The sequence below is a fragment of the Nesoenas mayeri genome (assembly GCF_963082525.1).
Source record: "Nesoenas mayeri genome assembly, chromosome: 1".
Taxonomy (NCBI): domain Eukaryota; kingdom Metazoa; phylum Chordata; class Aves; order Columbiformes; family Columbidae; genus Nesoenas; species Nesoenas mayeri.
In genome coordinates, this window is record NC_137541.1 from 53,627,888 (window position 1) to 53,772,066 (window position 144,179).

Here is a 144,179-nt window from a genome sequence, read left to right on the forward strand (position 1 = left end):
TCAATCTTGACAGCCTGATGCACATAGGCTGGAGTAAGCTAAGCCAGGTTTAATTTAAGAACAACGTACACACACATGCTCAGTGACTGAAGTAGTAAGTCTGGTTTTTTGGTTTTGGAGGTTTTTATTTAGGGAAAAAAGCTACCCAGCTGTTGGACTTCAAAACTTCACCTCCAATGGACAACTTTGCTTGTTCTCTTCTACATGTTCAGTCTTCCCATACCCTCCCTTGTTGCAGAGTGATGGAGGTATGGCCCACCTCACCAATCAGTGAGGTATTTTAATGCATACAATGAACAGTATTGCCATGCACAGCACTGCCTCATTTTATGCAGAATATGAGGAAATAGTTGTGCAAACCAGTCATGCATATGGAAACTATCATCCCCAAACCCTGGCCAGCTTTACTGGAACACCAAAAGGCTCATCACCTCTCCAAGGGCTATTTTCCTATAATGTTTCAGCCTTTTCTTGATCCAACCCATTTCAACACCGGAGCTGTTTAAAACAATCTATCACTTTTTTTCCTTCAGATGAAGGGAGAATATTTTCCCTGTCTACAAGAATAGCTGTGCTTTGTTACTTACACACTTGAATGAAATTAATCCGGGTCAGAAACCTGGTCTGGAAAACTTCACCTCAGAGGCTGAAAGTTTCAGCAGGTAATTAGGATCTTAAAATAGAGCTGTTTAAAGAGGAACAGTTTGACTCTCATGTTCCAAATATACATCGCAATGAAGAGGGAGGGGAAGAAGCACTCTGTTCCAGGCCGAGCGCAGATATCTATCCTAGCGGAGAACTGTGGGTGAGGGGAAAGAAAGCCTCTGGAGAATACTGCTGCTTCATCAAGGCTCCAAGCCTGGGAAAGGACTGTGCCTGAAATAGCTCTGGCAGTCCTTACTTGGTGGATTTTAGGTACTTTTATGCCCTTTCATTTCTACCACTGAACCACTCCTCCCTTTTCAGCATACTTAGAATATCAGAAGTAGAAAGTACTATTTTTACCCTTCTACAGATAGGGGACTCTAGGACAGGGATACTGAGATCAAAGCCATCAGAGCTATTTTGATTCCTAATTCACAGGAAAATCAAGAACTCAAATGCACATAAAGGTTTGGGACTAACCAGCCTCCAAGCATTGTGTACTCAGCACTGTGGCTGCAAATCACCTTGGGTCTCCTGAGCCCTTGGGCATGTGCTTCAACACCTAGAGGTGCTTTCTTCTGTTACAACAACTGCTCCTGAATTCAGTGTGCTTTCTGGCCAAATAAGGGAGTGGTACCACTGGAGTTACAGCATGGACAGATAGATGTGTTGGCATCCCTCTACTGCAGGTTTCTGTCTTTGACTCTTTTGCCATGACCCTACATCAACTCCTCATCCACTGCAAAGTTAAGTCTCTTTGTCTGGGCACTATACTCAGGGTAAGCGCATGGCCACACACCAACCCCACTGGTGAGGTGCGGTTGTTCTTGCCTGACCATACCCTCCCACCATGTGTAAAATTTTGCATTCTCTCCTCAAACCTCCTTCTTTGTCCCCATGACCCTCAAGAACAATAGGAAGAGCTGTACTTCACACAGAGGTATATCTTCACTGCTCAGACTTCTACAACATTACGAATGTCTTAAGTAACCACAGTAAGACCCAGTGGCAGCAGACTTTCAGAGAATTAGTTCAGGTGTTTTGGAGCTGAGCCCTTTGTAAATCTTCTTGAAACTCCATGGTTTTATTCCTAATGTTAATTTCTAAGAATCACACCTTCAGCCTCCAAAGCACAAAAATGTCTCTTTTGTTAGAGGATTTAACTACTGCTTAGATTCATTAGCAAAGGTAATTTTGTCCTAATTAGGCTTCTAATTTCTATGTTATCCCTTGTAGAAATACACCCTCAGAAATCAGTAAAACAGTTTACAATATATGCTATTCACCATAATCTGATTTGTCTTTAATTATACATGTAATGGGGAAACTAATTGAAAGATGAAGGGTATTCAGATGGGCCAAAATATGTAAATCAGGAAAAGAAAAATCTATTATCATGGAGTAAAATTAAAGAAAAAAAAAAGTTTTTGAGTATATAGAAGAATATTGGTTTCCTATAGTGGAAATATCAGATAGCTTCACTTCTTCTAAAGCTCATCATTGTAGCAAAACTGATTCATAAATTTAATGAAAAGTGAAGTTTTGGCCTTAAAACATCTACCTAACTTGAAATGGAACACCTAATACTAAGACAAAAATATGGAAAACTTATTTGCAGAATAGGAGGCAAAGTATAAATAAAGTTGCAAATTATAATAGTGGTTTCTAAATTAAATATCCTTAGTTTCAAAGTTTCCTACTTGTAGAAATCATGTCATTGAAGTTTCCTGAAGTTTTCTCTGTATTTAAAAAACAGTTTGTGGTGGTGAATCTTTCAGCAACTTTGCAGTGTATTTTTTCCCTTTCCATGGATTTAATTGACAGTAACAAAAAAAAAACAAACAAAACAATTTCCTGGGCATTTATTATTTCTGTTCTTGAAAAGTATATTTTTCATGAAGTACTGTCAAATTCTATCCATGCTTCAAACGTTGCAATGGAATGTGACTTTGCAAAGCACAGCAAAGGAGGGAGAAAATAAATTATAGCTCTTTTATAAAGTTGTCAGAAGGGAGTCATTTAGAAATGTCTTATTGCATAAAGGATATAAATTATCAAAAATGAAGATACTAGAGCTATCTGTGGGTTTTAGCATAAATATTTAAAGAATAAGGATTGTCTGGGTTGCCTGCTTTTTGACTACAGGAGAATTCAGTTGTAGATTTGGAATTTGTCCAGATGAAAACCTATGTTTTATTTAATTGTGGTATTTGTTGTGGGTGGAGGATTTTTGTTGTTTTTGTTTTGTGGGGCTTTTTTCCCCTATTATTAGACTAGAGTTGACAAATACCAATATGTAATTGCACTTTGACCACTCCAGTTCAATAAATACCACACTGAATATTTGTCATCAGCAACAGAGTCTACTAACGGGCTGCAGTGTGAACGGGGGAAGGCAATGCACACGTTCTGCCTCTCTCAGCCAGATAGATTTGCCAGAATCTGTCTGACAGTCCTGCCTGTGCTGTCTTTACTTTGTGTCTGACCCTGGAATTGCACCTATAATGGATTTTCTATTTAAAAAGATCAGTTGCTAACATTTGCACCAGTTTTTGAACATTCAGTCTTTAGCTTGGTTGGTCCCATGGGTAAACTACCATCTTTGACTAGTGTGCAGAGGGTGTCCACACCAGATTTTCAGGTGTTTTAGGAAACCTGAGTTACCGTTTAATTGAATGTTCAAGTACACAGTGAAATCTGGTACATCCGTCTGTGCAGAATCTTTCAGAAACCAGAGAGACACCCTGGTTCTTCACCTCCAGCCCTCAAACTGGCTTCTGTAACTTAACACAGAGGTGTAACTGCAGTCCCTAGGAAGAGGACACTGTCATCTCTTGGTACAGCCTGCTGCTATACCTGGTCATGTTCTATTTCATAGCAAAATTAATTCCAACACATCCCAGCAAAATATCAGGGCTTTGCTTGAGTACAAGTCATTTTCTTTCATACCAAAGTTCTCGCATAACAAGCTACAGGTTATTTTTGAGCAACAAGATATCAGGATCTGCCAGTGCTCAACATTTCAAATTAGAGTGTGTTTAAATGATTAGAAAGAGACTCAAACATTCAAAATTTCTCTTTGGTAACTTCAGTCTAATGTATTTCTGGAGAGTTTTTGCCACACTGGAGTCATGATTTGGAAAAGACACATTAAAGCAGACCATGGAAAAGAAACCTTACCTAGATGGTTTGCAACTACAAGGTTTGAGGCAGATAATCTCATTTGCACTATCCTTTGGCACTCACACACAGGAAGATAATAGCTGATATTTTTATCTTTAAATAAGAAGTCTTGTATCAAAGGCTTTTCTAGATCATCAGAGTTAGTTGCATTTATACCATTTCCTTCTGTGGCTTTATGTCAGCAATGGATTTGGCCTAATGAATATCATGCACATCTCTCAATTTAGACAGTATCAAGATCACCTAATTTAGGCAATTAAAATACCAATGATTATACTTTTAATGACTTGTGTGTACATGAGGGGAGAGCCCAGCCTTTCAGCAACTGGCAGCTGAGATCCCAGCACAGCAAGGACTGGGATACCATAAAGTCTGCTAATCTTCTTAAGACAACTAGCCATGCAGCGGGATGTGCCTTAAAGCTTGTTCTTAATTTTTTAATATATGTTATTAAATGGGGAATTGGGAAATCAGAGCACATTCATTCGTTACTTCCTCTGTCAATAGGACAAAACCAGAACAGCTACACAGAATAAATTATACATGAGCCAGTTGAAATATTAATTTAAAATAATAAGACATAGATGTTTCATGATGACAAAATATTCAGAAGAGTTTCTAATTGTCTGTGAATTTGCAATATTTTCTGAATAATTTGAGCAATTAACTTTCCCATGAGATATTACCAATTTTTTCAAACATCTACCATGCATCTTCTTGTTTGGCTGGTAACTCAAGACATCTGGTATTGATTACTGGTATTAGAAATTTAAATGGCCACAAACTTGAGCAAAGCCAATCTATACCTTATATAAGTGCTCACAATAATGAAACAGTATATTATTAAAACTGGAAAGCCTTCAATAACCTCATAAATAGCTGGTAACTTTCTGAACATTTGCAACGATCAAACAACATGAGCAGCACTTGCCAAGCATGAAATGGTATATTTTTTTCAGCAAGCATACCATGTTATTTAGTGTGGGTCTTGAATCTTGCATCCATAGATAACCTCTTAATGCAGCGAAGGATCTTGCCAGGGCAGGGGCAGATGTCCTGCTGAATTCCAAACAGGTCATGGTCAGACATCACTTTCTTCTTCTCCAGAAGACTCATGGAGGAAACGGTACAGATGCACAGTGCTGCATCCCCACAAGCAATCAGTGTGCAGTTGGCCATGCAATCCAAGTCCTATCACTGCTACTGACCATATCCATTTCAAGTATCATAGAATCTCCTGAGTTGGAAGGGACCCACAACAATCATTGAGTCCAACTCCTGTCCCTACATATGACAACCCCACAGATCACACCATGTGTCCGAGGGCAAGTATCTACTGCACATATTTAAACATCTACATTGGAGAGGGTCTGTGCAGATGCAATCCGCCTACAAATGAAGCCACGCACTAGAATATAACTGTTGTACTTTTTAAAGAAAAGTCAAATGGGAAAGGTAATTGTCCATCCCTTGTGGGCTTCATTTGACCTTCATCTAAGGGTTTGCCATGGATGCATAACTGAGTGAGCCCAAATATGGTCATGCACTGTAAATTATGGAAACACGCATAGAAAAGATAGAGTGCAGTGAAGAATGACATGAACAAATCCAGATGACATTTAACATTAACAGTTAATGGTCATATTGTTCTTGGGTTTTATTGAAAATTACCAGGCAGGCTCTGGAAAATATGTGCTGTTGGGAATCAGTTCAGAGTTTTTATCAAAGCTTCTTGGCAATTAGTGGCAAATTATTGTTCATTCCTCTGGAATTCCTTGAAATAAGATCACTCTGATTTCAGGCTGATAGTATTCATGGTCTCACAATCTGCGGCTCTATGGGAAACGTGTTTTAATAATAAATCTAATAGCAAGTATTTGTGCAGCGAGCAGCAGCGATAAAACATTAGTGCCATTCAATAGCATTTTCGCCATCAAGGGACTTTGCCAATCTTAATCTTTACAGGTCCCGGTGAGATGAGTATGTGAGCGGTTTATCTTGGTAAATGCACTGATAGGAGCAGCTAATCTCTGCTTCCCCAGACTAATGGGTCCCACCCTGATAAGCCCTGACATGGCAGGATCCTGCAGCTCTCGCAGGCATCACAGAGGTAGGCTCAGCTGGATGGAGGTGCTGTTCAAATTCTTTGCTCTTCTCTTATCCAGGCACTTCACAGCCCTGTGAGTTAATTATTACTTCCTTTTTTTTGTGGCTGGAGTGCAGGCACACACATGCGAGTTGCTTGCCTGAGGCCAGGGTGTTGGAGCTGAGCTGGGAGCCAGGACTTTAGGGAGACCATTGGCCTCATCCTCCTAGTGCTTGCAAATATCCTGCTGTACACACAGCGGCTTCTGGGCTGCTTCTCCATCATGCCTCAGAAAGGGGAGATTTTTGACTTCCCATGTCCAATTTCTCCTACGTGGTCAACTGAAGTCACATGTGGCACTGGAAGAACATGGGCTGGCTGGTGCAACCCCGCCAAGCCACGCAGCATTAAAGTCCTCATTGGAGATGCTGTGGAGCCCAGCTGCAGCTCTACTCCACCCTTGCCCCTTCCTTCCCACACCATTACTATCAAGGACAGCAAGTAAAGCCATGGAGGAAGGAGAGCAGAGACCCCGAGCCAGCTTTTCTTCCCAAGGGAAGGTTTCATTCTGCCTGTCATCCATGGGCTATGACACTCTCTTCTTTCCAAGGGGAAAGTCACTGCAGTGTGAGGGAAGATTAGCTTTAAATGTTTCTCTATTGCAGAGCTGCAAATCTTGCAAAGTCTTGATGCAGCAACATCTACCTTATCTACAACCGTGGTGCTGATGGGCCATAAGGATGTGCTAATAGAAAAACAGATTATTATTAGCCAAATCACTGAGGAAAAGGTGGCATTAAAAGTTTTACAAGTGGCTGGGGAGTGTGGGGAGGTGTTTTTGTTTGTTTGTTTGTTTTGTTAGTTTGGTTTTGGGTTTTTGTTTTTGTTTTTTTTTTTTTCAAAGCCAAGAGGTATAAGGCAAAGAAGATTAACCATGTGGGAAATAGTTGTAGTGGTGTCACTACTTTCACGGTTGTTCATAACAGCATAATTGTCAGCAGCATGAACAATGGGGAAGCATTGTTAATTTAAACTGCAAAATATTTTCAAGTAATTTATGCAGCAAAAAAGCCAGAGTGGGCATATAATGATTTTAAAGGCAAAGACGTTACTAACAGCTCCTTTGAATAGATGGGTTACATAATGTTTCTTTTCCTCAAATAGCAAAAAATGTTACTAATTTGATTAATGATGAACCTTCAGAGATTAAAAAAGCAGCATGGAAATCTTGATTAGCAATTATTACTACCCAAAGTTAATGATTGTTAATGATTAATTAACAATTGCTCAAATGAGTTCCTGCAGCAATTGGATGAAATTATATAGGAAATTACTGTGCCATGGTACACTAGACAAATGATTCCCCTAGTGTGTATTTATAGAAGTAAATTGCACAAAGCAAGCAGCAGAACAATTATCAAAACTAATCAGTCCTGGAACCTGGGATCTTCTGTACCTTTTATCTGTAGCTGCGAAATGGACAGATAATATCTATGAAAAGCTGTATCACCAGTGGCAAGATTTAGAATCTGGTGATGGATGCTCACCCAGAGTGCCACCCTTACAACATATGCTTTTCATGCTCCCCTGTAACCTCCTAGTTTTGAAGGACAGTATAAAAAACTGTGGAGACTCTGTTTTCTTCAGTGATCAGCATCAGGAATTGTAATGATGTTTTTGTTTCTCTTAAATGGTTTTATCCAGCACAGAAATGCAGACATGCAACTTAAAGTACAGCTGTGTGACCACTGGTTTCAAGCAGTACTACAGACATATTTGCATTCATCCCACTGCAGGATCAGTTCTTGGTCATTTATTTCACTTGGGTGTGCTTGCAATGAAGTGAGGATGAAAATTGCTTTATATTATGTTAAAAATAAATGGGGGGATAAGAATGAAAAATTATGCAATCATCCAAAAAATTATTTGAAAGAGCAATAAAATTTTACCGGCCTAAGGAAAAGGAGACATGGAATACAAACCTACAGAACTTGTCACATGGTTGTGTTTTGTTTAATAACAGAGAACTTATTTTTAAGTGAATGGATGATTCACATGGAAAAATACGTTCTAAGTGTTCATCATCTGTGGGAGGGTACTGTTACAACATGCATAATGTGGTTTCGGAGAGAACAGTTTGGCTTTGTAATAAAGATGTGGGCTTCAGTGGTAAGAAAAGTCTATATTACTTTAAAAATCTGTCAGGCTTCCAGAAATAAGACTTTCTTTAATGGAAAAATATAGCATCATTATATCCAAGCTGTTATTACGACTTGGTCTTGTCATGCAGAGGAATCCATGGTTGGTTACCCATGCTACTGAATTATTTTATAGTCTCCTTGAGAGATACCATCCCATCCATTTTGTAACATTATAGTTGCACAGCTACTGTGTAATCATCTTCCCCTTCACAATATATGAGGGTCATAACACTGCAGTGGGCAAAAACGTCCATAACCTTAAACTTTCATTGTTCCTTCTGGACTATAAACCCCATACCTACATCTGCTGTTGTGCTTACCTTCCCTTCCCTCCTGCATTCATTTATTCAATGGAAATCTACTGGCAAATGAGCTTCTTACTCAAGCTTTGAAAGCTAAAAGCTTGTTTCACAGATGCAAAGGGAAGCCCAAGTTTGTTGCCTCATCCAAACCCCATTCTGCCAATGACTGCATCTGATGGGAATGCTTGGAGCCATGTTTATTCACCACAGAGTATTTGTACCCAGCACGTGGGGAAGCTACGTGTGATCCTGGGCATATATCAATGTACTAGCACGAGAGAACACCTAGCACTCTAGGCTGAGGCAACTTGCTGAAATGGGTAGCAGAGATGCAAGCTTCTCCATAATCCGGAACTAAACACAGATGAGCACTGAATTGAAAATAAATATATTGAGGCTTTTTTTAATAGCCTTCTCCAAGAAAAAAATTGTAAAAGGACAGAATTTATCACTTTGGTTGTTTACTTGTTTAAAATATTGCAAATGAAGTGCTTTGCTGTAGCAGAAGTACAGTTATTGCTTGCATAGTATAGCTTGGGCTGTTTTGAACTTCTATTCCTAAGTATGCTGCTATCTGGAAAGAGAATTTTTCAGTATTTGCAACTAAACCTAGTTACAAGTACTTAGAGAAATGGAGAGATATATTTGAAACAAATAGGTGAACTGGAAAAGGGAAAAAAGAGAGAAGGAATCTGTTACTGAAAAACACCCATTACCACATTCATCATTCCTGCATTTCAGACCTGCCAGAACCCAGGACCAGAGAAAATAACTTGTTTAATTCATTAAGAAGCAAAGCAAAGATGAAGCATCATTTCTGCTCTTTGATCCTAACTTCCTGAGGAGTAATGTTCATAGTCAGACTGAAGACGAAAATCTCCATATGCCTCTCATCCAATCTAAAAAATGAAATATCCTTCATTTCCCCACAAAAATAAGATGCCAGGGAATCTTCAAGTAGGAGAATGGATCCATTGCCAGGTATTGTAGGACAGTAGCCATATTCCCTCAACATTACTTTCCTGTTAAAAGGTATAAAGAATGCACACTTGCAGTTTGGCATGACTTTGACTCAAGTTGTAGCTTTGTTCAATAAACATCACTGACTACACCATAAAATATATATACACATATATTTAGCTAAAAAGGCAACCTTTTAGTAATATTTATATTCGTTACTTGTATCAACAATCTTGACCCAGAGTGAAGTAAAATGTCAGCAGCCAGCTCTAACACACACTTCATACAATTTGGAAAGATCAATATTTTGACACCTTTCTTTTAGCTAAGCCTCAAATTAAGACCCAAATCCTGTTACTGAATGTTGCCATGCTCTCAATGAGATGCTGTTTGCCCCTGGTCCCAGTAATTCAAAGCCCCCTTTATAGCAGAACTTAATGAGAATCTATTTAAGATAAAAGAAACATGAGTTCCCATTTCATCTTGGGTATCTCTCTAGGCCAGGGGAAATTCAGGTCAGATAGGAAACTTTACAGACGCAAAAAATTCCAGTTCCACAAATGGAAGCTATGCACAAGTCCCCTAACGTGGGACAGCTGCACCACATTTGGCATGAACTGGAGTGCACAAACTGAGCAGTGTCCCTAATGATGAAGTTTCAAGGAAATGCCCTTAATTGGGCTCTTTGAAAATGCTGAAGAATTGAGGAAAACTGAGGAGCCAATGATGACCATGGAAACAAGCCACCACAGCTACTCAGCCAAAAACAAGTGAAGTGATGAGTTGGCCAAAATACTGAAGCAAAAAGAAGCTGAGCCTTCTTGTACACACAATGTTCTGTGTCAAAACTCATTCTAGCTATAGAGCAAGAGACCTGGCTTCCTGTCCAACTTCTCACCCCCCTTTTGCCCTTCAAATTGTTTTTTAAAGCATATTATTTTGTAAAGTTCTACAGCTCCCTCCCTTACTATGAGACACCAAATACTGATGCTCTTTTTCTGTATATACCTCACCTTGTACAGACAAACCCTCTGATGTTAACGGCTTGTTTGAACAAATAGTAATGTCAGGACTTCAGGACGTGGCCAGGAATAGCATACATATGTAGCCTTCAAATCTTCATCAATATGCTGATCCCCACAAGTTAACTGCCACCCTCTTTGAATGACCTCATTTATTCCCACCCAATGCTCTCTGTCCCGTCACTTCATTTGAATTACAAACAAAGAAAATGACATCTCTGAGATTTCAAAGCTTTGACTCCAGGATCAAGGAGTTACATATGAGGATGGTGGAGTATGTCCCCCTTCTCAGGCACTCCAAAAGGCCTGGTGGGTGGTCAAGACCCCATGCCTCAGGAGAACAGGGTCATGAGGGTACTGCAGGTACCTGTGCCACAGCACTATCCACATCAGCTCCTTCAGCTGAGTTGTCAGGAGACCCAGATGCCCAGGTATCAAGCAGCCATTGTTGAAGGACTACACAGTACATCTCTACATTTTAAGCAACACAGCAATCTGGTATTTAGGCATCTAAATAATACAGATTGACTGGACACATGCTTGATAAAAATCTACCTTTTTCTGAAACGTGATTTTGTCCACAGCAGAAATATGGAGCTCTCTCTCATCCCTCTAAAAATCATTTAAACTTCCATTATCAGCACAGAGCACCAGCGACACCCACTTGCTGCTCATCTGAGGGTGGGAGTGGGATCCAGGTGCTGCTGGAGTGATGTTTCCAAATGAATGCTGTCAAACTGTCATAAATATTTCCAGTATCAGGTCTCTGTGTTCAGACTCTTCAAATATACACTAATGCAAGCCAGAATTGTACTCAGCGAGGCTCCCTTGGGACTTAAGGTAAATTTGTGGGTTTGTGTTTGCTGAGCTGGGCCTTTTGCAGCACAACTTGGTATTCAAGATGAATGAGGAGCTGTCTCCTGGAAAACTGGATTCCTGGAGACGTTTTCATTGATTGCTTTTTTTAAAAAGTACTTTGAGAAAATATGGAAGTGCTTCAGTTCAAAAGGCTGAGGACTGTAAGATAATTTATGAGCCTCAAACGCATAAATGTTCTAAGTCTGCCCTCTCTGCTGAACCGTCTAGAGCACATGCTTTGGCAGAAGAGCACATGCTTTGGCAGAAGAGCACAGAAAAGTGTCATTTCTGTGCTATACCTCCAAATGGGTGATTATGGCTTCCAGGAAGAATCACAGCCTGAAATCCCCACTCAACTTCAAGACCCGAGCTACGGTGTGGCAATACCAGTCTGTTTATCCACCAACTCTGATGTCTGAGCAGGGACAGCAAAATCAGGTCCCAAGGTCATGGCCCTGTTCTGCAAGGGTACTAAGGGGTATTTAGGGAACCTCTCCATAAGATTCAAGTTGATGGGATTTAAGGTATGCCTTTAAGTATGCATTTTACCAGGGAGCTTAATGCAGCCTTAACTGAAAAAAAATATATTCTTGGAATCTCTTCAATAAAAATACTGTAAGTCTAGAGCCCAAATCCAGCAAACTGCTCCAGACTGTGAATCAGGCTGAGGATCTCCAGCAAGTTCATGGAGGAGAGCAGATGGAGGAGCAGGGAGGACATGTGTGCTCGTACTGCCCTGGGGATGGACACCTCTGATGGGGAATCCCTGGACTCCCTGGACAACAGCTTGGGTGCTCTTCCAGGGAGCAGTCCCCGAGTAATGAACTGAAACAGCCCTGAGCATAAGGAAGAGCAGGGTGTATAACCCCTCACCCCAACAGCTCTCCCTCTCTTCAGCACCCACAGCTGCCAGCCCCACTATCTCAGGACAGCTTGGAGCCAGGCAAGGAGGACAGTCCTCCAGGACTGCTGGCAAGAAGGATAACTAAACTTGGGTTTCACAGACTCTTGTTGACTGCTCTAATTGCAAGGTTATCATACACAATAGCACCACAAGTTGCCTTCAGGCAAGCTGGCAATGGTATTTCTGCAAGAACAATCCTGTCTGTGTATTAAGCATGGCAATGGCTGTGGGGCAGGAACATTTTGCTTAGGATCCCAGCTGGCCTCCATGCACCAAGGTGACATCTGTGCCAGAGCTGGGGCAGCTTTGGGTCTGTGTAAACATGCAAGTCCAGCAACTTTAAAATCAGGAACTGAGGAAGTTTTGCAGTCAGGTATAAACATGCTTCTCCTTTAACTGTCTGAATTCTCTGCTGGATTTGACTCCAAGTTGTTTACCTATAGACTGCACACAATGAGGTAACACACATGGAAAAAAAAAATTATTCCGTTCTCCAGGTGCTATGGTATAATAGAAAAATCATATCTGACATCTAGTGAACATCAGCAACAGTAACAGCTGCTGGTCTTAGATGAAAGCAGGAGTGCTGACACTGCGATGTACAAGTACAATACTGTACATTATCTGCAAGTGTCCCCCTCCCACCCACCCAAAATTAAGCCTTCTGGGAAGATATCAAGAAAGAGTACACCTAATACTCAGGCCTCTTGTCTCCTGTGACAAAACCCCATAGAATGGAGCAGATTTAAGAGCAACAGAAAACCTAAAGCAAAACAAAGAAAACCATTTTTAAGAGCTACACTGAGTGCCAGAAGGCTAAACAAAGACTTTATCTGCTCCCAAAATAACAAATTGGTCCAGTGCCACAAGTAGTCTAGCAGTTCTGGAAAGCCAACAATAACAGATACCTTCGGTCAAACATGACCCCTTTACAGAAATTTACCATATATGACTCATTCAGACAGACAGTAGTAAATGAAAAGTCTGTTCCTCATCTATAAATGAAATTATTTATAACACAGTGAAATTCTAGCAGTAAAGTGGTATATTGCACAATCATTTTATTTCATATTTATTCTTCCACCATTTCTCTCCTGAAGCATAGTTGAACTTGGGAGAAAAGTATCGAACTATAAGATACAACATAAATTCAAATGCAGATGTCCTGCTAAGACAAACTAAAATAACACTGAAACTTGACATCAATTATTTGAAAAGATCAGAGCAATAGATATGAGATGATGTAAACCATGTTGTCCTCCTAGTCCACGTGAAAATAATATCTTCATGTATATGTACGTATAAGTGTGTGTGCATGTCTGCACATGTATGTGCATTCTGTACTGACTTGTGAGACAATAGGGTGGAGGTAGCAAAAAGACTGCCAGTCGGAGAGGAAAATAAAGGATTAGGCAACATGGTGTGTGCTGCATTTTCCATATGGTGGGAGCAGGAGGAGCAGAGAGGCAATGAAAACATCAAAATGAATATCTGGAAGTGTTTGTATAAGTGTGCTGGTTTTGGCTGGGATAGAGTTAATTTTCTTCACAGTAGCTGGTATGGAGCCGTTTTGGATTTGTGATCAAAACAGTATTGATAATACAGAGATATTTTTGCTACTGCTGAGCAGTGCCAAGGCCTTTTCTGATTCTCACACCACCCCACCAGCAAGTAGGCTGGAGATGTACAAGAATTTGGGAGGGGACACAGTCAGGACAGCTGACCCCAACTGACTAAAGGGATATTCCATACAATACAATGTCATGCTCAACATATAAAGTTGAGGAAGAAGGAGACTGGCAGGATGTTTGGAGCGATGGTGTTTGTCTTCCCAAGTAACCATTACATGTGAAGGAGCCCTGCTTTCCTGGAAAGAGCCTGCCCATGGGAAGTAGTGAATGACTTCCTCGTTTTGCTTTGTTTGTGTGTGCAGCTTTTGCATTACATATTAAATTGTCTTTTTCTCAGCTCATGAGTTTTCTCACTTCTACCCGTCTGATTCTCTTCCCCATCTCACTGGGAGAGAATAAGCGAGCGTCTGTGAGGTGCTTAGTTGCCAGCTGGGGTTAAACCATGACAATAAGCAAATGAGTTAGCCCTATAACACATTACTGAGGTGATTAGTATAGAAAATACCAGGAAAGGATTACATTTACATAGTTTTGAATATCATTTAGCTAGTTACACTAGCTAAAATAAGCATATCCAAGGACCTCTGATTTTCCTCATTTGAGAAGAACTTTTGTTGGTTGTACAAGTACAGAGCAACAAGAGCAGTGGCCTCATTTCAGCTAAGCTGTCAAGAGTGTCCACTCACTGAACAATGCAACCCATCACTTCTCCAATTATAAAAGCTCATTTCAAACAACAAAGCCCTAATGGTGTGCTGAGCGTGCCCCAAACATCCACATGCAAGTGCAGGGTCTCCATCCTCTGTGGTGAAAGCCTCACTGAGCTGGCATAGAGTCTGCTTGAGCACATACAGTCCTGCTCCTGAGCTAATAGCAAAGTGAAGGAATCGTGGGTGAACAGGCTATAAAAATATCTGACCAAGTGGCCCACTTATTGCTCAGCTGCGAATTGCTGGGCTGGAAGCAAGGAGAGAAACTGGTAGAAATCTCCAGCACCTCCGAACCTCCAAGGTCCCCAGGTGTCCTACAGTTATGGGATTTGGTGTCCAATCTGCACAACAGAAAACTCATTTTGTGTCTAACTGGCCTTCCTGACATCTCTCCAAATGAGAGCTGTACTCATGAAGCACAACAGCACCTTGAGAACATTTTCCTGAAATACCAAATGGGTAAGAGCAATAAAAGTGCAGTGAGAGAGGAGGGAATTTGTACGAGAGGTTTTCTGCTGTGTGCACTGAATTCAGCAAGTCCTCCCTGAATGCAAAACAGTCACAGGCTGATGGAAACTACCAGTGTTCATTATCCTGAATACATAATCATCAGCAAGGATCTCATCCAATGGTTAGATCTTCATCTCTCAGCTAATTTCCCTATAGGTTTTGGCATCAGGCTCAAATACACCACAGGCAATGGAATCACCCCATCCTCTTCTCTGATTTTTCAGTATATATTTCTTAGAGAAGACCATAGAAAACACCATCAAATAGTAAAAATTGTATTAAGATGCAAAAAGTTTTATTTTACCTCATGTCTTTTGCAATTTAAAAAAAAATTCTTCCATTTTGCATACAATGGCAGCTTTTAAAAAGAGCTAATTACTTCTGATTTCTGTTAACTTTTTTTTCTGGGAACATAATGCTGAATTAAAAACAGTATCTCGTTGCATGACAACAACTACATGTAGGTAAATGAGAATAAATTTTAGTTGTGAATTTCAGCCCCATGTAATTATTCTTAGGATATTAAAAGCTGATTTTAGAAGAATGTGTACAATGGAAGGGGCCTTGAAAGCCCTAATTCCTATCAAATAGCCACAAGCTGGAAACAAAACTCTTATTTCTGTTGTAAAGCAAACACAAAGGTCAGATTTTGGAATGCAAATTTAATATGAAGGCATTTTAATACTGCAATACTTCCTGAAATTTGTCAGTGCTTGATTTGTTTTTGCTCCTTTGCTGTTTCTGTGGGGTTTGGCCTGAGTCACTCCAAGAATTTGATGCTGGAAATACTTACGTTGCAGCTTACTGTAGGAACAAGGCTGAAACCACGTATGGTGAAGGAGAGACAGACAGAAAGCTACTTGCTAAATGACCAGCACCATATCAGTAACACCCAGCATTTCATCTTCAGACTAGTACAGAATCATAGAATCATTTTGTTTGGAAGAGACCCTCAAGGTCATTGAGTCCAACCATTAGCCTGATGCTGCCACTAACCCATGTCCCAAACCATCACATCTATGTGTCTTTTAAACACCTCCAGGGAGACACTCCCTAGGCAGTCTGTTCCAATGCCTGACAACCCTTTCCATGAAGAAATTTTTCTTAATATCCAATCTAATCCTCCCCTGGCACAACTTGGGGGGGTTTTCTCTCATCCTATCACTTGCTACTTGTGAGAAGAGACCAACACCCTCCTGCTACAGCCTCCTTTCAGGTAGTTGTAGACAGCCATAAGGTCTCCCCTCAGCCTCCTTTTCTCCAGGCTAAACAGCCCCAGTTCCCTCAGCTGCTCCTCATCAGACTTGTGCTCCAGACCCCTCACCAGCTTCATTGTCCTTCTCTGAACTCTCTCCAGCACCTCAATGTCTTTCCTGTAATGGAGGGCTCGAAACTGAACATAGGACTCAAGGTGGGGCCTCACCAGTGCTGAGTACAGGGGGACAATTATGTTGACCTTTAATTACTGACCTTTAATTTCCCTCAGCTGCTCCTCATCAGACTTGTGCTCCAGACCCCTCATCAGCTTCATTGCCCTTCTCTGAACTCTCTCCAGCACCTCAATGTCTTTCCTGTAGTGGAGGGCTCAAAACTGAACACAGGACTCAAGATAAGGCCTCACCAGTGCTGAGTACAGGGGGACAATTATGTTGACCTTTAATTACTTGAGAGGATTATAGTTGCAATCAGCTGTGATGGTGATAAGGCACCAAGCAGTTAAAAGTCAATGCCCCCACTCAGCTGTCCCAGCATTTAGTGCTGTCATCCTCACTTTCCAGGTAGGGGGAGAAGGCCAAGGAAAAGTATCAAAAGCCCGTCCAGACCTTACCGAAATCCATTGTCTCTTTTAGCTGTCATTAGTGGGTTCCTGATTTAGCCTTAGCCTTGTCTAGACTAGGGGCTCACCTGCTCTTAGGAGGGTTTTGCAGCCCAGCAACACCATCAGAGCTCCACCAGCACCAGGGCTGGTGGCCACAGCTGCTCCAGCACAAGGTACACCAGCCCCCGGGAGAAAGGACAAAGGACCTTTCTACTGTTCCTCCCACACCAAGCCACATCACCCAGGCTGTTACATGCACACAAAGGACAGTGTTAAACTGAAGGGTGCGACTTGCTAATTGATGGTCTTTCAACCAAGAGTGGAAAGTTTTAGGTGACTTATATTGAGCTGATGGTGTGTACTTGCATGGAGATCAAATGTGCAGAATAAATCAAGGAGAATAAACAATAATGTGACTAACAATGGATCAAAAATGACTCAGACATCACTGTGGAAATGTGTATACTTACATATACATATATCCATACAGACATACATGGCTATATTCCCTGCTGACATTAAATTCAGTCTGCAGAAAAAGAAGTACAAATTATTTTCAGTCAGAGTCAGAATAAACCTTTTGGTGGTAAGGAAAAATCATCATTAACTCCTACAATTTCAATTAACAAATTGTTCGTTAAAGCTTATGAATGTCAGAAATTCAGTATTTCTGGACTGCTACAGGAAAAAAATCTTTGGGCAGAATAACACAAGCAGTACCCTGAGTTGCAAATGATACAGAAAATATATTTCTGCATCTACAAGCCAGTTTGTATTTTAAAATCTTCTGAATTTTTAATTATTTTTTTTTTCAACCTGATACTAAAACCTCTCTCATGCTGACGATCATCTCTTTCCTTTGTTTAGCTCTCATGTCTCAAACAGCATGTTGGTTATTCATCCTCATCCAGAGACCTTTTCCTCTGGGACCTTTCCCATTATCTTCCTACTTATCTCTGTTCCAGTTTCCCTTATTGTTTTTTCCCTATTTACACTTTTATACATTTACTATTTTTGCTCTTTTTGCTCCCTTTTCTCACGCCAGGCTTCACACTTTCTCTTCTGCCTGTTATGTTTCCCCATTTATGCCTACAAAACAACCTCAATAACCTTTTATTTTTAAATCCTTGTTTAATCTCTGCCTTCTAGACAATAAATCTCAAACACCTCCCCTTCAACCTTTATTGAGATGTCTTCCCATTTTAGCTTTTTGCTTAAGCAGGCTGTCTTTCTGACCTCCACACACGCTATCTCTTTTTATGCTGCAGTGTATCTTTTAATTAATTCTACAGAAGAATCTACATCTAAGGAAGACCAGAAATGACCCTGTGGTAGATGATGGCAATTCGCTCAGTTTTAAATTTTGTGCAGATTTTGTGCTCATCTGTGCTAGAAAAGCAAACAGATATTACTGTTGCCTAACATCTAGAAAGATAAACTGACTTTGAACTCAAAGTGGAATCAATAAGAAGCACAACAGCCTCATTTCATTGCCTTGGTCAGTGAAGTGTAAAAAAGAAACTGACAGCACAACAAAGAGAAAAGAGTAATTGATTTTTAAATGTATTCCAAAGGTGATATTTGCAATCCAATTAAAGAAAACATTGTAACTTGTTTGGGCTTTTTCCTTACCATGGAATTTAATTTTTATTAAAGACAGATCTTGCTTTCTGCGTGATAAAATACTTGTAGGTCTCCTTCAGGTTCTCGCTTTCCTTTTTTTACACCTATATTTCTGTGCAAGAGAGATCTGTATTTCACAGGCACTGCTCTATTTTAGCAGGATGGTGTGTGCACTATCACAGAGTGCGCATTATGGGACCATGGTCGTCATAATCTGAATGCAGCCTTAAAGATAATGAATAAGCAAAGGGCTGAAAGCTGACCAGCAGCACCATACAGAAGACACTCCATAGTCTACCAGTGCTTCTGGATTTCTGCCAAGAGAGAGGGATCATTGCCAAGACTGTGTGATGTGCAATAGCTGGCCAACATGGTCTTAAGCACAGCTTGTTTTCACTCGCTGTGTGTGGAAGGAGCTCATAAATTGTTATCCAAACAAACCACAGAAAAGTAGAGTGCCTCACAATGATTTGTTGCTGATGATGTAGTTATATGAGCAGCCAAAGCCAGCATTGCCACTAGAAACGATTTTTTGCGAAGTTAGTTTTAACTGGGAATCGTGTGCACCCTGATGAATGCTATGGCCAACAAGAGGGATGGAGCATGGATGGGGATGCAAGCACTGGGCCAAGGGACCAGGGCAGCACCAGTGCGAGTGCTGGCTGATGGATATCTCTGCTGGTGGTGCAAGGCAACACCCCAGGTGAGCAGTTTCTGCTGGGCAACTCACATTGGATGCTCACTGTGCACTACGATGGCCTTTATGTTAATACAACCACAGAGGCATCTCCAAGCGCCCAGTCTCGACATCCTCTTCTTGCTGAAACACCTGTGTATAATCAGCATTTCCATAGTACAGCTATTGCCTATTTTTACTGGTTCAAACAATTATTCAGTGATAAAGGTAATTAAAATACTCCAACCAGTGATGATAACTGTATTAATTAATAATCAGCATAAGGTGATTTAACTTATGAGGTATTCTCCCCTTCTCAGTTGGCACCAAGGTGAGCAGTTCAGCTTCAGTTCTTACTAAAACACACAAGAAAATGTAGACATGAGGTGTTACTGCTGTATCACATACCCACTGTGAATCCTGCATGCCAAGGATTTGTCAGAGACAGGAACAAGTCCACCCAGAGCTAATGGACATGTCTCCCCTCGCTGTTGTGGGCAGAGCCTGCTGCAGACACTTAGTTACATTCAGCTGCAAAGTAGGAGTCTGTTTTTTTGTTCAGATGAGAACAGGAACAATCTGCAGTCCCACCAAGACTCTCTGCAGACAGGCAGGGTAATTGAAATACTGCTGGCTGCGAGGAGACATGCTAGAAGCTACAGCCCAACCACACTGAGTAGCTTATTCCCCTTGTGGCTGGGTAGGTTTCCTGCCACAACTTCCACTCCCTCTCCCTAGATCTGACATTCCAAGCCTGGTAAAGATGAGGCAACATTGCATCTTAGCATGTCATGCTACCAGCGGAAGGGCCACCAAAGACACATTTTGTAGCAGCTCAGCATCCACAGAAGTTCCCTGGTTTCCAGCAGGCATCAGCACCTTGCTGGGTTTACTGCTGACCACACCTCGAGCTGTTTCAGTGGAGTGTGAGATGCTTTTCCTTTGATGTGAGGATGCAGGAAACTCCACGAGGAGAACGCAACGCAACTTGGAAACCATCCACCCTCTTCTTTCTCACAGCAGCCAGCAGGGAGCCCTGGCCCAGGGCTGCCCGTGGCTCTGATGAAGTTTGCTCACAGGTGATGTAACAGAGCCTAAAGCAAAGTTCCTTGGCAGGCAGGGAACGGCATTGAAAAGCATCCTGCTCTGGCACGGCTCCCTTTTGGGCTTCCTCTTCTTACCAGGACAAGAAGCTACATGCAGCAGTGCCAGGGTGGTGAAGAAGGGTTTAAGGTCCCAGCCATTACTGGGAAAAGGGCCAATGGAAAAAAAAAAAAAATAAATAAATAAAAATCACATGGGCTCTTTATTTCAGCCCAACCACTGTTTTTTCACACTATGGATTTAGCGAGGCTGCCATCTGCTATTTGGGTAACATCTTCCCAGCAACTTCCTCAGCAGCCTGATGGAGCTGGGAAGCTTTCTGAAAACAGCGGAGTCAGAGCATTTCACCTTGCTATCCCCTCTGTGCCTGCTACCTAATATTAAACATGTTTTCCTGCCCTCCTCAAAAGTCAGTAATGGTATTATTGGAACAAGCTGTGTGTGTCCTCAAATTTTGTCCTGCGCTAATGAAATTCTGTCAGTCAATGACAGAGCTTATACATTGCTGAGATTACCAAAGCTCTTGTCTGCAGGTTTTTCCACGGCATGGTGTGAGGGATAATCTGGCCTTGTGAGTGTACAGTGGATAAATTGAGCTTTATAAAATATATCAATACTTTCAACCTAAATTATGCCTTTTGCCAGGGAGGTGACATCATTACCAGTGCAGGTATTAGTATCTGCTGAGCTGGCATCTGAAATAGAGCTCATGTTTTGCTAGGCTTTTCAGAAACCTCTATTCAAAACCTCAGAACCTGAATATAGTAACTTCAATGTTTTGCTGAGTTTTTACAACGCCATCACCTGAACATCAGCACCAGCAGTCAACATTGTGCTTTACCCTACTAAATGTATTTGGGATTAGATGCAAACCATGTGTTTCTTTCATCATTATGGGGTTTAGATAAACCTCTCATCAGGCTGAAGTGTTGTGTGCAAGACCTTGCGAATGAATGGGAGCTTTCTGCAGGAGTCCAGATCCATCTCCCTGGGGCACCAGGAACGTATTGGGTCCAGAAAGCTTTGCTGAGCTGGACAGGTATCTGAGAGCCTCTGAGTCGAAACCAACTGCTCAGTCTTCTTAAAATCCCTCTGGCACCCATATTTCTAACAGTGGGAAGTTCCACAGTTGCCTCCATTTCTGCTTGGAACCCTTAAAGCAAAGCCCACAGGGAAATGGGACTTGGAAGACAAACATTTCTCTGCCCCTTGGCCCTGCTGAGGCACATTTGTGACACATCAGGCGTGAGACGACTTGTATGACTCCATCTCCTGAATAACTTGTTATTTGCAGCATCAGCCTTGGCCGCATGGAAACCACATTGAAATCCTTGAGCTGCAGCAGGGGTTTGAGCCACTGTCTCCCATGCAGTGGAAGATGGCCCTAGCTGTCGGGAGGTTGTCAGATAGGGTGAATGGTTCCCTCAGCCTCTCCCCATAGTGCTGTTATCCTGAGAGAAATAACCTGGATTCACAATAAGGGGAGGGACTGAAAAATTGGCATTGCAGCAGGTATGTGCTCAACGTCCAGCACCCGCCCTCCTCTGCGCCCAGCAAGGGTGGGAAAGTGGCTCTGTCCCTGTTCCTGAGTGGGACCTTTCCAGCTCTAACCTCTGGAAAAGGGGAGCACAAGTCTGATGAGGAGTGGTTGAGAGAACTGGCGCTGTTTAGCCTGGAGAAAAGGAGGCTGAAGGGAGACCTTATCACTGTCTACAACTACCTGAAAGGAGGTTGTAGCATGGAGGGTGTTGGTCTCTTCTCCCAAGTAACAAATGATAGGACAAGAGCAAACTGACTCAATTTGTGCCAGGGAAGGTTCAGATTGGATATTAGGAAAAATTTCTTCACGGAAATCACTGTCAGTCATTCAAATATGCCGCCCAGGGAAGTGGTGGAGTCACCATCCCTGGAGGTGTTTAAAAGATGCATAGATGAGGTTCTTGAGGACTTGGTTTAGTGACAGTGTTAAGTTAACAGTTGGACTGTTAGTTCTTGCTCGTCTCTTCCAACCAAAATTATTCTATGTTTCTATGAACTACATCAGCAGCGAGGAGCACTTGCTTAGCATCCCAAATAGCAAGCAGTGCCCACCTCCCCCATTTGCCCAGACCCTGAGCGCTGGGTCACAGCCATCTCCAGGGATGAAGGATGAAGCTTAGCAAAGCATGGTGCTCTCCTGGCATCTCTGCACAAGCATCCTGCCCTACTCAGAAATAATCTGGGTGATTTACTAACCTAAGCAATTATATATACAGGTGATGCTCAGCCTCCCTTTGCAACCCTTTTTGTGAATAATATTAAATGCTTTAGTGCTTAAAGTGGGATCAAGAATTTCTCAGTGTGGGAAACATCTGGGATGCTGCGAAAGCCCAATACCTTTGAGGACCTGTGCTGAAGCACACACGTCTCTTGGCCATGACAGAGCAAAGCAAATCCTTTCAATCAAAAGTTCAAATCTTCTTAATTTCTTAGTTTTAAAATCTTGACAACAGAGAACTCTTTGGTATCAGTCCCTGTATCTTAGGAATCAAGTATGATGAGGTATAGTATTTTAAAATGTTCTATAAAAAGGAGATCTGGATAGATTTCAAATAGAGTCACAAATCTGACTATTGATTTCTATGTTGAGAAGCATCACTGATACAAAGACATAGGTTAACAAAGATGAAAATACAGATTTCATAAAATTATGCCAGCTTAGACCATGTTGCTTATTGGACACCCAAATAGCTATTTCTTAAAATCACTAGGCAAATTAGGGTTTTGTAATTCAATTTATCCTAGAATTAAGATTTCCTAGAATTAAAATAATTTATAAATATGACCAATGATATACAAATCGATGAGCTCAGAAAGCACAGTACTCTCATACTGAATGTCTCAGAGATCTGTACTTCAGTTTTAAAGAGCTGATTCAAGAATAATCACAGCTCTTGTAAACTCTAGAATTATCTGCCCTATTTTTTAATTTGTGCAAATTTCACTGAGTTATCATTGTTGTATTTATGGTAAAATAAAAGTATTAATGCATTACCAGGATGCATGAATACTTAGATAAGGAAATTAGCTAAACACAATGCTCCTCCAGCACAGGGCAAATCTGAATAACTCTAGGCATGAATTAATTTCAAGCTCACTTGAAAATTCCTTTTACTAGGGGAAATTTTGGGGATGGCCAGTGAGAAAATAGCCAAGGTAGCACAGGAACCACTGTGAGGTGGCTGATTTTGAAAGCTGGTAAATGATAAGCTCTAATGCTAGCTTTAAAACAATATTTCATAATAGGAAAAAAATAGCTAAATTATGCTCTTTCAAGAACATAATTAAGGGAGCTGTATCAGTAGTAGCATTTGGATAAAACTAGGTCTGGCAAAAATGATGTCAGAATATGACTAAACCCCCCGCAAAGTAAAATCTGGAGTATCTAGAATAAACCTTCACCAAATAATAGCAAGGATTACCAGCAGAGCAAGCAGATTGACTCAGCCGTAAGCAGACATGTGGGACCATGCTTACAAGATCAAACAAGGATAAGATAATCTCAGGTGAGTGGAAGGTATTTAGTGGATGCAAAAGGCTTGAAAACACTGATGTGTGACAAGTCTTCTGAGAAGTAACCAGGTCAGACAAGCCAACAATTTACTCAGCTCCCTGAAACACAGAAAATAACTTTTACATAAAATTGTGGCGTAGCTAAAACCTTGAGAATGTTGTTCTGAGGTGATAAACATGCTTTGGGTCATTTTTACAAGTGAAAGGAGAACCGGTTTTGTGTACAGCCTGTGGGCTTTCCCATGGCCAAGGAAGCAGAAAAAAAACAGAGGCACAACTCCCCCCTCACAGAGTTGCCGAATCAGCAGGGTAAACAAGCAGGAGCTGTGAATACACTTCAATGCTGTTTCTCAGAAATAAACTGTCCCAATTATTATTTAAAAAACAAAACAAAACGGCATAAGCCGGACAAAAAGCTGGCAAGCTGCAGGACCCTCACAGTCTGCAGGGACCTGGTGGGGTGGGGTGGGGTGGGAGGTCCCCCCTCCCAGGCCAGTGAGAAGAGGCAACATCTGAGATTTTGCACAAACTGGAAAGAGGAATTTATGGCAGGCGTTAGGCAGGAACACAGGAAAGGATGGGTCAGTGACCAGAGAGTGAGGAGGAGAGTGAAGGGGACAGTGGGGCTGTCCAGGCAGTGGGAGGGATGCTTAGGGTAACAGGGTGAAGGAGGGCAGGAGAGCGGGGAGGAATGTGGCAGGGTTGGATGTAGGCTTTATCTTCAAAAAATTCTGAACTATGCCCTCAGGAAAGACAGAGACAGAGAAGAGATCTGCTGAGAAGGTAGAATAAGTATGTTTTTATATGTTTATCTATAAAATAAGTATGTATTCATAGATAGTAAATATACCTAGATTTATAAAATGTATTGATAGAAATAATCCTTAGCAACAGAAATAAAGTACATGGTGAAAAGTTTTTTGTTGGCTTTTGTTTTCCATCATTACAAGGTTTTGCTCCTGACTGTCATAGTAATGTGTTCCTTAATATTATTCCTATAGTAACGGACTTATCAATATACTTATGTCTGTCCCTTATAGTTACTCTGCTTCTGACAGACTGATTAAATATTAGACATGTGAAAATGAATTACTGGATGTCAGGCTCTCTTCTAGTTCACTTAGCAGTCCCCCACTGCTGAAGAGAGTTTTATTTTGCACCAGCGTGGCCCCTTATTCACAGTGAGAATTTCCTTCATTCGCATACAGTCAGACCTCACCAGAACTGCAAAGATACTCTCTTCCTTTTGGGATCTCTGCTGTTTATTTTTTATAGTCTGTAGGAAATGTTATCAAAAGGGAAAATCTAATAGCTTTGGAGGCTACCTGAGGAGACACGGTAAATAAATTAGCATCATCACAGGTAGTTCCAGCAGGGCTGGGAGCGGGACAGGTTGGACAAGAGAGCACAGGCATTTCACACAATAAATGGAGTCAGCCTGCTGTGACTCATACGCTTCTTATTTGTTTGCCTTGAAGAGATCCTCTCCCTTCATGTAAGCTCCAAGTCGTGAAACAACAGTTGCTAATACTTCTGCTTCTCATGGTGCTCCCTTAAAACCCAGACTAAAATTTTTGCTATGATGTCTGAGGTCACAGTCTTGGTCTTGCTCGCAGCGAACATCACTTTGTTCTACAGGAACTGATACCAACTTTGCTTATGGAGCAGGGCTCTGAGATGTGCATAAAGCGCACATAATCTGGTCATTCACAATTCATTGCAAATGAAAAAAGAAAATCATAAATGGTAGGGAAAATGTCTCAGCGAGTTGTAGCTGCTAGCAGGCTGGCTGCAGCACACTGAAGTACATTTTAAGGGGAGAGGACAGCTTACCTTTCTCATTCACGTGCCTGACATGGAGGTCATTTTTAATATCACAGTATGGGCAATTTGGCTCCATATGTCGGCCACTGGACAATGTGGGTTGCATGTCACTCAGCTGCCTGCGCTAATAGTCCGGCGGGACCTATTTTGGGCCTCACCTGCAAACAGCCATTTTGCCGAACAGTGTTTGTTGCTGGAGGTTTTGTAAGGAGCTACCTCCACCCAACTTGCCAGGCTTATTTTCTGGTGTGCACAAAGAAGTGGTTCCTGTGCTGAATCGGCACTCTGCCACTCATCCAGGCAATGAGTAGCTGATTTGGCATTTGATTAATAAAGAGGAGGAGATGAACCTTCATCTCCCTCTAAACACAGGGAGCCCTGTGCATAATTCTGAACTGACTCAGCCAGCGCACGATGGTCCTGAGGACTTGGGAGACAGGGCCATTTTCAAAAAGCAGCTCAAGCACTGAGCTGTTTTCTGCAGTGTTAACTGGTTGGTGTGGACAGGCCTAACTCGCTGGCCTTTTTCGAAAACTATTAAGGTCCTTCCTAATTAGTCCACACTGGAGCCAATTCCTCCCCGGGGATGCCTGCAGACTCCTACATGCCCGGGTGCCAGGTCCCACCCTAGCTCTTTCTCGTGGCTAGAAAAACGTATTTCCAAGCCCTACACACCTTCCCCCATGCTGGTGTAACACTATCACGGTGCCTGCGTCGACACCATGCAGGCAGTGAAGAAGTTTAGCATTTAAGGAAAAATCCTAAAAATGGGTAAAAACACAGGTTGGTCTCATATCTGAGACTGTAGTTGGGATGCCTCCCCTTGTCCCCTCGGGGTGGCTGTAGCAGCGTCACCCCTCGCACTTGGATGCCTCACCGACCGTCACGGACAAGGGGGCTCGGGGCACACACGGCTCCCCCAGCCCCATTGGGGTCTGACTCCCGCGGGGACGGGCTCAGGCCCCATGGGTGGGGGTGAGAGCACCGCTGCCTGGCAGCGCCGGGGCTGCGCGGCGGGAGCGGGGCCGGCGGGGCTGGACCGGGCCCCACATGGCTCCGCCCCGGCCCTTTAAGCCGCTGCGGGGCCGCGCAGGGCTCAGACGCGCCGGGACGAGCCGAGTCGAGCCCCGCGGTGAGTGCCGGGCCGGGCAACGGGCGCGCAGGTGCGGAGAGGTGCGGGACGGGACGGGACGGGACGGGACGGGACGGGACGGGAGAGGCGCCGACAGAGTCACCGGCAGAGTCACCCCGCAGGCTGTCGCAGCCCCGCGGTGCGGAATGGGACGCGGTGGCCGCTGCCGCCGCCCGAAGCCGCGCCCGTGGGGCCCGTCCCTCCCCACCCGTGAGCTCGGCGGGGCTGCCGAGGGGGTCCCGTGGCGGTGGCCCCGGTGGTGGGGCGGGAGAGAGGCTGGGGGTAGGGGCTGCTCCATCACCACCGCCCCCGGGCGCTGGTGCAGGGGCTGGTGCTGGACCCCTGGCCCGGAGCAAACCGACCCGGTGTCCAGGAGAGGCGAAGCTGTGAGCAAGGAGAAGTGCCGGGAGCTGTGGCTTCCAGCCTGCTGCGTTGAACAGAGCAGCAACACGCTTGGCTTCCCCAACGGGTGGCTGAAAAAGCAATCCAGGATAACTGGATTGCCTCAAATTCCTCAGCGTTTGTCTTGGGACTGGTTTAGGTTTCTTGTATTTAAACCTGCCATTCACAAGTGGGTTGGAAAGGACTTTGCAGTTGCCGCGGCTTGTCACTGGCATTCCAGTGAATGCTAGCTTAATAACGTGCTCTCCTCTTGAATGGGCATGAGCTTAGCAGAAGTCAGGATTTTCTTATTTGAGGAAAGCAGCTGCCAACAAACCTGCAACTGGAACTCAGAATTGTTGGTACTGGTAGTGAGATCATCTGGATGTTTAATGACTGCTCTTGAGCTCCCTGAAGGCCTGTCTGAACTAGACAAAAAGTCATCAGGGAGCAGAGGAGGATTAAGGCAGGACTGGAAATCTGAATCTGCTACCTGTGGAGCTCTCAAAGGAGACCTGGGCAGTGTGAAGCTCCAGGGTGGTGTTAAGAGCAGCTGGTGGGCAGGAGCACAGGCTTGTACACTGTCCTACGTGCAGAGCTTCTTCAGGTCATCCCGTTTCCCATTAAGTGCTTTATGGGCACCCCTGCCTCAGGGTAGCCCTTGCCATTGGGTAATTGAGGAAATATTGCCGTTCTTCCCACACACGCCATCATGGAAACATTGTGGGAAGGATAAATGGAAATATCTTCTGTTGAAGAAACCAAGGTCACCTTGAAGTACTGACTTCAATTCCTTTTTGCTTTTCATTTAATGAATTCCCAGAGCCCTTATCAGAAGATTTGAGTCAGCTAATGGTTGCCAGACTGTCTAATACTTCGCCTCCTTTGGGAAGAAGGGGTGGAGCTGCACCCTATGTTGCCCAGTATTACATGGGAAATTTGGGGCAAAACTGGAAACCTGGTCCACGTCCTCAGCTCTAGTGTGCACGGAAACTAAATAATCATTTGCTAACAAAATTATGACAATAATTTAGACTTATGTAAATGCATGAAAGAACATGAGCGTGGGGATGGTGAGAGGGAAAGACGTAAGTAGTCCTTGTACCAAATACCATTTACGTTTTGGAAAGCATACCAAGTGGAAAGGAATCTCTTTTTAATTTTTTTTTCCAGTCCATGCATTCCTTTTCCAAAGCTTTGTGCAGTCTATATTCCCTTTAACTAAGGACACTCTTTGCCATGATTGATGTCAGCTGCTGTGCAGTAGCACAGCCAAGCACTTGAATAAAAGAAATGGAATCTTAATTTTTAGACTCTACAGTTGTGCCAAGAATGACAAAGGCAGAGTGGGAAATGTCATAAAACTAATTTTATGAGCTCAGTCAGGGTATTAGTGCTAAACCATGGAGCAGTAATGGTGCTAATCCCATGGAAGTATTAAACAAAGGGATATCTCAGTAATTAGTGTCAGTGTGCAAATGGCACGGCTCAGCCACTCTGAGGAAGTTTCCTAAGCCTTTGCTGAGGAATGTACCTAAGATGCCCCAATTTAGGTTAATAAACTAATCTTATTTTCCCACATGCCATGAATGGCTGTCTGCTTGCCTCGGACAAAGGTCCTGTAGCAGCTACTTGGCAGCAAGTCTTACTTGGGAACTGCACAACCTTCCCTGCATTTTGAAAACTGCTGGATTAGTGGTCAGGCTGCTCGAGCGGGAGGGTTCTTTTAGCAGTACTAGCAAAATGGGTCAGTTAATTCAGGCTTAGCCAGAATCGCTGCTCTGAGATGTGATTTGTGAGTCTGTTCTACCTTGCCTGGAGAGCAGGGGCAGCAGCTGAGCACCCACAAGACCGCTTGGTTTGCACCGAGGTATCTCCAACACATCAGTGAAAGCCCCTTAGAGAAAGGGAATCTTGAAGCAAAATGCTCTTCTCTGGCTCCCTGTGTCATGACAGTGCTTCCAGTTCCTCTCTGTTGGCCAGGGAGACAAGTGGAGGCTGGTAGTTCTCAGCTTTGCCACCCATCCCTTTGAGCCAGAAGCAGATTGAAGGCAGCAGGTTATGGATGTTGTGTGGAGATGCTGTTGCATGTCTCTTCTCCCTCTCTGGCCAACACAGGAGAACTTCTAATGGTAACTGAAGATGGGTTGTGATGAGGGAAGTCAGAAGCTCCCAACAAGTTCCCTTCCCTTCCCTTCCCTTCCCTTCCCTTCCCTTCCCTTCCCTTCCCTTCCCTTCCCTTCCCTTCCCTTCCCTTCCCTTCCCTTCCCTTCCCTTCCCTTCCCTTCCCTTCCCTTCCCTTCCCTTCCCTTCCCTTCCCACCTGTACCGCAGGGCTGCTGTGGGGAGCCTACTGGGAGGGAATGATGCTGCTGGTGGGGTGGCAGAAGGTGCCCTCTGGGCTTCAAGTGGGCAAACCCATGGTTCCCACCCAGAAACCCTGTCTGCAACAAGAGTCAGTAGGGATCGGAGAGGGTGATGGGGCCGGAGAAGCCCTGCTGGGTTAGACTCGCTGAATTGATAACCCTCTCTCTGGCTGCTGTTGGGCTCCGTGCTTACGAGAGGTGGTCTGGTGGTGAGCTGGAGGGTAGCAAACCACCGTTAGCCAACAAGGGTTGCAACTCAAGGGCAGTTCAGCGACGACTGGGAGATGAGCCTTCAGCAAACACTGCTGTGTTAGCTCATGGTGGTGACAGAAGGAGGAAAGTCCCAGAAAAGCCAAAGGTGGTGGGCAGTGCTCTGCTTTGGTGTTTTAACCCAGGACAATTATGGGGAGGAGCAAGAGGACCTCCCCGTAGAGCTGGATGGGAACTGGTGGTGGTGGTGGCACGAGGGCAGGGTAGGTGGGGAGGGGGCAGCTCAGCTTGAGATGGGGCAGCTGCTGCTTCTGACTTAATGTAGGAGATTGTTCTCAAGGCTGTAGTTTGACATGGTGGGTGATAGTGTTTGTCCCTCTCCACCAGCCTTCTGAGTGTCCATTGCAATAATGCATGGGAGGCAGTTTTGCTTTATTTTATTTTAAAGCAGCTGTGGCTCCTGGAGCAGTTGGGTTTCACTCATATACCTCTCTGGTAAAGGTGCAGTTCATGTAATAGTGGTGGAGCCTCCAAAAAATAATCCCCCTCAAACTTCTCTGAAGTGCAGGTGTGATCTCAAAGGAGTTCAGAATGTCCCTACAGCCCTAATAACTGGTTGTCCTGTGAGAGCAACTTGGCTTGTATTGCATCCAAAATAATAGGCCCTGCAGTAAAACAAAATGCCATTGTTGGCACAATTGGTTTTCTTCCATCAGACAAGGGGCCCAATGTTAATGAAGCATAGAAACTGAAATTATATCCATCTGGGGGGGCATTCATTCAAGGTACAGTAAAGCCCTTGTGCATGAAACTGTAATTTGTGCATGTCCAATTTATGTAACTTTCAAAATAATGGGCAGGGACAGAAGGACACATCTCGTGAAGACCATGTCCCTGTTTTTCTTGCTATTTAGCAGCAGCAGCGGCAGCCTCTGTTCCCCTTGCCAGTCCATCTGCTTTTACAAATAGCCGTAGAGAGATGGCCTAAGCCTTTATGTCTGGCCTGTGATCTGAAGGACTGAGAAGTTGATCTGATCACAAAAACTTCTCATGTGGTGTAAGGTCACGTTTTTAAACAGTTGACAAAATCGCAGGCTTGTGCTCTGCCATACAAAGTTTGCGGACCTGGTTTATAGGAGCCTGTAAGCCCAACTTTCCTTGAGCTGGGGCAGTGGAGGACACTGTGGTTAACAAACCTCTCCTCTTCTCCCCTCGTGCCTCGCTGGGCACACAGGGCCACCACCATGCCAAACTGGGGAGGCGGCAACAAATGCGGCGCCTGCGGCCGCACCGTCTACCATGCCGAAGAGGTGCAATGCGACGGGAGGAGCTTCCACCGCTGCTGCTTCCTCTGCAGTAAGTATTCCCCTCCTGTACCCCACCAAAACTTCTCCTGGCATAGCCAGGGGGTCACAACAGCAAGGTGCTGGTCCACAGGAGATGTCCCAGGCTCAGCTGGTACCTGTGATGCACAGGGGATGGCAGCGGCCAGAGGTGGCTTTGTCCATCACGTTGGGCTTGACTTCTGCTTCACCACATGCTTCCTAGGCCTGGTGGTGCCAAAGGGAAAGCTTGTCTCCTGGAGAGGTATTATCCTACCTGTGCAGTGTGGGAGGGAGGGGATGTCCCTCCCAAAGCAGAGCACATCATGCTTCTCCATTCGCACCCCCCTACCCGATCCTTCTCCTCAGGAGTCTAAGGGATCTTTAGGATGGAAACCTGGCTTAAAGTGTTGCTCAAGCAGAGGAGGAAGCCCAGTGGCAAAGCCTCGTTTGCACTGGTCTGAGCTCAGCTGGACTTCTCACAGTGGTCCCAGGGCTGCCAGGAGCTGAAGGAAGAGTTACCAAACCCCTGCCCTGAAGCTGCACACAGAGCGGGACACCAGCGAGCCTGAGCACAGCTGAGTTGTCGATGCTTTAGCACAGCCAAAAGCCTGGACTTTCTTGGCACAGGGGCCCGTGGTTTTCTTTCAGATGAACGGAGTCCAAAGCATTATTTTCCAGTCCAACCAATAAGCCCAGCGAGGCATTGAAAATCACTTTCTCTGCTGAAAAGACCTTTGGTTCGTTGAAGGGAACAAAGGGTCGCTGTGAATCCGAGGCTCCTATTTTGCAAACAGACAAGCCTATCTGTCTGAATCAGAGAATTTTGCCTTATTACAAACCTGAGGTACTGCTTTGTCCTGCTTCCTTGTGTTTAATACCTGCAGGCAAAGCGAGGGTTTAGCCTCAGTTTAGCCACAGTTACAACTGGCCCTTTCAAACCACTTTGCTGTTAGTCTGCAGCGTCACGTCAGCGCACCGTGAGCCTCGGCACACCTACGCTCCTTTCCCTCAGCTCTACAGCAGTTACAAGGAAAGATTAGATATCCCAGCTGCCTCATTTTCAGCCTTTTATGGGAGTTTCTATTAAAAGAAACCTGGAACTTACAGTCAAACAATGGCTCTAGTGTGTCTGAGTATTTGCCTTTCCTTAGTGCAGAGTTCTGCTGGGGTTAAAGTCTGTAGACTTAACAAACATGCATTAGCTGATTTACTTATTGGATATTTGTGTCTCATAAAAAGAACCTTAGAGTTAAGGAATGCCATAGGCAAAGGTCACCCTCTATTTTGAAGACCTTAAACTTCTCTTTAAACAAGAAATTCATAAAGCTTTTTTTTTTTTCCTCCCCAAATTCTTTATCATGGGCATAATGCTGTTGCAGACGGAAAGAGCCTGCCAGCTGGGATACAAAGGAAGGTTTAAGAAGGAAATAGTTCTGCCTTCTACTGTAACCTTGAGCAGAGTGCTTGAATTGTGCTGAAGGACAATGCAGGAATGCCAGAAAAGCACAGCCCCTCCGGTGACAGCTGTGAAACAGACCCAGCTCTGCTCCAAACCAGTGCCAAGGCAGGGGGAAAACCTTGAAGGTTGTTTTTTTTCCCAGCCCTGCCCAAAAGGGCAGGAGAAGGGCTCTTCTGCACCCATAGACTTTTGCTTCGTGCTATATGGCATCTGTCAAGGGAAAATGCTGTCTGCACTATCTGGGTTTCTGAGCAGGCTCATTCATCAAACCACAGCAAGTTTCCAGGCTTTAAATGTCACGGTCATGAAGAGGTGGGAGGGAATAGAACCCTTTACAGGGCTAAGCATAATTCATTAATTCAGAAGACAGCCTGCCCCCTCTTATCTTGAGCAGTCCCACAGCCTAACAGGAAGAATTGTGAGCAAGAAAACCCATAATACGACTTCTCACTTGATATTTGGCTTACTGCATGTGCTGATGGAAATGGTCTCTTAAGGCAATATAATTTATTCTTTTTTTTCCTCCAGTGGTCTGTCGGAAAAACTTGGACAGCACAACTGTAGCGATTCATGATGCTGAAGTTTACTGCAAATCGTGCTATGGAAAAAAGTATGGCCCAAAAGGTTATGGGTATGGCCAAGGGGCTGGCACGCTGAACATGGACCGGGGAGAGAGACTGGGCATCAAGCCTGAGAGGTGAGTGAACTGAGTTTGGGGGAGTGTAGGGGTGACCCTTGTCCTCCAGTACTGTTTGCAGAGGAGTCCCTCAGGCTGGATTTTGTTTAATTCATGTTGTCTGGAATAGGAATGCTGCAAAATACCCCAGTAAAACCAAACATGGGGTGATTAATCTTCAGTGCACAAAGCTTCCACTGGTGACTACACAAGTAGGCACCACGTGAGCAGAAGTTAGTGCAGGTAAAGATGCATGAACCCTACACATGAGCCATAGGGGACTGGGTTATGGAGCTGGTGGTGGCTCTGCACAAGCCCACAGAGGTGACTGAGAGTCTCAAGCTGCTCTCCTAGATAAGCTGCAAAGGCAAATGTTCAATAGGTTCTGGCAGGGATGGATTTGGAAAGCTGAGGATCTGGGGCTACAAGAAGAACGAATTTTTAACTGGCAAATAAAAAACCACTTGTTTTTAATTACAGCCAAAAAGAAAAGGCCTACTAAATAATAAAAGTTCCTAGTCTGATTAAGTCTTTGCTGTAAAGCAAAGCATGTGAAAAGAAGATGAAGTTTGCCTCACAACTTGCTTCATGCAAGTTCCCAAATTATTGCTTGACTTTTACATCATGTCTCCTCTTCAGCCAAGGCAGAGCCAGAACTGATAAACAGTTCAAACCATTAGGTTCAGTGATCAGTTCAGGTTCCAGATTATGATCAGCAAACAGGAATTTAACAGAATTACTTGTAGCTTGCTATCTGATAAATCGATGTCCTGATACAGAATTCAGCACTTCTACAGAACTGAAAAGGTGCTTCTCAAAAAGCTAGATTTTACAGTAGCTACTCACTGTCCTTTGAAGCATGGCCTTTCTCCTTTTTTTCCCCTACCAAGTGTCATTGAATAGCCTTGCTGATTAACTTACCTCTCCAGTTTTGAAAAAGTACTTTATTCTGTGCTGTGTGTTGGATGCTGCTCTCTTAGTGTTGTTAGGAAGAGCAAGAGGTCATTCAGTAAGAAGAATAAAGACAATGAATGTCCCCTTTCTTTCAGCACCCCCTCTCCCCACCGACCCACAACAAACCCAAACCCTTCAAAGTTCGCTCAGAAGTTTGGCGGTGCAGAGAAATGCTCGAGGTGTGGCGATTCTGTTTATGCGGCAGAGAAAGTAATAGGAGCTGGAAAGGTAAGGAACTGCCTCTGCCCTTTTGTACCTGCTGTGTGGACTTTAAAGCGAGCCGGGGATGTTCTGTGGGTTCCAGTAGGGAACAAACTGCGGGGCAGACTTACCTTAAAATTGCATTTCTCTGCCAGCTGTCTGTCTCGCTACAGAGAGCCAAGATCTGCTCTGAATTGATTAGAGCAAGCCTAAACGTTTCAAAACACTGCCCTGAGCAGGACGTTGTGTAGAATCCAGGGCTTTGGGCCACTCGCAGAAATGCAGATGCTCTCATCTGCTACGGGTGCATTGGAATTGGTTTTTATTGCACCAGTCATCTGTAAACAATACTGATACAGGTATCTCTGGGTAATACATTTTTTTACAAACTCAGGCATTCTTTGTATTTAAACTATCTTGTTTGTTTGTTTTTTCCCTAGCCATGGCACAAAAACTGCTTCCGATGTGCCAAGTGTGGAAAAAGCCTCGAATCAACAACCCTAACTGAAAAAGAGGGAGAAATCTATTGTAAAGGTGAGGAAAGAAACAAAGACCATTTGTTTGTGGTTCAAGGAAATGTGTTACAAGGACAGATGCTGAATTTATTCCTGGTATAAGAGACTTTCAGGCTTCTATCAAGATGGAAATGCTCTGTAAGTCATAGGAATAGAGCTGAGAAATGAAATACATATTACTGAAGCTGCTCATGCTTCTGCATCAAGCAAAACATTGCACACTGAGTAACGCAGCAGCAGCCTGTGCCCTCCGCCTGGGTCAGAGAGCAGATTGGAGCAAGAAAACAAGCTGGTCAGCACCCTGCTGAGCCTTCTTGAGTGGTATCGTGGATATAAACCTGATCCACACAGGGGTCTGGTGGCAACGTATGTCTTATCAAATATCTAGCCACAGAATCATAGAATAGTTTGGGTTGAAAGGGACCTTCAAAGCTCATCTAATCCAACTCCCTGCCACAAGCAGGGACATCTGCAACTAGATCAGGTTGCTCAGAACTCTGTCCAGCCTGGACTTAGTTTCCAAGGATGGGGCATCTGCCGCCTCTCTGGGCAACCTGGGCTACCACCCTCATTGTAAAAAAAATTTCTTCCTCATGTCTGGCCTGAATCTCCCCTCTTTCAGTTTAAAACCATTACGCCTTGTCCTATCACAACAGGCCCTGCTAAAAACTCTGTCCCCATCTGTCTTACAGGCTCCTTTTAAGTACTGAAAGGCTGCAATAAAGCCTCCCTGGAGCCTTCTGTTCTCCAGGGTGAACAACCCCAACTCTCTCAGGCTGGAACCCAAGTCTGAATTACTTTCACAGAGCAGACTGGGAGCTATGACCAAACAGCTACAGCTACTGAGTTTAACCATGGCAGACACAGAACTTAACAAAAGGTTTTTAAGCATTGCTTCTGATGGGGAAGTGCAGGTGACTAAGCGGGAAGCAGCCCACGGGTTTAGCCTAGACAGTGCTGTTCTTAATTACCGAGCCAGCAGCCTCAGCTTCTACATGTTTATGTTTCTCACAGGTTGTTACGCGAAGAACTTTGGCCCCAAGGGGTTTGGGTACGGCCAGGGAGCGGGTGCCCTTGTTCACGCCCAGTGAGGGAACACGTCTCAAAACACCTTATGGCTCTGCTGAGACCCTGCTACAAGAAAGAAGAGAGTTTCCTAAATGTTACTAACTACTGTGGAAACAGATACTAGTTACCGTAGTGCTTGGGCCATACATTCAGCAGATGATTTTTATTTTTTTTTAAAAGCACTGCTTTTCTCTTGCTTTGTGTATCACACTGTAACATTTAATACCAAGTATCAATTCAATAAAGCTTTGCTTGTTGATATATCCTAAACCCAAGTGTTACATGCTTTGTCAGCAAAGATAAGTAAGGGGAGTGGTGTTGGGGTACTCTGGGTGTGCAGGGGTGGAGATGCGATGATAGACTTGGTGCAGCCCTTCACTGAAAACCCAGTGGGACTGGAAGCCAGACATACATATTGCTGGTCACAGCTTTCAGAGGTGGATGACCGTCCTCCTGTATCACACCATCATATGCATGTGCAAGCCAGCCAGCTGCTCACTGCCCAGAAGCAGCAGATCCTAATCTATTGCTCTGTGTAGTGACACAGCTCTGAAAGTGATAGATTTTAAGAAGCTCTATGCCTAAACAGCTGGCTGTCTCTGCCATGAATGTAAACCAAACCTTTTTCACTGTAATTTTGTGTGGGATTGTACCATGCTTTGGTATTGAGATGTTACTATGGACAGGACTTAGTGTGCAGGAGTACTCTACCAAGACAGCTGAAGATTCATACCATTCCTACTCAGCAGTTGACCAAGGTCTGGACTAGCACATCAAACTCAGGTTTTAGGAGCAGCTTTTGACCTTCTCTCAGTAGTGTTATAACCCTCAGTTCCCTGAAGATGGTAGAAGGCTTCAACCTCTTGAGGATGGCACCTGGAAAAGGTAGCTGCATGGTAACAGAGCAGAATAAAACTCTGCCTTTAACCACCCTGGTAGATAATGTGACTTCAACTCAAGATGATAGGCAAGGAGGAATAGCAATTAAACACATCAAATTCAGTGTATATCTACTCCATGCAAACACACCAGCTGGGTGAAAGCCACAATAGTCAGGATCCTTGACCCTGCTAACATAACTCTTCATTAGCAGCAGTTCCTAAAGGTCTACAGTTAGGAGAAAATTAGTTTTCCTCAGCCAGTCCTTGAGTGGAAAGCTCTCAGAAGAGCTTGGCTTCTTCTAGGGCCTGGAGCAGCCCCCAATACAAGCCTGTGAGGCCTGAGCTGATGGCACCTGCAATTGCCCTTCTTGTGAAGCAAATGGGAGTCACCTCCTCAGCTCTTAGGATCAGTCCACCACAAAGGCATTACGTGAGAATGAGGTACTTAAGTCTAAAACTGTGAAGCAAGGAATCACCCAGTTTGAGGTAAGCTGCTCTATTTTTAAACAAGTAACCAGCAGTTAGTATGAACTGCTTAGCAAGTTTTTTAATATTTTTTTTAAATCTGGGGCTAAGGTTCTAGAGCACCTGAAGCAAACCTTCACCAGTGAGCTCAGGCTCCCCTGCCAAGCCCCCTTTGCAAAGCTTGTGGTTTGCTCTTGCCTACAATAGGGAGGAGGCACATGAGAACTGGGCACTGACACCTCTTAAAAGCACAAATGGTACCTCAGGGGAGCAGACCTGAGCTCCAGCAGGTAAGAGAGGGTTGTAGGAGCTCCTTTCCAGCCCTTCCAGTGAAGGACATGCTATTGTACAGTGAGGGCTTCACTAGAGGCCGACCACACCTGTAGGGAGGCACAAGCTCCACCCTGGTGGCTACAACCCATGTGGTGTTATGGGGTGAAGGCAGAAGGTTCAGCTTCAACTCTCATCACACCCAATAGAAGTTAGTTAAAGAAAAGATGAGATTTGAAACACCATCTGTTGTGGGAAGGAGGCTGGTACCTCTAGGGGGGGGAAAAAACACTTCACTGAGTGAATTTATGGAGATACATTCAAGACTAGGAACGCTACAATAAAATAGTGAGCAAATGTATCAGCACCGTCCAAAGCAGAGTTTTCAAGCAAAATCTACGACTGCGATCTGAGGTAGTGAAGCAGTGCAAGCCAAAAGCCTAATTAGAAAAATACGTACCAGTCAAAATAATACATACAGAGCATTTTGTATGGGTTACAGAGCAACAGTGTGGATTGTGAGGAAGAACAGACAGACGGCTCAAAATGTGAGCCAAGAGCTTGTACAGTTCACAGAGAGGGAAAGATTACAGCTGAAAAAGACAACAGCAAGGCAGAAGCAGCACACATTTGGGGAAGAAACCTCTGGTCCTGCTACTCATACTGATGATTCTAATACTTTTCTACTAAAAAAAGTACTTTTCTCCTTTGCCAACTTGACAGTTGTCCAGAAAGGGTTGAAAGGGCTGATCCCCTCTGACTCTTTCAACCTGAACATGGAAAGCTCTAACTTAGAAGCAGTATCCAGGCCCCAGCAGCCGAGGACATGAAAATCCCCTTTCCACCGCCTTGTTACCTGATGGAAATGCTTAATCTTCTCAGGAACAGCATTACAAAATGCTGAGCATCACCGTTTGACAGACAGAAACCAAAATAACGCTCTTGACACGCTATTCAGCAGGTGAAATTGCTCCCTCATTAGTTGATGTGGCTACTGTAGAGGATCTGAAACCGCCACAGTAGCAGAGCTGGCAGGTGCAATTTATGCTTGACAAAAATGGGCATCTAATATAATGTTCATTTACCTACAAAAAAGAGCTTTCAGTTCTTAGAAAAATGAACAGAAGAAATGATCGGAAGTCATTTAAACCACTAAAAATCATGAGCTTTCATTTACTAGAAGTAGTCATAGCAATAACTCACAGCTCCACACTGCTCTACATCACGAGTTACATCATTTAACCACAGAAAGAGAAATAAATGAAGGAAAACAGAAAACTTGTAACCATAAAGACAATATACTTGCCAAGAGAAATGAAAACCCAACACTGAAGTGTGTTCACTTGGTTACTGTTAACTTTTCAGCAGCAACAAAACATGGATGAATAAATGCTTGGCCCAGGCTGGAGTAATACTAACTAATGGAGTTAGTCTCAGTTTGGAGCCCTAATGCCAGGAGAGACTGGCTCTCAAAAGCACTTTGACTTAATGATCTGGAGATCTTAAGTAGCCTATAGGATTGGAGGCAACATGAACAGGGCACTCTGCTTATAAGATAATGCAAGTAAATTCAACCTGTAATTGGTGCAATTTTTACTGAGGTCCATGCAGTAGCCTAAGGTGGATAAAACGCAAATGCAAGCATTCTGCCTTCACAGCAAAAAAATCTGATTTCACTTAAGGGCAGCTCACGGGAGGCAAGAGGGAGTGAACTCTAATCAAGCCATAATGAGGGTGCATAGGGCAGGCTTCTTCCAAACAAAACAAACCAAGTAACCAGGTTTCCAGTCATTAGGAGCCCACCCATACCTCCCAAGAGCAGCAACTGCTCTGACAGAGCACTGCAAATCTCTGTTGGAGATCTTCAGTACAGAATATGTCTTTTATAAAAAAAGAAAGTACTCTTTTCCCTGTCTTTTACTGGCCAAGTCAAAGGGTGGCCAGCAGAGGCAAGCTTGGGCCCAGCCTCACCAGAACCATTCCTTGGGGAATCATAGAATGGTTAGGGTTGGAATGGACCTCTGGAGATCATCTAGTCCAACCCACCTGTTAAAGCAGGTTCATCAGAGCAGCTCAAACAGGGATGTGTCCAGCCAGGGTCTGAATGTCTCCAGAGAAGGAGACTCCACAACCTCTCAGGGCAGGCAGCCTGTGCCAGGGCTCTGGCACCCTCAAAGTAAAGAAGTTTCTCCTCATATTCAGATGGAATCTTCTAGAACAGCACCATCAATCCTCAATGTGTGCTAATATTGAACCCATACCCAGCAGAAAACAAGAGACTTTTTCTTCTCCCCATTAGGTGTGCTCTTAAGTCCTAGCCTTATACTTTAATACATACTGCTCGTTATAAATACCCTCATTAAATCCAACCTGGATGGTTACCTCGTTTCTACTCAGAATCTAACCTTTAGCACAAACCAGAAGAGTCAAAGTATTCTGTCTCCTGCAAGTGGCACCTAGAAATGCACATCTTGCTCATACCTACCAGCCCTGCGTGCACATCTTGTCTTCCTTTAGAACACCTCAAATGCCATTATCATTAAATATGTACATTTCACCACCTGAAACGCTCTCTAAAAGCAATTCTCCCTCATGAAATGTTATCTTGCCAGCACCTTTACTCAAAAGAAAGGTGTACTAATTAGTGAGTGGTAACTATAATTGGTAGTACAAAGGTATACTTTACCAAAACCCAGTAAAGTGGTAGTTGGCAGGATTTCACATCAGCACAGAATTGGGTGCATGCTCTAAGACACCTTGTACATCCTTCTGGAAAAAGACTTTACTAAAATAAGATGCAAGATAGCAGCTGTTTTCTCATGATGCAGCTTCTGAAATTGCACAGAAACAACACTTTGAAATCATATCCCAAGTCAAGACAAACACTGCATCTAAGAGTCAATATTTATTTGATTAATAACTTACAAAATTTAACAGATTTAATTTATGTAAGGAGAGCTAATTTATTAAACATTTTACAGATTTTTTTTTGTTCACAATGTAATACATCAAGATCTCAACAGTATTAAAATAATACTTGGCACAGTTATAAATAAAGAATATACAAAAAAATCCATAGCTTAAAATGTAGTGATGTTTTACACATTAATTGAAAAAAAAATCTGGTGGACATCAAAGAATACAGAAAACCTGCAAAGAAACAGCACATGTTTAGGGCCAAGACAAAATTCCCATTTATTCTCCCTATGTCAGATTAAGTTGTTCTGATCTGCTGTTGGTCTAGGTCAGCTTCAAGTTTCAGAAGCAATGCAGTTTTGGTTCAACAAGTGAAATGTAAGTTTCATAACTTGACAGAAAAATGCTGCACAGTTGGCTCCCCCCTGCTTGATTTTATGATTTCACACCAAAGGATTCAGTGTTACTCAAGACAAGTTACATTTTACACTGGAAGCTTCATATATCCCAAATCCATAGATGCAAGTTAATTTTCAGAACCACCTACTATTGCTCAAATTCTGCAGGTCTCAACAAAACTGTCACCAGAGAGCTACTAACAAGTAAACAGCGCAGAACTCACTACGTACTACCAAAGATCAACTCTCCTTTTGTGACCATTTTTGACATGGACTGCATGACATAATTCGTGGCAGTTAATGCTACTGGGCAACTAAAACCAAAACTTGTATCACATACTGAACTGCTCTTCTGGTGCTAGGCGATATTTAATAAAGTGGATTGAAGTTCTTCAAGTGAACCGACCCCCAAAGGAAATGTGGAAAACCAAACCAAACCAAAACAAAAGGAAACAAAAAAACCTCCAAAACAAATATGCAGAACATTACTGGTGATTAAAATAAACAACATCATAAATTCTTCATGCTTTTTCTTGATTGGAAAAAAACATGAATAACTTACGTCAACTCTTTTCACTGAAACAGAACATGTCTTCATTACAATTACAAATTTAGTCTGACAAAAACCTCAAAAGCTTTTTGCCACTCCTACCCCCAAACCTCTCCTATTAAAACTGTGTCCAAGACGATGTTGATTTTTCCAGTATTAAACATTCAAGTACTCTAATGCTGCACTTCTGTAAATCCTGATATCTGGTACTTGCAAACTAAGTGTGTGTCTTGAGATCAATGAACAACTACAGAAAAAATGTTTACTTGCAAATACTGAACATCAACTATTTACAGTTTCACTGCTCCTCTTACTAAGGCAAGGGCCGGGAATACCACTAGATTGGTTTATTACCTGTAATCTGCATATTACAGAAAACGCTAATTTTGCCAAGCATCAAACATGCAGTGAATTTGCAGGGCATAATGCCTATTAACAGCAATATTGAACATCACTAAAAGCTCATTAGATATCTTCCTACACTTTTTTTTGGTTGAATAAAATGAAAATGAGCAGCTTTAAATACACTAAACACACACTCACGGAGAAAAAACTATTTGATAAATTATTTATATACAGATACACATTCTTTACACTGGTCTCAGACATCTGCTTTCGGGTCCCTCCCCAAACTCCCCTCACAGGTTTCTCGAACCACTGGGTTGCTACAGCACTTAGAAGAGAACTAACCTGATTCTCAGTCTCTCTGTAAACAATAGTTAAGGAAGCAGTGAACAATTCACTATGAGTATGTGAAAACAACAGAACAAAAATCAGTGCATTGCAGTCAAGAAAAGCCCCTTTGGAATGCAATTTCAGATCATTCCTTACCTTCCAAACATACCTGTAGCATGAGAACTTAAAAAAAGAAATTAAGGGTGATTTCCATGTGCCAATACACCATCTTCTTCAGAACATTGCATTACATTTTCTGTGAGCGTGTGCTATTATGGGGATTTTTTAAAGTTTGTTTTCCATTCTTTTACATCCAAAGAAAACAAGCATATTTCAGACAACTTTGGCTTCTTCTTCTGCAGTTGCTCTCAATTTAAAACTATCTTGTCTTTCCATAATAGAGATTTTTGCTTTCACATCTGTGGTTTTCCCCCATGCAATTTCTCTTCCAACGTGTCTCCAATTACACTACACTGTGCTGTATAAGGACCAAACCTAATATTGAAACATTGCTGTTTTTAAGTTGCTTATAAAATTACTTCAAAGACAATGACTTTTTCACACTTATTTTCCTGAACATTATACCCTGTAATCTAGTTTTACAGGTGTATCATGCATTTAAGCAGGGCTTTGACAGAAGAGCTTTCCTTATTTGCACAATTGTTTATTTCAGACTATATAATCTCAGAACAGGGTTATTACAAGTATTTAGTTGTACCACTAAGTGGTGGCAAAGACAATCACCAAAAAATGTGGGCAACATATTTTTTCTCAACATTATCTGACGTGCCCTACTGCTACAACTCAGCACATTACAGAGGATTCCCACCACATGATGTTTATAACAGCATTGAAAAGCACATTTTTCAATGTACATAATACTACAGAAAATCTGTATTAAAAAAAAATCACATTACAGGAACTACAACATAACAATCAGTGACCTCTGCATCATGAAATTTAGTTTTATAACCTAGATACTTGTTTCAGTGGAATTATTCATATTGGGAAATAATTTTTTCTGCTCAGCACAACGTAGCTACTTGTGTCAATACTTCAATAATCTCATGCTCCATTGTGAAGGACCTTAAATAAAAAACCCAGCAACAAATACTGTGAATATGCTGTCACGAGTAATTCTCATGTTCAGAACTGTTAAAATCCCTTTTTGATCTTCCTCCTCTTCCTTATCAGGTTTGGCAGTTTATTCTGTCCGTTTTTACTTTTGTTAATAAAATTCTGATGAAGAGAAGGTACCTTATGATTCATCATCAGCCTTACACATAGCATGCTACTCTTCAAGGGATGTGGATTCGAGAGAGAGAGAAAATTTTTCAGGCACCACTCAGATATGATATGCTCACAGGATGAAGGTGGTGCTACACCAGCTGGTAGCCTGATCCTGAAGTTTGGTCATATTCTATTGTATACTGCCTTGTCCAGTCCACGATAACGGGCCGAAAAAGACCACAGCATCTGAATTCAAAGAAGTCTATAATGTTCCTTATACATCCATGGCTATAAACAGAAGAAAAACACGTTAGCAAGCAACATCACAGTTCGTCTAACAAATCTTTTTTTGTCTACCTACAAATTCTAATCCTCATCCTTTAAGCTCCTAACTGTAGAAAACCAACTCAGATAAGAATTATCTTAGTGCTTGCTGATGAACAAGTTCTGAAATAAGAAGTAGTCACCAGACTGACGAATGTTTGACCTTCAGACACAACCAAGACACTAACTTTCTTCGACTACCAAAACTGTGTGGAGAAATGCAACATGTCATTGGTAGTGCACCATCCTGCAGCATAGCAAAATAGTTCAGATCCCCTTCTAAGAGGAAAGCTGCACTGTGCAGATGGATGCATGACAAAACTGTATGAATTGAATGTCTTCCTAGAATAATTTCCATTTTTATTAATATCTATTTCTGTCATAAATACTGGTTCACCAGCTGCAGGTCCAAGATCAATTAAGTCCCCAGACAACACAAAATTAAGAGAGTATTATCTGAATTAAATGAACTAGTCAAGTGCTTTATGTGGCTGAATCAACTAATTGTCAAATATTTAAGACACCTACATCAGAACTCCAACTCCTTTTTTTTAACTTAATTACACACGGGCTGTATAGATCATGGTTTTCTGGAAGAGAAGCTCGTGTTATGATACATGCAAGAAGAGGCCTAAGCAACAAAGAGATGACAACTATTATGTCAATGCTTCATCTGACATGTGATGCCAGGTCCGTTATTTTAGACATCTGGTGTTATTTTCGGGAGTCATTCTTATAATAGCAGCTGTTTCAGTGAAAATGGTTTGTGAATTTGACATTGGAGACAAAACCAGCAGGTTTTTTTCCTATCCTGTGCACCACCCTGTTTAAAAACAGATCACACAAATTTCTCGTCTAGCACAGAAATCGAACTGCCACAATAACTCCCATTTCCTGTTCCCCTGGGTGCCACCTGAAAGAGCCACAGCTCCCCCAGGAGATCCAGCATCCTACCAATATTCCAGACTTATTTATTTCCTGCGTTGGCTCCACAAGCTGCTCCATGCTGCCATATTGCCATCCCAGTGCTGTATTATCCCCAAGCCTCTCTCTCAGCTTGTACCCTCCCCACTACACAAACCAGAATCCCAACTGACACCCAAAAGCCACCCACATCTCACCCATGCAACACATCCTTCAGTTCCTGGGACACCCTGCTCCCCTCCCCACAAACAGCTTTGCCCGTGCTCTTCCTCCCGAGCAGGAAGGAAGTGCTGCCTCCTTACTGACAGCAGAGAGAGCAATGGGACCTACCACACAGAGCAAATGCAACAGCACATTAAATATTGCTCAGGAGAAAGTGCCTGGTGTGGAACTGAAGATCCAGGTCAACACTGACACCATGCAACAAGCAACTACCTCTGGTTTGGGTATCTGACTTATAAAGAGGATATTTATTTCCCCATAAACTCTACAGCAAAATATGACCACAGACGGAAAGCATTATTTTCTATGTTTATGCATCCTTGTCTAGTCATGACAAAACATTTAATACTTAACTGGACAGAATATGTCACTGTAAAAAAACAGCTGACAGATTCAGCATTCCAAGCAGTGAAACTACTTTAACAGTATTTAGCTACGTTCTGTTTCAACAAGCTGCACAAATGTATGCAAGGCTACAGAAATAACAAAGATGTTTACACTTTAAAACTTACTTGAATGGGCTTTCAATAGATGTGGTCGTAACTTTAAAGTGCTTGTATCTTCTTGCATTCATTCTCTCATTTGTAGTGATACCTAAGCAAGATATCTGAAGGCAGGAAAAAGATTAAGCAATTTAGCTCATGCAAAAACAAGCAAACAAGCCCTGCACGAGACAGACTGAAAAAGGAGGACCCCATTTACTGTTTCATACTCATTCTCTTGAAGAATGAATTTTTGTTTGTGGAAACTAGAAGGTCCGAACATAAAGCATCATACAACAGCTGTACCAAATTGTGCAAAAGGTTTAATTTTGAAAGTGATCAGAAATAAATTATGGTCACTCAAAAATCTCTGATTTCTTAGTCCATAATAAAGAGACAACTTTACTATATTGTCAGCTGAAGTGCACTGTAAACAACAGATTCAGGAGTTATTTTACACGGTGTCTGAACTGCTTTCTTTTCCTCCTGGCATCCCAGTTTTAGCAGCAGTAATATATTCTCCCCATTCATAAATGTGTTCCAATAATGAAACTTTTCTGTCTACAAGACAAAAAGATGGCCAGAAAAAAAAACAAGGTGTTTTTTTGGTTTTGTTGTTGCTCCTTATGTTTTTTCATTTTTACAGAATGAGTTGGCCCAATGGCCATGCTTTTCTTTAACAGCCTTACAACTATGTTAGCCTAAAAAGGTATCTTACACAAAACTGGACTTTACTGTAATGTGATACAATTGGAAATACAAATGTGAGAACTCTCTTAGCAGCCGTATACTGCAGGAATATTAAATCTTGTAGTTCTTAAGGAAACATAAAAAGTCAACTCTGCTGCATGTTACAAAAGCAAGAACACTGAGAAAGTTAAGTTTGGGTTGTCTACGTACATCAATGGGCTCTCAAAGGCCAACTTTTGAAGTAAGAAGTAAAGGTTTTAAATTATCCTTCTAAGACAGTAGGTAGTGTTTTGCCAATAATCCTGCTCAGTTCAATAAGAAGGACAAGTTAAAACTTTATGATGGAGAAGAAAAAAAAAGAGAAGCAAGAGTAGGGGCTGTGCAGTAGCAAATAGAAAGAAGCAATTAAGAGAATATCTTTATTAATTTTATCATTATGGCAAACTCCAAAGAGATTTGTCAAGAACAATTCTAAGTTTCCTATGTGTAAAACTCTTAGGAAATTTAGTAATATGACTGTGTTCAGCTTTCTTGTTTCCAGGATTACTGAAGAACTCAAATGCTAGAATTATTTTGCTTAATTACATTAATGATACAAAAGACTATGATATGTATTCCAGGTGGCATAAATCACAGATTCATCTGTAGACAGATTGTATTAACAGGAATCCTCAACAGGGAACTTAATGGATCATGATTTAAGTATGACAGAAAGCTCTCTGCAAAGTTACATGTTTATTCTGCTATAGAAGTCTATAGTATGGAATAGGTAGGTAAGACTGCTTTGAAAGCCACCTGAAATACATGTAGTTACCTCTGCTCATTTGTCTTGGGCAGGAAGGACCTCTGAAAGACTCAATGGTTTTTGCTCACACATACAAGATTTTGAAATTATACATGTTCTAAATGATGATGGTAGAAAGAAGAGGACAAAACTCCTGAAAAGTTTTACCTACACCTTAGGGGATGATTTCTATTTCCAGGATCTCTAGAAAGATTAAACTGGCAAGTCTTACAGTGTGTTAACGACAAGTCATACCGAAAGACTTAAGTCACACTGAAGGGCTTTCAGTATGACTTGTCTTTCCGTATAAAGGATAAAGAAAAGCTTGGGTTTGGTTGGATTGCAGTACAGTAATGTGATCTCAAATCACACTGAAGCCATATAAGAAATCACTGTAGCCCCTTTAAAGTTACCCCTCTCTTTCTGCTAATGACATAGGGCATTATTCCAAGTGCAACCCACAGATATTATCCTCTATTGGTCTTTATTGCCTTTGTCTGGTCTGTTTTGTCTTCCTGTCATTCTAAGAATGGAAAGCAGGAGGTAGGTACTTTAACCTCTTGCAAACAGAAAAATGAATGAGAAGTGAATGATGCCTAATACCCAGAGACAACAGATGCCTGCCTCCTCCAGTGTGGCAGAGAGACTGAAATCTTGGTCTTGCCCAGTGAACATTAACATTTAAATGACAGAATTATTTGATATTCTTAAGTCACTCCCAAGACTCCACATTACAAATAAAGTGCTCTTCCATACCTGATACATCTGACACATGAGTAACACAGCCACCCACATGAAGTGAAAAACACTGTTTAAAAACATCCAAAACATCCACGGAGAACAGGTAGCAATCTGTGTAATATAGGTCCAAAATCCATCCTTTGCATAACTTGTCTCACAGTGGAAACCCCAGTCTAGAGAAAAAAAACCAAGTGTCAAAAATAATACAGAAGATTTAAAATATGTTACTGTACATCAAAATAATGCCCACATCAGTATGTATTAAATTAAATAAGAAAACAACAATGTGCTAAAATAGTTTAAATTGCTCTCCCTTGCATTCCCAACTCCTTGAATACATGATATATGCACATACTTGGCTCTGTGATGAAGAAAAATGTCTAGGACAAGAAAAACATCATTTTCTAACTTAAAATATCCAATATAGTCCACTATTAATACGCAGTTCAATTCCAGAATAAAAATATCCAAAGCTCTAACAATGTAGTAATCTGTCAAAATCCATACCAGGTGATAAACAAAGTATCCATAAGCAATTAAATAAAGCCAAAAAAACACATTTACTCACAGGAGATACATCCATAAATCATCCAGCAGATCATAAAAAGCAGGAAGAACAGGTATCCCATAAAATAGCGATGGTTCCCTGCTCCTGAAGTTGCACAAGAACAACAGCGATGAAAATTACTACACTTTCAGAAGAAGGACAATACTACATCAGCAAGTTTAACTGCTTGCTTAGAAGAACTACTTATTATTATATACAGAAACACTACTCCAAAATATGAGACAATATAACTTCAAGACAGTGAAATTAGCTGGTTTACTTCTGCTTCATTTTCTTCAATTTCTGTCACATCAGAGATACAAATCAGACAAATGCACTTTATTTGCAACCTGTTTCATGAGTTAATAAAATTATTGATAGATAATATTTATAACAATGTTGGTGACAACTGTTGCAGAGTCCTAAACAGCCAGGAATTACACATCAATAAATATTTTTAGAATTCCATTAAAAAAATCATCAGGCTGAAGAGTTCATTCCCTTAAAAGAAACAAAAATACGAATAAATATACAAAAACCCTTGATAATAAGCTGAGAACTTGGGCTTAAGCCTGCTTGATGGAGCTAACTAAAAATAACATACCTAATAGAACTTGTAAAACAAATATGTGTAGCTGAACAGATGAGGCCCAACAACCTGGCTAAACTAAATTAATGGGATATAAACCATTCTGCTTTAGATGGAATTTAAATGCAAGAAAATTCTGTTACTAAAATACTGTCCTATTTTTAACATTAATAAAGCTAAAAAGATGCCTCTTGTGCATGTACATAATTCTGAAGTACTCAGCCTTCCTTCTGTTTGTGAAATATGTCCACTGTTGCAACCTTCCAACAGCTCTAGGCTGTACACTAAACCCACAGAGATGATAATGGGCTACAAAAGATGTGGCTGTCATCATGTACCAGCACAGCATTTACTTCTGCATTATGTCAAATGTTTTGCCTGCTAAAACAAGAGCATCCTCTGGAGGCAGGAAATAATCAAGTGAACTGGAAGGCTCTATAAATAAGAGATGAGGAAAAATACACATGCAACACAAGCTAGACTAAACACAATACATTTCCTTGAAAATCAAACAAGTTCCTTCAGACACAAAATATGTTGTAACATTGCCTTCAGTCACCTAAGAGCATGTGAGAAATTGTGCTGGGAATGTCCCCAAGGTATAACTTTCACTTGCATACTAAATTTCAAAACTGCTAAGTTTCATAAAAGACATTCAAACAAACAAACAAACACAAACAAACACACGCACACACACACAAATAAAAACAAAACAAACAAAAACAAACCCAGAAGTTAAACGGTGACCTAGAGGTTCACCAGAGGCACCTGATGAGATGCTCTTTTCAGTAGCATCTTCAATTACACTAAACCAAATTCTGCTTAACAGGAACTCTTCCTGTATTTGGTAAAATTATACATGTAGCATTGAAAACTACAAATGAGACAGGTACAACCTTGGTCACAGCTTAAAAAAATAAAAGATTTCAGATAAAGAAAGTGGAGAAACTACATTTCTTCTGTATCTGAAATAAGACTGGACAAAACACAGCACCACTCTCTCCAGCTTCACCCTGGACTGGCAGGAACACAGTAAGTTACCCCCCACAGCTAAAACAACAATGCTGTAAGAATTGTTCCTGATTTCCTTTATATGTCTGTACTTATATTATACATAAGTAATAACACACAATAAAGAAAACTGATTTTTCACTGATGGAGTTATACTGTATAATTCAGACAGTTTGTTCATTTATTAATTTTTGCTACTTTTAGCTCCTTCGAGAAGAACCTTTACTGGGAGGAAAAAGTGAAAATTATTCTAAACCATAAAATAATTTCTCATATACACAATATATCTTACATCAGAACAATAACTCAGTACAATGTCAACACAACCCAGTTGAGAGATCCTTTCACGCTTTAACTTGAAAACGACATTTCTGTTGCAAGTCTGCAGTTTGTGTTTGAAATGTAAATACAAGTTCAATAAAATCTGTTATTTTTAGTTTTCAAACAAGCAACTGTAAAAAACATAATGCTATTTTGACACTCCATTAAAAAGACAAGTCTAATCACCTTTAGAGACTTGCTCACTGTAATTTTAACTAAAATGTTGTGGGCATGAGAAAGATAATTTGCCTCAATTGCTAATTTATTTATTTTTCAAGTAGTCTGCATTTTTTGTCAATCTCTTCAGAATGGTAAAAATATTACCTCTGAATCTCTTTATGTGCCAAGTTTTATGCCCAAAGGATTAATTTTAGAGTGTCTGTACACACTCTTGCAATCTTTCTGAGTTCTAACTTTAGTAACATTCTTGTCCTTCTAACACATCCCAAGGAAGGCTACAGAAAATATTTCCAAATTCCACCTTTCCAGAAAGGCATGATTCATGTTTCCCTTTTTGGCAAACATCCCATGAATGCTGTTTTAAGAACGGGTTCAGAGTCACTGTGTCCCAGTCTGAGTGACCCAGAGGAGCCATATAAGGCCATTGAGACCATCACTCCCACCAGTTCAGGGCTGTTCCCATCGTGGGATTTATAATGGTTTTTCTCCCAGCATGCTTTCAAGCATCCTAATGTTTACTTTTACCTCCACTTATCCCAATCTGTACGAGCCCACTAGTAGAGGGACTTTGCTTTTCCATCAGCATTGTTTTTTTAAAAACAATTTTCTCCACCTAACTTAATCCCATTACTCGCATACTCTCTTATCACACACAAACTAAGGTCTCGCCTTGCCCAGATGTTTTTATATTTTTCCAGTTACTGACTAAAATACTAAATCAGGGGTGTCAAACTCACTTTCACTGGGGGCCACATCAGCTTCACGGTTGCCTTCAAAGGGCCGAATGTAATTTTAGGACAGTATAAATGTAGGAGCAGTTACATTTAAGTCAATGAGACTTTAGTGATGTTCTATTACAATTCTAATGTCAGCATTGACTCTTTTTACTCTTGATCATAAGACCAAACTACTATGACTACCCATTATTATATATATTCGGAAGAACTACAATGAAGCATTTATTGGCTGTCAGCTGTCAATGCATCCAGGTCCTAATTCCTCCCCAAGACTAAAGTTACCTCCGCTTGCATCCTAAAAAAATAAACCAGCAAAGCAAGCTGCTCTCATTTCCTAGCTATCAAGCCTTCAGTGCTCCCTGCATGATAATGGTTTTCAAATATGTTTCACAAAAAATATGACAGGGAATAGTAGCATTTAGAGACTTCACACCTGTTCTATATCTGTTCCTTTCATCACCACTGGAGAGAAGAAATGACTATGTGGAGGGTGAAAAAGAGAATACCTCAACAGGAGGTCATTGCATATCTAACTGCTATAACCATTAAATTTTTCAATATGTATATTTTCCCATTAAATTACTAAAAATTATTGGTAAAGATGAAAATTTTTATCTCATGTAATGTATAATAGTCTGTTGTGGAATCGGTATGTGTGCTCTCTACAGACACTAAAAGGCAGTTAAACTTTTCATCTTTTAGTTACTAGAATTTAGGTTAATGAAATATATACATAGGCAACTGAATTAGATGCAGAACAACTTTCAGGATGAGTATATAATAAACAATACAAATGAGAATAATGCCAAGAAATGCATGTAGAAAAAAGATTAAGCTCAATATTGAAAATGCTTTTTCTTCTACCACATTGTATCTTAGCAAATTACTCACCTACGCAGTTTCCCACCCACGGGCAGTGGTGATCGAACTTCGCTATACACCGATTGCACACACCACAGTGTTTGGACCTCACTGGCTTCCGTATCTGTAACCATGATTAATGCTTGTTTACAAATGCAAAAAACCCTGATATATTTTAAATAGAAAAAAAACCTCCTCAATTTAAATGTAAATTCATTTTGCTATTTTTAACCCCTTAGAGAATTTCAGCTTGATGCTAATTTTTAAAGCAATCTTAGCTATTAAGCTTATTCTGTACATTATTTAGCACATCTATACAACCACACAGAAATTATTATCACACTATTTTTGTTATATAAAGGATTTTTTATTTCCATACAAAGTTCGCCTATCGCCTCCAGCTATTGACCTTTATACGGTAACCCATTTCATTTCAGCTTTTTAACAATGAAAATACAGAATGAGTTTGGGTTCCACAGTTCTGTCAGTATCATTCATAACGGAGTTCCAACATAAAGTCTTCCAGCTTATTTTCTAAAAACAGGAATATGACGCAAGAAGTGGAACTCAGTGGAACTTAAAATGCTAAATTACTCCCAACCTTTTTTTAAGAAGGTTATTTTTTTGAAAGAAATACCAAATGGCAATAAAAAAGAACTGATCATAAAGTGTTCTGAGATATATATGTACATACACATACAGAATTTTTAAGGTGCCACATCTGTGCAAAATTTTACAGATTCAGTTTTGCTAATATTAACATCATTCATGTTCTACACAGGTCAGAGCATTATAGAGTAACACTGATAACCCTTATAATTTTATATTTACTAGTTAACTTTCTAAAAAAGGACTATATTACATTTACAATGTAAATGTCTTTCCTTAAGCAGTTATTTCCTTTTAGATTTTCTGTGGTGAAATTAAATATTAACAAATCCAAGAAAAGTATTTGCTCACAATTTTGCAAGCTTTACAAAAATTCAGGGTTCTTTTTCCCCTCCCAATTACCGTCAAATTGAGAAATATACTTTGACTTTTGAAAAAAATATTTTACTAGAAGCACTACATAATTTTGCTAGGGGTTACAAAGGTGGTACAATGGCACCTGGGATTTTCATAACTTTTTAGATATATAACCATCCTTCTTGGTAGATATATTGGATACTTGGATTTTGACACTGGCAAGTTATTTCCACAGCGATAACTTTTTTTCCTCTTACTGTTACAGGGAGTTTTGTGTACAGATACGTTATTTAATGAAAACACTGCCTAAATTAGAAACTGCGAATAAATCCAGACCTTGAAACGTGTTTTATATAGAAACATCTAATTTTGGCCCAGCTTGAAAAAAAACAAAAACCACAACCAACCAACCAACCAAAACCAACCAACCACCAACAAAAAACAAACAAACCAAAACAAACACAAAAAACTCACAACCAAAACCCCACCACAACCAACAAAAAGTCCCACCAAAAGAAAAATGTGCTACAATTGATTAAAAAATATAGTACCAAGCAGGTGCTGCAGAATATACTGAGGTCCAGACTTCCTGTCTCTGCAAGTTCTACTATTGTCTGCAGAAAAAAGAGTAAAGAAGACAAAAATAGAATTAGCTTACAAACAAGTGCTGACAACCACTGTAATAGCTGTTTCTCAGACCCAAGGCTGTGAACTCTACTTTCTACACACAGGAACAACTTAAATTCAGCTGAATCTGATTTTAAACCTACTTTATTAAACCAATATGCACGTTTACCTCTAAATTAATTCTAGCTTATTCTTTGTGTAAGTTAATTAGAGAAAAAGCAAGCTTATATTAATTTTGATACATCCATACAGTGATTAGCATCAGTTTGACTAAAATGTTGTTAAATCTATTAAAATTAACACAGCTGAATCTCCAAAGACGAACATAAATAAAACTAGCTAGCAGGATCAGCTAGTCTAAAATCCAGACTATCTCTCTAGATGTAGCCCATCAAAACCTTTAAATCTATATTCAACTCTTTCCTCAGATGTTGACGCTTCAAGAAAGAAAAGAAATAATGCATACCAAACCTCCTCTTACAGTTAATGCTAGATTTATAGGTCAAGTGATACACAGAAGTAGGTATCAGTAAAGCATGCCTATATCTTCACACTAAAATAAAGCTTTTTTTATTTTGTACAATCCTTCAGTACCCATTTCACTGTTGGAATAGAAGGAACCTATTATTCTATTAAACGGTTTCCAACAATTTTAAAAACTCAGCAGCTGAAATCATGCCAGGTGAGGCTTAAATGACTTTTGCAACATATGGAAAATATCCTGAAAACATCTTTTGCCAGAATAAGCCTTCCTTGAATCAGAAGGAATTCACTCAGTGTAGATGATCTAATGGCAAATAGATCAATTGCCTGCTCTCTTTCAAACCACATGTATTGTATGTATCAAGGTGGTTTCTAAATGCAGAAGCAATAGAAGTCCTTAAAACTATTTTCTCATCATAGCAATATAAACAACTTCCTTAATTAGATGATGACTACTAAAGTGGGTATCTTCACTTAAGCCACAGAAGTTTCCCTCACAAATACTACACATAATAACTGGTTAGGAAAAATTTATGGAAACTTTTCCTCAAAGTAACTAGTAAAACCTACAGTCAAGAGTGGGGTAACTTGGTGTCTTAAAGCTTTCCCTGCTGGTCTCAGGTAAATGGAGAACAATATTTACAGCTTTCTAACATTTCTAAGCTCTGAAAGTCAAACTATTTTTTCTCCCTGTCTGTTGTATTCCCATTTGCTCCTGGCCCAGTGTTCTTGTCTCCACCACCGCAACCCTTCAGACCCCCACTCCAGCCAACCACCACCATGCACAAGCCCCTCCATGTCGCTCCTGCAGGTTGCCAACTCCAAAACTCTGCATTCTCTTCACGTCCCCCCCTCTGCCATCCCTCACAGCTCTAGCAACATTTCCCACCACGGGATGTGAAATTAAAGGGCCTCCTTCACAAGAGTAACTTTTGCAAATAAACTAGATGAACAGAAAGCAAATACCCCCAACTATCTACCATGATTTCAATGTAGCTTTTGATATATTGGGCAGTTTCATACAATACATATTCAAAATACATACAAAAATTCAAAATTCATACAATACACATTCAAAAATAGTTCCTCTGATTTCAATGGGAGTATACGCTACACCACAGTCTAACAAAAGGATGCACAAAGGAATGTACGTGGTGTGATGTTCAATGTGGAGTTCAGTGTTGTCCACAAGCAAGACGCCAACATTCAGAAGAACAGAACTGAACAAGACCAGACAAATCACTTTTAAATATAACTCTCATTAGTTTCTAATATAGAGACCCAGAAGCACTCAAGTTATTGTGCTTTGTAAACCTTGGGTCTATTTTCCACACTTTTGAATTACTGGAAAATTCTATTGATTATTTTTTTTACTTATTTTATGAGTGACTTGCATTATTTTGTAACACAGAAGAAGGATATGACATATGAGAAGGATAAACACCTGAAATTGTTGCTTACTACACATTTCCAAACATACTTTTTACTTGGTCATCTGGAATTCAAAGAATTTTCTTGGTTGCTTATTCCAAAGCTGAAGTCTAACTCAACATTAAACATCTGGAGACCAAATATGAAAACATGAGAAAGCCCTACACTGCACCAAGGTAAGACACGTGCCCTACAGCGGTTTATACACCTGCTAACAGATAATTTTACAGTTTGGTTACCTAAAATGGAAGAAACCCCAAATATTCAGAGATATGTGCATCTGCCTGAAGAAGCTGCATTTTACAATTCTACCCAGTTCAGCCAGGCTTTTGTAACAACACTTAACTACTTCAGGAAGCTGATCAAACGAATAGCATATTTGTGCAATTTGCTGAATCCAAATCAAAGTGTGGCTGCTGACTATTCTATTTAATTTAGTCCACTTGAAGGAATACAAAAAGGAAATTTGCAGAGTAAATCTGTACATTGAGTAACAACACAAAAACCATTTAAGCTATCACAACCATCCTTTTATAGGCTCTCAGATTTTCATTCGTACATAAGGCCATAATTCCAAGTGGTCCGGTGTTGGTCCACACAGGGGTTTTCATAAATAATCATGAAAGAGAAGCTCAAAACTCACTTTTGGTGAAATGTGAGCTTCTAGGAAACAACCAAAATGAGACAAGCAAAATATTTCTGCTGCTTGTATAATTTTGGTATATTTGATGTTCAGTTGGGCTGCTGAGAAAAATGCACTTAAATTAAAAGAAAGCAGAAATACTAAAAGTAGTGTTATAATGTCTTAGAAAGATACCATTTAATCATCTATATTCTCTCTGATATTTATACCAAAACAAAAACCTAGGGGTTTTCATTGTGTTACGCTCAAAATGTTTGTCAGTCTAACACTTTTAGACACAAAAGATAAGTAAAATTAGAGGTGCTTTGAAGTCTGGAAAGCTTTCATGAAATCTGATTAACTAATACTTTTCCTACAATGGGTTATTTGTTTCAGGAGGCAAAACTCTAAAACTTCACATTTTAATTTTCATTCAATTGCTTTTTAAACTTTTTATCTTGAAAATTTAAGTTGCAATTTATTTTGTTACTCAAAATGGCTGAAATGTGACCAGTACAACTTGAACGCATATTCCAAATGTGAAAAAAGAAACCTGGAAGACAAGACCTTTCAACGTTTTAGACCTTTTGTTATATAACAATTTATTGACATTTCATGTATTGAACAGCAAACTACTCTGATCAACTGGTGAAAGGCTGTTGAAGAACAAGTTTCAGATATCTCATGGCTTTACCTTTTTCTTTTGTTCTTCCGTGGCTTTGATGATTCCTGGATCAGATTTCCAGGATTTTCCAAAATTGTAGAAAAGTGCAACACTATTAGCGAGGAACGGAAGATGTATAAAGAAAAAATTGAGATGTGTTTAAAGTCAAGGAATCCAAAATTTAAAACCAAATTTCCTCTTGAAAATACCCATTGATAATGCTGAAATAAAATTTCATTTTTACGAATACCCTTGAATCACTGTTTCTGGATTAACTAAATTCAGCACTGCTTTCAGACATAGCTTGGTACTCAGTATTTTCTGTTGCTCATACTTAAAAACTTATTTTTATAATGCTGTTCTCAAAGTGGCATTTCTAAAGCACTTATCCTTCTAAAGAATGAACAATGATAGTTCAGTTTTTGTAATTATTTTCCCTTTTAAATAAATCACATGAAATTTATCTTCTTTAAAGTATTTCCTGTTTTCACAATAAACATTTCAGAGCTCTATTAATAAGATAGACATTTGACTGCCCATGTCTTCAGTGGCTTGACATTCCCATTAGATGACAGCAAGGACTGTTTCTGGCCATAGAAGGAATTGTGCTGTAGTGACCACGGCTGCATGGCAATCATGTCCCAAGACCACTTATCTCCAAGAAAGGTACTGTCTGAAAACTGGTCCTATTATAAGGAAATACTCATATTTTACACAGCAATGGAAGTTATTTTTAACATAGAAATTAATCTAATACTTTAAAAATACAGGATTTAGCATTCTCTGGAAGTGTTTATAAAATCAATTACTGTATAAAAACAGAAAGTAAGCATGAGTTTCAAAATATTACTTCCTGTATTGAATGACTTGCTGTATAACATGCCCAGTCTTACAACACTTGACATTTCTGCACAGAACTAAAACATTTCTTGGCAATGATGTTGAAAAACCAAATACTTCAGACATGTCTCTTCCACAAAAGATGGAAAATTATTTACTCTGATAAATCTACAAAAGACTTGACCAACCTGACTAAAGATATGCACCAGCTGTCAGTCATAACTGTGAGGAGATGCTATATTTGACAAAGCTGTGGTGACAGAAGCCTCTACATCATTATCCAGGCAAAAAGGACATTTATTACTCAGGCACAAACCACTGCACTCCCAAAATACACTATATTCTGAGTAACTTAGAGGAAAATTTCTCTCTACTTCAGTAGTCATTTGAATGTCTACTGTAATTAAATTTCAATATATTGTGTGTTTGCATTAGAAAACCCTGCATATAAGACTACAAACAAGCATTATGTGGCAATCTGTACTGAATTGGTTTATAAGACTTTAAAGACAACAACAAGAAAAGTTTTTGCATGCTTTCAAAAATCAGATTTTCAAGTTATAATAGATGCTCATATATATACACATAATATTTGGTATTTATATATAATATATAGTATTCTACTACATATCTACATGTATATTCTGTTCTGTTTGACTCTATTGGAAAAATCTTTCATTAAAGGCACTATTAAGAAGGCAGTATTCAAAAAAATTACATAAACCATTGATAAACAAGTCTACATGGTACAGATGCAGGCCAATATTAAATGAAGAATCCAGAATGTCTACAGAATGACAGTAAGTATCTCAAATCCTTCTACAGTGCTGTTGCGATATTTAAGAACCATGAAATATGAATAAATACAAGTATGGCCTCTTATTGACTTCTGAAACGCTAACAAAGTCTCATTGTTCATGTGAACTGTATCCTGAATAACTTTTGTTTTCCTTCTGTTAGCGGGAGGAGTTTGCTATGAATTTCTAATTAAAAAATACTGGCAAGTTAAGTAAAACTTTTAATCATGTACCTTACATAGTAGAATGTTAGTATCAACTCACTAAAGGCTAATTAATCTTTCCTCTAAAAGCTGTTTCCAGCAAGTTTATAATAGGGGGAAAAAACCACCAGTTATACTATAACCTAAACACTCACAGTTCTATTTGATACAACACAGATGAAAAGCTCTGACTTTAATATTTATACAATCTAATTTCTTCATATTTGTCTTCTAAAATTACCTGCTGCCAAGAATAAGATAGTTCAACTTACTTGAATAACTAGAAAGAGATTCAATTTTCTTTAGAATACTGAAAGTATCATGGGCTTTTTGCCACAATAGTGAAAACTGCTTTTTCATTAAAAATACCTTAATCTGATATCTGTTACAAACAATAAATGTACAATTGAAAAAAATTATATGACCCATTCCTGATTACCAAAGGTCACGTCTAGACTGTTAAACAAGATAGAGGGAAAGACTCTTTTCTATCCATTAAAGGGGTTTTTATGACCTTAAAGTTTTGGAATTGTTTTTGACTGAATAAAATTTGGACAACTTGCGTGAGAAAGAAGCTGTCCATGGATTCAAGCAACACTAGTAGAAGTTCAGTATGCAGAATTTTTCTGAACTTACCCTTCCCCCATTTTATCTATAAAATACAAAGAGAGCATAAGAGACTCCTAGCAAAGTCTATGTTTTGCTTTTACCACAATCATGTCAGACGAGTATAATTCTTACAGTGTAAAAGGTGGCAGATAAGGTACTTCTGTGATGAGGATAGAAGATGTCAGGACACTACATGAGAAAGCAGAATTAAGTACAGATGAGAAGTAACTATGTAAATGGAGAAAGGCAAAGTCAGCAGTATTTTTCATTAGTATCTTCAAAAATCAACTTTGAAGGAGAGCGGAAAGTTAGAATTGTCCTCTCCAGGATATTTCTGGCATCTGATGTAGATAAACAACTCCAACTGTGCGATTCATCTCACCTACCTTAAATCACTCAGTATGCCTTCACATACAACAGAAAGGAAAAAGGCATGTCCAGTCTATCTTCAATATCAAGACATTAATTTAAGTCTTCGAAGCAACGCCCTACAAGTACCTATTTTTCTCTGCCAGCTATGAAGAATTAAACAACCAACTCCACACCAGACCTATCTAAAGTTATGCTGAACTCCCCTTTGAAGTTGACTTCCAAAGAGATCTTAGCAACTTGTACCCCAGACATCTCTCAAAACTCTTCATTTGCAAGAAATCCTTGTGGGTTTGCAGTAGTTAGAGAGTAGGGAATCAGTTCTCCACAGAGTCCCTCATTTTGTCCTAATATCCTCATTTACAACTACATAAAGAAAAATACATTTCCATATTATTAAGAGCTGAAAAATGTGTGATAGAGCAGGCATGCAGCTTCTGCCCTGTCACCAGTATGCTGTCTTTTATAAGGTTTCCCCAGTTTTCATTGTGAGAGGCAAAGTCCATGGAACACTTTCTACACTTTAGTCCTAATCAGTATCCTTTAATTATTATAACAAGTGCAACAGGCTGAAAATTATTCCAGGAAACCACTTGGAAACAAAAAGACCATTTCATTAAAAAGAAAATTAAACCCCAGCAAGCACCCCACAACCCATGAGTGAGGTAAACATGTGATAAACTAATTTTTCATCCTGAACTGCAGCCTATTTAGAATGGCTCAGACACATGCAAATTCCTGCTATCACAGCTATACATCATACAAGAATCTGAAATCAAGCCAAAGTGCACATGATATACAAAGATGCTCCTTTCCACTAACTACAGATCCAGTAATTAAGTCCTTTTCTCCTAGAGAGAAAAATCTGCATCCAGTGTAAGCTGTCAGAGATCAATACATACTAATGAACCTACCAGTTCACCACAGCTGCACATCTGGATCCAAGAGTCCAGGTAGATAAGAACAGATAACTACAGAAGCAGCCTCATTTGACTAGGTATTTATTAGATAAAAGCCATTTTTCATCCATTGAACCTCTGCAAAAGCTCTCTACCTCCATCCTCAATCTATCAAAGAAAATCTCTTAACTTGCAAAAAATAATAATTCACTGCCACCTCCTCCACCTCTCATATTTGGTTTTGTTTTTCTTTTTTAGTTTAGAAAAAGTTTATGAACCTAGTTTTTGTAATATGAATGTGTTTTGGTTTTTTTGTTTGTTTAACTGCTTAACTGTACCAATTGGCTTGTTACAATTTTTGAAACACTATGTTATTGTAACACCTGTGTGACAGCACGAAAATCATCATGAAAACTCTTACACCCAATTTTTACAATGATCCCGAATTGAAAAAGTGTATAGTGTTTGTTTTTCTTCATCTAAAAGCCATCAATACATGAAGTATATTTGAAATAAGATAATCAAGTATTAGTCAACAACAAATTATTTAAAAATACAAACTGGTTTGTACTATCTCATTACATCAGTACTGCAAGTAGTATGCTGTATAAAAAAAGTTTAATTAATGAAAGCTGCACACTCCCATTTGCACCAAATGGAAATGGTAGAACAACAGAAAAAAACCAACCCTACTGTGAATATTTTGAGTTACAGCAAACCCTGACATCTTACAAAAACAGAGCAGTATAAGAACCTTCTGACATAACAGGCACTATTTGTTCAGCTGGAACTGAAAAGACTCTGTGAACAACTGAGATATGAACTCGGTACATGTGCCCTGGACTTTTACAGGACACAAGAGAGAATTCTACCTATAAAGGCTAATGAAAAATAATGAAATGTGAAATTCTAGTCTCATGTTATTAAAAGTGTAATTTCAAATATTTTTGTTTACTTTAAAAATAAAACTAAATTAAGATACGGTGATTTAGTGCGCAGGATTTTTGAGGGTTCCCCCCCATTCTGCAAACCGTAGAAGATTAGAATACACTAACAGGGCAACACATAACTGTCCTTTCTTATGGGTAAAATACAGATAAAAGGGAAGCAATAATACAGCACCACAACAGTGGCAGGGAAGTTTAAGACCATAGACTCATATACCTATAAATTCACAGATCATAACTTCCTCATTCCCAGCAAGAATAGGATTTCTATTTTAACAAATATACCAGAGTCAGAAGCTGCTGAGAAAAATCAAAGAGAATGGAAACATTTATGAAAAGTCTAGAACTATCTAAACTGTTTGAATTTACTCTCAAGCTTGGTCTTTTAGAAGACATATCATTAGCCTTAGAATTTATACTTAGTTTTCATATGATCACCCTGAAATTCAAGAAACCACACTGCTAATCTTTGGTTTTGTTTGTTCTTTATGACACATTGTTTCAACTGCCCTTTTCTGTCTCATTAGGATTAATCTCGGAAGACTAGATGTTCTTCTAGACACCTTCAAAATATCTGCAAGAAAATTCTTACCAAACACCTGAATACTAAAGTAACACTTGCAGCAATTAAGACTTTTGTATTACTTACAATACAAAGTTTCAATAATGCAATTAGTTATAGCTATTTAAGCTTAGAAACTTTTTTTCCTGAGCAGAAGATGGTCAGAATTCGTAAAAACTACTGGGCCAAGTTTCACCACTTGAATATTACAGAGTATAAAGTAGTACTCTGGTCTATCACAAGTAATCATATAAAGCTGTAAAAATAAAAGAATCCTTTCTCCAACCACAATGCTGTGCCTCATGCTATAAAAATAGAGCAGGCATGCGATTTCTTTTTTTTTTTTTTTTTCCCAATAAAGCCACAGGGCAATTTTCCAGAAGAAGAATGAATTTAGAATCTTATTACAAAGACTTCCAATTAAAAATCATCAATTAAAGGAAGATGGCCTCAAGCAGTAAGTCTCTAAAACTGTTTGTCACAGAGAATTGTGTCAGCTCTAATGAAAGCAATTAGTAACCAAAGTTTTTAGACTACTACTTCTGTGTACAAAAAGGCTGTTGCAAAGGTTTTGAGGTACCTACCTTAAAATACAGAAGCAGTACACTATTTTATTGACATTCTGAAGTTAGGCTTTATTAGGGTAAATAACTGTCTATGGTTACTACTACCAGTGGACAATGAACATTATTCTGTAAACCAAGAAAAACCCCCAAAAAACAAAAGAAACTAACTTCAAGTTACATTAAGCAGAACGGCTACCAGAAATAAAAATCTAAGCAACATGGTACAAACATGAAGAAAATACAAGCTTCAGGATTAAAATCTAACAATTTGGCAGCCTTAAGGGACAGCTTTCTACATCAAAATAGAGGTCGTCATCAATTGTGTTGGCTGTGCAGTCATTTTAATATGGTCAAGGACTGTGATTTAAAGCTGTGCACATTCCTAGATGTGTCTCAAGCTGATGTTACATTAGCATGAAAAAGCATTTCACAGTAGCTCAACATTCACAACCCAAAACATGGGGCATCATTAGCAAATGTGATTTTCTAAAGAAAACCTCCAAGGTACGGAGAGATGAGATTCAAAAGGGATATAACACAGTTATAACAGCCACAGAAATTTGTATTTTACTATTTGCCAAAAGTTCGCTTTTCTTAATAAAAAGAACAGAAAAGCAATTTTAGTCTAGTGGTAGGACATATTTACGCAGCTCCACTCCATTGCATAAAAGCTGGAAAATACACTTCCATTTTAAACTACTGCTTTCTAAAATGCTTTTCATATTCATTTTGTACGTGCTTTCCTCATTCTGCAGTTACTAGTAAATTTAATTGAGTAAAAAGACAGAAAATCAGGTCAGAGATGGGTAGCAGGACCAGCATTTCTAAGTAACTCTTTCAAGACATATTCATGCTAACATTGATATTATTTTTATTTTACTTAACAGCTGCTAGATTTTTAAGTTTGTTTTGTTTGAATTTGAAATAGCAGTCATCTCCAGCCACATGGGACTGGTATTACTCACAGCAGCACCTTTGCAAAGACTGTCAGCATGGAAGACAAAGGCAGCATGGAAGCAGGGTCTCGTCTCTGTTCTCAACCCAAAAACATCAGGCTCTTTTAGCTAAGGTCGGAGAACAACTTAATAAGATGGAAAAAGGGTTGCATTGCTACTTTCCTAGTTCATGGTAATTCCTTTGAGGATGAAAAGAAAACCGGGTTCTAGAAAAGTCAAACCAACATCCATCATAAATATTAAGTTCATTTCAACTATCTACAACTGGAAGAACTGTATAAAACATTTAATAAAACATTAATTCTCTATTTCATTTACTTGGGTATTGTATTACAATACCCAAGAAAGTTGCCTAAAAAATTTAATCTATTTCCTTAAGGTGGATAACTGACATTCTTCAGTGAACTCTGAATAAATTTGTACCCCTATGAGTACGAAAAGTTCGTATCTAGGTAGACAGTCAAAAACCATAAAAAGATGGGCATATGCAGAATGTCTATCATTAGTGTTGTTAATACACACATCCTCAAAAACTGAAAATACAGTGAATATATTTACAGTTTGTATGAAATGAAATGCAATTAAAATCTTTACAAAGAACTAATTATAAAGCTGGAACCATGAAATTACCCACTGCTATTCAGAAAAGCAGTGTCTAAAATGTCAATTACACTTTGTCACCTCAAAGTCACAGCATATTTTATAGAGTTGCTTAAGAAATTGGTAAAGCATAGGAAGTTTCACAGACTACTATAAGCTAGTTTTGAGGAAAATCCTCATTCACTGAGGTAAAGCAGTAATGTGCACTTTTTCAAAGCAAGAAAGTAACTGCCATAAAACCAAAACAATATTTAATGGAAATAGGCATTTAAAAATTGTAATTACTTTATTCACTCTCATATGTAGGATAACTCTGGGTATTACCCCATACTACTAAGATTAAAAAAAATATTACTTATTGTTTTACACAAAAAAGGATATCATTCCAAAACCAGAAGAACCACGTCACATACATCCAGAATTTCGTTGCCAGGTATATTCCAAGAGGCAGAGCACTGTGCATGGAGTGATCAAAGAATGACCTGTAAAGCAGAAGCAATGTCACACGGTAAGTTTCGACTTATAAAATGTAAATCCTGAACTAATGTTTCTGGAAAACACTTCCCGTTAAAATATATATTATATGGTATAACGCAAAATACACCATGAAAACCATTTTCCTCACATTTACCTTCAAAGTTCACAAGAAATTCCTATTTTTCAACCTGTTCAGGTGAAGGGTCATGACTGACATGTATTTAATTAAAATTTATACATCCACCTTTGAAGTGAATGTCAAGAACTGGACAAGAAAGGCAGAATGAGTACATACTCATGCTATGACTACACTGTGAAAGCAGTTCGAAATCTGTGAGATTCCTAGCCTACAGCATGGATAATGGTTGCAAACTACATTTACTTAATGAGATTTCAGTACTAAAGATATTTTGGAAACTCACACAATGAAAATAATATGTTAAAATTACTTAAGTAAGAAAAAAGCTTAAGAGAGACTTTGGTGTTACCATTCTACATACTTGAAATATTTCAGATTCTTGAATCTATTGCTTCAAGAAGTTGCCAATAGATAGTCAGGGAAAAGCAGATTAATTTATTTCCTGTATCACTAGATTTGCCAAGTTCTAAGACAGAATGCTTGTACTTCAATTTTTTAAAAAATAAGCTAATCAGAATTATTTTTACCTTCTTATATTCTTGCATTTTAAAGTATATTCTGAATAAAGTTGAATTTAGTTGAGACAAACTAGGTGAGTGACTAGGTAACTCCATTTTCAAGAAAAAAATTGCTAAACATATCAAAAGTCCCACTCTTAACTGATAAATTCCTTGAAACAGAATTTCTTCCATCATCTGCCTAAACATCCTTTCATTGATGCATTTGGCTTTTCGTTTTGGTGGTGCCTTCAAGGGCTGTAACAAACAAATGTGAGCACCGAATAGTTTCTATTTCACTCCTTTACTCCCTTTCAGTAACTGTTTCTTCTCTAACAGAAGTTTCTTAGGTCTTTTAAGAAAATCAAGGAAGATGAGCGAAGAGTGTAAGTACTAACTGAATATACATTTGGATACACAATAGTTACCTTTTTTTTTTGTGCGTGTGAAAGGAGCAGGGAGGAAAACCCAGCTAAGCAGATTAGCTAAAATTCAATAGGGAAAGGAAATACTACTAGAATAACACAAAAAGTTTCATTCAAAACAGGGCTTTGTGAAAAACACTTCAAAAAGTATTTATACCAAACAGTAAGCAAAGGATAAGAGAAAGTAATACTATTAATCTTGAATACATGTCAGGCAGGTCAAAAATATAAAACTCAATAAAACGTAGGTCTTCAGAAACCTGAAAAAATCTTGTCTGTGCTTCCTGCAGGATACGTGGTTGAGGATTTGCATTGCCAAATAAATTACTTGTGGGAGGAGGTCAGCAAATTGCACAGTCTCAGAGATGACAAAAAGACTGAACAAATCATCTCCAAGATCCTGCAGAGACAAAGGCTCGGTGACCTCCCACCCGCCTCCAAGTGTACCAAGTTCACTAATATTCTATTAAATTGGTTTAAGGAACAGATATATTTTATTTTCCTCTTTAGACAGAAAGGAAGGAAAAGCAAGTGGTTCTAATAAACATAATATTTGATGCCAGAAAAGCAGAAAACTCTTAAATATGAAGATATAAGTTCTTCTATACATGCTACATATGGAAATGAAAAGCAAAGGATAAATGAAGTAGTCTACAGATACTGAAAATCTGCTGGAGCGTGCCTCTGTGTGTGTGTATGCATGTGCATTTACAGATAATTAAAATAATCAAACACAACTAAAACTCTTTATGATGAGGTAACAAATGAAAAACATTATCAGAGAGCAGCCTTTTTCTTTAGTTATCCTTTTCCACAACAACAGAAGCTATAAAACCTGACTCTGACTTCATTTCTCTACATAAATCTCTTCAGATGCCTTTGGGTATTTAAATTCTAAATGATAGGGTTTAAATAGCAAGCTTGCATATTTATTTTTTTCTGTTCCTTTCTAGTAGTTTTTCCCTTGACTGCTTTATTCAAAATTCATTCTGATAACTCTTTGTACACAGACATTCAGCACCCTCCTCTGGAGAATGACTGAATTTCTGTTCTGCTGTTAGCTTCTCTCAGCTCAGTGGTATTCACTCAAGGTAATTCCATGGCTATTTGCAAGAAAACAGAGCATTACAAGAGAAAAAGTTGCACAAGGTATTTCCCAGAAATATAATTTTAAAAATTCCAACAAGAAAATAAATGCTGCATGTTGAAAAACAACATACAAAAAAAGAAATTTAAGATTATTTATTCAATAAAGATCCCAGCGAAACACCTCTTGTGTGCACACGAAACAGATAGAATCCTGATAAAAAACTTACTTTGAAAGAAACTGCACCATAGCCCAAACGCCACCATACATCAGCCCTTTAATGAGCCAAGAATCAATGTCTAGGTCTGCTATAAACCCAACCAGCCAAATTACTAGGAAAGGAGTTCCCAGCATCACCTTCTGACGGAATTCCTGTATAGAAACAAATATCAGTAAGTAATATTCTAGAATAAATAGGACAGTCACAAAAGCTTAAATAAATTTTCAGGAAGATTGACAGAGGAGGAGGAATCTTCATAAATTTTTGTCATTTCCTGTATTTACGTATCTCCAATGTATGGGCAAGAAAAAAAAATCCTAAAACTTCATAGCAAATCAATTGATTCCTTTATTTTAGAAGAACTGCCTTCTAAAGACTTTACTCTTAATTCAGAATAAAGGCACCAGCATATCTTTTTTAAGAACCTGTCAAAGTGTATAAACTACTGCACAGCACATGGCAATCTCGGTGCAGTTTAAAGACTGAAGTTATGCAATGAATAGATAAATTCATACTGAAGCATCTATGAAGAAAGACAGGACCTTTTTTGTTTTATAATATGTGAGTAAAATTCTTGATGAAGGCATTGAACTCTTAGCAGATATTCAAAGCACAGCCACGATGCACATGTACACATAATGCAATGCACAAATCACTTAAAGTCAATAATCACTGCACTACTGTATTACCACAGGCTTAAAAGCACAGGCTGTGGCCAGTGCTTTAACCATCAACATGCTATGTATTTTTAAATCAAGAACTTCTAACAAATCAGTGACAGCAATATTTAATAACAAGCACAGCAGTTAGCCTAGTAAGAAAATATCAACTCTATGTAAGTTATCAAACTACAGGCAAGTAGATAGTTTTTCAAGCTAGAGCAATATGTCACCCTTCATACCCTCATTTCTTGCTTCCTCCTATCTGCAGTATTAAATAACAACATGAGAAGAAAAAGGCCTCCACATCACAAATTTACATATTACATTATACTGCCAAGACTGAGTGCTGTTTTTGTTCAACACAAAACACTAAGGATCAGAGAGGAGATCAGAGTTCAGAATATGTAAAATGCTTCTTTCTTTAGATACTTGTGTCAAGGTTTAAGGCAAGGAGGCAATAAACCGTGGCAGACGCTCCCTGTTAGTCCCTTGAAAGTCAGCTTTGTGAAAGTCATTGCTATCCTCAACAACACCAGGCCATTTAGTACTTTCCTAATGTTTATTTAGTACAAAAACTAAAGGTAACTGTGTGGAAGTTTAGGGTTTTCTTTCCTCTTGCTTTGAATAAAGAGGTTTTTTTTTTCTTTTTGTCTTTTGCAATTACTTTTGCCTTAACAAAAAGATGGTTCCCAAAACTAAAATGTGGGGAAACCACAGTACTGAACTGCTTACCTTAAACAAACAAACACACACACCCCAAAACCAACAGCAGCAGCAATGTTGATTTATGTAAGTGTGATATTACTTCTTACCTTATCAGCTTTTAGTTTTCTCAAAAAGGATGGGCTGTCATATCCCTTTGCCTGTCTTGCTTCCTGTAGGTGATTGATCATCCAAACGTTTTTCCTCTGTTTTGCTAAATCAAGTGGTGATTCTCCCTGACAGAAGTAAAAAAGTGGGAAACATCTGACTTAAAAATAAAATGCATTCAGAGCACTTTTGCAACAGAAGATTGGCAGGTAAAAATGATACATTTTAAATTAGTTCAAGCTACATTCTGGCACACTTTTGGCTCTGCAGCTTACTTGACACCAAACATCAATCATTCCTTCTGGTCTTTTTCACTCTCATAACTATACATGCGTGGACAAGTAGATTAAATGTGTGATCCTGACAATATGTACGTCCTGACATAGCAATAATTGTTGCCTTTGGCATAACACATCTGTGTTTCACTGTTCTACACACAGTCTACTAGTCCGTAAACGAAGGGCTGTGCTTCACCCTCAGCTATTGACAGGCAGCAGAAATCAAGCAAAGAATAAGAACTCGTGACCCACTGGATCATGGAAACTCTCCCAGTTTAAAGTCTGACTTCTCAGTTAACTCTCTGCCTTTTCAGCAGAGTGAAGTTACTAAAATGTTTCTATGACAATTTTTTTCCACAAGCTTAGTATTCTTATATTCATCTCTGTTACTGAAGTCCTAGGAAGAAAACAGGAAAGGATAAACTGATTTCTCATGTCCAACTTACTCCAAAACTCTGAACTTTCACGCTTAGCTTATGCTTCGCATACTTTGGGGTGCTAAGCATGGTCCATGTTTTCTCTCTCCCTGCTTTCAGAGAGGACTGACAGACAAAGCAAGATAGAGACAGAGAGAGATAAAGGGGTCAAAGGTGCCTATCAAACTGCTTTGATTTTATTGCTTTTTAAACATTTAGGAAGAGAGCTAAATGAAAGTTACTGACTGAATCTAAAATTATAGAGGAGGCAAGAGACAACCAATTGCAGGTACCTCCAGCTCCAGTTTTGCATATGACTCCTCCTCTCTTCTACTGGAGTTAACTCCCCTCCTAAACAAACCATTCATGGAGGCTTGAAAAATGGCTGAATCCTCCATCGCACGGCCCCCTCCTAAAAAAAAAGTGAGACAGGTACCAGAAACTGAAATTACCCAGAAAGGGCAATAATTACTATAGACAGAAGGGATTTCAAAGATTAAAGTACAGTCAGCTACCTATATCCCATAGAAAAACAATGGGAAATGAGTACTTAACTGCCATTTTTGCCTTTGAAATCTTTCTTGATATCTCTAAAAGGAGGGTAAATAGCACAGACTACAGATTATCAGGTGAAGCTTTTTGCTGTTTAACAGGACCTTGCACTTCTTCTGTGGGAGAAGTTTAACTAGCAAAATCAGTTAAAAAACAATAACCTTTTGACTTAACTTGGCTAACAAAGTTATTTAGAGCCAGATGTTTAAGAAACAAATTAACTCCATCCTCAACAGAAATGCCTGAAATCAAACTATGGTGCCTGCTTCATCATAAATTTAATAGCACCTTGAATTGCTAGTATCTGGAAAACTCCAGAGATGCTGTTGTTTTAATATCACCTTATATATCCAGTCTGTAAAGATTACCTGTGGACAAGCAATCCCCTCTGGGAGTTGATCTCCCAAGTAAATCCTGAAGTTGTCTTGGGGTCCAGCTGAGCATCCCTTCCACTAGAGGGCCATGAGACACCTAGGAACTGCCTAGATAAAAAGATTGAGGGAGCTTTAAAGAAGTCTTTGACTATGCTTCTCATCATCTGGCCATTTTAATATTTTCCTTGTATTCACAGGGGTGGTGGATGGCTGACTTGGTTAGACAGAAAAACAAAAGAAACCAAACCAAAACAAAACAGGGTACTTAATCTAGTTACACACTTGTTTGTCAGCAAGCAATAAGGCTTCAATAGCATATATTTTAAGTGTTTAGACAGAATCATCTGAAGTCTCATTACGATAAGCAACTTTCCATGTAGACTTCCACAGACAAGCCTACAGATACACTGCAAAATCAAGAAACTACATCTAAAGTCCATTCAATGATTTATTAACAGATTTGGGTGTTTTTTTTAATATATCTTCCTTAAATCACAAAAGCTCTTTCTGGTCTCCATCACTCTCTAGTGAAAAAGGAGCTTCTGCTTATATTTAAACAAAATATACAGGTTTCCCCCCGCAACGCCCAGCAATAAGCTGACTCCCTGTGAAATTCTGTCCTCATATGCCCAATCTGTCTACAAGTGTGGCAAGATAATTTCCTTAACAAAAAATCAACCAAATAACAAAAACAAAACAAAACAAAAAAAACCTCACACTTTACTTCAACTGCGGAAAAGCAGCTTCCAACTCCAAGTTGTAATCTAGTTCTCAAAAAGGAAGAAGAAAGTATCTTATTACCAAAAGAAAAGTATTTTCTTGTATAGCATAATGTAAAGAAGATAAATAACACAAACAGGACAAACCTGCTGCTTGTTACAAGCTTTATTCTAGAATAAGAGTGCTACTGTTCATATACTTCTCAAACTGTCAGGCAAAGTAAAAGGAGCACCTTAGTGGTTCCAGTTTGTCCCTCACCTCAGTGGCCAGCAGCATGTGCCTCTAACACAGATCGCCCAGAGCTGAGAACAAGGTCAAACCTTGCACCTTATACTTCGGCCACTTCAGAATTCAAAGAAGATGAAGGGCTTTCAGCCAGTGTATTTCTTTAACCTGAGCTGTCTAACCACCATTCTTGGTCAATTCCACGAGCTACCTGAGAAAAGGACTTTGCTAGATAGTGCTGCAGAAATCTCCAAGTGACTGCATCAGAAAGGAGGCTTTCACAACTCCTTTTATTTCTGGGGGAACATAAGCCAGACACTTCACAACCGGATTTTGGTTCAAAGAAAACTTTTTTCTGAGCAGCCAAAGGAGAAGCACCAAACTGAGTTTCTATATACCTACAAAAAACGAACCAAATTCTTATGTTTCCTATATGTTTACTATCACCCAAATCAGCATATGTTATAAAGTCACTGGCAGGATGACAGAACTGCCACTGTTAGAATGATTTCTGATCCTCTGAAGATCCTAGACACGTGGGAAGGCATGCAAGAAACCCAGACTCCACTGCAGAAGGCAGGCATGTTAATGAAACCAGGCACATGTCTTCTGGCATGACTGGAAAGATAATCATGATCCAGCAGGTCCAAAAACCTTTTTTTCTACTGACTGCTGCTGTCTGTCAATAAAGAAGGAGAGATCACGAACTGCTTCAGGCTAGCAGATACTTTTTAATTTGGCCAAACATAGGAATTTTTACTACAGATTTCATAAGAGTCCAGAAATGTAGGTAAGGCAATGACTTTAAAACTCTAATCACACTAGTCAGACTGCCAAGGGAAGCAAGGTACGACACTGATTTTTTTTCCACAAAAATGCCTTAATTTTACCATTAGGTGTCATAGAAAAAAAGCTTTTCAACAGTTTACAAGAAATGAGACTAGAAGCATAATTCATCCACACGACTGACCTTACAGACCAGGAATAATTATTATAAAATCACATCAGTACATGTAAGAAACTAGTTGATTTGTTTTAAACACGTGAAAAGCCATGTGATTTTTCTAATGAGTTTTCAGTCATGATCATCAGTATTTCTGATATTCTAAAGTGGATCTAGGACCTAGAAAAGCTACTAGTAAAATTTGACTGCACCCTTAAACAGACTGTTCCATGCTGTTCAAGAAAACAGATGTGAATATATAGAGATATATTTTTAGCATATTTCTATCACTTGTGGCCAAGCAAAATAGGCCCTGGCCGTCTTAATCATCAGAGAAAATAGTGACAGGTCAAATAAATTTAATCAAGTATTTAATATTTTATAAATGTAGATTTACAGCTCTATTTTCCAGTGCAATTGCTCTATATGTAATGCTAAGTGGAAAACAGAAATATTTGAAGAGAAATTGAGAATTCTTTTTTCTAAAAGTAAATTCTTCTCTGACAGCACAGAAGAAACACCTTGGGTGATGAAGTGCTTCTAATTTAATATACAGATTAGTCTGGAGGCAATGGACAAAATCATGTTCAATAGGCGCACCTTCCACTGCTGGAGAAGTTCTTATAGACTCCAAGTCTCTGGCATAAATTCGAACAGCTGCTTGGCTGGTCTAACGTATGCTGGGGATGGGCTCTGATAGTACGGAATTTAGCTGCATCATTAAGAGGTTCTGGTAGAATAATCAGGCAACTTAAAGTTCTGATGCAAAAAAAGAGCCCATTTTCATATTTTGCTCATATTGGTGTTTTTAGGCCTCCAACTTCTTTACTGCCACTGGGAGATACAATAGATGTCTCACATCTCACTTCTCGCTCCAACAAATAGACAGTCACCCCAGAACTTCACTAGAAGACGTCTGGTCAGATTTCCAATTTTGCATCCAAATGCATGGGTCTTCACACATGCGGTATAATTGCACATCCCACTGACATATATTTGAACATAACCATTGCTAAATTATTTATATGAGTACTTTTGAAGGTGCAGATTTAGTGGTTATGGAACACTGTTTGGAAAAACTGATTCCCAAATCAAACATTAGTGGCACAGCTTTTGCACCATCTCCATGTCCCACCATACCCACAATAATAAACTATTCTCGAGAGGCAATGCTACTTCTGCCTCAAACCACCCACAATAAATAAAAGACTGAGTGTTTACCTTTATATTTTGAGCATCAACATTAGCTCCAGCTTCTAACAGAAGACTAATAACTGTCGTATTTCCTGCTAGCACAGCCCAGTGCAACGCTGTGTTTTTGTGATATTTGTCTCCAAGATTAACAGAAACATTAAATGTAAGTAGTAATCGGGTTGGATCCACACTAGAAAAGAAACCTCTCATTAGATTTACAGAAGACGAACTCAAATACACACCAACTTGTTGTTAATGTGTTCAATTTCTATAGAGGACATTGATCAGGTACACTATGTAATAGTAAAGTGACTTTTGCTGACAATTATGAATGGCTCAAAGTCCCTCCCCACCAGAGAGCAACTACAATTCTGTTGACTTTAAGGAGCTGGTAAGACAGCTTGTTCTGGGATGTCATGAAGCACATTTGGTATACAATTCTGTATTCATGTTTACCAAAACCTAACAGTATTAACAAACAGGTTTGTAAAAGCACACACGATTATATACTTGCCAGATAACAACCAAAGTTCAAAACATATTATGTTTCTACTTCGTATTCCAAAAGATGAAAACACAATAGGATGATAATGTTGGTGATGGCAGGTATTTGTAAAAGTTAGCCTATGTTCCTCTCAACAATCGATGGAGACAGGCTCTTCTGAGCAGGAATCTAATTCAGATAAATTTGCTCTTGGGAGAAGTGTCATTTTACATTTTTCAAATCAAGTCCCCAGGAAGATTTACTTTGCAAACTTGTATTAGTAAGTACTTGTGCATAATGTCCTGTCTCTTGAATAGGTCATTGTACTGGTTTTGGCTGGGAAAGAGTTAATTTTCTTCATAGTAGCTTGTATGGTGCTATGTTTTGGATCTGTGACCAAAACAGTGCTTATAATACAGAGATATTTTTGTTACTGCTGAGCAGTGCTTACACAGCATCAAGGCCTTTTCTGCTTCTCACTCCACTCCACTAGCAAGTAGGCAGGGGGTGAACAAGAAGTTGGAGGGGACACAGCTGGGACAGCTGAACCAAATGACCACAGGGATATTCCATACTGTATGACTTGTGCTCAGCATATGAAGCTGGGGGAAAGAAGGAGGAAGGGAAGACATATGGAATTATGACACCTGCCTTCCCAACTAACCTTTACATGTGATGGACCCATTTCCTGGAAATGGCCAAATATCTGCCTGCCCATGGGAAGCAGTAAATGACTCCCTTGTTTTGCTCTGCGTGGGTATGTAGCTTTTGCTTCATCTATCAAGCTATCTTTATCTTAACCCATGAGTTTTCTCACTTTTACCCTTCCAATTCTCCTCCCCATCCCAATGACGGAGAGCGAGTGAGGGGCTGCATGGGCCTCAGCTGCTGGCTGGGGTTAAGTCACAACAATCACAAATGAAGAGAGATAATTTGGCAATTGTCAAAAAGAATTTCCAAAAAATCAAAACCAGTCACTAGCCTACGCCGTTTAGTTAACAACAAGAGAAAGTCAATACTGCAGTGAGATATTACCTATGTGTTCTGTAAGCTGCCCACATTAAAGGTGTCATTCCATTTTGATCCATCATATCTACATCCTAAAAAAAGGAAAAGAGAACAAAAAAAACATTGGTGAGACAAATAAGCATGTTTAAGTTCCAGTAAAGACAAGGTTTGCAATGAGATGCAGTATTTTAAAACTAAGCAACTGAACTGGAGAAATCGTGGCAAGCTTTTAGTACATAATAAAATAGTATTAAAAATGAAAACAGACATGTATACCACTATTGCAAAAATATAACCGTTCCAATATATTTTAGAAACTAAGGAACAGGTGAGCTGTAAAACACCAATTATTTCTATGTTATTATTAATCTTCAACATCAAACATATACATAGATGGTGTAATACTGCACTCAAAAGCAGGAAAAACACACCTAGAACCTTCTTTTCCACTCCATTAGCCTGTCAAACACCCAGAACCCTGGGATCCCTACTTATAGTGCTGCTAGCCTGACTCAGGCAGATGTTTTTCAGGAAATCCAACTAAGTTCTTGCAAATAATAGCTGTTAAAACATCTCTAGCCTGCAGATACCTTTACATATCTGAGTTTTTACTCTGAATAAAAAATAAGGAATTACTCTGTTGAGCAAAAAATAAATACAAACAAACAAACACCCCCCCCCCCAAAAAAAAAAAGAAAAAAAAGAAAAAAACAAACCAAACCAAACAAAAATAAACGACTGATGGAAAGAGAGAACCATTACTTTATTGTGGTTTGTTCAGAAAAGAGTTACATGCATTGACATCAGGATCCAAGTATGTTTACCCTCAGTTTTTGTAAAGACTACATCCTCCTCAGCCTGTTTGTGCTCCTTTTAACCTCCTGTTGTTGAGATCATGAAGGACATTAGAACTGAAGCCTAAACTGAAGGTCAGTCATCTTTGAGAAGCATGACTTTGATTCACAGATCACACTGTGTGAACAACATATTTTGAAGATTCTACAACATGAGCAATCACACTTTCATCCTTGGATTCCACACAGAAAAGCAATTCTTCATGACCAACAGCAGGGGCAGGCAAAATGATTCCTTCAGTGACTGCACCTGACAAATCAAAACTGCACTTTGCACACTAGGTGACACTCAGCTAAAGGAAAAAAGAAAAACAAAACAAAAAAACCCACAACACATGAGCTCCAGACTGTTCTCCACACATAAATTATCTAGGCAGGCTACAGCTATTACACATATTAAGGTCCAGCATGAACTGAGGTAGATCCCTTTTCAAAGGAACTGTAACTATAGGAAAAGGAACTCAGATTCCTTAGCATGCTGTTTTATAGATAAAGCAAAGATGGATAGCAGACACATGCCCTAAAAAAAACCTCCATCAAAAATTCTTTGTTATTCTGCCAGATCATTACTACAGCCACACAAGTGGGACATTTCAGAAAGGAAGCTCTGTTGCTGCATTTTACCAAAGGGCTGAGGCAAAAATATGACCCTTTCAGCAGCAGGTACATATTGGAAGACTGTTCTATTCTGATGTGTACCAATTTTAACATTAATTTCTTGTTTAACTCTTGGTGACAGGTCAATCTGATAATGCCCATGGAGAGGTGTACCTATGCTGTTAGGACAACGATATGAGCACTGCAAGAACAAAATATTTCAACAGTAAGTGATGCAATGATTAAAAAAAATTACACAAACTGCTGCCCTGTGTATGTATTTCAAGTGTGAACTCCTTGAACCACAACTAGCAAATTTTTCACTTCTATCTGAAAAAGAACAACTTTGCATATGCAAAGATAACCAGACTGAATCCCAGGACACTAACACAACATTCTACAAAAAGCTTTTGAAGAGGCAAAAATATAGGGGAGAAAGAGCTTCCTGCATGGAAAAGAGCTGTAGCAAGTCTTTTGCTGCTTAACACTACTTTCTGAAAGTAATGTAGCTGACAATGTAAGATTCGCTAGAGATCACAGCAGCATTTAAGTTTATCGGGACAAGAATGGTCAAACCAGTACTGTAATACAACACAGCCTTTTCAAAAGCACAAAAAGCATCAAGGGATTCCACTTAAAAGTACAGAATCATAGAATGGTTGGGGTTGGAAGGGGCCTCTGCAGATCATCTAGTTCAACCACCTGCTAAAGCAGGTTCACTAGAGCAGCTCAAACACGGATGTGCCCGGGGGGGGTTTGAATGTCTCCAGAGAAGGAAACTCCACAACCTCTCTGGGCAGCCTGTTCCAGGGTTCTGGCAGCCTCAAAGTAAAGATTTTTTTCTTCATATTCAGACGGAACCTCCAATGCTTCAATCTGTGCCCATTGCCCCTCACCCTGTTGTTGGGCATCACCAAAAGGAGTCTGGTCCCATCCTCCTGACACCCACCCTTGAGATATTTATAAATATTGATGAGATCCCCTTTCAGCCTTCTCTTCTCCAGACCCAGTTCTCTCAGTCTCTCTTCATAAGGAAGGTGCTCTAGGCCCCTAATGATCTTCATAGCACATACATTAAATTGCACAGAAGGAGACCAGAAATTTTATGCTCTTCAGATCCATTACTGGTTATTTCACAAAACAAAAGCCTTCACAGAAAGATCCACTATGTCCTTGTTCAGAATCCTGTTCTCCACAAGGGAAAGGTCTCCTTCACATGGACTGTCACCCAGGGAAAGGGAAACAGGCTTCTAAAGAGATGACATGTTTAAAAGCATATAGTAAGATTTTTTGAGAAGGGAGAGGTAAGCTGAAAACACTTTCTAATTTAGGAAAGATATGTGCTAGTTATTCACTAAAAGCAGAAATTTTGCAGGATTCTTGTGGAATGAACTGATTGCAGATCAACAGTCGGCTCATCAAGCAAGGTAACACAGAACTGAACCTACCTTATTCTTTCAAACAACAAAAACTCTGTCCTGAATACTCTAGTCCATCAGAGTCAGTTTTGACAAACATGAGAAAGAAACATGACTGGACTTATAATTCTGTATGTAATATGCTGTAAGTTCGGTCCAGGGAATAAACACTTGGTTCAGTGTCTTTCACTGGCCGTTGATAGTTGAACTATGAGTTTGAAATAAACTATAATTCTAGCTCTAGAATGTTTCCTACAACCTGATTTTACCCTGCTAGTAACTTTATAGTCACTCATTATCTGTGATTGAAGTAAGTTATCTCACACATGCTGCAGGATAAGAACACATTATTCCACCATCCAACATACCATAACCATATCTTAACTTTTTCCGGGGTGACATGTTTGAGTATGCGAGGTCCTGATATGCCTTTGGCATTTTAAGTAAGCACAGCGTCAAGAGTCAAGTAGTACGAGCATCAAATTTGAAGATTTTTAAGTGCCTTCAAGCTCTTTCTAGTTTTTCTTTGGGTTTTTTTGGGTTTTTTGTTTGTTTGTTTGTTTGTTTTGTGGGGTTTTTGTTTGTTTGTTTGTTTTTGGGTTTTGTTTTGTTTTTAATAATGATCTTTCCTAAACTTGTATTGTGTACTGTGCTGCAGATTCTGCTACTTGCTACGTGGTTATATTTTTATCGTGTTCTTGTGCCAGGTTTCATTTTGGCCCAGGCAACATATTGACACAAACAACATGAGCAAATTATGATACAGCCAGGTATTAGTCTCTCAAAATTCAGGAAGAGGCACAACTAAATAAAAACCAACAGCTACCAGCCACTGCTGCCTCTTGGCTGCGTAGCACTAGCTGGCATGAACGTGGGTTCACTTTCAGCCAATGCCAGGGGGCATCTGACTAAGACATCTTCCCTTACACTTCGCTCCAGAAGCTGGAGGATGTGACTCGAGCCTCAGATGGGAAATGTCACCATTGGCTGCTGCAGCCCAGGAAGAGCGTGAAGCAGCAACACCCAAGTTAGGTTCCAGTTCTGTCTCAAAAAGGCACAAGAAGCAATTAGGACCAACTTCATAATCCACCCTGTCAGTTCTCTACAAAGTTATAAAAACTGGCTCTCCTCTGACAATGCAGGTCCACAAAAGCATCAGCATCAGAACTAACAAATCACAACAGCCTACACTGACCTTTATTTTGACATTTATTTAGTTGTTGTTTACCACACAGGTACTACAATTAGATTCAGAACAAGGTCAAACCTACTTTTAGGATATAAGAGAACAACTCTGCAGGTAGTATACACAGCAAGCTCACATAGGCAAAAGCAGTTCAAGTTTCCAAAACCAGACCATGGCACCACAAAGGGAAAAAAAAATTGGGGGGGAGAGATTAACACCCTCATATGTACTTGGTAAATAGAATAAAAAGTAGAATCATGTATTTCCCATAACTTCTACAGAAATCATGTAGTTTCTGTAACTGTATGAAGTATAGCTAGAGAACTATGAGTTTAGGGATTATTATTTACAATGCTATTGATATTGCTATATTTTAAACATACTATATATTAAACATGCAAATCAATCCATAATTTTCAAGTTGAATTTTTTGAAGTGCTTCCAAAAATAACTGCTAAAATTAATTCAAACCTACAGCATGGATAGGATACTAAAATCATACTTAACAACATTTGGGGATTAAATAAGAATTATCCTTTTAAAAGAAGTTATTAATAACAAAAGCTGTTTCCAACATAAAAGGTTTTAAATTTTAAAGCTAGTTTTGTGCTTATGTGTATATATGTGTGTGTATATATGTATATACATGTATTACACATATAAACACACACAGCTTCTTTTGGACTGAAGTATTATATGCTCAGATAAAGAGAGCAAACAAACATTTACAGGGAGATTTCATAATCACAGTAGAACATTTTAAAGGCCATTTATCCTTCATTAATGCTATGCTTTAAAAAAGTTTGCACATGTATAACAGCTGCAAGATTTTTCTAGTAACATAAAACCCACATACAATTATACATAATTTGTGAACAAAATCCAAAACTTGTTCCTGATGAAAAAGCACTTCTCTCCAATCATTATCTCCTACAAAATAGTGATTATATATGATCAGCCCCTTCTTGTGCCTGCCTGCTCTCTATCATACACTAAATGCTGTTTTACCAAACAGTTCTTAGACATAAACTGAATATTGCATGGAGCAGTATATAAAAAAGAGCAGTAAAAAAGAGCAGTATATAAAAAAGATACAAAGAACACAAGCAGTAAATAAAATTTGTGCTTCATGTATCTGTGGGTGAGTAAATCTACAAATTATAATGCAGGGTGAGTAGCAAAAAGGTGAACATGTTTCTGAGCATACAGAATGAAGGATGGAAGGCAATCAGAACACTAATGAATACACAAGCTATATACACACTTCACAGATCTAGCAGTAATATAAGAGGCTAGCAAGGTTTGGAGTTGGTTTGTTTTTTCTTTATTTACACACGCATGCAATTAATAACAGCAATAAATACAAGTTGTGGACTGAGGTGTAAAAAAAAAAGAGATGACCTATAACAATTCTTTGGCATTAGATTTTTTACCTGTGTATAAACTGATGATGTTGTGAAGAATTCTAAAATATCTGTCATCATTGTCATTGTTAACATTTAAAGATCACATTAATTACAAATAAAGAATGGTAAAAGAGTAACTGCCAGAATATCCATATACTACATTAGACAGGTATGAATTAAAGCCAAAGTACCAGACCACTGTTAGAAGAAATGAAGTTAGCAGGTGGCACATCAATACAGTAGTCTACAATAAAAGACACTGAATTATTTTTATGTTTAGTCAGGCAAATATTTTGTATTCCCTGAATGATAGGTGTGGGTTACAATTGTTTTCCTATTTTAATTTTGAGTAGAATTTATTTAAATATTATATTAAATTAAAATTTACCTGTCCCTTTGCTATCAGGTAAGCAACAATCGAAGTATGTCCAAACTGGGCAGCCAAATGAATACAGCTACATCCTTCTCCATCAATTAGTGACGGATCTGCCCCATATTTCATCAGCTGCACAACCATGGATAAGTGACCCTGTCTAAATGTAACAAAACACAAAAAAAAGACAACTGAATAACTATAAACAGACAACTGAATAACTATATACAGAAAAGCTATTAAAATCTTAATATTTGAATACAACAAATATGTTTAGTCGTTAATTACACTACTGGAGCTTCCGCATTTCAACTCATACCTCAAAAACAACAACTATCACAATCTAATTCTGCAACTGAGTATGCAAACTCATTCATATGAACAAATTTTATGCAGCCAATGCATGCATCGCATGCAGTGGCTTAAGTGTGTTGAATAGCAAAATCCCAGTCAACAAAAAATACAAGTTATTAGTTTAGAAGTCTAGTCTACTGTGACTTCTACCAGTCCCCACATGAAACCTGCTATTTTAACAGATGTCAAACTGGCTATATATTCTTACTTTTAGTGGGGCATACAGTTTATCTTTCTAGTATTAAAAATAGTAGTGAAACAAAAATAGGAGCGAAAAAGGGAAAACTGAAGGCCTATACTTCCTTCACACTATATTAAAAGCTTAAACATATTTTTAGCGTAATGAGTGTAGGCATATCTTTCTTGTTGATATGGTGCCTAACTGTCAGCCCACAGTTTCTGACATGAGCAAAAAGACTTCTTCAATTTTTCAGAAGCAGCTCTGGACAATACTTCACAGAAAAACAGATTACAGCTATGAAAACTAGGAAATTTAATCAAGCTTTTGTGCTGTTAACACAGAACATAGAGTGTGATCTGTAACAAAAAGAAATATACAAGCTACAGGCTGAGTCTAACAAGGAAGTCCTCATCTTTAGTACAAAATTGTGTTGATACATTAAATCTTCTAAAAGTTTATTTTCTAAGTCTCCTTATTAATATGGAGAGTGTTCCTTTCCCACCTACTTCTAAGCATTTTTCTGAAGAAGCAGCTCAAAGGCTGTCTTCAGTTTTCCCAGTCATTCATCACTTTCAGTCCATGTTCTACATCATAAATCTGACTTCAAGTGCATCGTAAAAAAATCCACACACATAGTAGAACACTGCAAGGACAATTTCACACAAAATTATCCCAAGCCCCACCTGCACAAGTGTTACTGGGCTTCGAAAGAATGACAAAAATAAGACCTCCAAAATAAGAATAAGTCAAGGTGACTATAGACTCTACTTTTACTTTACTCTTTTTCCTATCATAGCAATCACCTTCCTTAAAACAGACCTTTATGCTGAAAGCTCCTGTAGCTCAAACATACCACGTTCACAGCGTGCCCAGTTATCAATGACTGAATTAATTACCATACAAAGAATTCTCCCAAAATACAGCAATTTCATACATCAATCAGTAGCAGATTCCAAGCTAAGAAAAAAAAAAAACACACCACCACCACCACAGGAAAATACAATTCCAGAAGACTCTTCCCCACCTTGTTGCCCAGTGAAGTGGGGTAGAATTTAAATCTCCTCCAAGCTGATCAACGATAGCACCTTTCGATATATAGTATCTGGAATAACACAAATAATAAACGTTACTGCTTGTCTTAGTTAAATGTAAAGGATACACAGTAAACATGTTCTATGTTATGCAAAACCAGCAGTTACAGATCAGAAGACCAGAAACTTTCCTTGCCTTCATATAACCTCCTTTTTTAGAGGTCATGCTCATGCATTCAATTTTTTGCCTTTTTGATGTCCGTTGGGAGAGTAGAGATGCTTTTTACTGGGTTTTAAGCATGATGCTATTTTCTAATTTCATTCCAAGGTAAAACAGAATAAGTGCTATATACATTAGTACAAGCTGTGCTACCACAGAAGTATTTAACAAAATGGATTCTGCTAAAATATTTAGGGGCTGCTGCATTAAAAAGAATTCTGAATTCATAGTAAAGTAATATGCTGCTAGAAAACTAGCATATTTAGAGAATTTTTGCTAAAATGGCAACGCGATTTCAACCTGCAGCACATATCACCACTGGCATGGCCTTGCTAAAGTAATTGTTCTAAGAGCTTGTGTTTAAGTTATGCATTTTGCCAAGGAATAAGATCTTCACATACTTCACAATTGCTATAAATGAAAGGACAAAAACATCAAGATATTTAAAATATAATTTTAAATGATGTGTTAGAAGATATTTTTCCCTCAAGGATATTTACAAAGTGACAAGCTATCTGTAGGAAGAAAACAAGTTACCCATATTTAATAGCAGCAGTTCATAACTATAGGAATATGTACTGTTTCTGTGAACTGTTTTCCTTGATGTTTTATATGGGATGCCTAACTGGCAATATTGCTTTTCCTTAGTGAAAGAAAATGCACACCTTACAAAAAAACAATGTGTTTTTTTTTTTTTAAAAAAAGGCCTTCCCAGAAGGCTTCTACTTCTTCATTCATTACTGTATAAGCCAATGGAAAAAGAAGTTATTACTAACAGACCTTTGAAAAGCATTATCCAGCTATAGATTCCTAAGTGCTTGCACATTTCAAGTACCTGTGCCTACAGGCTTTTTAACCTTCAAAATACCTGCCAGGTGTAGATGAATCTTGCTCTCTCACCCACACAAAACTGTCCACCAAATCCTTAGCATTGAGTTTCTGGCGCCTCAGTTTCCCCTAAGTATTTCAAGATGGGGCAAGAAGAAAGGCAACAAGCCAAACAATTTGAAAAACTTCAAGTAACTACCTTCTTTTTCTTCAGTGCTTATTGATTCAGAGAGTGAACCTTCAAAAACAGCCCGGAAGTTATACTCAGGGATGGAACCTGAAAAATGCATTAGCTATCCATGTCCACACTAAAAACATCTAAGGAAAAATCCCTTCATACAGTTGCTTAGAGCCATCAGACACAATGAAGTACTTCTGGAGACTTGACAAATCATAGAAACTCTGGTTTGTATGACAAACAAGATCCGCTCTAATTGATGCAGGACAGGACAGTCCACTCCAACGGCCTCCAACACCAAAGGAACAAAATTGCAACATCCCTCTGCTAAGGTAAAGCTTTTGGATTTCTCAATGAGAACATTTTGTGAAAGTATTGACCCTGTGTTGGTAAAAAGACAAGGTGTATATAAGGTAAAGGGACAATGTAATTTTGTTATTGTGAAGCGAAGTCCCAACTATCAAAGAACAGATTTGAAAAAGGTACTGAGAAGATATTTAGTCTATCTTGAGAAGGAGTTGTCGAGGAAATTTTGTCTAGATAAAAGCACAGAGAAATTCACAGTCAAAGCTTGGATCCATCTTGCTGATGTGACAGCGACTCACGGGGAGGTGAACATTAAACAGATTGTCTTCATTCAAACACTGGTCCCCACAGAAACACAGAATATGTTCAGATCTTACTGAGCAGTAGTACGGCTTACTGGTTAGTACATTTTATTTAGAAGGAAGAACTTGCAGTTTGACAACTGGGAAAAGACAAGGCGGAGATCTCCTGCCAGATGGTGCATTGAAATATTATTTTATGTTTGCTTAAGGATGTTCTTAGACTCAGTTAAGATTTATTGCTGCATTTCAATTTCAGTACACATAAATGGTGAGATCTTTCTGCAAAACCAAACTGAGGACTTAATCTCCTTGTCCAGGTAGATCTTGTGGAAGCAATTTTGTGCTTGGTGAGAATGTCCCTGGAGAACAGGGGGAACTGGGTGACTCTACTCTCAGTGACTCAACTAAGCTTTCACACTACAAGCTGCCAGGTCTGCAAGTCCTATTTAAGCAATCTACTTACATTCAAAGCAAGCAGATCTGGTAAGAGGTTGCCTTAAGAAAATACTTCCACTGATCTCCACATTAGGATCACTAAGCCTTTGCCAGGCATTTCAAAACTGTCCTACTTTGTGTTCAGTGCTTATGGAATCAAAATGCATGCAGCCACTGTTGCTAGAAAAAGTAGAATAGAAATCCTTGTCTAGAGAAAGTCCAACACTGGGAATGGAGAAATGCAGTCAATAGGTAACAGTAGGCAATTTTTTTTTATTTTTACAAGACTGAGTTGAAGACAGACCAATAGATCAGTGTCATGATGAAAAGAGAACTATATTATGGATGTCTGACACTTATCCCTGATCCTACAGAAATAAGAAAAGGTTCTGTAGTTTTCCTTAATAAAAAAATCAATAGGCTTCACAGGTATCTAGGCTGAATCTGAAGTCTTACAATAGACAGGATGAGGAAATACTTTAAAAAAAAAAAAGAGTCTAATTCTAAGCCTGCACTCGCCACAGATGAGCTGCTAAGCTACTTCATTGGGAAGATCTTATATAGTAAACACCCAGTACTCAAGACTCTGAGATCTAGTATCATGACAGTAGACCTCTTACACTTAGAATCTATCTCTGTGATGCTAAACTCACTAGCCAACATATTTAATGCAATTATGCATTGCAAATAATGGGGATAAACAGTGGGGACTTGGGAAAAGATGTGGTAGGAAAAAACAAAAACACTGAATAATTTCATTCTAAGGAAACAGAATAATCCACTGTTTCACAAAAGAGAGAGTGAGAGAGAGCATGATATGCTGGATGATATAAACTAAAATAAGCCAAGAACCCCTAGAGACAGAGGAACTTGGAGCATAAGAACTACATCAGGAGGAATTAATTTCAGACGCAGTTAAAGACATTAGTAGTCATATCTACTCCAGTAAACAGCAGGAAGAAAATACAATGCAGTATGTCACAGTGGTAGATATGCATCAAGAAGGGACAAAAGTTTTGACATACTGTTGAGGAAAAAAGAAAGAATTAGACACATTAGATTTAAGAACATTCAGTTGTCAGGGCTCATACTAAAATAACTTCAAAAAGATACGGCTGATACAATTAAAGTTATGTTGAATTAATATTCTCAGAAGAAGTTTCTAGCATTCAAATGTAGGTGGAGAGATCTCCCTAACACATAATAAAGAGCTAACTAAAAATTCAGAAAGAGATTTAAGCACAGACTTCCATTTATCTGAGTAAGACATTTTGATTTTGAACTACTTCTATGCCCAATACAATTGCTATAGCAGCAAATTGTCAGCAACATGCTTGGAGGGGAAAAAAAGGTAAAATACAACCTGAAATACTTACATGCTAAAGTACTTCTTTCACCAAAAAAAAAAGAAAAAAGAGGACTAATGTGGAATTTAAAATGTGGTCTGATTTTACTCTGTGAATGACAGAAGGTCTCCAAACAAATTTTTGGGGACAGAATTTGCTTTGATTTTTAAAGAAAAAGCTGTTGAATACAGAAAATGTTAGGGAATTAAAGCATTAAGTCATAATGAAATATCACACAGGTAGATTCACTGCATTGCAAAGCTAATACAGAATCTATACATTAAGTTAATATAGAAACATTATCCACAATACAGGCCTATTTTTTCAAATGCTTCATGTCATACTGATGTTCTTAAATGATGATAGTTGTCTCAGTGACACTTTTTAGACCTTATACAGGCATATCAAATGAGATGGAATATCTGCAATACAACTGTCTTCCAACAGCTCAAATAAGATGAAAAATTCATTGCAAATAATTCATTATGCATACAAGATGGATAAAAAGTGAGCTCAAAATACAACTTTTATTACAGATGCTGTACTTTTCTTAAAGTGGCTATCTAAAAAATTTTATACATTTCAGTTATTTCACAGCAAGTTGTAAGATGCTAGCCATAAGGACCCAAAACAACCTAGAAGGAAAATGGAATGAAAAGGAAGAAAACAACAGTCTAAAAGGTACTCTCATAAAAAAGGTTATTCAGGTAAAGCAGGGTCCAGCGTTGCTTTTGCAAGAGTGTCTGCTTCAGCATGCCAGAAAGAACATTGGTTTACCTATCTTGTAATGAAAAAAAGATACCAAATGCAGAATTATTGTTTCTATTATAAGCTTCTACGCACAAGAAAGACATAAAACATGTTGTGCTACCTATTGTTTGTAATTTAAAAATATATATATATATTTCAGAAACACTGAATTATTTCAAATAAGTTTTTGGTTTGGAAGGGACTTTTGGAGATCATCAAGTCTAACCATCCCTGGTCAAAGCATCTAGATGATGCTATCTAGCCCATGTCCTGCTGGATTTTTAATATCTCCAAGTATGGAGATTTCACAGCCTCTCTTAGGCAACCTGCACCTGTGCTCAGTCACCAGCACAGTAAAGTTAAGTGTTTATCGATGTTCAGATGGAATTTCATGTGTGTATTAATTTGTGCCCTCTGCCTCTTGTCTTGCCCCTGGGCACTAACAGGAAAAGTCTGTTTCCAGCTCCTTTACTCCTTCCCATCAGGTATTTACACACATTGATAAGATTCCAGGTAATATATTTTACCACATATTACATTACCAGGTATCCCAGGTACTTTTATACATTAGTAAGATCCTCCAAGAGGATTTCATATACATTCACAAGATAAGCCTTTTCTTCTCTAGGCTAAGAAGTCCAAGCTCTTGCAGCCTCTCCCCATGGCAGATGTTGTAGTCCTTCAATTGTCTTTGCAACCTGGCACTGGACTCACCCCAATAAGTCCATTTGTTTCTTACAAAGGGTATCCCACAACTTCACACAGATGTTCAGCTGCAACAGTTGAGTAGAGAGAAAGGATCACTTCCCTCAACATGCTGGCAATGTTTTTGTTTAAGAAGCCCAAATACTATTGAGCTTTTTTGCCACAAGGCTTGCATTCCTGGTTCACAGCTTCCTGTTCACCAGGACCCCGAGGTCCTTCTCATCAGATCTAAATCTTTATCTATTTACCTATATTTACCTATTTAACCTTCTTTTAAGAGAACTGCATCAGGACATGGGAAGTCCTTTAAAAACAAGATGGCAAATGTGAACCTGAGATCTACAAAGTCAAGATCTGATCTGATGAAGGTGCTAGTGATGGACACACATGGGGAGAATGTGTTTAAATAAAGATGTTTTACATTTGGTTTCCTGTGTAACTACTCACATTCATTAATAAGAACTGTTTTGAAAAGTGGGCTGATTAAAGATGTGGAGTTTACATCAAATATTCTAAAACTTGCTGATTCAATAATAGTCTGTGTATTTAGATTTAATTGCATATACTTAATTCATTGTTTTGTTACTGGTAGAGGAAAAAAAAAGCATCTACTATACACACTCATGATTTGTAAAACAGCAAGTACTAAGAATTATCCCTTCAGGATTTAAGCTCTCCATGTTCTGAAAGACAATAATATGTTTTAAAAGATAGTCTCAAATATTATGTTCAAGGTTTTATAAATCTAAAAGCAAAAAAATACTGCAATTCCCACAGATCCTGCTATTAAAGATTGTTATTACTTGACAGGAGAGGTGCTGCAATCTTACCTGCTGTAACAGCTGTGTTTTTAAAATGCAAATAAGTTATTTAAGTTAGAACTTCTTGAAATGCTGAATGAAATAGAAATTTCCTTGCATCTTATTAATCTTGCTTATTGAAAACATTCACTAGCATAAAATTTCACCTCAAAAAAAGAAATTGAGTATTTCAACAAGTATACCACAGTATAAAGAAACTGCACATACAGCTGAACAGGTGTTCTGGAAGGTTTACCTCCTTTGAGAAGTGTCTTGACTTCTGGACACTTAACAGGTTTTATTTCTGATAACTGTGTCAAAAAAATATTGCTGCCAAAATGCAAATTAGGTCTTTTGACTACTCCCCCTTCCTCCAAATTTCAAGACCAAAAATGTGTTCTTGAGAGAATTAAGAATATTTAACACCTTAAAAAAAGAAATTAACATTTTTAAGGACATGATTAGTTTAACTTAAAGTGTAATACATACTTCACCAGATCTATCCTGTTGTTGATTGCAGCCCAGTGGAGAAGTGTTACATTTTCTTTGTCTGGTTGTCGGACATCGTAACCTGCTTCCACCAACTCTCTACATCGTTCGTATATTCCATACCTTGAAGAAGGAAATAAGATTTTTCTAAGCTGTTATCTCAGAAAAAAAAGCATTCAGCAAACACCATACTTACCACTACAGATACAAAAGCTTCAACAGAAATTAAGCAGAAAGTTTATTTCTGTTTCTATTTGATTACAGATCTCTTGCAACAAGAATTTTCCACTGGCGAAAGATATATTAATCAATTTAAGATTTTACAGAAAACTTTTCTCTGTAGCAAACTATAGAGCAGAGCAAGGCATAATATAGATCAATATTATATCAAGTATAATCTTCTCAGAAACTCCACTACATTTGTTTCTCCCACCTTTCCATCTCCTAAAAACCCAAAGAACTTAGCCAACTGATTCAACAGTATCTTCCTAAAATTCACAGACAACAAAATCATCACGTCATTTACGAACACAGAGCTCAAACACTTACCACTTTTCTTCTCAGACAAATAGCAATTTTCCTGATATAAGTTAGTACCATTTTCTTTTTCATACCACTTAAAAATTCTACTCTTCAGTAAGAAATTAATTCTTTCATTAAAGCTAACCATTAAATGTGAGCTACCACCATTGGAAAAAAAATTCTGCATGCGTTTTGAAAGCTGAAACAATTCAGTATAGACATCCTTTAGGAATCTAAGGTAGGAATAACTCCAACATTAAATAATGTTTGTCTTGGTGCTTATGATGTTTTACCTCCTATTTTTAGTGTCAAAAAAGCAATGCAGAAAGGTAAGTAAAGATTACATTTCAATGTCTGTACAACCCACAGGGATTTCTCGACTCTCAAGAAGGAGACTGACGTGTAGGCATACCTTGAAATCAAGATCAATGCCTTGGGACATCTAACTTCTGCTAAAGCAGAATTTTAACAGCCTCTCAAAGCCGGAATTAAGTTTTCCTTATGCTGCTTCTATGTTCTATTTTCTGCAGAAGAGACAGCCTTGGACACCTTAAGGCCCCTTTGCTACACTTGTGTAACCGACGCTGAGACCTTTTTTCCAGGGTTGTTACCATTCTTACTTTTTCTTTCATGTATTTGAACAGATCTTCAATCTGGACAGTGCTCCCATAGCAAAGCCCCAATTGACTCAAACTAACAAACCTCAGGAAGGCTTTCCAAGCCTATTGCAGGTTTTAAGCATCTAAATTAGTTGGACACTATTGAAAAAGAAGTATTAGACAAAGAGCCTACTTTGATCACGTTGTTTTCAACTTCTTAGGAAAGTTGTGCTAGAAATTATGGAAAATTATAGAAACTGCTGTCATACCTATAATCTTTCCAGACACTACAGAAGATCAGAACAAAGACTATTGTGTGCAGCACATATCAATTGGCAATAAGCCTATAAAATTTAGTCCCTTAGAGTGAATGAAAAAAGCAGCAGCTATGAACAATTTTGATGACAAAGCTTTGGTTTTAATCAGTTGAGTTGGGGGAAAAGAAGAAATTCCATTTACAAATACTCAAATTCCATTTACAAATACTCAAAAACAAGCAACCAGCTAGACAAGATAAACATAGTCACACACACATACTTGCCAGGAAAACTGATAAGGTTCTAAGCCTGGCCAACCCTGAGGCACGCTATCTGCCAAGTCCCAGCCTAGATCAGCAGCATGACCTCATGAGTGCTTGTTTCAATGGCTTAAAATGTTACCACTCCTGACATCCCCTGCAGCTGAAAGGGCCACTGGAACAGGTCAGGACTACTACAGGCAGGTCAGCAAAGAATGAGGAGTGAGGGACCGTAGGAGAGACGGGGGAAAGCAGGACTTCTGCAAGCAAAACAGTAAATTCTGATCTTAGTGCACCACAGTATCACATTAGAATGTTAGAACACCTTGAGGTAACCTGGAAAGTGATTTAATGTAGAATAGCAAAACATGCTTTTGTTGACAAGCTGTTCTACTCCAGTTAGCTGCTATGACAACTCTTCCTATTGCAGACAACCCCGCTACCTTCATTTAGACAACTAACTGAAGCCATAATGTAAGAAGTTATTGACCTACAGCCCTGCTACTAAGTTTAAGTCACCAGCTAAAAAAATTGTACTGCCTAAGGCTGAGTTAAGCTGACTCTCATCCTGCTCAAACCAGTAATACTACTACACAACAACAAGGAGTTATATTAATAAAATATTCTAAGTTATTGGAAAGATACAAAGAACACAAGAACACCATAACACTAACTTCTATAATGTGTAAGATGCAATGATGTAAACCTTCCTATGCAATGCATTAGCGTTTTTCTTACATGTATCAGTTTTGGCTGGGATCAAGTAAATTTTCTTCTTCATAGTAGCTCCTATGAGCCTACGTCTTGGATTTAAGAGAAAACCAGTGTTGCTAACACACCAATATTTCAGCTCTTGCTGAATGGTGCTTGCACTGTGTCAAGGCCTCCCCTGCCTCTCACACCACTCCACCAGCAAGTGAGCTGATGGTGCACAAGAAGGTGGGAGGGGACACAGCTACAACAGTGGAGTCCGACTGACCAAAGGGATATTCCACACCATATGATATTCTCCCCACAGCTTTTATTGCTGAGCATGAAGAGGAAAGGGTACATCTGAAGTCAAGGTGCTTGTCTTCCCAAATAACTGCTGCTATGCATGATGGAGCCCAGTTTTCCTGGAGATGACTGAACACCTGCCTGCCCATAGGAAGCAGTGAATTAATTCCTTATTTTGCTTTGCTGGTGTGTGCAGCTGCTGCTTCACCCATTAAACTGTCTTTATGTCAACCCACAAGTTTTCTCATTTTTACCCTGCTGATTCTCTTCCCCATCCCGCTGGGGGGAAGGAAGGGAGATGAGCAAGCAGCAGCATGGGGCTCAGCTGCCTACTAGAGTTAAGCCACCACATTACTATTGGTCATCTGTGGTAAATCATACAAATGATTTAGATTAGTATCTGACCAAGTTAGCCATACAACAATAAAATGAAAGTCAGGATTTTGTTATACAATGCTACCAATAGGTATAACCAAGCAGCACTATCACAGCCTCCAGGGCGTGAAGCAAGGCATGGCAGGCGGGGGGGAAGGGGTGTGTCTGTGGTTTGTGTGGGTGGTGGTGTTGTTTATTGTTTATTTTTTATTTAAAGCAAATCTCTTACAGAAAATGCCATGGTGCTTTATTTCTGAAGAACTTTGCTCAAGACACAGGAAAAAGAGGGAGAGCTGTGGCAACTTTGCAGGCTGGTGAGGCAGAGTCCTGTAGTAGGAATGGATTTCTTCTTGGGACTTCACACATCACAGAATTCTCCTTCCCGTTGGAAGACAAGTTGCAAGTCACAGACAGTTCCTACCGCTTGGCCATGGAACAAATCATGAAGTCTGCAGTACATCAGAAGAGGCTTTCCAGGAACAAAATGCTTCCCAAAAGATAAACTGAGAAAGAGGTATGTAACAATTTTTATTTACCGTTGGTTTGCCTGTTCCTAGCAATTTACTTTGGTATCTTGAACTCAGTCATAACTGATTACAAAAGATGTAACACACACGGTATAACTTAATAACCCTTTAATTTCTTCAATTGTCACAAGAGGACTCGGGGAACTAGACAGACAAAATGTGCCTGGCAAAAAAAAAAAAAAAAATTAGGAATTTAAAACTATTTGTTCCTCTTCCTGAAAAGAATAGGGTCTCCACAATTAAATAAAACACTGAATATGATGCAGTCATGGCTTCTTGAGCTCTGTCCTAGAAATGCATCACTCTTCTCCTACATACCACCTACAGTCTTCTCCCACCAATAATTTGCTGCAGCTGAATTCACCTTGCCTTCTCCAAATGTTCATGACAGACTGTTAATAAAGTCACATATTTCAGACACTCAGCATAATCATGCTTACAATGTTGTTATGAAGGGCTCTGTGTCCTTCAAAAATGGAGGAAAAGATTCAAATCCTCACAAGACACTGATTTATTGAAAATTTTTCAGCATCTGGATGAATTCTAGAGGGTGATGCTGTAAACATCAATATGGAATATAATTAAACCATACTATTAAGCTTGTCTGAAAGAAATGGGACTAGTTCTTCCATGGCAAAAAATAACATTGTGCAAGTTCATTTCACTGTCACAGTCTCTAAGCCGTTTCAACAACCAATCTGTAACATTTTGTCATCGCAGGGTAAAGATATTCTGAGTTAAATAACGTCAAAAATAGTATCCTAGAATCCTTTTGCATTTTAAATATGTAATCTATTTTTTAATCTTTTGTCTGCAATCACATACACTCTTGGAAATAGACATTGCCATCTTCGCTACATGATTAACATAAAATTTGGCCATAATACTAGGAAGGAATCTCTTCAGTGAGCACATCACCATGCCAACAAACAGTAGGCAAACCAGGAGCTCGCTCCCTCATCTTGCTATCATTGTAACCCCAGTCAAAGCTGTTTCCACTGGAAATGCAATCAGAAGAAAAATGACCTTTTTTATCTTTTGAAGTCTCATTCCCATGAACGATGGTTAAATACTAACAAAGCCTTTCATAATGTTCCCGTGTTTCTGTTAAACAGCAATACAGTTTTGTTTTCAACAGCAAAGGGATAACTCAATAGCTGCTTAATGAACTGTTATCAGTGATGTTGAGAGACAAGAGAAATTCAGTTCTTGCATACATTCCAATGCCTCAAACAGTCTAGACTGTTGTGGCTATATTATTGCTGAGGTTAAAAAAAAAATCCCACCCTTCCATGTGAACTTCAGACACATTTCGCTTTCAGGAATATAATTAAACTCAATGGGCCCAAACGACTAGACATGAAGAATGTCTACCTGTGTCACAGTTTGCCCATCCTCGTCTCCAGATAGGTGAAAAAAATCAGGAGTAATTATCACTTTGCCCAACCCTCATAAATTTGAATTATTCCATATGTATCCTATTCTTTTTCTTAGATGTCACCCCATGAATGATGAGAAAAGGTGAGGAAAAAAATATGTTCTTAAATGTATCCAACACCCTTTTTTTTCCCAAGCAAGATTCAGCATATTTCATATTTTGTGCTGCAGTATTTCACAACGTGCACGACTACATTTTGAATCATCTCGGTGAATAAAACTAACAGAGAAGTTAATCTTGCAATAATGAAATCATAACACTCGAGTATAAGGAATCAATCTTCTAGAAGCCACAAAAGCACTTGTTAATATTATTAATGTTTAATATCCATGGTCATAAGGGTTATTTAACACACTTCCAGAATAGATGGAATTTGCTCAAGTTCACTACAAGCCGAAGGTTGCTATTCACTCTCAACAGAACTGAAAATCATCAAGCAAGGATTAACATGTTTTGGATTTTGTTCACATAGTCATAACCCATCATATACTTCACTACCTGTGAACATTAGTTACTTTTCCTTAGATTCATGACTTAAAAGATTTAGAACTAAACAAAGGCAGCGACTTTAAGTTAGGTTAACACAGTTCTCTTTCCAAGACATTATCTTAAGAGTTATGACTCCAGCCTTGGATGGTGCAGGGCTACCGATGCCAGATGAGATGGAATTAAACATACCCAATACACCTCCATTAAATTTCACTTTTAAATCACTTATGATTTTATGATTAGAAGAAGAGAGAAAAAAGCACACCCTCCGATTTCGTAGAGGTAGAAGAAATTAAAATATTTTCTATGTAGTTGTAAGTGAAGTACTTGCTAAGTATTAGTAAGCAGTCTTCCTCCATTACAATAGCAAAGGCAAGAATGGAGGATGTTTTTTAACTACTGTTTTAAAAACAGGTTTTCAAATACACAAGTGACCTCCTTCTGCTTTCAGAAACACAGTGGAAACTTTATATTAAATAAACTGAATTTTGCCATAACCAAATACAAAATGCCAAGAAATCACACTCACATTGTAACATCTGCAAGATGAAGAGCTAAGACACTACTACTATTAACACCACCTAGATGCCTTGGACATGTTTATGACAAAGTCAGTGAAAGTGTCTTTTATATCAATAAATATTAAAATTGAATAATATCATTTTTACTGCAGCACAAGTTTCTGCAAAGTTAACATAAAGAAAGACTATTTTTGGTATAAAACATGCCTAGGCCCCCATGTCTGTGGGAGAATTTAATCACAAATGTAATGGGGAAAAAACACAAACTCTGCAATGAGAACATCAGCTGAACTCTTTCCTGTACAAAGTATTAATTTGATTGTAAGAGCTTATTAGAGTTGTACCACACAGTGTATGAGCACGTTAATTTAATAAGTGTCTATTTACAGACTAAGACGACAAAGCACACAAACAGTTCAACAAAATATGAAACAATGAACAAATACTTCTGGAAAAAATGTGTGGAGCTTGCAAGCTCTTATTTTCCCTTGCTGAAAAACATAAAAGGAAATGCATTATTTTACTAACATTCTTTGCAGAGTAAAATTATACTGCTTTGAAATCGGTCCATCTTTTTGAAACACCCTATATTTCTCTGCAATCAAGTGCCAATAAACTCAACATCTCAGAATTCTACAGTCAAACAGCATATAAGAAGTATAAATGAATTTTAAACCTTTTCATTTGTTTTTCTCATCATCATCTTTAAGGAACTATGTTCCCCATTTTCAGGTATGTTGCAACAATAATATAACTACTTACTTTCACAGGAGAAACTTTTAATAATGCAGCACATTGCATACTGTAAGAACAACAATGATTGAAAAAAAGACTGATTAGCTACTAACATTAAGTGACTAATTGCTTCCTGCTTGGATTATCACAATTCTAATAGCAAACAATTCTATGCTACAGTGAAATGCACCTTCTACCTGTCAAGAAGCCTACAATTTAAGTGGTCTTACATGAAACGCCAAACCATTTTGAATGACAGATCAGTTTGATCACTTTTTTTTTTTAAACAGCGAAAGATATACAACTTTATTATTATAATTAGCTATCAGACCATTCTCAAGATCAACAGAATTTCATTTAACTAATGGTAAGCACTCCACCTACCATTTGACCATATCACACTAAAAAACCTGCTATATTCTTTTGAGGCCGTTTTGAAGTGTTCTCCAAAAAAAGAACTGTGCTGCCAATCCCCTGCTGAATGCTACATTCCCAGACTTGGGAAAAAGACATACCCGAACTAAGACAACAAAAATAATTCTTATTCTATTTCGCTGTGTTTTGCTTGATCTTACTGAACTGCTTGGGGAAGGGAGTTCTGGGAGACAGATGAGTGGCTCTTTCTTAAAAAATGTTCTGTGACATCTGTCTTACATTAGCATAGAACTTAAAAGTAAACAAAATCAGCAGATATTAAAATATAAGTGAATATTGATTTATGAGGACAAGGAGTAGAGGATAAGATCACCTATTTTTCATACATATAAAACAGAGGTTATATTTCTACAAAAGTTAATAACTACATCATTTTCATACAAACTGTATATCCTTTAAATAACAATGAATTAATACATTAGCAGTACTACGAGGTGTTTCAAAAAGATGGACCCAATTTAAAATCACTATATCTTTGAAATTGGGTCCATCTTTTTTAAACACCCTGTATTCATTTTATTGCAAGCCTTATGGTATTTGATGAGTTTATTTTCTGCCTTAAACTTCAGAGATATTTCCCTTTAAGACAACTGTGGCCTTCAAATCCTAGTAAATACTTAGGGGTGAGTTCTCCCTCTAGAGGGAAGTGCTGTCTGGATACCACAATTTGATCATATATCCACGTTGACAATCCTCCTTCCCTGTGATATAAACCATTAGGGGTATGATGTGAAACTACAGTCCTCTTTGGTGAGATGTCACACTCTCTGTAAGTCACAATTCACCACGACTGGAAAGGAACACAACAGATAACTGACAGCCCTTTTGACTCTTGGTGGAGGAGATCAGAAGAGAATAACAGCAACTCAGCTGAAAGGACAGATCAGCCTAAATTTGAGGGCCAACAGCAACAAATGTGTTTTAGGGTTTCCAACATGCAAGGAATATAACCAGAATGGAAGCAAGTAACCTGCAAAACCACTTCTGCTGTCATATTTCCACGCTTTTAAGAGGCAGATAGTTTGATGCTATGCCAATATTTTCATTTCTAAAAATGCCCTGACATGAGAACTACAAGTTGTAGCATTACTATTAAAGCATTTACAGCAACAATTGGAGAGTTAGTCAACATCTATTTCAGGAAGTTAATCTCCTCACTCTCAAAACAAAAAGTGAATTCCTAAAGCTAAATGGGGTCTGTATCAAATGCAGAGTTATACATAATAGTTCAATCATTCAAATCAACAATAGGAGAAAAAAAAAAAAATCTTACAGGACTCTCTATCCTCTCAGCCCCTTGAAGAAAGGTGACAGGGTGGTGGTTTCTAAATAGTAAACAAGCTGAAAAGTAGTGTCATTACAATTCTTCAGAAAGTCTCATGAGTTTGTACATACTACACGATTGTGCAGAAAACAGATTTGTAGAATTTATCTACATTAAGGACACAATTATGAAATTTACACAGTTTACTCCTGCAACCCTTTCTCAGCAATAAACTCAGTTTCATGGCAGCACTAAAACTGCACAGTTAGAGACAACGAAGGAAATTACACAGACACACATTCCTTCTAACCTATAAATAACGCCAACAATCAAGGAAACCCTCAGTTTTGTATATATATGTTGCCCACTTATCTCTTAATCATCACCTACAGAATATAAACATCAGTGCCAACAGGAAGAAAACCATACATTCTCTTCAAGCAAGCTGTCCAGCAACCACCTGTATTTACAACTTAACATAATTCCTCCCACATATTTTCATACAAAGCTCATAAATTTGTCTCACCAGTATTTTTGTAGAGTTCACATCTGAAATCTTCCAGTGCTGTATTTACTAATACTGTTCCACTTCCACTTTACACAAATTAAAAAATCCATTTCACTGTTTTTAACTAATACAGACACAGACAAGTTTAACAGTGAAACTTACTGTGTGGCTTTGACGATGTCCCAAGTGCTGTAATCATCAATGTGGCTTTTTCGTCCAAGAGATTCACTATATCCATGGCTGTAATGGCTTTGAGGCTTTATTTCCTAAAAAAAGACAAACTTGCTATTAGAACATCAAAATCAGCATCACTGAAGTTTCTGATATTGCTATAAGCAAAATTAAAGCAGTACCCACTTCAATATATGCTAAAGCTACCTAAATCTGAGGGTGATAAGTGGTAAGCTGACTGGTCACATTTTGTAAATCAGGCCAGTGTATTCCCTAATATAGATTTAAAATACCTTCCAGAAAACACCACTTGTAATAGCAGAGTTCTGCCAAATCCTATGCTGGGTTATTTTTTTAGAATGCTAATAGAAAGTAACAACATTTTTTGTTCATTTGTTTTTCAATGGGTTTTCTGTTTGTTTTGGTTTTGGGTTTTTTTTGTTGTTTTGTTTTGTTTTGTTTTAATAAATGCAACATAGCATAGCTAAAGAAAGCTCCTGGCCATAAACTGACATCATCTCATTCTGCTACTACAAATAAATGTTAAACTTCAAATATCACAGCCAAATACCTTCTAGAAAAAAAAAAATAATTGAGAATGATTAATACCAATGACTAGAATCTACTGATACTTTATTGATTCTTCAGCTCCAGTCCCAGCTTCAGAGGTGACCTTTGCATGTTTAACCTATGAGTCTCAGAAATAAATGTCATGACTGTGACATGTTCTTCATCAGATATAGCTCCTTACGAACTTAATTCTTTTGATGAAGGGCAACACTTCAACTCTTAATGCTTCCTGTGGCAGAATTTATATTAAAACACTGCACTGACAGATCACTAGGGCAGCAACATACTATTTTTCTTCACATACTGATGCATGTGAAAGTCAGTTCAGCAAGTTGAAATCAAATGATGAATGTTACACAGCTTCTAGACAATCTTCTGTTTGTTACAAATACTACAGGTGATTGCCTCTGTGTATCAACCATGCAATTCGGCCACCTACATAAAAAAGTATGAGAACTGGAATACTAAAGCAAAAAAAAAGAAGTAAGCTCCCTGAAAGTTCTGAAAATGCATTTCAATTGATTTTATTAAAATGTGTGTTTATTTATTTTTACTCAGTTTTCCCCAACATATAGATCAATGAGCAGAAATTTTGTTTCTTCAATCTACACCTAGAAACACTTTTGAACACCTTGCAAAAGGCATTTAATTAAGGTTCCAACTTCCACTTGGCTATTAAAATGAGTGATTGATTTTTTTGTTATTATACAAGACAGCTTTGTTTGTTTGGTTGGTTTTTAATAAAGGTATATTTAGTCAAGACAACCCTGCCATAATACATGTAGCCTTAACAAGGATTTGCAAACACAGATCTGCACCACCTTCTCTCCCAAGCGGCATATGTTGCGCCCTACCTTAAGTGACTAAGAGACAATACTATGGCCAGGGAGACTTCCTAGTGCCATTTGAGCAGGTCTCCCATTTCTCACATTCTCTCAGCTGTGCAACAGCATCTGCAAAGGGAGCCGTTGGTCACAATCAGAAGCTGTGTCCAGTTGTGGATAGCCACTCCAAGTGTTTTCTAGCTTCTTGGAACTATAGGGACTCTCTGTTGACTGCAATGGGAGTTTAAGTACTGAGCTGCATGGAGGTAAGTAAACTCTGCTCTCTGATGCTCTTAATCTGACCCTTACTCCTTTCACTTGTGTAAAGACAATGTCTTCCCTGTAATTGCATGCTAGTAATCAAATCAGTCATCGCAATTTTTTCTCATTAAAGTTACTTTTAAGGTATGTATGGGGATATAGTGAAAGATTTGGTGAGATTAGTAGCTCTCTGTAGAAAAAGCACATACATCACACTAATTGTTTGACTGACCTCATATGTTTGACGAGTAGAACCTCTGTGTTAGATAACATAAGCCTGCGAGAAGCTCTAGGCACCTTATCACTATGTCTGAGATTCCTGCTTTGTTGTGAGAAAGAGCAGGAGGCTGTGCCTGCCTGAAGCCTTGAAATACAGGCAAGCTCAGCAGGCCCAGTGATCTTCCAGCAGGGCTGAACTGACCAGTGCCTGCATCCCCGCTGGTGTCACCTCTGCCTGGGAGCTCAGGTGTGGCTTCGGAGATCCCCCAGTAGAGAGGTAACTGAAATAAAACTTGCTCTTTGCAATGCATTCGTGTTCTCTGGCTCTTCTTGCGACATGCCTGCGTATGTGTACACAAGGTATTTCTAGCCTAAATTATTACGTGCATTATGTACCTCTTGTAGAGAGGTAAAAAAAGATTGAAAACTGAAAACTATTTCTAAAATATCTATTTCCAGATTTCAAAATACTGAAGTCCTACTTAAGCAGAAGTCTAAAAACTTATACCAGTTATAACCCCAGGTAAACTGTCAAGAAGGTAGCTTAGTTGCAGACCCCTAAAACTCCCAGTATTCATTTCCAGACTAACTTCAGTAGAGCAGATTTGTACTTGTTACATTCAATGTAGCTGTTTCACATAGGAAAAAAAAAAATAAAATGAAGATACATTCTGCTGCATTAAGTACATTTTGTAGGGCTAAATTTTACAAAATTAATATAGTCATTTTTATAGTTAGAACAGTTATGATATTTTATACATTTAAAAAAAATTTTTGATAAATTTAAGTGTTTAGAGCTTTAAAACCATAAGAGAGTAACACTGAGACCTAGTGCAACAGAAGTCTTCATTTCAAAATAGATTTATTCTTACGCATAGACTTTTCTTCAGAAAACTATATTTTTCTATTTCATGCAGTACCTAAATGATCAGCAGAGTACATATCTTCTTGACTGTAATGTTACTTTATGGCACTCTTTTTTTGTTCTAAGCCTGAAAAACTAACTAGATTAACCAATTAAGCACTGCCAGTGTAGCAGGAGGCTGCTCTGTTGTCATCTCTACAGAAGAGACAACCGAAAGGAGTAACAGGGCATCTGCTATCATCTAAACCACATTTTATAACCAATTCTCTTACTATCAAGAAACTTTGCTTCACTTTGTATTTGAAGAAGGCAACAGCTTAACCAAACTTTTTTCCCTCCCCCTGCTACTAGATAAGCCAGGGTGTTATGTAGATTAAAGATGCCTGAAAAGATATCAAAGGACTTATTTGGGGGGGGGATTTTTTTTTTTTTTTTTTTTTGGTAAATGTAAAGTAAAATATAACTAATTCAGTCTTCTCTTATTTTGTGCCACATGATTCCCTCTTTTCCATCATACTAGGAAAAAAAGCAGGATCTATACCACCCCTGTTCCCCAATTATTACACCACACAACTGCAGTAAGACTTTACGTGTCAAACTGGAATGCTCTGACCCTGAAAAGCTGAAGGGTAAATCAAGTAGGCAGAGGCCAGAACAAAAGAAAGTCACTGTCCTGGAGCATCCCAATGAGGAGGTGTAGCTAAATGTATTTCTTAGCCTTCAACAGCTGCTGGAAGCAGAAAAGTTCTCACTTCCTGTTATCTAATCATTAAAAGCAAACCAAGAAACTTGGGTTATTTTTCAGGCAGATATTAATTTATCAGGGAACACACTATTTCTCTTGAGCTGCATTTTCCTGACCACTTTCAGCACACAAACCAGGCTTCTGTTCCCTTGAGCCCCCACTGGCCAGTCAACAGAGCTGCCCAGTAACAAGCAGACTAAACTTCCATCAGCCTGAAGTGACCATGAAACCACAACCTTATGATACTAATGCTTTCACAAAAGGATTTACAGGAATACAGCAAAATCTTAACTATTACCACGTAAGTTTGAAAAAGTGAGAGAGGCTATTTCTTATAAGCCCTACCTACACGTTATCTACTACATTTACGAAGGACGCAATGACAATACCCTTAACTTTAAAAAAAAAAAAATAATCTCCTTTTGTACTGTCTCTGAACTACTTTCTTTAAGCTGAAATGTTCAGATTTTGTTATATTAATGCAAAATAGCCAAAGTGATTGAAAGTCAAAATTGAGGTGATGGCAAATATGACTTCCTGACACAACATGAGTATGCAACAAACAATTTGGTTATTTATGCCTCTGCTTATGAAGCCCACTAGTTTAATTAAACACTGACTTACCAGGAAACTAAAATTGTTGTATTCAATGCAATTAACCATCCCAGATGTCCTGACTTGTGATATACCAATATCAGATTTATAATTATTTCAGCCAAACTAGTACAACCTGATGCCTGACATGTATTTGGTCCTATCCATACATTCACTCCAAACTGAAGTGCAAAGCTCTCCTTAGCTGTTCAACATACAGCGCTGAAAGCCAAAAGCACATTCTTAAAACTCACAAGGAAGTTCAAATCATATTATTTTTCTTTTTCCTTAAAAACAGTTCTGTAATCGAAACCTGTAACTTCTAATACTACAGTACAGACAAATACACGCTTTCTGCTGCATCTTGTTCTGGGTCGGTAAAGATGGGGTTAATTTCCTCACTGTCAGGACATGCGGGTATTCGGTACCCTGTGAGGTCACGCTCAGTTATAAGGGCAGGGAGGCAGAGGGAGGAGCGGGTCGGCTCGATCCTCTCTTGACCGCTGCTTTTGTATTTCGGGCGCAAGTCCCAGCTCGGGGCAGGGGGGGAGCAGTTTCAGCGTGAGCTGTGGCCGGGGCGAAAGGAGAGTTTCAGTGTGGGAGCTGCTCAGCGCTCCGGGGGGAACGGGGGGAGGCGGATCGGGATGCGCTGCGGGCCCATCGCTTTTGTAGGTTCTTTCAGTATTGTTCTTAATGCTTGTTCGTTTGGGGGTTTTTCTGGTTGGTGTGGATTTGGGGGTTTGTTGTGGGTTTGTTTGTTTTGGGTTTTTTCATGGGTTTTTTCCTTTGCTTGTTTTGGTTTTGTGTGTGCGTTTGTGTTTTGGATTTTGTGCCATTTTTCTTTTTTCTTTTTTTTTTTTTTTTTCCTTCGCTGTTCCATTAACCTGTTCTTACCCCAACCCACGAGTTTTGCCTTTGTTTTCTGATTCTCATCCCCATCCCACCCTGGGCAGGGGAGAGGTGAGCGAGCGGGATGTGGTTTTAGCTGCCGGCTGGGGCTAAACTACAATAATCTCTCAAATGAAAAAAAGAGTAAATGTAAATCATTCTTTCTATCTATCCAGCCAGTGGTTAAGTTCTGTCATGTGTCTCTGCAGTTACTTGGAAAGTCAGAAAAATCCAGTGTGGTGACTGTTTCATCTGACTGCACTACACTGTTGCAAACATAATCTGAAAGTAGTCAAGATCTTCAAAGACCACTATGATAATTAATCCATTTTAAGGACTGCAACAGTATATTTAAACTATTAAGTTTGCAACAAGGACCCAGCAGTAAGACAACTGAACATCTGAAAGTCAAAAAGCTAAGCCTAAATATGCAAGGATTCCAACTCACTCACTTAGAAAAAAAAAAAAGCTCATCTTGTATAGATAAAACTCCTCATGAGCCTATACATGCTTGTGCATATTCACCTGTTTTAAGTTACGTCAAAGACATGGCTTAGAACAAAACCATGCCAAAGAATGTACAAACAGACCTTCCCACCCCCTTCTATACATGCTTGTGCATATTCACCTGTTGTAAGTTACATCAAAGACATGGCTTAGAACAAAACCATGCCAAAGAATGTACAAATAGACCTTCCCACCCCCTTCTTTGGCAAGTTTTATATTTTTAAATGCTTAGCATAGCAGTTTTAAAGACTGCTATTTAAAAAGCTGTGGATGTCAAATACAATCTCTCCAGGTGCATGGCTACCAAATATAAGGGCTTCAAGGCAGCCACACCACCAAGTGCTGCTGTAACATGCGCAGATGTAGCTCACAGACCAAAGCCATCTGTGCCTGGGCATCTCAGCTCCTGTTCAGCCCCAGCAGGACTAAGCACAGTCCTGTGACATCTGGGGTGAATTTGCCCAATCTTAGTCATTCCGCCTGAGCAGCTAAGCTAGAAAAAAAAACATAAGTATGATGTTCAGATGACATCTATTTTTGGAGTTTAACAGAAGATTAAAACGCACAAAAATACAGATTACTTCCACCAACCTCTTGGACAGAAGAGAAAGTTCTGCTTAAAAATCCTATACTGATCTAAATTACTTGCCCAATATTACTAAAGGAATAGGCATAAGCATTTAAAAAGTGAAAAACGATGTACAGAATGTTTAGATCACACCTTTCACAGAACTTTGTGTGTTGCCAATTTCATTGTCATCATTTGGCTTTTAAGTTCTCACCTAAAACAGGATAGAATAAGCCTTCTCCAAAATCATACACCCTCACACAAATTTTATTAAAATAGTTAAAATTCTTGAAACTACTACATTTTTTTTAAACACATGAAAGATTGATAATAAAGTAACAACATTTTGAGCGTAGAACATTTAACATATTCACAAATGGCTTCAGCAATATTCCTACGTGCTAAAATATTTTTCCTTCTATGATGAAAATATTTACTCCAAGAGTTTAATTTTACAATGATGATCCACTGTTAAAAGCCACTAACAGCTCATTCAAAGATGAAAAACTCAAATCCAAATGCATTTATTTGTTGACATTTTGATCTCTACTGACAATGGCTCCCTCCCAGCTGAAAGTCAGAAAAACTAAAAAGAAGGCAGTAGAGCAGAGGCCCAATTCCACTGATTTACAACAGGCAGGTTGCAAATGCTATATCTCTACTCACTTCATCCTGCTTCAAGGAACCATTTCCAAGTGTGACTTGAGCCAAATTAGCAGTTTACCATTGCTAAAAGAGAAAGGTCATTTCTCTGCCCACTCTCCCCTACTGCTCTTGGCTCTGTGCTCCTGCTGCCTCACTCAAGCTATAGCTATGGTACTTGGAGCTGTGGTCACAGCAAGCCCACTCAACTCATTAGAGGGGAAAAAAAATGAAGAGGAAACAGAAAGAAATATTTCTTTTACTAGGACAGCAAGTTGAATCTGTTTCTCCTGTGAAAAGACAGGCTCCAGAACCACTGGTAGAGGGAGAGCAAGTAAAGAGAAAGCAGCAAGAACATTTTGGTACCTGCCGGTTGTTAATTTGACTAAGTAATCATGGAACAACACACTTCAGCTTTTAAATATTCAAAGCAGTCAGACTCATAGGATGAAGAAAATGATGCTACTTTTAGGAACTGTAGAGTTAGTTGGCATGGAAGGTTGCAAGAGTGACAGATTTTACTTATTTATAAAAACCAAATTGGGTTCTTCAATTACTGCCAAGGGTCACTCTTCTAGATGAGCTTCCCACTTCAGTGCCTATCCTTTGACAGTGCCCTAATCACTCATATGCATCTGTGACTAGTTTGTCATTACTCATTAGTCACGGAATGTGTAGATTGCTGGTATGGATGCATAAGTAATGCAGGGTAGGAAAAAACTCAGAAGAATGAGATTAATGCTGGGGGGGGAAAAAAAAAAAAGTTTTGGAAAAAAGAAACAAGACGGTACCAGAGAAAAAGGGAACCTCCTCTGGAAAACAGGACCAACAAGAAGGGGAGACAAAAGATAAAGCAAAATATGAAAGGAAAAAGGAAGAAGTGCAGAGGAGAAAAAAGTACGCACAGCTCTGAAGAATGAGCACTAGCAATACCTGCATTCCAAATCAGTTCTCCTCATAACCAAATGCACAAGTAAAGTTATGCTTATTTCCCCTCAATACTCAAATCTTTTAATATTTTCCAATAAAAAAGCCTAACTGAAATAAGCTCAAGATGAATACTAAGAGCAGTGTTCATAGAAAAAATAAGTTACGCATGAAAGAATAAAATGCCCAAGACTGAATTATTCTAAGACAGTAATCTCATAATTTGCAATTCTATATCGCAGAAGGATAAGAATAGGTCAAAATATGCCTGCTTGGACATAAGGGAGGGAGGAAAATACTGCTGCTTACAGCTGCTACACATGGCTCTGGTAGGCACTGACAGATGGCTAGAACTGCCTTTCCTTTAACATTATGCAATATTGCTGAAAGGAAGTGATACCGTGACCAAAGTTAAGACAGTCAAATTCTGAATGGTAACCAAGAAAATACTAACAAGTTCTAAAATTAAAATGTAGAAATAAAAGCATTACCTTCCATAAAATACTGCATAATCTTGCCTTTCTTAACGAAAATCAAAGAAATCATAATTATTTTCTGTAATTGATGACTATACTATTTCCGTATCTGGCTGCAGAATCAGAATAAAATTAGAAGTGACTGCAGCTAGGCATACTATTTCAGGAAAGCTAAATAATAAAATAATCCTCATGTGTGTGTGTTATATTTTTATAGAGACTACTGGAAGTTAATATTGAATAATTCCTTCCCCTGTATTTGTGTCTATAATTTATCTGTTCTTAATATGTTAGAATATAGTCCTTTTTAGTAAGCTTTCCCAGTTTTCCTCCTACTTTTAAAAAAGTGTAAGAATCTATACAGACAAATTTATTTATAGTAATTTGTATATTGTAAACACCCACATTAGTTTGTATACACATAAATACTAGCCACTCATGTGTTAGCATTAATAGAAAAACACTCACAAAGTACAAGCAAATCAATTAATTGCATTCCTAAAAAAGATACTGTTGGTATTTTTTTAAATGGAACTTTCGCTTCTGAAGTTTATATCTTACCTATCAATTCACCTAATTCTGCAACACAGTAAGACCCATCTTAACTGGTCATATTGCATATTAAAAAACAAAAACAAAACCAAACAAAAAACAAAACACAAAAACAAAACAAAAATTAAAAAAAACACCCACACACAAAAACAAACAAAAAACCCACACAAACAAACAAGCACCACCACCAACAAAGACAAACAAAAACCAAAATATAACACCACCATTCAGTGTTTGGCTTGCACATACATACTGTTGGACTTGCCTTACTTTGACCCTTACAATCTATGCTGTGATTCTCCCTGCCCCCTACTATAGCATTAAATTATACAAAATGAGTATGACATGACAAAAAACTCCTTCCATTCAATGCCAATTCTGTCACCATTTTCCATTACTTTTCACATTCAACAGCATCTTGTGAAGTCTGTTTGGTTTCCCTCCTAAATTTTTGGCCTCTTCGCACCATTTCTTGATACAATAATAGAAAAGACACATTTATGAAAATCCCTGGAGAAGCTAATTAAAGAACACATAGACAATGGAAAAAAATCTGAACCTAACATTGATTCTTTTTTTTAAGCAAGTTATAGTTTAAGTTGACAATATTTTATTTAAAAAGCAGCAAAATAAATTAAGAAAACCCTCATCTCAAACACGATAAAGTAGTCCTTCTGCTGATACAGAGTTTCAGCCACAAGCAAGTCAGCCAACACACATAGAGAATAATCCCGTGTGTACTCTCCAACGCAGATCTAATTTTTTTACATAACAGCGAGTTAGAGATGCTCAACTAGTGTCCTTAATCCAACCACTTCATGCAGAGGTCAGAGATCATGTGATTTAAGGCACAGCTGGTAACTAGTAAATTTTGTTCCTTTAAAGCAAGTGTCCATAACCAACTGACTGCTGCTTTCTAGTCATTTACTTACAGATGCTCCTAAATTGAACAGTGTTACACTTTAGGAAGTAATAGCTTCACAAGTAGGCTTTTCAGAAGACCTTGTATTTGCACACATAGCATTACCAGCAAGTGCTATTTAAAATAGCTGTGTTTACTAGCATTTGTAAAGGTTAAAAAAATTAAAAGTTTAAAATACTATGGTTTAAAGCTTAAAGTTTTGTTTAATTTAGTAACTTGCATTAACATGTATACACATATTTTCTGGCTTTCTTTTCATTGTGTTCTCAGCCAAAATCTTAGGATTTCAACACAAAACTGTACTTTTTCCCAAGGGATTTAAACAGGTCCCAGAGTATTTGAGCTTGCAGACCTCTCAACATAAAAAATCCCTGAGAATTAGCCTTAGTAGTCAGTCAACACAAGAGTAACTTAAAACTGATTATGTATTTCACTCTTAAAATGCTAAACTTCAAAAAAGCACATAAATATGTATCTAGTTCAATCCTGATTCTCAACTATTTGAAGAAAATAGAAAGAAAAGAAAGGAAAAAAAAAAACCACACAAAACCAAACCAAAATTTAAAAAAAACACAATACTCTCTTCAAAATTGCCAGAGAAGGATTATCTGAAAATTCTTTTTTATATATCAAGACTTTTCATTCAATTTTCAAACTTTGTAACCTTGCATGTTAAAAAAATTGTACACTGAAGGTTCCACTTTATTCAGTAAGTATTTGCCAAAGTCACACTCAAATGTAAATTATGCTGCTTAGTGAATCTACAATTAAGTCATCTCTGAGGAACAGTGAAAAAAATTAGATCAAGAATTAGAGCACTGGCAAGTGTACATGACAGAATGAAGAGTCAGTCCACCTACGGACCCTCTCTTCTCCTTAGCACTTAGTGCAAGTTGCACTCAGTCCTCATGGAAAACTTGAATTCACTGTTCCCACCACAGCCTTGAACCAGCAAATGGAGCTTCAAATCCATAGCTAACTAAGCAAACTCTCATTCCCACTTATGATAAACACAGGGTGGTTCATCTACCACAACAAGGAAGTGAATGCAAGGTGCTTCTAGCCATGCTGACAGTCAATTTTTTGCAGCATATGAGAGAGCGCTTAGGAAATTTGTGATCTGAGAGCTACGAACAGTCACAGTCTATCCAACTCCCAATGTTCCAAACTGGTCACACCAGCTCAACTTCTACCTTTTGTCAGTACTGTAGTGTACTTGATCCTACAATGAGTAGGTTTAGTGAACTGGCAGAAAATTATTCACTTTTTTTTTTTTGAATTTTCTACTGATTTCCTTCCCTGAACTGGCTCATCCTGGGACCAGACAAGCATCACTGGCAAACATGTGCATCTGCAAGTACTTAAAGGTAGGTTTCACAACTAGCTTAAGGCAAAATAAAACTGCCCTGCCACCAGAAGCAGTGGTCACACTCATGCTCCTGGCTGCACATTCTCCATTACCTTTTACCAGTTCTCACAACAGTGGTTTCTTCAGTTAGGTCAGGTCACAGACTCACAAAGCAAGTAGTACCCCAGTTCACCTACTGGCCACACAATTGCAAGAGCTGACCCCAGGAAGCAGAATGGGGATTGTGTATGGGTTCCACCATGGCTTTAGGGCAGCTTCAACTCAGCTGCAAAACCGCATCCTTCAAAGTCAGCAATAGAAGTGTTTTCAAAACACACTCTAATGTTCTTCCTCTCTTACTACCATGCTCCCTCCTCACTGAGTCATCTTCATCTTCCCCTGGTCTTGGGCAGCCTTCCCAGCTCTGAACACAGCATTCCCACTACCCTCTATTTTTGATACCTCCTCTCTTACAGTGACAATCAAGAAAACACTTCTAAAGCCCTCATAGCATCCTACATGGGTAGGAAGAAATTACTAGATTTCAAAATTGCACAAGACAAATTGTAGTCTAATGTTACACCACATACTGGGCGTGACAGGCCTGAGGGTTCAATTCAGCCAGATTCCCTCTGACTACAGAAAAAGCTTTGGACTTCATTCTACAGTCTCATTTATAACAGATTCCAGTGTTTCTCTTAACATTAGGGACGTTGTCAAAGTCAAATCTTTATCTCTTATGTCTTTGAAAAGTAGCAGAGGACGGTGTGCATGCTGAAACAGCAATTACTGAGGCTGCTCCCATCTAAACATGTCAGTATCAATGACAATATTATCCAATTTTCAAGAAGACAGCAAACATTTTTCTCTTTAATTCCGTAAACCAAATCTGCAAAGTTAAAATGTAAACCTCTTCCAGATTTATACTGCCTCATTACTTTCCTGAGCAAAAAGGTAAACACAGTGAAACAAATGCTGTTCAAAGACTAAAATTCTGTGAAATCTGAGAAAGCATCTGTGCTTCACAAGTAACGGCAAACTGAGAAAACACAAATTTAGGTCAAACCAGACATTTATGACTGATGCTGGTCCAGAAAGTTAAAAATCAATTACTGCCCAAATCAAGAGAAAATATGTAGAAGAAAAAAAAAGACTGCAACTATTTACAATTTAAGTGTTTTACTAGATACCTGAGAAGCCATGTTACCACTGAAAAAAAGCCCAGAGTGGTGAAAAAAACTGCACACTTTATAAGGGAAATGAGAACAACTGCAAAACGAAAAAAAAAAAAAAAATTATAGAAATGTCAAGGGAAGCATTGACAATGATCGTGACAAATTAGAAAAAATATAGAAAACTGAAAGACAAGCAAAAGGATACAAGACATCCTTATCCATAGAAAGGAAAGCAACATCCTAACAACACACAAAAAAGGACAAAAGTTGTCAAGATTACAACATAAAAAATGATAGAACTGTCAATAACAACACAACAAAATCTGAAAACATTCAAAAAATCCAGAACAAAAACAGCTGAGGAAGAAGCCAGAAAATGTAAATCACATCCTGTTGCCATGATAAAATGCTTTCTAATATGACAACAAATATTACTAAACTTATTTAAAGTACAGGTTGTTTAGGTGAACTATATAGTTCAAAACATGTAAACACTGTTTTTCATTAAGACTGAATACACTTCAGTGATCTAGATAAAAGATAACATGGGTTATAAATAGTTACCATTTTAAGTTATTGCAGACTTTTCTAGATTTGATACAGAATTAACAAACAAGCAAAAAAAAAGACTAGTAATGCTAATTACCAGGGCTTCACAGTAAAATAAACCCAGCACTTTCAGTTGATAAAGAAGTAGTAATGCTCAAACACAGTTAATGTAAAAAGTGTCTGATTTAATATTGTCTGATATTTTGACTAAGGAAACAGAATATAAAGAAAGTTAATGTGGCCTATCTTGCATGTATTAAAAACTAGAGATGTACAAGCTTTATTCTTATGATTCAACTTGTGACTATTATACATACTGTCCTAGTTAAAGACTAAGCTGGCCAAAAAAGGCTCTTGCTCTTGTATTTTGACCCCACTCTACTCCATGGCTGCCCAGCAACCTTAGAGCAAACAGCAGTTAGAAGTTTTAGAGTGAGGGAAAAAAGAGAGATTAAAAAAATACTATTTCTGATACGATGTAGCCTATATTACTTGGGGAAGGTTGAGACAAATCGAAATAAGTGTTGTTTTTTTTGTTGTTGCAAAAGAAGCAAAGTCATATCTAAAAGGAAAACCCATCCAGAAGACTATCCAGAAAGCACTGAAGAGACTTAGAGCCTTAGAGGTGGAAAGTCATCTAGGCACAAGCTTCCAGTGTGATGCAGTTCCCAACAAAGCTAGTGCAATTCCTCCATACAAATGAGGAATGCTGAGTAAGAATGTAAAAACTGCTTTACTTCTACAACTGGCCCTGGCGTGACTGTAAGAATAGTGCTCTGTTCTCAAGTTCACTAGTACAACAGCTATTGCACTCAGAGCAATGTCACAAAAACACTGAAATAATGAAAGAACCCATCTTCATGAGAGACTCAAAAGGGTCAGCATGATTGTAGACCGTAACACCAGTGCAGGGATCTGATAATCATCAACATATTAAATAAATACAGACAGACTTATATGTGGATAGATAACTCTCAAGATGTAATGAACAGAAACAAATTAAATTTAGACTAGAAACAGGTTTAAGTTTTAAGCAGACTAATCAAATTTGGGGGCAACTTGCCCAGCTATACAAAATTATCTGTTACTGTAGGATTTTGCTTAATTTCTTTTTTTACTTTATAAGTAGTATGCTGGCTATAAAAAGAATTAGTTCATTAAAACCCTCTCAATGCCTGCATTAGACGGTTGGATTAGATCTGCAGCCTCCTCTGGCCTCAAACTCTGAAGGTAACCATGATTTCCTAAGTAAGACTCAACTTTCAATATTAAGCACGCTAATTTGTCTGAGACTTCATGGTTCTGTCCTTTTTAAGTAACAACAATAACCTATCTTCGAATGAGCTCACAAAGCACTAAGCTTAGCCCGGGAAGTGATCCTGACTAAACTATAGAGTAAGTCCCATACCTTTGCAGGACAATAAAGAACAATCTGCACTGCAATACAGCCCCAACAATATCAACAGAATCCCACAGGTAATAGAGTCAGACTGCAAAATCAGGCCTTCACTGATCTCTTAAACAGAAGAAATTAGAGCAAAAACTATCAACCTGTGATTCATAGAATCATTCTATGATTCTGTCTACAATAGGTTTACCTATTTTCTTCAACCTGCCACCAAGGAATGCAAGGAAATACGGTGTTTCTAACTTCTGGGGTAGTTACAAATTGAACCACAGGGAGAGAAACAATGTTAACACTTCCACAGTCGAGATTTTCTAACACCAAAAGAAATCTGTAAGAACCAAAAACTTTCATCTCTCTCAAACATATCCCATACAACCTAACCACACTGGTGAATGCACTGGATAGCAGTAACAAAACAGAGCTTCCCCCTCAGTAATATTTCTGACCATTTAAGAAGAGATGCAGCCTTGAACAGCTGAAATACATTTGACAGTTCAGGCCATATTAGGCCACACACAAACAACAGTTTCCAAACCAAAAGGAGCAATACAAACAAAATCCATTTCCTAAAGATACCTATTCCCATGCTTGGATTTCAGAATAAAACATCCAAGCTTACCATCACCTACCACAGAACAGTGAGGAAGTTGTTTAGAGGATCCAAGGAATTTGAAGTCAGAAGGCCTATTAAAATCATTTGTTCCAAGGACAGCAAGTACAAACAGCAGGAGCAGCATTCCCATACTAGGGCTACACTGTATAAAAGGAAGCAGAGCTTGCCACTCTGTCACCAGAAGCCTGAACACTGGCAGAAGGAAACAAACTAACAGGGACACCTCAGTCACAGAATCATAAAATAGTTTGGGTTGGAAGGGACCTTCAAAGCTCAGCTAGTCCAACCCCCTTGCAATGAGCAGGGACATCTTCAACTAGATCAGGTTGCTCAGAACCCTGTCCAGCCTGGCCTTGAATGTTTCCAGGGATGGGGCATCTAACACCTCTCTGGGTAACCTGGGACAGTGTTTCACCATCCTGGCGTGTTCTGCATCTGTTATAATGGAGCTATCACACCACACTGTAGGGCAGCCAATGCCATGTCCACCCCGAGATCTACACCCACAGGACTCCCCCTCTTTGCTCATCTGTGCACTTCACAATCCTGCTGAAGAAACTCATGTATATTAAAGAGATGGCACATCACTCACACAGTCAGTCACCCCAACGTCATCTATACTCTATTGTATTAATGGATTTGAAGCACCACCCTGTCATCCATGTTTGGAACTCAAAAGCTTGCATTTGTTCTCTAGGAAGACATCCAAATTCAAGCTGAAAACACCAAGAGCTGGACAATCATCATTGCCCTCCCTTCTCTGTCAGAATGATTACTCACCCTCACCATTTACCACTTTTGCCCTTCAATTTGATTCAGCTTCACTTTCCAGCTGCTGGATTTTGCTAGGTATAAACTGAATAAAGGACTGCACCTCAGTAAGGAAGTATTTACATGGGACAAAAAAGGTGTTTCTCACTCTTTCTGATAATGTGAACAGCATTTTTTTCAAGCCTTTCACTGTAAGGCATTATTAAAATAATTCTTAACTCCCTTCCACACTTCATTCTTCACTTCCACATTCTTCATTCAATGACTACTAAAGACAAAACTTCATCATTATTATTACCACATACTCAGCCAAAAATCATTATCTTTTTCCTAATCAGTAAACCACCTTAAAAAAAAACAAATCAAAGAATATATTACATATTTTTCAATCAAAGTATTATACTGAGAGCTTACGTTGAACTGCTTGTTCATATTTAAATCCTACCAGACAATAAATTTTAGGATATAATCTCATGCTTGTGTTCCTTATCTTCAACACATTACTTCAAATATGGCTGCGCTGAGGAGCACTTTGTTTTACTAGCATCCTTGAATTCTAGATGTTTTTCTACAGTTGTTCCATCCTTCCTGCTTAGTGCCTACCCATCTTGTCCATCTCTAAGTTTCACTCATGACAATTTTGCTATTACTTCCAAATCATTCATTAAAAGAGTCTCGAGTCTAGTACATTAACTCTTCTAAGACTTTCAGGAACAATGACATTCACAAATAATTTGCTCTAGCAACTATTTCCAAGATATATCAGCTAGCCAGCAGCTCTCCATCCATTTATCATATACTATAAGCACATTCTTTGAGTATTACATGAGCAATTGATGTTATTTGTTGTACTTCACCACTAAAATGATATTTATACACTGCTCTGTTCCACTAGTAACCTTAACAACAATGCTAGTAGAAAACAGTGAGATCTACACTGACATACTAAACTGAACTTGTGATAAGAAGCATAAATATCCTTTGAAACAAGAGTCTGTGATAGAAGTTCAGCTTGCATTCATGCGGCAGGGAGGGAGGCCCATGAACTCAGTCAGCAAGATACTACACAAAACCCACCCAAAGCAGTCCCATCATCCATTTTCTAGAGCATTCACATTTTCAGCAGTGTTTCTACCTCTTCTTACCAAAATAACTTTATTTATTTGTGAAAGGCTCAGCTTAAAATAATTCAGAAGATCTTCCAGCACTCCAGTATTTAAGTAATTTTTTCACTATGCCCAAGACCATCTTTCCTACAACATTAATAGTGTGTTCATAATATCTCATGGCAAAATGCAAAGCCATAGAGCCCATATAAAAGTAAACACTTATCTTCAAAAAAAAAAAAAAAAAGCCCTTTAAAAATACTTCAACAGTAATCCAAGTAAATCAAAACAAAAAGATAGCAAGAGGCAAATGCCTCACTTCTATGAAAAAAAAAGCAGCACAGGAAAAATATTTTTTAAGAGACATGACAGGTTAACAGTAGTCTGAAATATAAGAAACTGGGAAAGATTTTGACAGACCTATAAAAAGCATCTGTTTTACATGTATACAAATGTAAGAACTGCTTATATGCTCCAATGTCACCACTTACATAAGGACGTGGTGCTATTTTCTTAAAAAGTGTTAAGGGCCTTGACCTTCAAAAATGACTGAACGCAGATGCACTACATTGTCACAGACCTGCCCACTGAACAATAAAGCTCTGCTATGGTACAGAATCCTCAAGCTTTTAACAAACACTCCAGAAATGCTCTTATAACAGTCAGTCTCATCATCAACATTAAAAACATTCTTTTCTTTTAAATCTTATCTGCACAAAGGGATTTTAAGGACTAATGGAACACCCACTGAAATCCATGTAAATATTACCCTGTGAATAAGATCTAGTCAGATACTCCATATTTCCAGAAAAAAACAAATTAAAAACCCTCAAGACTAGTCAGACAAGTGATATTTATTGCATATTAAAAGATTCAGGTTGGTGTTACAACACACAATACATATTAACTTGCTTCCCCATCTTCTGTACACGCACCCAACTTTACACACCAAAGGAACAGTAAAAAATTCTACTAGATTGCTTAACTAGTGAAAAATCATCAATTTAAATTGGGATGTTTTTGTTCACTATTGAGTAATTACACAAAGGTAATATAAAAAATGCTAATCTTCAATCTTTAAAACACAATGGTTTTCTAGCAGCCTGTAAATGCTTTTTATTCCATTTTATAGTTTTAGACTGCCCATTTAAGGTTTCCACAAGTCAAGAACATTTTCTTTCAAAGAACATCAACATCCCACGGTCAAGACCATTACTGAAAACTTCGTCACTTCTGAAAAACATCAGACACTGCAAATAAAGGTACTTCTCCAGTTAGTCTGAAGAAGCACGTAACATTGGTCTTCGCACAACACTTTCTAAACAAAAAAAAAAAAATGAAAACACTTATTTGGAGTGCACTTTGCTACTTAACCTTCAGAACAGACAGGTATATTTCAAAGCCGTAAGAGAGCACAGTTTGGGAGAGGTAGAGAAGAGTGGGTAGGATACACAATTGCACAGAGAGGCCTATAGAGGCTCTTCAGCCATCAAGAAAACTAAAAGCATCTTTAAAATGTTGTTTAAGGAAAAAGCGTACCATCTGTTCAGCAAAAACTGCCGCCTGGCATATGCACTGATGTTTTACGTAGGCTGAAAAATCAATTTTTACAATCCTTAATGTATCAGGTGACAAGTCCGCATTTAAAAGGTTTTCTAAACTATTTAAAATACATTTCAAAACAATCATACTAGTCCTCAAGAATGTGCGCCTGCTGCTGACAAAGGTGGGTGGCACAAAAGAAGGGTAAAAACACGACACAAAACGACCTCTACATGTTACCTGTAAACATTCCTCCCACCTCCTGGCCAGTACATTGCAAAAGCCAGATCGTTTGCTTTCAAAATAAACCCCACGCCACCCAGGGAGCGCGGGGCCGGATCGGACCAGGCCCGACCTGCAGAGAACCCGCAGGCCAGTGCCAGCCAAACGCCAGAGGAGACATTTGTTCCTCCTCCGCCGAACCGTGGCCCCCCAGGGCTGCCGGGCCGCAGCCCCCCCGGGGCGGAGGGGGCGGGCGCCAAGTCCGGCCGGGCACAGAGCGCTGCCGCTGCGGGACACCGGTGCCGCCCTGGGGCCGCTCTGCCCGCGGCGGAGCGGCGGAGGTCGCGGCGGGCCAGACCTCCGGCTGCCTCACCCCCCGGCCCGCTGCCGGGCGGGACCACCAGGGACGGCGCCACAGGAGGGCCCGCGGCGGAGCCTGCCCTCCTCCGCGCCACCGGCACCCGCATCCCGCACCCCGCCCGGCCCTGCCCGGTCCGCCGCGCACACCCAGGCCGGCAGCGGGGGGCGGCGGCGCAACCTCCCGCCCTCCGCGCACCCCGCCCGCCCGCCCGCTCGCCTCGCCTCCGCCCCTCCCGCGGACGGGACGCCGTCCCAGCCGCGCCCCGAGCCCGCGCCCTGCCCGCCGCCCGGCGGGGCGCACTGACCTCCGGGTGCAGGATGGGGACGCAGCCCGCTTCTTTCTCGTACTCCTCCAGAGGCGCCGCCATCTTGGTGCGAGCCCGCCGCCCGCTGCATGCCGGGTAATGCGCGCGCGCCCGCCGCGCCTTCCCCCCTACACCCCCCCCCCCCCGGCTCCTCACGCTCCGCGCTCGCTCGCGCGCGCGGAGGGCGCGGACCCGCGGGGCGGCCCGGGGGCGCGGGGAGGGGTTCGGTGCGCCCGCCCCCGCCCGCCCCGGCACCGGCACCGCCCCGCGCCCCCCGGCCGCTTCGGCACGGGCGGGGCCGGGGAGACGCCTGCGCCGGGAGCGCCCGGCGGCGGCACAACGGGCCCTAACGGGCCTCCGGAATGGTCCTGCGGGAGGGGAGGCCGCCGGGGGCGGGGAGCGGCGGCGGTGAGGAGCGACACGCACCGGGACGCGAAGATGCACACACACATCTCGTTCAGGAAGGAGTGCAGCGCCGGGCAGAACAGAGCTGAGCCGGGCTGAGACCCTCTTTATTAACCACTGACAGTTTGTAGGATTTACAGATACAGACCTGGACGATGATGTTTTATCAATAATTGTTATTAAAACCACTCCATGCTCATGCCTGCTTCAGTTACGTTCCCACTCGTTCACAGACCAGGCCCAGCGACATTCACTCATCACATGTACTCAGGGCGGTGATCCGGACAGAGATACCCTTCCCATGAGTCTGGGTTATCACTCTTTACAATTACGAGGAACATACTTCAGCACAACCTGTCCAAGGCCCTTTATATTTTGAATAGTTGCTATGATCTAATTATGTTAGTACTATTTCTTCTTTGCCCCTCCAGATGGTCATGTTACTATTGATCTTCCTTTATCATCCAGGTGGCTGGAACTGCACATCTTGCTTTCCCATGTCTTTGCTTTCCCACATCTCCAGGGGAGAGGTCCCTGGTTCTCTGCCCCTTTGCCCCACTGCCTTCACACAGCCAGCCCATGCTCACTGCCCCAGGGGGGCCTTGTCCCTTGTGGGCTGGGGACCTACGGCCTCCCCAGAGCTCCACAGAAGCTGCTCTGGGGCCAGCAGCCACCAAAAGGGAAAGCAACTTTTTTTTGCAAGCAACCGAGTTGTCTGGAGAAGCATGTTACTTTCTGGAGATAAACAGCATCGGCTTCTGAAATGAATATTTAGTATAATTTGGGGTTTGGGAGATATTTCAGCTTAATTAAGCTCATTACAATTTGGAATGAAAGCAAAAGGAGAGCTGCTTTGCACATTGAATGTTGATTCAGTTCCAGACTACGGAATGTCTGTCCAGTTTTCTAATATGTTACCTTCATGCCCACTAAGAGAGCACAGGAAGAAATCAAAGAGAGTATTGATAAGGTTTTTTCTCTCAACTGCAAGCATGTTTGAAACACCCTAGCAGTTCTGAGGACGTCTGGAAAGGTTTCTTTCCAATCACTTGTACCCAACTGGTGATTTCTTACCTCCTGCCACACACTGTCCAGATGGCCAAGCTATCGGCTGCAGATTCAGGGGTGAAATTACATCTTACAGGAAAATGGGTTTGGTTTTGTTCTTGTTTTCTGTTCTTGAAAGCTGTGTAATACACATACAACCAAGATTAGGTATCCTAAATCTCTTTATTTCAAACTTTGGTTTCTTCTATAAATTATGTTTTTGTACAACAAAAATGTTTTTCGCAATTACAGAATGTTATCGCTAGTTTGACTACTGCTTTATATTGCCATATCTATGGTGCTCTCATTTGCCTTTATGAGAAAGGGACCTTTAGATAATACATTTTATTGTATCATTATACGTTAAGCTCATAAGCCTAAAAACCCACAATGATATTCTCTTCATTACTCTTTCCTGTGTCATACAAAATGTAGCACAAAAGCACTAATAAAATCTGCCTACAGCATTATTAAAATGTTAAACCATAAATATCTTCTCACTTTATGAATATATTTAAATTTAAAATTGTCAAGAAGAATGACATAGCATTTAGGAACTGGGGGTGTGAAACAGGTCTAAAAGTACAGACTTGAAACCATAAGGTACTGAAGTACTAAAAGAGCAGAAGAAGACACAGAGTACACAGGAGAGGGGATCTTTTTTTAACTGTGTGTATTACTAAATGTACCTGAGTTTGGACATTATTTGCAATCTGATTTGCCAGAAAATAGTGCTTTCAACTCCCTGCAAGCCCCAGAAATAGACCTATCAATCACTACAGTACTTCACTCATCATTGTAATAAAAGTGAGGGTTATAAAATAACTAAAAATTTTTATAGTGTTTTTACTATGCAGACTATTTTTCCTTGCAAGTCTGAAGAAGTTATGCTTCATCCCCTGGCTCTGAACTGGATTGTAAAGGCACACTGACATCTCTCTAAGTATTTATACTCTGTTCTTCACAGGTTGATGCATTTTGAAACCAATTCTGTTCTCAGAGACATCTGTGCAGAGAATTTTTGCCATTGAACTTGAGGCCTCGTCCATTTATGTAGTTCATGTGCAGCCCATTATATCCTTCAGAGCTGAGTGTCCCTTTTACCACCATGTAAGAGCAGAACTAGAATAAGGGAGCGTGCCGAGGTGTCTTTGCATTAGAGTTCTTCATTCAAAAGGTAGCAGTGATTCAGAAGTTAAAAAAGTTTTCCACACTTCAGACATTCCCTGTTTTGGGATCTGTAACACAAATATGGTTCTTCACTGTCCTAGATTGTCCTTACAGACAAATTAACATCTGTGCAAAGCGTACTGCAGATACAAAACTAATAATCTGCTTTGGTAACAAATTTTGTGCCTACTTTCCACCACCTAAAAGGCTGTAAAGTTGCGTATTTTTCTGAACTCTGCCACAATGTCACTATCTGACCTTGAACAATTATCTTACTCCTCTATGTTTTACTTTGCTCATTTCTAAATCAAACACTATGTCACCCAGTTCAGAGGGGTACTCTGAGAACTCATAATTGCAGAGCAATTTAAGGCTCTCAGATTAAAGATACCTTGTAAATGCCAGGAATTATTGCTGATCAATGGCAGAAAATGCTCTTCTGCATGGTCACATTGAATGGTCAATAGCTGATGTGTGAAATGTTTTCCATATTGACTGAAGAGGTTCTATCTGGTTACCTACTAGATGTGCAAGAGGGACAGGTCTATAGTATTGACTAAACATGGCATGCACCAGAAAATTATTTTAGATTCTAGTCAGACAAAAGACAAACACAATTTACCAATACCACAGAGACACTGATTTTCTTTCCTTTGTTTTGCTTTACATTAATCGCTGAAAAAGGACATGAGGTCTTTTAATTTTCAGGTAAACCAAAACACAGCCTAACTGGGAAGTAAATATCACAAAGTTTAATGATTCACTATTCTGCAGCATGAATTTTACCTTTTTTAACGAAGAAAAAAAGAAAACTACTTCAGCAGAGACAAGCCATTTATAGAGTACACATCCATACACACAGTTCAGTGCTAGGGATGACTGTGCAGCTATTTTAGTTCCAATCTTCCACTAAGCTGTGAAATGTGACAGTGAAATAAAACCCATTTAATATACTTGTTTTCGTGATAGTTTTGTATTGTGGTATTACCACTTAAACCAGCTAAAAATGCAGCTGAACAATGTTTACCTTTGCAGTGAAAAGGTTGCAAAGGTAAAATATTAAAATATTGCAATTAAAGCTAAGTATTTGCACTCATGGCAGGCCAAAACTTAAACTGAAAATGTTGGAACGTCTTAGCACAAAAATAGGTGCTAGGTCAAAATTACCCGACCTAACCCTACAAGAATGAATATATTAAAAGGAGCTGTGATTTTTCTTCAGTTTTCATTAATCCTTGTCTAGTTAAAGCATCATGAGATGGATTTGCCACCGTACTGAAGCCTCTCTGAAATTTTCCCTTACACAGTCACCCAAAAAACTTGCTTCACTGACAGGGACAAAAATATCTGGGAAAGCCATATCACATTCCTGTTCTCTGGGTATGTGTGCAGAGGGGCTATGATCAGAATGAGCAATTATCTTTATTATTCGCTACCTACTCTGCATTTTCTAGTCATGTTGTTGTTTGAGCCTCGTGGTTTTCATATTGGAAATTACATCCATCCATCTAGCTGTGTATGACAAAATGAATGTATAAAACGTGTCATTCCGCTCGGGTTTATCCAAGTCTGTGCTTTCTCTCTGCACTCACTCCTAGATGGAGAGTACTTCTCACACAGTCTGGCCAGTTTGGGTGACTGAAAGCCTGTGAGTCTGGGGGACTGAAACCCCCCAGGTGGCCTTCCCTCCAGTCTGCTCCTGCTGCTGATTATTGGAAGCATTTCCATAATGTGTTTCTGCAGCGCAAAGTACTGCAGCATTACCATATTCTTGAGTGTTTAAGTACACATCAAGCTCAGAAACATACCTTCATTTACCAGCCGTGTAGGTTTTTCTTCTCTGTGGGGTCAGCATCTTCTCATTGTCGCAACCTCTGCCTGGTTGAATCTCACTCCCTAAGCTGTGACTGCCCACCTCATATACTGCACTTCCATCAATATTTCTGGTTTGGCTATTGGAAGGCAAGCCTAGCAGCAACAGTGAAACCTGCTTCAGCAATTTCATTTTAATCCCATGATGCAGGGCCCTCAGCATTTTTTAGAAACTCTCACTAGGTCTTCTCTCAGCATAACAGGAAACAACCAGAGGCAAAACTGAGGTGAAACAAGTGATCCACTTCCGATAACAGGGAGGGGTTTGCAAATGACCATTTTCCATCCAGTGTGAACAAAAATGTGGACAAAAAACTATGTTGGTATGACAATTTTTTTTTTTGAAGATAGGTGTCTCTATTGTGTATGACTGTAGCTGAAACGAGGTCATGACACCATTGCTGGTTTTCCTTTCGTACCTTCTTACGGTTAAGATAGGCTGTGATGCCCCAAAATTCACAGTTTAACAACTTCAAGAATGTATTTAAACTGATGACAAACAGCTCTTCCCCTATGCTATGCAGGGAATGATACCTGAAGTGAAACTACAATCAGTTTTTATAAGGACAATCGAAGTCATTTCTCCTCAGTGAAAGCCATAGTTTATTTTGTGTCATTCTGCCCAAACAGCTCTGTGGAATTTGTCTTTAAAAATAAAATCCAGCTGAAAATGCTCTCAAAGCAAGTGCATTAGGAGGATATTAAATTTGCAGCATTGATACCAGAAATCAAAGGTAGTGAATCTGGTTGATACAGTGCCTCCTGTAGCTGCAGTCACTGCTTCTGTGATAATATTTCAGGGCTCTGACAGCTGTGTGGACATGAATAAAACCTGAGTGACTATACCCAGTTTTGCTCCCAAACACTTGCCTCATCCTCTTGAGAGAGATCTCTGTGCTGGAAGGCAGAGCTGTCAGATCCCGCTGTGGGTCAGACCCTGAACCACTGCAGGGTCCAGCCTTCTCTTCTGAGGCAACAAGAGTCTTCATCCTCCTGGGCTGAAAGCCATGGCAGTTCAGGAGAGGGCTCATGAGGGGATTGGATGTCATTCCTGGGAGACGGCAGCATCTGTCAGCCAGGATCGCTGGGGACGGCAGCAACTCGACTGTGTGGCTGTGTAATGTGCTGCCACACGTCAGTCAATGCTGTTAGTACAAGTGAGCAGCAGGTGATGTGATTTGTCTCGCTACTGAGCACCGTCAGGCTCCTCTTCCCTGCACATCTGGAAAAAAGGAAGAGTCAGAGTGGCTTCATTAGGTAGGTTGTTTCTGTGGATCACGCCAGAGAGCCTGGCAGTGCTCTTACACCAGTTTTATAGCGATGTGTTTCTGAATTTCCATGTTGGTCATCTTGATTTACATTGTTGTGAAGAGAGGAAAGCCAGACACTGTGTCTATTTATACCACCCTTTACTATTTCTCTACATTTGGCCATTGGAAGCTGGAAATGCCCTTGCAGCAGAGAGAGATGTCATTCATTTCATTCGAAGGGAACCTTTTCTGCAGGTAGGTTTCCGCAGCATAATTGGACCCCAAATCTCTACATTAAATCAAATGCAGGGAGCTTTTCCTGTAAAGTTATTAAAATATAGTGCTGATGAAATAAACATATATAGAAAACAGTGAGAAACTGCAAGATGCTAAATATGTATTTAATAAAAAAAAAAAGTTGTAGTTGTGGAATCCTAAATGGCTTAATTAAAGTTTGGATTTCGAAACAGTAAGAAATTCAGCCAGTTAAGGCAACATCTTTTTCTGGATAGCTTCTTTCAGTCACTTGCTCTTCTTTCATACAGTTTTTTATGGAATTGTGATTTAGTATTTGAACACAGTCAGAGAGAAGAGCACTAAATGTAGTCTGCTATTAAGCATAGCACTCTTAGATTTTTGGTGGGTTTGTCATTTTATTGTGTATTTCTTGTCTGCCAAAATAATCTTACTAATAACACATAAGTAGAGTCCTTGAATGACATAAAACAATCATATTCTTTCCCAAGGTGATTACCTTTGCTGATGCAGTTCCACATGCTGACAAATTCTGCACTGATTCATAGAGTTAAAAGTACAGAAAATGAGTGGTTTCGTGTAAGTTGACTTTTTATGCCCACTTGTTTTCCTTTAAGATGATGTGTGTCTGTTTCCCACTCATTGTATTTTGAATGTCTGTTCTTGATACCATAGCATATCATGTTCACGGATGGCTTTGCTTCTGTCTTTAATGTCAAAGCACCATCTCCTCTTTCTTCATTCATTATAGTCAAAGTTGCTATTGCTTGGTGTTACCTCTGCTTAGACTGATTATATCTAATAGGCCTACCAAAATATTTTTAAATCTGGGTCTGTTATTCTCCTTTGACTTTCCCCCTAAAGTGCTTTATGAAGCACATCTGGGAACATGTCATGTGTACCTGTTTGTTCTGCAAACACATCCACCTGAACTCATTCTTTGGTGCAAACCTGGGACTCCAGTGATGCAGCCCTGTACAACAGCTGATACTGGATTATGCTTAATATTTATAAAGGAAAGTGAACAGACTTGAAACTGAAAACTGGATTATATTTTATGAACTTTTATTCTTTGCTGGTTTTGTTTTCATTGCCAATTTGTACTCCCAGACCTCTCTTTACATCCATTGCATTGATTATTCCAGCTGACTTTGGAGAAGTTGCAGAACATGTCCAAAAACAGACTTCTGAAACACAAGTAGCTGCTGAAGTAGGAGCTCATTGCCAAACTGAAAGCCAATAACAAACCAATAAAGTAAAATTAAAAGCCATTCCACTACTTTAAAAATAATGAGGATGAAGCAGTTTATATTTAACTATGGTAGCCCTTTAATGAAATATTGCCTCCTCAGGAATTGAGGTTGAAGTGGGTTGTGCGATAAAATAAAGAAAAAAAAAATCACAGTTAGGAGTTTAAGTAACCATCTTTGGATAAAAGCCAATAAATGAACTATTTTTAGTACTTTATTTTAAATGAAGTAAATATTTTCCCTGCTGAGCTCTAAATCAAGCTCAGAGGAGCATGATAGGTTAACAAATTTCCCCTTTATAAATCACATTTTGATAGCTGGATTCAAATAATTTTCAGTGATTGAGGTGGTGCCTAAACATACGATAATAATACACTCTTGTAAATAGCATGGTGATGGAATACTTGGTGTTACAATCCTCTTCAGGAACTGTAGTCATTAGCGACGTGATAGTGGATATCTAAGAGACCATGTCAGGGACAGCACATTGCCAGAGATGGACCTGCTCATTCATTGAGCATGAAAGGTTGTTTGTATTCCTGTAAGAGGAGAGGGAAAAAAAAAAAAGAATAGCACAGGAATAAAATATAAAATAAGGAAATTTTCACCAAAATAATAAGAAAGAAAATAAGAGATTAAAACCAGAAAGCTTGGAATGGAATGGAATGGAATGGAATGGAATGGAATGGAATGGAATAGAATAGAATAGAATAGAATAGAATAGAATAGAATAGAATAGAATAGAATAGAATAGAATAGAATAGTTCACTTGGAAGGGGCCTAGAACAATAATCTAGTCCAACTGCCTCACCACTTCAGGGCTGACCATTTGCTTTTCATGGGACATGTTTTGTTTCTCTATGGCATTTTATTTTGTAGAAAACAGTCAGCTGTTTGAAGTATTTAAATCGCGTTATGCAGGTGCTTTAGATTTATGATATTATTGGAATTAAAGACAGACAAAATAAGCCAACATCACTCATTATAAGCTTTCAAAATTGTGATGGAAAATGCCGCATGAATTACCATATTATTTAGATTTCTGCTGAATTTATGATGAATTAATAACCACTGCACACAGGCAAGTACTCTATGCATAGGTGCTGATATAAACTAGGCTGTCCTTCAAGGAGAAAGTGTGGTAGCACCAACAGTTATCTGCCCTTAACTAAGAAAAGATATACAGGTAGCAGCAATCTCTTTCACTGACTCATTGATACAGTTGGAGAAAAATGAACATGGTTTTAGGGTTGGATTTCCTTTATTAGATTCATATAACGACTGCCAGAATAATGAAGCTACTAAACGAAGAGATAATCCCCACAATTAGGCTTTAAAATAACAAAAGTAACTAAAATATGGCATTCAGAAGGCTTGGATGAAAATGGCCAATCTGAACTGCAAAGTTAAACACATATTCAATAATATTAAGTATAAGATGTTAAACATGATGCTGCATGATGAAAATTTAAATCTTTTAAAAAGAACACTGGGGTTCACATAGTTCCATGTTTAGATGGGAATCACTGAAGACATTGAAATGCATAGGAGGTGTATAGGCAGTATAATCAAGCCAAGGAGTTGTAGGAAATGAACCAGCGGCACCATTTTTAGAATAAGTGCAGGACAACTGAGCTGTCACATTAAAGCTGGCAGCCCTGTTACACAGCTCTAATCTGCTGTGCAAAGATCAGTGTTAGGAGTGGACAGAAATCTACAGATGCACTATTCCAAGTCTGCCTTTCTGAGCTTGAAGATGAAAATCAAAACCCATGTCTGATCAGAAACATCACAAAACATAGGCCATGTAGATAATTCCAGAAATAGGTGAATGCTTTAACCCCCTTTCACAACTCTTTTCTGAAAAAAAAAAAGTCTCTAAATGCTAAGACATATTAAATGCAATGACTCTGTTTTCTTCCTTCATATGCTGAGGTAACACAGTTAAAATAGCATTGATGATTCCTATAGCTTGATAAGACAGACCTCCGTTGAGTTGCTGGGAAGTTTATGACTCTTTAAGCCCTTATTCTCAAAAGTGCCAGCACTTGAGAGATTTCACAGCATTCTAACTGCACATCTTGATGGGAATGGGACATGGCAACACTTGGGAAGTTCTAGGATCAGGACCTTGGTCACCCTGGGCTTCATTTACGGCTGATACATTCAGCAATCCCAAAAAATAAGAAAAAAGTCTTGTTCATACTTTAATATGGTGGAACTAAAAGGTTTGGCACACAGAATGATGTTTAATAAATGAGCACATAGCTGGGCTTTAAAACTGTTACAAATGGTCACATATCATACGGTAACCAAAAAGTAAGCAGTTTTTTATACCATAGCCTGCTGCTGCTAATTTATATGCTATTTCTCATAGGCTTCAGCATTTGCTAGAAGCACATACATCCTTCCAGTATCTCTTGGAAAAAAACGACAAAACAAGTCTGTAGGGAATATTGCACCATAAAATTAAATTTTAATAGAGCAGAAGGGGGCTGACAGCAAAAATAATCAGTTTCATCTGCAAAGTTGCAGGCTGGCATATTGCAACTGAGAATATTCTGGCTGTTACAGAGATGTGAGCTCCCCTGTGTAACACTAACCCAGTCCCTGCCAGTCTCAGAGGGAGAGGGGCTGATTCCATGAAGGTGAAATGAAACGTAATACAGACCTAGGAGCCATATGCTTAGTGTCTTATGAATGTCTTTATTTTTCCTGACAGCCTGTTTCTGGCATTCTCAGTTTTTAACCCAATAATTGTTTCTAGCACCGTTCCCCATAGCTCCCACATCTCCAGATGAAGGAGCAGAGTTGCTGCTGCCTGGGCATCCAGCAGGCCAGGGAGGAGGGTGGCTGCTGGGGGGGGCACCAGGGCAGCCCTAACCCTGGCATTGGGCAGCACTCTGGGGATGGGATGAGCAGGGCAGGGCTGTGAGGATATGGAGACCAGCCCTGCTGTGGCATTGCTGGGGCACAGGCTGATGGCCCCGTGGGGCTGACATGGGGTCTTGGGCCATGGACAACATGGGGGAAGCCCCAAGAAAGGCTCGAGGACAGTCTGGGCTGGTGCTGCCTTGATCTACTGAACAGATCTATTAAATCCTCTCACTTCACGGTTTCTTTTCCTTCACAATTGTGTGGCAAATATTGTCCTACCATTCCTGCCCAAGGGAGTCTACTGGAGCAGATCAGAAAATAGATACACAATTTAAATTATAATCTGCACCTTCTGCAGACAATTATCAGTCACCACAAAGTTGAGTTCTGCCTCTCACATAATACTTTAAAAAAAAAAAAAAAAAAAAAAGGGAGAACCAAACCCAAAAAACCTGCCTAAAATTCTCTTTATCTGTTACTATGGCAAGAAGGCACAGGAGATGCTCTTCAGGATAAAGCAGAGTGCAGAGAGCCCAGGCTCAGGCTGTCCTGAACTCCGGTGCAGCTCTCCGTTGCAGCATGGATCTGCCGTGTTGATTCAGTGGCAGAAGCAGTGACCGAGTGGGAGCGCTCCACAGCATTTCTGCAGATGCAAGCTGGATCATACCAATACCTTAAGGCTGCCTGCTCCAGGGTCAGCAGAGTTAGTTCACACAAACCCATCTCGGGGACAGGACCACGCGGAGCCAGCTGCACACGTGAGCAGAGATGCATGTCACAACCAAGCTCCAAGGACTTTTACAGTATTGGTTTTGCAAGATTACTTAAGAGAGAGAAAACAACTCAAAACAGGTCTGTAACATAAAGAAGGAAAAGAAAAGACTTCAGAGACTTAAATGCAGAGCCGCCACACAAAAGCACAACTCACAGCAACCTATGTTGTATAAGCACTGTGCTGTTTGGTTGGAAACTCCCTCAGTGCTCATTGTTTGCCCTTTGTAGGCATTCAGTTCCTATCCTAAACCCTGAAGACAGAAGCCAGAGCAGAAATGTAAAACACAGCAAATGGAGCCAGCTGCATCTGTGTTACTCTTTAAAAGAAGCCCACAACATTATCGCAGTCATCTGAAGGCTAGCTCTCATCAGGCTTGAGCACTTCAAATCTGTGACTGATGAGTTTCTCTCTTACCAAGATATGGGTTTTCCTACTGTTGTGGTTTAACCTGGCAGGTAGCTAAACACCATGCACAGCCTTTTGCTCACTGCAGTGGGATGGGGAGAGAATAAAAAAACAAAAACAAAAACAAACAAACAAAAAACTCCTGGGTTAAGATAAATACATTTAAATAGAACAGAAAGGGATAATAATAATAATAATAATAATAATAGACCATATAAAACAAGTCGTGCAAAAGGCAATTTTTCACCACCCACCAACTGATACTCAGCCAGGTTCTGAGCAGTGGTTCCCCCAGCCAGCTTCCCCTAAAATATATACTGAGCATGATGTCATATGGTGTGGAATATCCCTTTAGTCAGTTGGGTCAGCTGTTCTGACTGTGCCCCTCACAGCTTCTTGTGCACCTGGCACGGTGTGAGAAGCTGAACAGTCCTTGGCTACTTAGAAACAACTGAAACATCAATATATTATCAGCATTATTCTCATTCTAAATCCAAAACACAGTACTATACCAGCTACTAGGAAGAAAATTAACTCTATCCCACATGAAACCAGGACAATATCTACCCATTATTCTATACAAATGGCGTCATCCTCAGATCCTATACTTTCCAATACATTCTCATGACCCACCACCACCCTTCCTATCCTTTGATATAATACAGAAATATAATTCCCTTAGCCTGTGGGTCATCCCTCTAAAATGTCCATTGAGTTCATTTAGTCCATGACTTTAGGATCTGTCTGTCATAACAGTCTTTCAGGGAAGAAGAGATGGTGTGTGGTATTGGATTGTTGCATGCTGCATCCAAAGCTCATAGCTGGTGTATCTGGTGAGACACATGCCAATGATCTGCAGGTTGAAGATTCTGATCTTGAGGAAGTTGCTGGATGTCAGTTCTGATTCCAACACTGCTGCACTTCTCTGGTTCTATCAAAGTTCATTCTTCATTAATCTGGATAGTTCTTGCTGTAATATTGTTGATATGGCATATAGCAACCATAGTAGTGCTGATATACAGTATTATATAGCAATTAACATAATACAATTTAATTTATTGGCTATTCTCTACCAAAATCAAATCTCCTTGAGGTACACATCGGACTTCCCCATCCTCTCGCATTATCAACCAAGTGCACTCAGGTCCTTGAGCAAAAACAACCCCATGGATGGGTTTGCCTTTACCCAAGGCAGGAATAACCCAAACTGTCCTCTCTAGCATATTTTTGTACACACTACGGTGACTTTATCTGCTTCTACAGTACATAAAACTTTTGACCGGGCAGGGCCAACTCAATTGGTAGATCCCCTAGCGTTGTCTAACCAGATGGCTTTTGCTAAAAGTGTATCCAAATGTTTGAATGTTCTACCACTCATCTCTTTCAGTGTAGTCTCTAACAGTCCATTGTATCATTTGATTTACTCGGAGGTGGGTGCATGACAGGTGATGTGACATACTCATGCAATGCTGTGCTCTTTGGCTCAGGTGTCTATGAGGTTGTTTTGAAAATCAGTCCCATTGCCTGACTCAGTTCTTTGTGGGGTACCATAGGACTTACTTTTCAAGGCCCAGGATAGTGATCTGGGTGGTGGCACAGGGCATTCTGTATGTTTCCAGCCATTCAGTGGTTGCTTCCACTATCGTAAGCACACAGCACTTGCCTTGGCAAGTTTGTGGGAGTATGATATAATCAATCTGCCAGGCCTCCCCGTATTTATATTTTAGCCATTTTCCTCCTTACAAGAGAGGCTTTAACCACTTGGCTTGCTTGACTGCAGCATGTTTCACATTCATGGATAACCTGTGCAATAGTGTCCATGGTCAAGTCCACCCCTGGATCACAAACCCATCTTTATGTTGTATCTCTTCCTTGATGACCTGAAGTGTCAGGGGCCCACCAAACTATAAATAATTCACCCTTATGTTGCCAGTCCAAATCTACCCCAGCCACTTCAGTCTTAACAGCCTGATCTACCTGCTCATTGTTTCAATGTTCTTCAGTGTCCTGACTCTTGGGTATGTGAGGCTTTACACAATGTACTTTTACAACCAGGTTCTCTAGCTGGCCAGCACTATCTTACCACAATGCGGCAGCCCAGATGGATTTGGACTGACAACATAAGGCATTCCTCTTGGCTGTCTTTTACTTCAATTTGTACCGAAGCTCCTCAGCTGAAACCAGGACACCTACACACAGGCAGCTGCCAGAATTGGGAAGCAGGAAGTTCCCAACTCTTGCAAGAAATTGAGTGGAAAAAAAACCCCAGTGAATTTGAAACATGAAATATTTTACTATTGACCACAAATACTTGTCTCCTTCTTAATTTTTTTGTTACCTGGCAAGAATGAAGCCTGTCAGTGTTTTATCAGGGAGACAGGTGGTTAATGGAGGAGACTGCTCAACTTCTTTCATGCACCACAAGCGGATACAAGCCAGTTTCTCTGGCTGGTGGGAAAGACCCTACATCCTCCCTGTGATAGGTGTTGCACCGTACAGATATCAGCTCAACAGGCACAGCATTAGGATGTGAGAGTGTGTGAGTGACTCCAACAGAGGCTTCTGCCCATGGCACTACCCCAGGGAAGGATATCACTCCACTCTTCTGAGTGGCATTTTAAAAAATTGCCCTGGCTCCAAAATAATGTAGGCGTTTCTGGAGATAATGTATTCGTGCAAAGGATGCTGGCTTGAATTCATGTGCATTTGTTTTGTAGCAGTATTTCAAGTGCTTGTCAAATGCATGCAGAAAAAAGGCGTTCAGAATGACAGAATCAATACATGAAACAAACTTGGTAGCAATAGCCTCAAATTGTGGGACTTTTACTGGCATAAACTCAATATTTTTTCACCAAAATCAGAAAAAAAATCATTGTAGTGGTTAGCCTTTTAGTAGAAAACCTAATGCTACTCTCTTACACGCTTGAGTAAGGACCCACTGGAATTATGCTAAGAAAGTTTATTGCCATTTAATTTCTCGAACTGTTGTTGTCTTCCAGGTTCTCCATCTTCTCCTTTGATCCTAAAGTATGTCAGCAGTCTGTAGTCTTGGCAAGTTGGCTACTTTGTAGCAGCCAGCTAGTAGGACATCTCCCAAATACTGAAACTGAGAAGTCTAGCCTCATTCCTTCATGTGCTGTGCATTGAATTAATTTATAGAAGTAATTCTTAAAACATCCATTTGAAAACATCTACTATATGAATGAAATATGTCATATGCTTCTAAGAAGTCTCATATAGCTATGACATTGCTACTGCAATGACTGGAGGAAAGAAACTTTTTTCCTGCCATATTTTCAGTATCCCTATTTTCATATACACTTAAGAATTCTTAAGAATAGAAAATGAAGGCTGGACTGGAAGGTTAGACTTGATTAATGAGTTTTACACCTTTATCTGAATGCTGGGAATATATTCCTGTGGGGGTTTTTTGCTGTGGAAAATGGCAGAGCACAAGAGATGGATATGAACTATCATATTCTGGGGACAGCATTAACATGCTTTTTCATTTGTGATTTCTTGTGGGGTTAAAACCACCTAGGGTGGGTAATGTGTTTCAATATATGAAGAGGACAAGATAATAAGCCTGGGCAGAAAGAATAGCCAAAATATGAAAGCTTGCAAAACTATCTGCTGTCCTGTAGCCTGTTTTTCTGCAGTAAAGAGGTTGTGTAAGAGATGAGCCTGGCCTCTCTGATGCATCATAACAGACTGAAAAAGAGAGAGGTGTTCTGCTTATCTATCATGAATCAACAAGGAGGTCAGCAGAAACGTGAAATTAATTTTTATGAGAATGTTGGACATCAAAACCTGGTCTCTCTCTTGCCTGGATTACCACTCCAGCTCTTCTTTCTGTATTTATGTTTTTTACTTCTAGTGGGAACAATTAAGAAGAAACAATGAACCTCTGGTGTCCTGACATAAAATCTGCTATAAAGTCTAGCCACTGGAAGAAAAGCTTAGAATCCATCAGGGAGAAAATACATCCTTCTGATAATTGTTTAGCAATGGCAGAGCACTGAGGACACTCTGAGGATATGAGGCATGAGATTAGAGATCTAATAAAAATGTCTGTAAAATAGAAAGTAATTGAGATGTTTTAGAATACATTCAGCAACCATGAACTGACAGAATAGGACGAAAAACTGTCAGTCTGCTTGAAAGAACAGAACCAGCAGCCTTGTAGTGTTCCCCTCAAGGACAATAGCAGCTTTTATTTTTTCTGTACTGTACATTGAAGGAGTTTCCAGTTTTTAATGCACAATAGCACCAGGGCAAGTTCTATCAAACATGAATAATTGAATTTGAGTAAAAATGCAGAAAGTCTCAAAATACAACTGAAGATTTGGAAAGCACTCAGAGAAAATACATAGGCTAGATTTGCTACTCTTGTTTTCATATATATCCCTAAACTTGGCCTCCCTCCACTGAGACCAGTGAAGTTCTGCTGGTGCAAAACTTCCGCAATATTAGCAGTGAATCAGGTCCAGTATTTGCAGGAGCCACCTCTTAACAGAAAGGGGCAGTGGGTATCTTTGCAAACACTGATGTAGACAGTATGATTCCATGAATATAAATGGAATTACTTAAGACTTGGTCAGTCAATGTTCTGATATGGGAATCTGCCCTTCCCTTTTGCTGTAGTGACACATTATCACTCTGTTTGTGCTTATTACATTGGACAATAATAAAGCCCAACATGGTCTCCAAAGGCATAGTGAAGATTACTGAAGCCTACTGATGTCCCAGATTGTTTGTTGCTTGCAGAGCTCATCTAAGGAGTGAAGCCAGGTACTGCTCTCTGCCATTAGCCTTGTCTTAAGTTGGCAGAAATCTTAACAAATAGGTTGAGAAATGAAAAGAGGAACAGACTAAGACAAGGCACAAAATGATGGGATAGATTACGGGGTGGTGGGGGTTACATGAGAAACCAGAAAAAAGACTCTTGCATGGAAAGGAAAGAATTTGAGTCAATAAAGCTTTGGAGAAAAGAGAGAAAATGAGAAAGAAACAATTAAAATGGGCAGTAAAACACAGAGAAAGGAGGGTACTAGATGAGAAAAAGAGGGGTGGCTCGGGAAAGAATAGGGGCATTTCTTACTCATCATCTCTTGAAACATTTTTTTCTTTTTTGTCAAGTGTTTGTTAATCATAAAGTCACAGCTCTTCAGTTTTCGAGTTGCACTAAATCTTCTCCCATCAGATGTATACAGCCTGCGGGCTGGGCAAGGGAACAAGGAAGCCACAGGGTCTCATGCATCTGGAGGGAAATACTAGCCATAATCTTTTCTTTCTCTGTCATTAAGCAGTATTTGATTTTCAGCTTAGTCAACTTTGAAATGTCAAGAATAGCATCGAGGCTTTGGACTGTTTCTAGTATTCACAAATCCCAGGCACTCAAAAATGGAAAAGAATTTACTTTCTTCCCCAGGGCTTTGCACAGAAAGGACGTTTCCAAAAACAATGCAGGCAGGATTAGAAAATCAGGCAACAGAACCTCCTTTTTACCCAAGCAGCTGCTATTAAAACTGAAGACTCTGTGCACAGTGTGCCATTAGTGCCATTGCCTAAGAAGTGAGTGTTTAAGAGGAGCTTTACACTCCCCATGTAAGCCTTTGAGAAGAAAACCTCATGCAGACAATTCCTCTTATATAGCTATGTCTGCATTTCTTACTCTCCCACAGCAGGAGAACAAACCCTTTTTATTTAAAGTTCTGTTTATTCCTACTGGCTAGTCCTTATTTCACCAAGGCTGGAAGACTTCCAGTAAGTGGTTCAAGATACTTGAGATGCAGAAAACATCCTGTCCTGTCCAGAAAAAGGCCTGTGTGTTTGCTGGATTTGAAAAACCTTTGACTATTGATGACTCAGGATCACTAAGAACAGAAATCAACGCCATATGCCACTAGAAGGCTAGTCATCCAGTCTAGCTTTGCAAAGATACACAGCAGTTTTCCTTCTAGGCTCCGTGTTTCATGAGATTTTGAAGATTAAAAACACATTATTTTCACTAACATCCTCTCTCCTCACTCTGACTCAGTGTTTCTGACCCAACTTAAATGGCCGTTGCCTTCAAGTGGTTTATGTTTGAAACAATGCCATGTTTCATCTGAAAACATACAATCACAACTTCCAAGCTATATGAAGGATTCATCTCCAGCTCCAGCAGTTTGTGGAAATATTGGGTCCAAAGCTAAAGCATGAATAGGAAGATATGAGTGAGCATTATCGGAACAGTATAATTTTAAAGGATGGTATTATTAACTATATTCACTTATTTTGGAAATATTCTGTTTAGATTTTAAGGTAGTCTCATAAGCAGATAAAGAAACATATCTAATGATAAGAAGATTGAAGAGCAGCAGAGAAACAGGAAAATTAGATGGAAAGGGGGACACATGAGTTGTCCGAGCTCGCAGGGGGTGAGGCAGAAGGTGGGACTGCAAAAGAGCCTCTGGGTCATTGAATCCAATTCCCTGTGATCACACTGTGATGGCACTGACAGTAGACTCAGATGGATTCTCAGAGTACCTGCACCCCCACCTATATCTCATACCGTAAAGCAGTCTCTGAGACCATGTAACAATTGCAAGACCACTGGTCCAAAAGGCAAAAAGCCTCAAAAATTACACCATGGCATCACTTTAAAAGAGAACAGAAGAGACACACAACGCTGCCATTAGCTGAAACATCCCTGGAAAATTTTTAGCAGATGGACCCTACACCATGCCCTGCAGGAAAGCAAAAGCTGCTCAGCCTCTGCCAATCTGACACAAAAGAAAAACTTAATCCTTAACTAAACCCCAGATCTGGCAATTACTTTAGCCATGGGAATGTGAGCAAGACATGGCAACCAGAGCAACCCAAGAAGTCTGTCAGACTGTGGTCCTGACCTACCTCTAGTTGTGTCAAATCTACTACATATCTGAGAAACTGGATCCACAGACCTTTCTCTCTGTCCATCCCTGGCCATGCAACTGCCAAATATTCCCTATAATAGAGGATATCAGGAATAAGGAGCAAAAATTTAGGGACATATACAAGAAATTGCTCTCCCTCATTTGTCGCTTGCTTTCCTGTTCAAGGCCAGATCCCAGAGCTGCAACACTCCCAGAAGCCTGGCAAGAGAGTGGGAGATTTGTGCTTTGGTCCCAAAACCCTGGCCTGGTCTCATGATCAATGTAGGGACTACTGAATGCCTGACCTAGGGCCTGTATCCCTTCCCCAGTCACCTCACTGGTCATTTGGGGTCAAGAAAACTTCCTACTAGAGCCCTCTACAAACCTATGTTTTAACAGTAAAGTATACTGACTCTACCCAGTGAAATTAAGCCAGCTCAGAGCTAGTTTACTCTCTCCTTCTATGTACAGCCACAGCCTTCAGCCTTCAATGTGTAAAAGTGAAATAATAAAATCCAACTTCACCTTAGGCCATCATACCCTGCCAGTCTGTGACTTAAATCCATCCAAGTAGTCTACCCGAGTGTTCACCCAAAACCTAGTCCAAAGACTGTCCAGCTCAAAGGATACTCTCCTGCCTTGCTGGCAACACCCTCCTTCCAACACCTCTAGTTCCAGCTCCAGTCAAATTCTAGCCAGATAAACTTTGCTAGTAGCTAAAAGTTCAGAGTCCCTCTCCAGTTCTCCACATTTGAAAATATGAAAGTTTAAGACTCAAACAGTCCAGCCTGATTCTAGGCTACTTTCTGCTTCCCTAGCTGGTTGGAAGTATAGATAAAGAGAAACAGGATCAGTGCACAAACAATCCATTTTCCACCTGCACCTGCAATGAAATGCCAGCCCTCTCCCATGGAGGCAATATTTTCATTTGTAAGGAACAGTTCAAGCAAGTTTATCTTAGATTTATGTTGTGGTCACAAGCAAAGGTGAAGTATCACTCCAGTAACTGAACCACAGGCCAGGATAATGCTGTAGAACAGGTTAGTTTTATTATAAGGACTTGAAAATTTCATCTTTTTAATCTCAAAAATGTCAAAGAATCTCAAGAAATATTGTAATTTCATTCCTCTGTTTATTCAGTTTTGAACAATTTTGCCGTTCTATCATCAAGTAACTTACTTGTCATTGAATAAACACACTTGTACTTTAGATTATTTACTTCAGCAAATTTACCAACCAAATTTACTGAGTAATCTTAGCATAGCAATAGGGGAGTCAGTGCTATGTTATCCCACTGGGGAGCAGTATATAGCACCAGCAGATATTTAATACTGGTTCTGGATTTAGTAAATCCCATATCCCCAGTTGGAGGTAGTCCTGTTCCACCAGATCTGAGTTTTAAAGAGAGGTGTATGTTTGCTTAGAGGAGGGGGAACAAACAATAATTGATGGGAATGACAAAGAAGCTGATGCCACATTTCCTCAAAGACTTACTTTTGTTCTGAAAATTATTTCTACTCAGAACCACAGAAAGAAATTACATTTAAAAGCTTGTTAGATGTACTGCATGTCACTGAAATAACAAGAAAAAACTTAACAATACAACAAGGAAAGTACAGGACTGAATATGAAAGGAGTAGGTTGTAGCCTGAAAGTTAAGCTTTCCATCTGAATAGAGTCTGGAAGACTAGGAAAAGTGCTTTCTAATTAGCTTGCTTTTCACCTGTTATATTTATGGCTGTCACTGCACGAGTAGACCAATATAAGAGGCTTTTTATTAAATGGTCTCTAGAGAGAAGCATCCAAACCTGCCAGCAGCCATGTTTCATAGGTTTAACCTCTCTAACCTTTATGTTTCAGTTAAAGTTCTTCCTCCACACAGGCCAAATACATCATTCTGCCAAGTCAACTGTAAGCCTGACTTAGGCCAATACCTGCTCTATTTAACATGCAATTGCATTACTTTTTATTTGGGGTTACATTTTATCTGGTTTGCCTATGAAAGTTGCCTGATTATATAAAGACATGGTAACAGAAATGCTAAACCTAGTCATTGAGTTACAGAAATCAGATGCAGCAAACAGATGCTGTGTTCATGACCAGCAGACCATTGTACCTCAAGGAGTGAGTCATCCACACAGCAGTTAACCCGAGCATGCTGCACTACAGCAGGGTTTTCTGGCCTTTGCTGTGTTGCACAGGTCCCTTGATCACAGGGTGAACTTGGGTGGTTGATTGTAACAGAAGAGTCTGCAGGCAGCTCCCACTCAGTATCCGTGATTACACCAGCTGCATGTCCTTGCCTTTATCTAAAACTACAGCAATAAGTTCTCATGGGAACATCCTTTCTATCTGGCAGTAGAAATTACTAATAGAGTTGTTTTCTTTTGAGAAAATATTTTAAGAGCTCAAATTAACAAAAAAAACAGGTGGTGTAACTCCTCCATGGATACGATCTGGACGCCTGTCTGAAGCTGTACAATTCAGCATTACCAGCATCTGAAAGGACATAAGATTATCTATACTACCCTCTGTTTCCCTACAAGGACATAAGATTATCTACACTACTCTCTGTTTCTCTATAACATTGACACTAGTAAATTGCATTTTAAATAGTACTTGTCAGAGTCTGAGTGCCTTTATTACTGGGATGAACCAGCACCTGCTGGTGCAAAGCAGCAGTTAAGAAAACAGCATCCAAGTCTACCCTTATTTTTGTACAGGACTGGTGTCATTGATCCTTTAGTTTTCCTCTCAAAGGGTGCTTAATCAGACTAGAAAAGCTGTATCTTGCTTGAAGTCGTTCTCCCTCATTGACTGGGAGAACCATCCAATTTGACTTCCATACTCCTAGTTTTGGTGGCTTTTGTTTGCCTTGTTCCCTCCAAGACAGGGGGTTGAAACTACCAATACAACCTATCTTTTTTTTTTTTTTTTTCCCCAAGGTTTGGTGTCACTTGATTCTAACAAAGAATTTTCAGGTCATAAACTTCCATGTCACTGACCTTCTGGTGACATAGCCTAGTGCTTTCCTGACAGACCTTCAGTTCTCCATGGATATTCATCTTGGTCACTTTTTCAATACTGACTAGCTACTAAGCAAATGACATAGCTGCATGTTTTACCCTTGGAGTAAACACTTTCAGCCTGCTTCTTTTCCTATTCTCCACTGAACTGGAATGCACAGGTGTCAGATATTTGTATCTGGCACTAATTAACAAGTACCACCTATCAGAGTTGCTAAACACAACCTTGTTTCCATCCTGTGGAGGGACTCAGTGATTTCACCTCATGTAGGTGCTGTGCTTTCCTTCCAGATTGTTCCTTCATTTTCTCCTTTGATAGAGCATAATCTTTTTTTATCTTATGATTTCAGCCAGAGAATCCCTAAGGGAATCCCTCAGATATTTCTTCAGACATTTCACTTGTGTCTATGAAGCACAACAGAGCGTGATGTAGTTAGTGGTGCTGACTTGGAATCAGCTGAACTGGGCACGGCTCCCTTCCTCACGATGCTCATTAGGCTAATTAGCTCTACTGAGAAATCAGAAACATTAAATCCCAGCCAAATGGCACAGTGATGCCACTAGCTTGTTTTCAACACCTAAACTGTGAATTCTGCTTTTTTCTTTTTTTTCCCTAGGCGCCTAACTTCTTTTCTGCTTGCACATCCAGTTTGAGCAATCACACGTGGAGGCAGATTTGAGTATTGTTATTCCACTAATTATTCCCAAATTGGTCTCTTTACACTGGAAATCTCTTTATCCAAGGTGAAATCCTACTTTTTTTCTTGTCTTGGGATGTGTTTGTTGTTTTGTTTTTCATTCTCTGTATCTCTTCATGGACTGTACACAGTAAAAACTTACTCAAAATAAAATATACTCTTCCTCTCTTTCACGTCCTCCTGAGTGATCTGACAAGAAAATTAAGAAAGATCGTTAACTTTGTTTCCGCTGCATATATTCATGCAAAGGGGAATTGAAAATGTTCTCAAAGTATTACTAAATAATAAACTCAGAAGATAGCTTTGTTTGGTGCTGACTCAATTAAAAAAAAAATAAAACACAACATAATATATGTATGATATCTAGATAATAAATAAAAAATAATCCTAGAAATAATCCTAGATCTGTGGAAGCAAATTAATGTAATCAAAATGAGCATGCTCAGAATACCATTACTTGTACAGGGCAAATACTTTTTGCTTAAACAAGAAGTTTCAGCATTTCATTGCAAGAATTGGGCAAAATCCAAATTGCTTATTGACAAGCTGTACTAACTGTGTACAAACAAGAGATGAAAGAGTCTAGCTTGCCATTCATTATATATTCTGAAAACATACCATGAATCATTCTAAAGTAAACCCTTGGCTGACTAAAGCAAAAAGGGGAATCTAACCTGAATGTCCATAAAATAATAGAAAAAAAAAAAAGTCCTCCACTTTGGTAATTATGTTCTTCTAAATTACACATTTGAGATGAATTGCCTTAAAAGTACTTACTGGATGTTAGGGGGGAAAAAAGGGAAAAGAAACTAAAAAGGAGTAATGTTCCATTAAAGCTATTATCTCAAGTCTTGGAGTAAAAGGTTTTTTCATAAAATGTTTCATTATAACTCAGAAGCAATTGTCTACCCAGGTTATGGTAATTATGTTGATTGTCATTAACCATGCAATACAGAAGTGTGTTTATTAATGAAGTGTAATCCTGTGAACAACGCAGACATAGCTCATGATCACTGCATACGTAATTGGGGTCTTGGTTTGAGATATTCCCCAGCTGAAAGATGGGCAACATTATCCTAGATGTAACCCCACTGAAGTTATACACCACAAATATCTTACTCTTTCATGTATTTAAGGGAATTGGAAATAATTTACTGAAACTGATATAAAGAATATGCAAGTCTAAAAAAACAGCATACTTTCAAAGCTGTATCATTGATTCTCATAATGGTCTTAGATTTCAAGTAATTTTTACTGTATGCTCTAAAGCACTTCCAATCTGACTACTGTTGTTAAAATGCCAATAATTTGTCAGAAACTCATTTGCTGTTTTTCTTGTTGTGTTAGATAGACTAGGACATTAGCACTTGCATACCCTGGTAAACAGAAAATTGGAAAAGCTGGAACCATCCTGCAGAGAATCTGAAACCCAAAGTTTAAATTAAACAATATATGTGGACACTGTTTCTCAAACACCTCTAAAAGCTCCTCAGTGAGTGGTGGCATATAAAATAGATAGGTTTTTGAGAGTTACAGTTACAAGAAACCAACTGTATTTCCAACAAATAAGGCAATAAAAGCTTATTTTATTAGCTATCATCTACAAATAATCTGAATCTCTGTATCCATTCAAGATGACCCAGTAGAGAGGTACTTTCTGCCAAGATCATAAAATCACAGAATAATTCAAGCTAGAAGAGACTTCTGAAGGTCACCTAGTCCATTTGCTTGCTCACAGAAGTTATGGCTAAAGCAGATTGTTTAGAGTTCCATCAAGTTTTGAACATCTCCAAGGATTAAAAGTCCATAACCTCTGAGGTCAGCCCATTCCAGTGCCTGGTTACCCTCACTCCTAGCCTCAGAGTCAAGCTTTTCAAAGCCTATGGGTGACTGTAGCCTTTCTATGTTACTGCGCTAGTGTGAAGAACTTTGAATGTCATCCTACACTCAGCAGTCTCCAAAAATGAAGCCAGATACTTTTAATGGAGATTAAAAATGGGAAGAAGGAAAGGAAAGGAAAGGAAAGGAAAGGAAAGGAAAGGAAAGGAAAGGAAAGGAAAGGAAAGGAAAGGAAAGGAAAGGAAAGGAAAGGAAAGGAAAGGAAAGGAAAGGAAAGGAAAGGAAAGGAAAGGAAAGGAAAGGAAAAGTTTAAGAAAAATATCACTTTGCATCTTTGTAGCAGAAAAAGATGTCTTTATAAGCTTTGGAAATAGCATAATGTTTACATTTATGCAGTGCCTTAATATTAAAATATAAACACAGGGATTATAAGTACATAAATACAAATACAATACACAAAATATGAATATATTAATACAGTGTTTAATATTTATATGATGCTTTTCATTCTCAAGACTTTCAGTGTGGTGCTTTTGCCTTAGCACATATAGACAAGGAAAGCCTTAGAAAAATGACCCAAACTCATAACTAATCATTTCTGCTAAGGATGCGAGTTCCATGTAGGCATTATGCAAATCTCTATAGTTATCGCGGCCCTGTACAGCTGAGGAACTGGACACTGATCATGTGGGGGCAGAGGACCTGTAGCTGGGCTTCCAAAGACTTCATTCCTCTGTGCCTACAGCAAACCCATGAACTCCAAAATTGCTTTTCAACAGCTGATAAGTACTGATCTTTGCACAGCTCCACATAGCAGCCTTTTTCCTCTTGGGCCCGGGTGCTGACAAGATAATTCTTTGATTCTGGAGAGTAACTCAGCTCCTGGCACAAACACTTGAACATGGTTATCTCTGCTCTCTACTGGTTATCTCACGAGGCTGAATGATGTGGTCTCACCAACTGATACTAGTTTCCCAATCCCAAACCCTCCTTTTGACACATCAGCCTGTGTTATGGCTTAAATCTGTAGAATGGAAATGGTGCAAACATCTCATGCTTTTCATGAATATTAAGCAATTCCATCCATCCTCCAGGATGGTCAGCACAGATCTATCTGCCTCCAGCTCAGGGGATGAAAATGGTCCTGTGTTAGGCTTCAATATCATCACTGCTGAGCAACAGCATGAACCATAGTGGCAGGTGAACGTTGAGTAGTCACTAACCTGGCCATTCATCTTGTTTGCTGTACAGCATGTGCTTGTCTGATCGCGTGATGTGCACAAGTCAGGCAAGACAGAAGCGCAGCATCTGCTGCAGAGACCAAGGGCAAGTAAGGGCTATGGCAAGCTATCACACCATGGTGATCGCAGGAACAGGCAGCCTCTCCCAGTCCAGACCACAAAACCCCAGGCTTGCAGCACATAGGCACAAGCCAGTCCATACCACTAGTAGCCTTGATTCCTTCCTTCCTTCTGCTACCCTGCACTGTTTTATTACTGCACCCCACCACCCTGCTAGACTGTTCCACATGGCTGCTTTTCTGCTGTGCTAAACCAGCACCGCTAACAGCGCGTGTCAGGCTGTCTGCAGGAGCTGCTCACCTGCCTGCTGACTCAGGGCAGATGGCAGGAGGGAACACACCAAAGAACCTAGTGAGATTGGGGAGCAGAAGGGGGACAAAATAGCAAGTAGATTAAAATAATATCCAATTAATATTATAAAAAAGGAAGATAGTGTCTATGAATTGGAGAGGGCTATTTTACTTCTCCCAGCTTTCCCACATATCTCACTTGCAGAGGTACCTTTGCCAGCGTTGCCTCCCTTCCAAGCAGCCAGACTGGGCTTGCAGAGCACTTCTCCTGATGTGTATGGCACTGTCAAACTCCTGCTGCCATCAGCTTCTTGGGCATCTCTTCCCTAATTCCCTATCAACCTTGCCTTTTCCTTTCTTTATTATCTCACCTGTGGCCATACACGGAGCTCAGCAACTAGCTGGAGAGGGCTCTCCCAGCCTGATGGCATTCTCAGCCATAGCGAGCATTTCTTGGTTTTTATCCACTCAAGAAAGTTCTCCAGTCATTATATCAGCTTTGAAAGAAGCCATAACATTTTGCAGGTTATTGGCAAAACTAAGCTTGACAGTTCATCCCACCTGCCCTGCGACTCCCATAGGGTGAAATTTAAACAAGTTCAGCAAGCTTTTTTATCTCTGGTCACTTGTTGCATTTCTTGGGAGATAGTGATAAAAATCCCCCATCCCCTGGTCTCATTCCCCACATTTCTTCTTGGGCCCAAATTTAAGAAACAAGGTACTTACTTCAGACTTACCTGGTTCTCTAGGACTCTAGATACTGTTCACACAGGGATTTCCAGAGCAGTAGGAAGAGTTCCTAAATTCATTAGTTCCTAAATTCCTAAATTCATTAGGAAGAGTTAAGCTAAGGCCATAGTTTTAAACCCAGCGTAGTGTTTTTCTGAGCGTACAAGCTGCAATACTGAGAGAAAGGAAACAACACCTTCTGTATTAGTTTGCCATCTCCTGGTGACCGCCTGCCAGGTGTGTGCAGGGCTTCCCACCTTGCCTGCCATCTCTATCTCACCCCTTCACAGAAAGGAAGAGAAGCGAATGAGAGGGGTTACAACAACCACAAAACAAGGTCACCTCACCCAAATACATCCTGGCACAAACCCGCCTTGACAGAACTTCTCGACACTCTTCCCTTTTTTCCACACTTGGGTTTGGGCAGACCCCTCTCCCTGCTGTATACCTCATGTAGCCTCTTTTCTGCCTGGCAGGCTTTTTCCCTGGGATCTCCCACCACATCTGCTCTCTTCAGGACCTTCTCTTTCCTGCTCCTGAAGGCTTATGTGGCCCCTGGTAGGGGACAGGTTACGCAGGTCTCCTCTCGCAAGCACAATAAGCCACTGTTCCTGCCGGATAATGTTCGTGAATTATCCTCTGCTCTTTGACACAAGTGAACATCTGGCCCTTTTCTGTAAGTGATGCTTTCCAGAAAATTAGAGCAACCTTTCTTGTGCAGATCTAGCGACCAAAGAGCTGGAAGGGGCAGCTGAAATGTGACACAGAAACATCCTCTGGTGCAAAGGAGCGCCTGCAGGCACTATATTTAAGGCTGCCTTTTAGTTGACTGAGTTATCAGATTGTGTTTAACAGCAACAGCAATATTTGTGGTAGACAGGAGGTTTTTGTGGCAGAACAATTTGTATGTGACACTGTGTGAATGAATAAAAAGTCTAAATGCAGTTCTTCACCAGCTAAAAGAGTGAATCATGACTAAAAGCCATCACTATTAAGAATGCTGTCTCCTGGTTGTCTTTAGAAATATTCCAGCAAGTCCCAGGAGTCACCTCACAGAATATGACTTCTCTGCTAAGTTAGGCACCTAATGTTTCATTAATGACTTTTCCTTCTCCAGTCTCTTTGTCTCTTCTTCCTGTTTGTTTAATATTCATTCCATTTATCCACTCTCACTTTTATTACAGTTTTGCTCCTTCAGGAAGGCACCATGAGGTTCTTAACAAATACGATGATCCAGCATTTTGTTTAAGATTAATATAGTTACTTCTGTGAACTGTTCTCCATGGGTTTCCTATAGTGCTAAGGATGTCTTGCCTGCTAAATGCTCTACTTGTAACACAGGCCAAGGTGTATCACAAGTAAGACAAAATCATCTATTTATTAAGAATTAATCAATAATGAAATGTTTGACATCACCAAGTTAAAGTTGCTTAAAGAGTAGTTCATAGCCTTCCAGACAGATAAAGCAAAACTCCAACTTTCAGAAAATCAAGAATGAAATGAGAAGCCCTATATCTCATAACTCATGCAGACTCCTTCTTCAACATAAGAGGAACATACGGAATACTAGAAAAAATACAGAGGCCTCAATTCTTTCTATATTTACATTGATAGATTATACTAGCCCACTTCAAACAACAGCATCATGCTGTCATAAAACCGGTATCATGTGGGTTGGTTTAATAAATATCCTTCGTTTCTGCAATTCAACTGTTCTTTATATCATCTTTACTAGGTAAATACCATCAACTTTTGCCCTTTATTGAACATAAACTTGATTTTACCTGTTGAATTGCAAATTGGTCCTGCTGAGCCCTCATTTGCAATGACCAGCAAACTGCACTTGAAGCTTCCCTCAAAGTCATAGGCTGCCATAAGACATCCTGCCAAATTCACATTATCTCTCCGTGTAATTACAGCTTTTTAGTTC

The 144,179-nt window shown here is 39.4% G+C and overlaps 2 protein-coding genes across 3 annotated transcripts; one reads left to right on the forward strand and one right to left on the reverse strand.

Moving 5' to 3' along the window:
- Positions 1-30,942: 30,942 nt before the first annotated feature.
- On the forward strand, positions 30,943-35,919 carry CSRP2 (cysteine and glycine rich protein 2; the record flags this gene model as incomplete). Of its 2 annotated transcripts, none has more annotated exons than XM_080363401.1 (5): positions 30,943-31,054; positions 33,011-33,179; positions 34,208-34,340; positions 34,754-34,847; positions 35,843-35,919. In XM_080363401.1, the coding sequence occupies 5 exons, from the start codon at positions 30,943-30,945 to the stop codon at positions 35,917-35,919; spliced, it is 585 nt and encodes a 194-aa protein (XP_080219527.1). The 2 variants fall into 2 exon arrangements, with proteins under 2 accessions (XP_080219527.1, XP_080219528.1); XM_080363402.1 differs by having other exon boundaries at positions 34,754-34,841.
- Positions 35,920-40,469: 4,550 nt separating this feature from the next.
- On the reverse strand, positions 40,470-116,252 carry ZDHHC17 (zDHHC palmitoyltransferase 17; the record flags this gene model as incomplete). The annotated part of the gene is given in 18 exon segments (XM_080343690.1): positions 40,470-43,569; positions 45,264-45,358; positions 47,464-47,621; positions 48,017-48,100; positions 51,725-51,818; positions 53,212-53,274; positions 56,518-56,640; positions 64,215-64,317; positions 66,690-66,832; positions 68,155-68,280; positions 72,882-73,044; positions 74,374-74,438; positions 80,196-80,340; positions 81,740-81,817; positions 88,106-88,228; positions 97,194-97,297; positions 116,162-116,234; positions 116,236-116,252. Coding segments are annotated over 18 exon segments (1,896 nt in total). The 3' UTR covers positions 40,470-43,430.
- Between the last annotated feature and the right edge of the window lie 27,927 nt (positions 116,253-144,179).